The sequence below is a fragment of the Prionailurus viverrinus genome, chromosome B3, assembly GCF_022837055.1.
Source record: "Prionailurus viverrinus isolate Anna chromosome B3, UM_Priviv_1.0, whole genome shotgun sequence".
NCBI classification, from domain to species: Eukaryota; Metazoa; Chordata; class Mammalia; order Carnivora; family Felidae; genus Prionailurus; species Prionailurus viverrinus.
This window is the reverse complement of record NC_062566.1, coordinates 121550919-121674666: the sequence shown is the minus strand read 5'-3', so window position 1 is coordinate 121674666 and position 123748 is coordinate 121550919. Positions and strand designations below refer to the sequence as shown.

Here is a 123748-nt window from a genome sequence, read left to right as displayed (position 1 = left end):
AGCCTTACGTGTACTTCTTTCGGGTATACTAGGCAGTGAAGGACCTGGAATGTGGACAACCAGAAAAATAAAAAAATGTCCACAAGAGTCTTCCCTCTTCACTCAGCTGTTCTTGCTCAGGACGAAACCCAGACATTAAAAGTGTATGTTGTGTAAGATGTGCAATGTTGTGGGTACACACAGAGACTGCTCTGGCCAAGGGTAGTGATCCATCATGGGCCAGGCCTGCACTGTGCCATTCTCTTCCCCCCATAGTTTCCATCCTCCTCTACTGGACATTACTAAATATGCACCATGCCAGGTCACTCTAGCTGGGCATGTAGATGTACCTTGGAAAGATGGCCTTTCCATTTTCCTTTGGTTAGTAAGGACAACAGTGTCCTTGGGCAGGGAATAGAACTGGACATATGTGGTTTTATTATCTGCACTGATACAAACATTGGTTAATCTGAAAATTAGACTCCAATTTACAAACATCCTACTGTCCTATCATTCCTGACCCTAGAACCGTCACCTCTTGCTCTAAATTCCTAGGGCCCATGTATTCCCTATCAGACAACTGAGGATGTTGCTTTATACTATTACTTTATGAATGTTAGTCTTATTCACTTTTCCTTCCAGCATTTGAAGAGATCCTGAAACACAATCTTCTTCCAAAAACTGATTTTCAAAGCGACATGTTGGGATAAGATCCAGGCCAGTCTTCTGAGTGATGCCACTTCTCAATATATGGCAACACAGGATCATCACCTGTGATTCCAGTGTCCCCTCAATCTGCACACTTGCTGCTGTCTCCCATTAGTCTGAAAATGGAATTTCTTGATTCTGTCTTCGATCTCCACCACTCAATTCTTTTTGATCCTAAATTTGTTGTCCTGCAATTGCTTGTGCTAGTCCAGGTTTTTCTGCTTGATGTGTTTTGAGGTTTATTGGTGTCGGTGTACCATAGCTAAGATGGTATGATCCCACAAAATTGGAACCCAGACTCTTTGTTCAGTATCCAGCTCAGAGCGCAGATGACTTCTGGGTGTGAGTAGGTGTTGATGGTGATGACGATTTGCAGATAAACAGAGAAAGTCTATAGCTCTAGCGGGATCTGAATTAAACAGCTTTTATCGCCTCGCAGAGGATGCAGACCACTTATGTCTCTTGTCAAAAACCAGTGTTCCGATATCTGTCACCCCATTCCTGAATACTATGTTTCACACCAGCTAAATCTCTAGGTATCGGGAATACAATTTCCTGCTTCATGCTGGGCTCTGTCTAAAGGTTACTATTTGCTTCTGTTGACTGAGTTTTTGTAATAAGTTAAAGGATTTTTGTATGTGAGGTTTATTGAGCACTTGGGCTGTGGGGAAAACAGGTGTAAATTTTCAGCTATTAACCTAGTTACTTCTTGTGCCACTGAAATATTCTATTGAAGGTGCCAGCTGGGGTTAGCCACCACACCAGCAAAGGCAGCAAGGGCATCCACAGACACGAGAAATATCTGTCATGTTAAATACTCCATACCATGCACCCATTAACCTCCTGATACAGCAGGACCAACGGAATAGGATTTGGAAAGGTGCTTAATATTTAAAGAATCTCATCCTGTGATACTGACCAAGAGTTACAGGTGGATACTGAGGTGGAAAGGCTACATGAAGTTTGCATCAGTGTGTAAAACGACAAATATGAGCCCCTTTCTTCAGATTTACATTGCACCGATTTTAAAGAGCCTTAGTTGTCAGGTACAATATTCAATACTCAATTATGTTTCCATATTTAGGAGGTTCAAACATGTTATAAGACTCCCAGGGCCCTGTTTCTACCTCAGGCACTCAGGCTTAGCCTATGACCTTGGCAGAGCCATTCAGATTGCCATGAGCCCCTCTGTTTTCCATCTTGTTAAGTGGAAAGAATAACACTATGCACTTACTTTATGACACTGTGGTAAGGCTGAACCAGGCATTGTTTGCAAGGAACTTCCCCGCTCAGAGCAAAGCACTAGAGAGGCACAGTCCTCTACCTCAGACCTGCACTGCACTCTTGAAAGATTGTTTTCCTTCTACCTTGCTATTGTCCAGTTTAGGAATGGAAAGAACATTGGGCTAGATAATAATAACAGCAATTCTAGTTGCTATCATAACTGTTGCGATGTTAGTGTATAGAGAGTGAGGGCTTGAATTTCTATTTCTAATTATTCTTCCTTATTTTACCATACTTCTATTTTGTACATTTTGATGCTTTGATATCTGGGGGGGTATGACCCTGGGGGAACTCCCCTTCCAGAGCCAACCAGTTCCTACACACAGTAAACTTTTCTTCCTCAACTGTACATTTCAAATGCAAACAACCAACCCAGAGCCACACCCAACCTCCTATATCAGACTTTCGGGGTCTGAGCTGCTATTCCCCTGCCTTCATTACTTCAGGACCAGGTTCCACATAACTAGGGACAGCCCCTATGGCCCAGAGACCACTGAAATTAACCATTGGTCTACCAAACTAGTTCCTTTTTCCCCAAGTTTCCAATTTGGGGCTGATTCTACCTTAACTCCTTCCCTTCCCCACAATCTTGAATCTGAGAGACACTGATAATCCTTCTAATAAATGTCCTTTTTGCTTCCACTAGCCAGAGTTGGTTTCTACAATGAAGAATCTTGACATGATTACCGATTCTGGAATCTCCCACACATACCCTTCCAGAACCTTCCCCAGCCTCTCAAGAACCATTCCTCATAGCAGCTCTCCATGCCCCCCCTTCCACTTATTGGAAGGCTATTGGGACCTATGTCACAAAAACAGCATGCTAAGTTCTTCCCGTGAATTTATTTGCCTTCCAATTCCTTTTCTGATATACTTAATGCCTGAGAGATTTCTCTGAAACTCTACCACCCGCTGCAAATATTCCAGCAACACAGAAGTCTGAGCTGAATGATCTGCATGCTGTAGGAGACACTCCAGAATCAGCAACCGGACAAAATGCAAACTTTTCAATACTTTAAATGCAATGCATTCTCATCATGTACCCAGGGCTATTTTATTTAGTTAGGTTTTCAGGGAATCTAACTTCTATTTGTCAGGTTTATGGTGTTGATGCTTCCCTCTCTCACTGAGGTGTTCAGAGTCTTAATTAGATAGAGAATGTGAAGTGCTTTGACAGCATCAGATGAAAAGTGCTAGAGAAATCCCTAGGGAGTTCCTTTTTTTTTGTTTTTTTTTTTTTTTGGCTCAAGAGACACAAGAAAATTAGAAAGCTTTAACAATTGAGCTAAGGTTTACAAGTAAACTTTTTGGTTTTTCTTGTGTGTCTTTGTGTGGCATGGTACAAAGTTTGAATTTGTTTTTAATCTCCTAACTGTAAATGAAAGAGCCATGTTGAAACCCCCTGTAGGACACATGAAATTGAAGTTCTCCATGATGGGTCTGTGGGATGTAAGCAATCAAACTATCGTCTGCAGACCTTGAATCTTTTCAGCAAAGGGGAAATCCTTCCCAGACTCGTGTATTTAGTTAACACTTCCAAAGGGAAATCTGGGATCCAAATTTTAGCAGAGTTTGCACCCCCTCCCCTAAAATACACATCTCCTGAGTGGATGGCGGGGGGGGGGGGGGGTCCCTTCCCTGAGATTGAGACATAATATTAATTTGTATCTTAGGGTTTGAATTTGGGGTTCATTTAATCACGTCTCAGGAAGCCAAATCCTCTGTTTTGAGGCAGACAAATGATGGTGAACAGCAGTATGCATGAATCAAAAGCCTTTTCATTTCTAATGAAAGGATGTGGGTAGAGGCAGGACTCTCCACTGAGCCAGACTCCACAAACAGGGACTCATGTACCACCCCGGGGAGGGAGGCAGATGCTGATCCTAGAGTTGTGTGCAAGTAGCAGACTGGTGTGTTTGACTGACTCCTCGAGGGTGAGACCAGAGGAGAGCGAGGAGAAACCCAGCAGGCCTGTAGCTCTGCTCCCCCAGAATCTGAGCCTGTGCAAGAGCCACCTTTCCAGGGAAGGTTTTTTAAATGTAAAACTCACCTAATCTCTCTTTACTCCCCAAATTGTTCACAACGTATCCTTTTTCCATTTTATATCTCATAGAAAGGTTGGCTTTAAACAACAACCCAAAAATCTTTGTTTCCATATTTGAGAACAATTCCAAAGAACTCACCTAGGAGAACTGGAAAAATCTATGTGCAGTATATATATCTGGAAAGGACATGTTGGTTTCCTTTGAATATTCCTATGTATTTTCACAAGAAAAACAAATATTTGTTTGTTAATATGCAATAAAGTATCATTTCAAATGAGTAAAGGAAAGACAGAGCTGGGACAACTGGCTATCCTTTTGGATAAAATAAATCTGGATCCCTAAAGGACTCTATACCAAAATAAATTCCAGATGGATCAAATATTTAAATATAGTTAATAATATATATTTGTACAAAAAATAAATCAGTGAATTTTGTTTATCATCTCTTATGGAAAAATCCTTTCTAGACATGACATAAGATTCAGAAATATAAAGGAAATGATTAGTAAATTTAACTACATAAAATGTTAAAATTCTTTATGACTAAAATGTCCTAATCGAAGTTAAAAGATAAGTGACAAACTGACATTTTTTAACAACTGTGACAAAAAATTCATGTCATGAATAAATCAAGATTTTTTAATAAACATATTTTAGAGAGAGGGAGAGAGAGAGAGAGAGAAGCCAATAAGAAAATCACTAAATAACCTGAACAAGCAGTTCACACAAAATAAAATAGCCCATAAATGCGGAAAGGTTGAAACTTAATCATAATTTTAAAAATACAAATTTGAAAAAAAATTGAGTTTCTCCCATTATCCTGACCAAGATAAAATATTTGCTAATTTTGGGTGTTACCAAGGATGTGAAAAAATGCACACTCACTCACTACCATCGAGTGTGGATTGGCATAATTTTTAAAAGGCAACTGGCTATGTCTAACAAATTTACACCTCTAGAAATTTATCCCACAGATATACAAATACAAACATAAATAAATATTTGCTGCAGCATTATTTGTAATAATTAAGATTCTGGCAATATCCTGTATATCTATTCAGTAGGGAATTGGTTAAGTAAATTATGGAAAATCTATACAGTAGACTGCAGCCATTATAACATTGAGGTAGATCTGTATGCACTACTATAAAAAGGTGTTCAGGATAGATAGTTAATTACACAAGGATAGTTGCAGAAATGTGTGAGTGTAGTATGATTTCACTTGTGAACAAAAATGTGCTTGAGATGCAGACTCACTGGACATTTCTGGAAGGAGACACAGAAAATTTCTAAGAGTCATTTTTCTCTACATAGTGGGAATTTCATTTTCATTTTTACTCTTTTGTACTTTTGAAATTTTTACCATGGACTTGCTTTACCTTTACAGCTTAAAATCTAGTTTAAAAATAGAGGCTCGCCTACTACTTACCATTAATGAAATCAAAAGTTTTACTCAACAAATATATACTAAGGGTAGACTATTTACCAGACTCTGAAGATATCAAGTTGCCTACAATGCAAGCCCTGCCCTCCAGGAGCTCACCTTACGTCTTGAGAGGTGGGGAGAGACAGGCATATAAATAAACCATTGCCCTCCTAGTTAAGTGCGGTAGAAAGACACCCATACTTCAGGATACGCAACACTTTCCCAAGCAGGACTCCGAAGAAGCCCACCCTGAGCTCACTCGCACAAACCACAGCCTTTCTTGTCATCTCAGACGCCAGAATAAAAACCCAACCAGGACACAGGGTCTTCACAGGACGCCCCTGGAATTGGAATAGAGCCATCCTCTGAAAGTCTTTTGTCAGTCCATCAATGAAACATTAACCTTTGGAACTCATCTGTCAGAAAGCCTGGGTCAAGGGATCTGGCCGGCTCTCAAACATGAGCCCACTCTCCACAGGAACTGCAGGTCTATTAAGCCTTACATACGGAGCAATTATGAGGAAGAGGGAAAGTGAACGCTTGAGGCTTTCATAATGGGCAGAGGGGTCTCGGCTATGGCTGTGTAACAAGTATTATTGGCAAAGCTTCGTTGCCCCTCCCTCCAAACCCCGCTTTAATGCTAACATCCGGCTTGTCAAAAGAGCTTGTTTGATAGCTGTAAGGAGAGCTCAGAGGTAGAGTGATTTCCCAGCTCTCCACACTTCCAAATGGCAGGACTCCAAAGTCTGCATTCTTCCCACACAGCCCTGCTGTCAGAAGAAGAAAATCGAGGTCAAGAAACAATCCAGCATATAAAGATGAACCGGGCCCTTCAGAGCTCTGGGCCCCACGTGGCCCTTCCACCTGCAGCTCCTAGTGAGCACACACTTTGCTGTGAAGATCAGCAAATGGGACTAATGAGGTGGTATAGTGTGATCCCGCTGGGAATATGGACTTGTGCAGAGATCCTAATCAAAAGATTTCACAAACTCGGGCAGAAATTAAAGATGAGGCAAGTTCCGCTAGGTTGGGCAGGGGAAGATGTCATCACCCCTCATCAGCAGCCCCAAGCGAGTACAACTTTCATGAACAACTTTGGCCTCTTTCCTTCATACTGTGTATTATCTCAACAGGCCTCCAGAGGGGCTCCCTGTACATGAACAGCATGAAATAGCCCCACCATTTTCACAACCACTACTCAGAGAACCAGACAGAAATATTGTGTGGGTGGGAAGGGATAACAGAGAAGTTCCCACCACTTTCCACTGGCAACAAAAGCCCCCTGACAGGCGAGAACTCTCCAGAGGACTGGAGAGAAAGAGTCAGAGGCCTGGTCTTTTGGACTAATGTGGCCAGACCTTAGAGAAATCACAACCTCTCTGGACACAGTTGCCTTGTCTGGAAAATACTGCCTGCCTCACAAACTATCAGGGTAAGTAGACACATTAGTGTGTGAGCTTCATAAATGTAATGTCATATTAGCACGTACCCCTTGTCAGGTAGCTGACATGTACATTTCCTATCTCTGGGATATCATCCCCTCATAGTCAAGAAGCAGAGAAATGCAGAATATCTGTGCAATATGTGCTCAAACTTCATATACATTTTCAGGACACCTGGGTGGTTCAGCTGGTTAAGCATGCAACTCTTGGTTTCGGCTCAAGTCATGATCTCACAGTTTGTGAGATAGAGCCCTACATCAGGCTCTGTGCTGACAGCAGGGAGACTGCTTGGGATTCTCTCCCTCTCTCTCTCTGCCCTTCCCCCACTTGCCTGCACGAGCACTCTCCCTCTTTCTCTCTCTCCCAAAAAAAAAAAAAAAATTCCTATACATTTTCAACTTCAGGGGAGGCTCAGCAGATAATAAAAAAAGGGACTTACTTCACATTTGTCCTTCCAAAGAGATTAAATAAATTTCACAAATATTATTTTATTTCTTCACAGAAAATACCAAGGAAAGGGGAAAGAGGAGTGTGGGTGTGACGGGACACTGTAATGATATTAATCTTGATAATATTGATAATCTTGATAATATTAAAAATGATAATATTGGTCTACTGCTTGGTGCCCAGTTTCCTCACTGGTAACAGTTCCTACTTCATAGGCCACTGGAAGCAGGTAGTTCATGCTGAGTACCCAGGAACCCCTGGATAGCTGTTCTGTTGTCCACAGCCCCATTCTGTGCTGGAGAAAATGAGGCAGAGATGATAACTTCCTCTTTCAGGAACCAGAAAGTGAAGTGCATTCCAGAGAAAGACTGATCCCCAGTCTGTGGCTTTCTCAAACCTGCCCCATTGTTTTGTTTTCTACAATACAAGGACAAAACTCCTTACTGGCCTCCCTGCCTCCTTGTCCTGCTCCAATCCTTCATTACTGTTTTTTATCCTGTCTTTCTAATTCCCAAGGGTCAGGTCAAATCTTGCATTCTCCAAAATGCCCTTCATTTCTACTCAACATTTATAAAAAACTTTTTTTAAATGTGTTTTTTTTTTAATTTTGAGAGAGAGGCTAGAAAGAGAGGGAGAGAGAATCCCAAGCAGGCTCCTTGCTGTCAGCACCAAGCCTGACACAGGGCTTGATCTCACAAACCGTGAGATCATGACCTGAGCCTAAATCAAGAGTCCACACTTAGCCTACTTAGCCACCCAGGTGCACCCCCCCCCCCCACACTCGGATTTATAAACTCAGTTTGGGCCCCTCCCCCAGGCCTCTTATACTCCCAGGCTCTACCCATTCACAAGCCCCTCCCATTCTTGGGATTTCCACCCCCCACTCATAGGCCCTTCCCACTATGGGATTCTATGTGAGTAGCTACTCTTCTTTTACCATTCTGAACTAAGATGGCTACAAATTTTACCTTAATTTTACACAACATTTTGGAGACTAGGTTGTAATATTTAACATGATTTTATTCCAGGCTCAGAGATAGGAGAAAAAAAATTATATTCAAGGAAGGACTTGTAACTCCTAGATTTGGCTGTTTTGAGGACTCCAAGATTGGCCTTTCTCAGAAATCCCCCATAGGGGGCGCTGTCTCCCTAGGCAGGTCATCTTCCTATACCCTCTAGAGTGTTCACAATACATCTAGGCTAGTCCATGACCAGGTCCAGAAATCAGAACCAAAGGGGCCCCAATCTAAGGCCTACCATCCTGCTACTGCCCAGGACAAATGATAATAGGAATGTTGGAACTGTTTACTCTCTCAAAGAGAAACCCATCACTGCCCAACTGGATGGGCTTGACCTCCAGTCACAACAGAAAGACTGCTCCATATCCAAGTCTGAGTTGTATCAAAGGTACAGTCCAGGGTGTACTCCCCCATTTTGGTCTTGCTCTTTTCTTACAGCCATGCTCCAGTGCAAGGTGAAGACCACTCTTGCTGTTTTTTCCTGCCCTCCTCCAGTCTTCATACCAACAAAAAAACAAGTGACAATCTTTACCCATAGTTCACTCTAAATCAATACACAAGAAAGCAAGCATTTCTCTAAAAGAAATAGAGTCTTCAGAGATGCAAGAAGCCAACAAAATAAACATTCACAGTTAAGTTCCTTTGAGCCACAGCCTCTCAGACACATGTTCTGATTATAGTGTGCATCACATTTACCTAATAAAATTGTATATTTGAGTCCTTTCCATAACAAAGAAAAGAATGCTTCAAAAGATCCTCCAGTCTTTATTTCATTCAAGAGAGAAAATTGCTTAGAGTTTGAAATGCAGGTTTATCAGCTTTCATCACTCCCCTCTAGGTCCTGAGAATCTTAGGACCAGGCTTTCACCAAGATTCAGACTCTTGCCAGCCTTCTCTGATGAAAGGAAGGAAACACAGAGCTCAGGAATGGCTACTCACACCTGACATTACTGAAGAATATCGAATTTATTCCCCAACACCATTTCCTTTTCATTGTCTTTTCCCTCTGCAGTGATAATGGAACTTTGCCACAAGCCCACACCCATCCTCTTCAGCTGGGACTTCCTATCTCACCCTACTTGAGAGCCCAAGAAGTGAGCTCAGCCTTGAGGTTTCCAGACAGCAGGAAGGGCAGTCTCCCTACCCCTGAAAGCAAATGTCTTATAGAAATGTCCAATCTCTCGCTACGGGAAGTTCTTTTTTTGACACAAATTATATAGAAGAAGGAGGGGAAGGCCCTGAAAAACAAATGAACAACTTTTTAAAAAGCTTTCAGAATCAAATGTAAAATTCATTAAGAAAAGTAATGGAAATTTTATGGCTGATGCACAGATAAATTCATTGCTGCCTCTTAATTCATCAAGCCTACATACAAGAGTGTATACCAAATTAATTGGAACTAACAGCCTCTCAGAAACTCTAACCAGCTGCACACTCAGGGTAAACTAGTCGGAACAAAATAAAGAACTCCTCCTCCTCCTTCTCGCAAGCCTTGATTGAATTAGAGGCTAAGTTTTCTAAACTCTAAAAATGTCAAGCAACTTTGTTCTTCCATGACTGCCAAGCCATTATCTGCTGTTCAGGACCAACCTGGGTCACAACTAGATACAAATGGGGTTTTCTTGAATATTAAGAATTTCAATTCTGGGGCACCTGTATGGCTAAATTGATTAAGCATCGGACTTCAGCTCAGGTCATGATTTCATGGCTTGTGGGTTCGAGCCCCATGTCAGGCTCTGTGCTGACAGCTCAGAGCCTGCAGCTTGCTTCAGATTCTGTGTCTCCGGCTCTATCTGCCCCTCCCCACTCACACTCTGTCTCTCTCTCTCTCAAAAATAAACAAACATTCAAAAAAAATTTTTTAAAGAATCTTAATTCTGGGTGGCTCAGTCAGTTAAGCATCTAACTCTTGATTTGGGCTCAGGTCATGATCACACAGTTGGTGAGATGGAGCCCCGCATCAGGCTCTGCACTGACAGCACAGAGCCTCCTTGGGATCCTCTCTCTCCTCTATCTCTGCACCTCTCCCTGCTCATTCTCTCTCTCTCTCTCTCTCTCTCTCTCTCTCTCTCTCCCTCCCTCCCTCACTCTCTGTCTCAAAATAAGTAAATAAACATTAAAAAAAAAAGAAGAAGAAGAAGAAGAAGAATCTCACCATAGCTATGAAGTCATGATCAAAAAGTTCTGGAAAAGAGAGATGTTCTAACACTGACCTTAAATGGTGTTCTCATCCAGGTGAAGTTGAATATGAATTATTTACTTCCCATTATTTTCTAGGATAGCTTGGAGAGAAGGCTTTTAATCCCTTTTTTAGGTTAACACTCTGGTTCTTAGACACGGTTTCCAAACAGGCTATCCAGTAGATACAACAAGAAAACCAAAGAGACTCTTTAAGTCATTTCAATTATTTGCTTAAAATAGAATGTGTAGGCCATGTCCCCTTGAAGATAAATCTGCACTATTCACCTTAATCTAAAATAAAGCCTTGTCAGACCATTGTAAATATTATTTTATTAGAAAATATTAATTATTCATTTTGACAATTTAACAACGTTAATTTTATGAATAACAAGTAACATTTATTGAGGGTTTAGGATATGCAAGGCAATGTGCTAAGCATTATATACGTATTATCTCATAGAACCATCACAACAACCTGATGAGATCTATACTACTACAATTCCCATTTCAAAAATGAGGAAACTGATATTCAGAGAAGTTAAGTAACTTATCCAAGGTCAGACAGCTAGCATGTCTGGTCCAACCTTAAGTTTGTTGTGAAAGCTCAACCATTAGTTAATGGCCTGATAGGTAAAAGGTAAAGGCAGAAGCCTTCAGGGCTTTGTCCTCAGAGACACCACAGAGAATTTGGGTGAGCCGACAGGAAAGCTTTATTTATTTATTTTTTATTTATTTTTTTTAATTTTTTTTTCAACGTTTATTTATTTTTGGGACAGAGAGAGACAGAGCATGAACGGGGGAGGGGCAGAGAGAGAGGGAGACTCAGAATCGGAAACAGGCTCCAGGCTCTGAGCCATCAGCCCAGAGCCTGACGCGGGGCTCGAACTCACAGACCGCGAGATCGTGACCTGGCTGAAGTCGGACACTTAACCGACTGCGCCACCCAGGCGCCCCAGGAAAGTTCTATTTTAACAACCACAGATATAAGGTGGTTTTAGTCAAAAAGGTGTTAAGGCTGGATTTTGATCCTTCTGTTTAGGATGCCAAATCCAAACTCAGAGGCTTTCAAACTCCTACAGAAGATGCCCTGAGATTCACCCACATGGAGAGAGGAGAAAACTTCCACATGATTCTACAAATTACTCATTTGGAGTTACATAGCTAAGAAAGAAGAGATAATCTGGAAACAAACAACTCCTCACTTACAGTTATTAGAAGTGCTGGCCAGTTACTGTAAGAGGGAAGTCTTCTGAGAAAAACAACTCCCTAATTTGAGTTACCTATTCTTTTTATCTCTTCCACACCACTGGGAGATCTTAGACAACTTCTAGAAGGCATCTTTAGGATAGCAACAGCCTGAGTCAGTATTGTCCATGGACTGGGGCAGCCTAATAAAGTCTGAGGGGTCTTCTCATAAAGGGACAAAAAAGAACAACCCCTAAATGGCAAGTTATTTTTCCTTGCAAGGTGTTATCACAATTTATCAATATGATAAACATTTGCTGGTTGCCTTCTGTTATACCAGACTCAAAGTAAGATCTGAAGACCCAAAAATGAGTAATCATAAGCGATTTCCCCTTTCCCCTTTAATGAAGAGAGTGGCGATTCAAATAAAAAATTACAGTCATTTTAAATAAGGGGCTTTGGGGCTGGAACACAAAGGTAAATGCTTTGATCAGTCTACACCTTTTCAAAGATATATCTAATTAGGTCTCTGGAGAACTGATAACTTCAGACTTGCAGCATTTTGTGTATATGGTTGTTTTAACTGTGTTTTGGGATGACTGCTTAATTAGCCACTTGTAGGAGGTAGTGAGGAAGCAAATACATATGGAATTTGTTTCAGTGGTGGTTTTGGCAAAATCTCTATATCAGATAGAAAGTCATTTTTCTGTGAGTACAAGAAAATCTAATTAATAGCAGCTTAAACGTATAAGGTACTTGTCTCACCTAGCAAGAAGTCTGTAAGTACTTTCAGTGCTGGCAAAGTGGCCCAAAATTGCTACCAGATACTGAATCCTCTTTTTCTCTGCCATCCTTACCATGTTAACCTTCATTCTCATGCCAGTTGCCTCCTGATTGCCAGTGGCTGCCACATTGCCAGCCATCATGTTTGAGTTCCAGAGAGGAATAAGGAAGAAGGAAAAGAAGAGACAGCAGATTTTGGCTTCTATCTCATTGCCCAACACTATCATATGGCCCCTGCTGACTTCAAGGCAGACCAGAAAATCCATTTTTCTTTGTTTTTTTGTTTTTGTTTTAACAGCCTTTCTAACAGAGACAGAAAAGGGAGAAAGAGGTTGGAAATGAAAGGTTAGTCAATAAAGACTATCTGTTACTCCTCTCACCTATACAGAGAGGCCTAGACCAGTTTTTAGGGTTCCTAGATGTTTTAAAAGGAAGAAATGCAAAAAAAAGGCAGTTTCAAGAAATGTCGTATTGTTGCAATGTATATATCATGCATTTCTAACAAATGGGCTTTCTTGATGCACTAACTATAGGTAGAACCTCATTTGCCAGTGCCAACCTTTGAGAGGCCAGGCCAAATGGTGTTCCTACCTTCCCATTGCTCCCCCACACCTCCATGGTAAGTGTTGGTCATGGGCTCCATCAGCAATGATGATGGGAAAGGCCTGGAGGCCCTCTCAGTGAGTGTTCTCAAGAGAAATTTATCATGACCGTCTTCCACATAAACCAGAAGAAGGGAATCTGGAATCAAAAGGAGAGAGAAAGCTCCTGAAAAGAATCTCTGTAAATCATAAAGGGATATCACTTAATAATGTTCACAAAATAAGAAAAGAGAAACCTACAATATGTATGACTTATGTGTTATTTTGAAGGAAATCACAGATTTTTGCTTTACACCATTCCTAAATGAGTGCTTCCCTTTTTTTTTAAGTTTATTTATTTATTATTTGAAAGAGAGAAAGAGCACAAGATCATGAATGGCAGAGGGGGTGGGGCAGAGAGAGAGAGAGAGAGAGAGAGGGAGGATCCCAAGCACGCTCTGCGCTGAAGTGGAGCTCGATCCCACAACCATGAGATCGTGACTTAGGCTGAAACCAAGAGTTAGACACTTAGCGGACTGAACCACCCAGGCGTCCCAAATGAGTATCCTTCTTACATTCATCCAAAACTCCATGTCCAGGTACAGTATCCATGAGCCACATGTGGCTGTTGAGCACTTAAAATGTGGCTGGTCCAAATTGACATGCACTGTAATTATTAAATGCATACTAGATTTCAAAGACTTTGTAAGAAAAAAAGAATGTTAAGATATCTCATTCATAACTTTTATGTTGAATACATGTTGGAACAATAATATTTTGGACATAGGAAATCAAGTAAAACATATTACTAAAGTTAAGCTCACCTGTTTATTTTTTTAACGTAGCTACTAGAAAATGTAAAGTTACATATGTGGTTCATACCTGTGGCTGACATGATATTTCTATTGTACTGAGCTGGTCTAGAAGGATGATACCTTACAAGCGCCTATCTGTAACAGGTGCTGTGGTGCCCCGCCCATGTGCCACTGGCCCATTTCTGAGTTCACCAGCAGCCTCAAGGACCATTACATGCATGCCAACAGCTTCCCCATGCCCTCCGTAAGGCAGGATCTCTCTGCTTCTCTGCCTGAAGGCCTTTACTAGTGCCTTAGGAACTTGCTCAGGGCAGCCCATGATTTAATGCTCCCAGGAGCAACTTCCAATCAATGGAGGATGAATAAATGCCCCATCTTCAGCAGGCCTTCGGCAGGACAATTTTTTTTAATTTACTATTGAAGTATAGTTGATATACAGTGTTATATTAGTTTCAGGTGTACAACATAGTGGTTTGACAATTCTACACATTAGTCAATGCTCACCACGGTAAATGTTGTCGCTATCTGTCACCATACAACATTATTGCAATATTATTGACTATATTCCCTCTGCTGTACTTTTAATCTCCATGACTTATTTATTTTGTAACTGGGAGTTTGTACCTCTTAATCTCCACCTACCCTTCGACAACCACCAATTTTTTCTCTGTATTTAAGGATCTATTTGGTTTTTTATTTGTTTTTTAGAGTCCACATATAAGTTAAATAGATTGATATTTGTCTTTATCTGACTCATTTCACTCAGCATAATACCTTCTAGGTCCATCTATGTTATCACAAATGGCAAGATTTCTTTCTTCTTTTATAGCTAAATGATATTCCATTGTGTATATGTATATGTCTTCATTATCCATTCATCTATCAATGGATACTTGGGTTTCTTCCATATCTTGGCTACTGAAAATAATGCTGCAATAAACAGGGGTGCATATATCTTTTTTAAAAAAACTGATGTTTTCATTTTCAGCTTTGAAGTGTGTTCTACAAGGCCTCTCAGAGGGCCCCCAAACAGAGCTGAGCCCCAGTTGCCCACAGCAAAAGCTTATTCATTAATATAGATTTTATTGACTCTTGTCCCTTTCCAGCTTACCTTACTCATGCCTCCTGGAGTCACCTCACAAATGAACCCCCTGCCCCAGTGTTTTCCTCGCCTCTGCTTCAGGGGGCCCAAACTAGGAGAACAACTCAAACATTTTCACAGCCCCTCTTTATAGGGCCCATGCCAAGTATGCTTTGACTTTACAACTCATGCTGAAGTTTTTTTCCTGGGCTATTATCAGAGAAGATGTCTTTAATTACTATTGTTTTTCATCAATTCATTTAGGACTCTATTGTCAGTGGCCTTAAAAAAGGACAAAAAAGATCCTGTTCTAATTAAACAAATAGTGTATCATTTGAAAGAGTTTGCATATTTTTTCCTTTCCAAGTAATTTGTTTACATTTAAACTGTGCTTATGTAGTGTTGTCTTAATTATCAAGTCATTAAGGACATTGATGTGGTCCTTTAAACCATTTTGTTTTGCTTCGGGGCAGTGACAGTTTCTTATAGATAGAATCAAACTCCACAAGATTAGTAAACACTTTTCTCATCTGATCTGCAAAGAGGGGCACAACCAGTGGGGTTACAGGGTTGGTGGGGGACAGCCCCCATTCCCTGGGCTCTGCAAACAAGGATCAAACAGTAGGTATATCTATCAGGTATTCTGGGTGCCCTGACCTGCAACACAGCCCTCGCCCTCTGATCCCTATGCCTGCTCTAACAGTAATGGTACAGTTAAAAAAAGAAGAAGCAGAAGCAGAAGAAGAGGAGGAAGAGGAAGAAGAGGAAGAAGGAGAAGAAGAAGAAAGCTTTAGCCACCAAGGGATACAGATTTCAATCCTGTCTCCACCACTTGCTAGTATGACCTTCAAATCACTCATTCTTTCTGAGCCTCAGTTTCCCTATCTATTGTATGAGGGTGAGGGCTATTACAGAGTGAGCATGAGGAACATTTGACTCATGTTTATAACAGTCTCATGTTTAGATTTTTTTTTATTTTAAATTTATTTACCTAAATTCAAGTTAGTGAACATACAGTGTAGTATCGGTTTCAGGAGTAGAACCCAAAGATTCATCACTTACATATAACACCTAGTGCTCATCCCAACAAGTGTCCTCCTTAATGCCCATCACTCATTTAACACTTCCTCCGACCCACACCCCCCCCCACTAACCCTCAGTTTGTTCACTGTATTTAAGAATCTCTAATGGTTTGCCTCCCTCTCTCTTTTTATCTTATTTTTCCTTCTCTTATGTTCATTTGTTTTGTTTCTTAAATTCCACTTATGAGTGAAATCATATGATATTTATCTTTCTCTGACTGACTTATTTCACTTAGCATAATACACTCTAGTTCCATCCACATTGTTGCAAATGGCAAGATTTCATTCTTTTTGATTACCAAGTAGTATTCCATTATATGTATAAATCACATCTTCTTTATTCATTCATCTGCTTTTTACACAGTCTTCAAATAAAATCTGTGTATATACATGTGTTTAAATGCACACATAAATATACATATATATTAAGGTTTTTAAAAATCTACATTTTTATATACTTTTCTGGCATTTCTCTAGTTTTTGACACACTAGCAGCCTTAGATGTATCTTGGGCCTCTCTAGACCCAGACCATGAAGAGAATAAGAACTCCTATATGTCCAACAGTGGCTTTCATCAGGGCACAGTGAGAATTAGAAAACAGGACACTTGTTCCACACAACCTGCCCTTTCTTTCTTCCCTTTATTTCTTCTTGGCAAGCTTCACATGCAACCCTCCCTGAGCCTTCCCACTATAGCCTTTCTGTAGTCCCTGGAGTCCCCCATACTCTGTCTTTCATCTTGTGTCTGGCTGTCAAAACAGGCATTCGTGTGGACTGTCATTCCAGGAACAAATACTTGGTGTGGCCTCAGATTGCTCTCCTTCATGAATTATCTCCATAGAAGGCCCTAACACTCTCTTTCCCGATCACTAGACTAGACCCTGGTTCTCTATCCCTGTTGGATAATATATCCAGCAAAATCACTGGTATACAATACTCAGCCATTGCTGTTTCCCCTTCTTCTGCCTAATATGTTTCTTCTGGTCTCAGATCTCAGGAATCTGGAAGTTTATTCAGTGTTTCGTTTAATTGGAAATAATTAATGTGTGCCTACAAAGTACAGAGAGCACTTGCTAGATTCTAAAATAAGGGAAAAAAAGATGACAGGTTCTAAGAGATTTAAAATGCAGCCACTTGAGGGGCACCTGGGTGGCTGAGTTGATTGAGCTTCTGACTCTTGGTTTCTGCTCAGGTCATGTTCTCAGAGTTTGTGGGATCAAGCCCCATGTTCAGCTCTCCGCTGACACTGCAGAGCCTTCTTGGGATTCTCTCTCTCCCTCTGTCTCTGTTCCTCTCCTGCTCACTTTCTCTCTCTCTCTCTCAAAATACACAAATAAACATTAGATAGGTAGATAGATAGATAGATAGATAGATAGATAGATAGATAAAATGCAGCCACTTGACCTTCTGAGAATTTATAATCTAGCTGAATCTAGTATACAAAACCTAATGGATCCTCAACAAAAGCTTGTTAAATGAATAAAAGACATCTACAATACAATGAAAAGTTAAAAAAATTTTATGAGGGTTTTGATGAGGTTTGAGATGCTACTGCCAGAACTCTGCTATTTTTAATTTCCTGGAAATACGTGTGATTTGATTTCCTGTGAAAGGTTGGTTGATAACCTGATAGAATCATGTGTTCTGTCAGAAGGCCAAATGGGCCTTTGCCATCTTCCTAAACCCAAACCCTAATCTTAGGACTACACCACACTCTGGCTAGAAGCATTGTATAGGGTAGGCACACACTGAGCACCCACAGTGGGGGAGGAGGAAGAGAGAGGGAAGCCGGCCAGACCTGCCAAAGACTGCCTATCCAATTGCTGGTTACGTTTCTAAGATCACTGAAGGGAAGCAACACCTATATGTGAAACTAACACACAGTGGCCCTGACTCCTAGCAAACATGGCCCCAGTTTTGCCTCTCTTCCTGCTGGGCTGATGTGAAGCCGTGTTTCCTTACTTGACAAGAAAACGACAGACAGAAAAATGCTCTAAGACTCAAGGAGGAGCAAATTCACTTTGGGCCAGAAGAATAAAAGGGGGAACAGGGTATTATTTGGCAGAGCTGCTCTTGCCTTAAACATGGAAGAGTCTTTCCGTTTCAAGTAAGGTCAGCGATAAATCTGCTCCTCCCCAACTCTCACCCCCCTGAACATCCTAGGTTTTCTTTTTTTTTTTTTTTAATTTTTTTTTTTAATGTTTTTATTTATTTTTGAGACAGAGAGAGACAGAGCATAAGCAGGGGAGGCGCAGAGAGAGAGGGAGACACAGAATCCGAAGCAGGCTCCAGGCTCTGAGCTGTCAGCACAGAGCCCGACGCGGGGCTCAAACTCACGAACGGTGAGATCATGACCTGAGCTGAAGTCGGACGCTTAACCGACTGAGCCACCCAGGCGCCCCCATCCTAGGTTTTCTTACAAGCGGGCTTGCTGTGTATTGCTTAGTATCTCCTACAATCTCAATAAGATGCTTGTTCCAGGAACAACCCAATTCTGTAGTCAATTACCAGCAGGCTGATCCCTCTTCCTAGCATACAGAAGAGAGGAAAGCTACTTGGTTGTCTAATGATATTCTTTTCGCAACTTCTTTCTGGGTATTTTCCATAATTGAATTGTCTGCAAACAAAATAAAAATTGTTGCTTCTAATAGTACGTGGCACTTCCTAGACCTTTTGAGTGAAATGTAACAAAGCACTCGAAACAAATGTTCATTAACTGTGTAGTTCTGGGGACAAGACACTCTACATTTCTTAAATGAAAGAGTGCAAGCAATCTAAAAATGTCTAAGAAATAATGAGTAACTCTTGTTCATGAGGTATTATGGAAAATAGCATTTTGGGGCAAAAATTAATTTTACTTTATAAAAAAATTTTAATGTTTATTTTTTTGAGAGAGAGACAGAGAGCGAGTGAGTGCATGAGTGGGGGAGGTGCTGAGGGAGAGGGAGACAGATTCCAAAGCAGGTTCCAGGCCCCAAGCTGTCAGCACAGAGCCTGACGCAGGGCTCAAACTCCCAAACCACAAGATCATGACCTGAGCCTAAGTCAGACTGAGCCACCCAGGCGCCCTGACAAAAATTAATTTTAAGATGTTCTTTATTTCACTTAGTTAACATATGATAGAGAGAGAAAAGTTATATTTTATGTTAGCTAGAGGAAATAACTTAAATATTTTGTTAACCCAACCCCTTTTATCTATTCTATCCCATTCTGTTACCTGAGTATCTTTCTGCTCCTTGGACCAAGTCTATATCCTGAATGTATGTTGCTTTCTCATCTCTGTCTTTATGGACCTGGAAACAGTGATAAATGTAATACAAATTACAAACCTATTTTTTCCACAGTTATTCAGCTTTTTCTTGTATATTGGGTCACACAATCACAAGTCTTGGGTCTTAAAAACTAGGCCAGAATGGTGAAAACAAATCCATGAAATCAAAGATTCTGCATTTGGTTGTGTATTTGTACCTGTCAGTTTTTTGATATCCCATTATGTTGTCCCCTGATTTCAAAAACAATACAGTGTATAGGAAATGGAGAAAAGGGGCATTGGGCCACGGGAATACTCAGATGCTCCAGACTGCTCCAGCTTTCCATTCCTACCTTTAGAATCTCGAAAAATACCCAAAGCCTATTTAATACTCCATATATGTCTGACATGCAAAAGGACCTTGAAGGGTTTTGAAATTTGGACATCTAAAGCACCACACTCTGATGTCCCCCAAAGCTAACAGGAATAGTACACAAACTTTTGCCAGGGATACACTGAACATGATTCTAATCCAGGAAGGCTAGTTAGGCTAGTAATTGACAAATATGAGACGTCTATGCATTTGCTCCAATATTTGACTTATAGGCTGGTACAGTGCACCCCACAGCAGACACTTAAAGTGGGCAGTTTAAATAGCTGTCCACATGATCCAAGGAAAATAATACCGTGCCACAGATTATAGCGGGAAGGCGCCGAGGGGGAGGAAACAAAGTGTTTCGCTGGAATAATCCAGACAATCTATGGAGAGAAAATCCACCAGTTGATTACTCAGTTCATTGATTTGGTTATTGCCATGCTACACCAAACAAATGGACAAGATCAACAGCAGGCATGCAGCTAGATTCCAGGATTCAAAGGCAAATGAGTTAAGGCACTTCTTTTCCACAAGCCCAGAATCTAATGGGGATATCTATAAAAGAAAGAAAGGAAGGGAAAAGGGAAGGAGATAAGGAAAGAGGAAGAAAGAAAAAGGGAGACAGAAATAGAAGGGGGAGGGAGGGAGATAGAGTCCACTTGGGTAGTTAAGAAAAGAGGAGATGATCATTTTTAAAAGGTTCTACAGGGGCGCCTGGGTGGCGCAGTCGGTTAAGCGTCCGACTTCAGCCAGGTCACGATCTCGCGGTCCGTGAGTTCGAGCCCCGCGTCAGGCTCTGGACTGATGGCTCAGAGCCTGGAGCCTGTTTCCGATTCTGTGTCTCCCTCTCTCTCTGCCCCTCCCCCGTTCATGCTCTGTCTCTCTCTGTCCCAAAAATAAATAAACGTTGAAAAAAAAAAAAAAAAATTTAAAAGGTTCTACAAAGATGTGTCAGCCTTCATTCACCCAAAAGACAAGGTGATAGAGGCATCTGAGCCATGGAACACGTGGGCAAGATATTTGCATTTTCTATTCTATGAACTAGAACTTGCTGTCTGAATCTACTTTCTAAGTAATACAAGGAAGGAAGACTGTCAAATTAATATAACATTCCTTAAAAACAGAAAATACATTTTAGGGGCACCTGGGTGGATAAGTCAGTTGAGTGTCCGACTCTTGATTTTGGCTCAAGTCATGATCTCAGGGTCGTGGGATCAAGCCCCACATCAGGCTCTGGGCTGAGTGTGGGGCCTGCTTAAGATTCCCTCTCTCTCTCTCTCTCTCTCTCTCTCTCCCTCTAAAAATAAAAAGAAAGAAAATACATTTTAATAACCTAGAATATTGGTTCTCAATGTGTGAGCTCCTGACCAGCAGCATGAACACCGCCTGGCAACTTGGTAGAAATACAGATTTGTGTCTCTCAGCCATGGATTCAGAAACTCTGAGGCTGGGGCAGCAACATGTATTTGAAGATGCTTTTCAGGGAATTCTGATGCTAAAGCATGAGAACAGCGGCCCCAGAGCAAGCAACTTCAAATCATCCTGTGATATGCTTTCTCCATCTCACCAGCCGAGGTAACTAAAACGTTCCTACGCCTAATTCATAGAAATGTATTCTACTGGTGATTCCTACCATATGATCTCACTCATATGCAGAAATTAGGAAACAAAACAGATGAACATAGGGAAAGGGAAGAAAAAAAAGACAGAGGGAGGGAGGCAAAGCAGAAGAGACTCTTAATGATAGAGAACAAACAGGGTTGATGGAGGGAGGTGGGGGGGGATGGGCTGATGGGTGATGGGCTAAGGATACTAAGGAGGGCCCTTGTGATGAGCACTGGGTGTTATACGTAAGTGAGGAATCACTGAATTCTACTCCTGAAACGAATACTGTACTGTATATTAACTACCTAGAATTTAAATAAAAAATTGGAGGGAAAAAAAGAGAAATGTATTATACTAGTGATTCCTAAACTTCTGTCCATGCATAGCATTCATACCTGCCTTGACAAAACTTTTCATTGATTCCCAGCAAAATGAGATAAATAAAATAACCAGGAGTTTTTTATGAAGCTAATTCTTTTATTCATTGGATAAATTTAAAGGCCTTTATTGTGAGATTATATTCTTCCTACCTTTTTACTGTTAAATCTTCATTCTTTTTTATGGAATAATGGTATTAAAACAACACTGACTCTTTTTTTTTTTCCAAGTAAACTTAATTCACAAAATAGATTGCAGCCTATGTTGGTCTTCAAAATGTTGTTGTTGTTGTTTTTAATGTATTGGTCCAAAAATCCAAACATCTGTAAACCAATGAAATTTAAAGGATATGCATAGCTTTACCAGAAAAAAATGTCATGTGAGTGTATTTTTCTACCTGAAGTCAATAATGTTTTACTAAGATCTTTATCTATCTGTATTCCAAAAATGTCTAAATTAAGTTTCAGATTCATAAAACCAAGTTTCAGTGGTACATAAATTTAATAAATGTCCACCATCTCTAATGATTTTTATTCTAGGATTACCATTTTTTTTATTAACTGTCATTTGGAGGAGTTCTTATTTGTGAAATACATATGTAACAATATCTCCTCTGGATATATGTGTGTGCAGGGGTATGTGGTAGCTTTTTGAGATCCCCCAAGCACCTTGCTGAGAGAATAGAAAGGGTGAGTAGAGAGAGTATCATAAATAAACTATTATTATTTATAATGTACATTCTTCATTCTCATGCACTAATGCACAATGTTATTTATTAGTGTAATCACTGTTGCAAGAATTGTTATTATTATTTCATGACATAAAACTGAAAATGGAAATTGGAAAATAGGAAGAGAAAAATACATTCTATCTTGAGGACATGTGAGATTTACTATACCTAATCTGCACATAGACAAACCATATTTATTTCTATTACAATACCTTATTCATCAATGTATTAAATCACCTCCTACTCCAGTAGCCATTGAAGAATTAGACCACCAGAACACAAACCTCTTTCCTTCTTGTCATCTCCCACACCCTTCCCCTCATTTCTAGTCTTATAACCTTCCTAGTCCCACATTTCAACCCATTAAGCCTCAGATAACTGCAAGGCAGAGTCAGCTACTTCTGCAGACCCAAATGGTTCAGGGGTTTCTGGGGATTAAAAAATTCTGAATGCATCAGCTCAGATGTCTCCATCCCAAATTTCAGAGTCCTCCTTCCTCCTGCTCAGGGTCTGGGTCTTGACCTGGTGAGGGAAACCTGCTGGGCTGTGAATTCAACCTTCTCTGAAGATCCACAGTTCATATAATTAAATACCGAGCCATCTCTTCAACCTTCCTGCCCTCTGGCTGCAATAGTCAAGAATATACCTACAGGGGCACTTGGGTGGTTCAGTTGGTTTGGCATCTGACTTAGGCTCAGGTCATGATCTCACGGTTCATGAGTTGCAGCCCTGCATTGGGCTCTGTGCTGACAGCTCAGAGCCTGGAGCCTGCTTCGGATTCTATGTCTCCCTCTCTCTGCGCCTCCCCTGATCACACTCTGTCTCTCTGTCTCTCTCAAAAATAAATAAACATAAAAAAAAAAAGAATATTTATACCTACCAAGGAGGACCTCTAGCCTTCACTAGTCAGTGACTTAAACTGGTCATTGATCATCCTCAGTCTTTCACCAGGGCATCAATAGCCCCCCAGCAAGAGCTATTCAAATACAAGACCTTATCATTAACGCTTTCCCCAAACCCTTCCTGTGCCTGAGCTATTGAACCACCAGTGTTCTCTCTTACCCCTGGCCAAGTTCTAATGACTGCACAATTCCAGCAGGCCAAGGGCTAGCATGACTCCACGTGCCATAGGCAATGGGGCTTTCATTGTTCTCAATTTTCTCAGAGTCTGCTTCTTAGAAACATTTGTGTCTCAACTGGCTTAAGTCAGGTCCCCTAGGAAACAGATGCTGAAACAGCAGATTTCCAAGCAGAAAGCATACAGGGAGTGCTCTCCTGAAACATACCTGCAAGGGAGTGAGGAGCAGAAATGGGCAGAGGGAGACATTGTTCGGGGCGGGGGGGAGGGCAGAGACCTTGGCATGTCACACAGGAGCTCTGAAGTTGGGATGGCTCTTAAGAGTTGACCCACCTTTGGGGCAAGGAGACGGGGCCTTTGTACCCCCACATCAACTAGTCATGACAGTGAATGAGGCAGTTCATTTTGGGGGAGAAACTCAACTATGGGCTCTCAGCTGGCAACATTCCTGGCAGCTGGGAGAATGTGTGCCTAGTCCTGAAGGGGGCATATGAGCAGTGCATGTACCCAAGGGTCCACTTCATCCTGGGAATCAAGAACCAGGACGATGCAAATGACAAAGAGGGCCAGCACTTCCCAGTCTGGCATCTGCTGATTTCTGCAGCCTCATCTGCCACAGTGCCTCCACTCAGACTTCTTTAGCCAAACCAGTCTACCAGGGACACCAATACTCCAGGTATTACGTGAACTAAATAATTCACAAACATTACTGCCCCTTAGCCTTGGCTCAAAGCTTACCTCCTGCCTGCTTTCCCTCCTGCCTCCTCACTGATTCTCTTTTGACCCAAGCCCCGCCTTTTCCAGGAAGTCTTACTGGTGGCTTCAGCCCACACTGCCCTCCTGTGAGTTGACGGCTAACACCCTGTACGCATCATGTGAACACTGACAATACCCTGCATCCACAATTCACTATTTTTATGTGCATTTTCCCTGACCTCAACCAGACCTGAAGTTCTGCTCCTGGCTAGGATACAACCTTGTACAGTGAATGAGTATGTCTCTGAGCCTCAGTTACTCTGTTTGTGTTAAGCCTGAAACTTATTAACTTATTACTTTAGTGAATATCTGAGCACCTACTATGTGTTGAGCCTAACAACAGACTGTTTCCTCAAGAGCTGGGAGGTGACCTTGTTTAAGAAATCTTTAGCTCAGCATGTAAAAGAGTAAACCAATGGACATGCCTCAGCCTTAGGAGGAGGAGAAAACAGGTACAAGTAAGAGAAAGGTAGATTCTGGGGAAAATGAACCTGGCGGTGAGCAAAGTCTAACCCCTGACTCCATACCCACCTTCTTCCACTGTGACTCTCTCTGAAATTCACTGCTTACACCTGATGTCCACAGTTCCCAATTTTAACCCAATTCTCCTGACTCCCCAAGGACATTCTTCTCCTCTCCAAATATAAAAAAGACTTCAGGAAAAACAGCAAAAATAAAAAATTAAAGTCAGTGGGGAGGAAAAGGTAATTTTGAGAGTTTGTCTTTAAATCTGTGCTAGTTCCTTTAGATTTTAGGGCCCCGAGGCAACGACCATTCTTTAGTCTTAACTTACTTTAAGCACCCAGCTCCCCCACAGGTGTTTTGTCTCGTTGGCTTTTAGAATTGTGCCCTTAGAATGAACTTCTCCAGGGCTGGGGTAAATAAACATCCCTCTTCTATGAGATCATGTCTCTTTTTCATAAAGTATCTTTGTTCTGTTCTCCTGTTGTGGCTAAATGTGTGCTTTCTCGATTTTGCAAATGGGAAGACCCTGGAGAAAGGAAGAGTGAGGAGAGAGGGGACGGGTAGGAGGTTGAACATAAAAATGCGGCAAAGCACAAATCTTAGCACAGCCCTGTCCAAACATCTGCCAGAGGCTCCTCTGGAAAGAAGTACATGCTTCCAAGATGCAGACTTTCAATCCCCACGTGAGGGAATAAGGTCAGCCAAATCTGCCCACTTCAGGCTAAAGACCTGTGTCTAAGAGGCAGTCACTATAACCCTCACCTGTTCCCAAGTCTCCATGGACCTGTGTCCTCCCTGCATCACTTCATCACTGAGCCACTCCTTCCTGGGGTCTTGAAGTAAACCCCTCTAGGTGAGACCACAATAACTACATACAGTGCCTTATCTTCATTCCTGACTGCTCTACCCCCAACTCTTTTACTGTCCAGCAGTGCCTGGCCCGTGGTCCCTCGCTTCTGGACCAGGAGCGCTCCAGGGTCTAGCTCCGGCTTTGTTCCTGAACACTGTCTTCTTTGCAGTCCAAGAATGTTCAGGTCTCCTCCATGTACACATTACCAATAACAGCTATTGACCACTGAGGCTTCTAGAATTAGACAATGTGCTCATCAGCAGATGAACCAAGGAGAGAAGAAAAGATAGCAAGGCTTCTTGATAACATGGAGTGGCCATTTCACCACAAGGACACACAGGTTGCTGGAATTACATCATCCTGATGAATGGCGCATGTGCTCCGCCAGGAAGGTTTCAGGGTCAACTCCTTTTCCCCAATCTAGGTTCTGAACTTCCGTGCTTCTCCGTAAGCTAGTCCTTCCATTCAAACTTCCCTGTTAGCCAAAGTAGAGGTATGAGCCTAAGCAAGCCTTCACTTCTCTGAGTCTCAGTGTCTTTACCTAGAAAGTGAGGATAGTGAATCAGCTCCTCTCTGTGGTCCCTCCAGCTCTTTGTGCATGAGATTAACATATGGGCCTCATACACATGCTTCTCTTTACAGTTTCAGGGTCATCAACTAGAACATCCAAACTCTCCCTCTGAATAAAGTTTCGTTCATGTTTTTCTGTGTTTATTTATTTATTTATTTATTTATTTATTTATTTATGAGAGAGAGAGAGAGAGAGGCAGAGAAAGAGGGAAAGAGAGAATCCCAAGCAGGCTCTGTGCTAACAGCAGGGCTCAATCTCTCAAACTGTAAGATCATGACCTGAAATGAAATCAAGAGTTGGATGCTTAACCAACTGAGCCACCCAGGTGCCCCTAAAGTTTAATTCATGTTTAATTCTGCGGTGGACTCCCTGTACAGGTTGGTAACTGGTCCAATTGGAAATAAAGACAGCACCTTTCAAGTAACAGCTAATCGGTGGTCACTCTAGAGAAGAGGAAGAGGTTTGCCCTGTTCATCAACGTGCTTCAATAATAATGACCTCCATTAAATCATTCATGGTGCTTTACACACACGTCATCTGAATCAAACCCAACAAAGTCAGCTTTAGTCTCTCTACTTCCTGGAGAAGGAAACTGTGGGTGGAGGAGCAGGACTTTGACATTAACCTTCATGCTCTTTTGACTCTGCCATGCCTGCCTGGGTAGAGCAACGAGTAAAGAATCAGACCAGCATGGTTAGGACATTATGGACACATAGCTACTTTTTAGCCATAGTAGCTTTGTGTTTTACCTACTGTTTAGGCATCATATCCTCTTCCTATTAATATAACAAAATCTGCTCTTATTTTTGGTATAAAATTTTTATTGTTTCATTGGTTTTCATTGATGTATTTCCCTCTGTGTCGAATGCTTAATAAGTAGAATAAAATTCCATTACAAAGTCAATGAAAAAATTAACACCTATAAGTGTTCCCAGACTTTACAAGGTGTTATGCTTCAAGGGGAAAATTGAGTCATGGCATATTTAAGTATATGCAATGATGAATAGGTCTGACTGTTCTCTTGAAATTTCTTTAATTCTGCTAGTCTCTCAAAAGAGACTCCCAGTACCCAGACACTGTCACTTTTCTCCTAGACCACCCAAGAGTGGCCGTGTACCACACCAGCCTGTCACCCTGCAGCTTATTATGACAGATCCCACAACCCATTCGGGCCAGCCAGTCCTTCTATCAACCTGTCCCTAAATATATTAGGCAGTCCATAAATGAGGCCTGCATGATTGCTATTCAGTTGACATGAAGCAGATATTCCCAACTTATCCTTTTTATTTTTCTCTCTACAAGTCTTTAAAAAACTAAACAAATTCAGAAAAGTACAAAGCAAAAACATAACAATCACCCAATTTCCACCAACCTAGAGTTGGCCACTATTAATGCATTGTGTTGACTTCCAGGCTTCTCCTAGGTTTTTTTAATTTAAAAAAAACACTCATTTTCAGAAAAATGCTACAAACCTACTATAAAAATGTAACGAATGTAGGGGCGCCTGGGTGGCTCAGTTGCTTGTGTCCAACTTTGGCTCAGGTCATGATCTCACGGTCTATGGGTTCAAGCCCCGCGTCGGGTTCTGTGCTGATAGCTCAGAGCCTGGAGCCTGCCTCGGATTCTGTGTCTCCCTCTCTCTCTCTCTGCCCCTCCCCCACTCACCCTCTGTCTCTCTCTCTCTCAAAAATAAAATTAAATAAATAAATAAATAAATAAATAAATAAATAAATGTAAAAAGAATGTGGAAAAAGAATGTAGAAACAAATATTGTATAACAAAGAATGTAGAAAACATAAAGCCAAAGTTTGAAATAAAATCAAAATCCCACAGCCAGGAATAACTGTTCATATTAAGTTAAAATGATCACACGTGTCGGGGTGCCTGGGTGGCTCAGTTGGTTGGGTGTCTGACTCTTGATTTAGACTCAGGTCATGATCTCACATTTCGAGAGTTCAAACCTTGAGTCATGCTCTGCGCTGACAGGGCAGAGCCTGCTTGGGATTCTCTCTCTCTCCCCCTCTCTCTGCCCTCCCCCACTCATGTTCTCTCTCTCTCAAAATAAATAAACTAAAAAAAATCTGAAGGTTGCAGGATTTTTTAAGCTACTTATTTTGATACAAGTTTCTCTTCACTCCCTGCTATTTGCTATGAGAGATGAAGACTTTCATATTCTCACATATCTTCCTATCCTCTCCCCTCTTCCTGATATTTGCTAGCTACATTATAGTTTCTACACTGTCTATGTTAACAACACTCACATTTTGTTCTTTACACATAATTCTCATAGCTGTTTAACATGAATTCTACATTTATATGAATTTAGTGTTCAACACAGTATTTTCTAGGGTTTCTACATTCCTGCATTCTGCATTTTGATTCACACATTAAGTGGCTGGCTTTAACTGCATGTAGTTTTTTTCCCCAAGAAGCTCATACAGGTACTGAATTCTTTAAATTCTTCTGTTTCCCTGTCAGAATGGCTAAAATTAACAACACAGGAAACAACAGATGGTGGTGAGGATGGGGAGAAAGAGGAACCCTCTTAACACTGTTTGTAGGAATGAAAACTGGTGCAATCACTCTGGAAAACAGAATGGAGATTCCTCAAAAAGTTAAAAATAGAACTACCCAATGATCCAGCAATTGCACTACTAGGTATTTATCCAACGGATACAAAAATACAGATTCAAAGGGGCACATGCACCCCAATGTTTATAGCAGCACTATCAACAATAGCCAAATTATGGAAGGAACCCAAATGTCCATTGACTGATAAATGGATAAAAAAGATGTGGTATGTATATATATATATATATATATATATATATATATATGTGTGTGTGTGTGTGTGTAGTGTGTATATATATATATATATATATATATATATCACATCTTTTTTATCCATTTCTTCTATTTTATCACACACACACACACATATATATATAATGGAATAGTACTCAGCCATCAAAAAGAATGAAATCTTACCATTTGTAATGACATGGATGGAACTAGATTATGCTAAGCGACATGTCAGTCAGAAAAAGAAAAATAAAAGACCATATGATTTCACTCATATGTGGAATTCGAAAAACAAAACAAATGAACATATGAGAAGTAGGGTGCAGAGAGGAAGGGAAACAAACCATAAGAGACTGTTAATGATAGAGAAGAAACAGAGGGTTGATAGAGGGAGGTGGGTGGGGGATGGACCAAATGGGTGATGGGTATTAAGGAGGGCATTTGTTATGATGAACACTGGGTATTATATGTAAGCGATGAATCACTAAATTCTACTCCTGAAACCAGTATTACACTATATGTTAACTAACTAAAATTTAAATAAAAATTTGGAAAAATAAATAAATGAAATAAAATAAATTCTTCTGTGTTTCAAATTCCCTTTACATCTGAACATCATCTTAGACAGGTAAGAGGGTTCACAGTCAAACGTTTCCCTAGGAATATTTTAAAGCTCTAGTTCCATTGTCTTCTGCCTTTAAAAACTGTGGGAAGACCTAAGACCAGCCTAGTTTTTTTTCTCCTTGTGAAGGACTTGCCTTTTCTCCCTAGATTCCTAAAGAATTGTTTCTTATTATTGAGTTTTAGCTTCTTAACTAAAACGTCTTAGTGTTGAGCTTTATTCTTCTAATTTTTCTAGAACATAGTATGCCCTTTGGATTTGTATACTCAGTGTTATCTTTAATTGAGAAAACAGGTTCTTCATTATTTCCCTGAATATTTCTTTAGAGCCACCCAATACTTTTATGTTGATTTGTTTTCTTGCATTTTACATCTATTAGTTTCAATTCGATTGCTTTAATTCTTACCCTTTTAATTACACTTACCTAGATTGCCTCAAGTCTTTCTTCTATATTAATAATTCAAATTTCAGCAATGTTTAAATGTTGTTCTTTGCTATTCCCAGTTATTAGTTCCATAGTGATATCATTTAGTTCTTGAACTAAATTCCACAGGTTTCCATAACTCCTTGATTGCATGCTATTGTTTTACTATGTTTGAGTTACCAATTTATTATATTTGTTCTCTTCTAAAGTCAAATTGTTCTATAACATAGATTGCAAAGCATTTTCTTCTGTTCCTTATGTTTTTTTCTAAAACAGAATCTGTGTAATATACTTCTTGCTTATTGACTTTGGTTTGTAGTTTGTTGTGTCTTCTGCTGTAGAAGGTTTGCATTCCTGCCATGCCATTTATATTTTGTTCATGCTCGACAGCCCTGAATGGACTTTCTAGCTGGTCTGTTGTAGTGGGCTGACTTCTTGGCACTCTTCCCACTGTAGCTGAGACAAGTTTAGTTTCCTGTCCAAAACACAGATGGGAGAGCTCATCTGGAATTTGTGGGTAGAGCAGCTTTGGTTAGAAAACTTAATCCTGCTCTCTTCCACCATCTTGATATCTGTACTGTCCAAAGGGCCACCCTTTGGCAATGTGTGTATCTTGTTCCCATTGCTAGATGACCATGCATGTCAGTGGGTTTCTCTAGTTCCATGCCTAACCAAGGAGCTACCTACCCCTATGCCCCTTTCTTTCAGGATTCATTCCCACTATTTCTCAGTCAGATGAAGAAAAATAGAAGGTCGGTTTACTCAGTTTCCCTCTTTTCAAATTGGGATTATTCATGAGATTTCTCAGAATGTTATTGCCTCTGGCTTATCCAGTCTGGCTTCTAGAGAGTCCAGGGCAGCCTGGGATTCTACTCTGTTCCAGCATCTTCTCAGTGTCTTCACAGTGGCTAGTTTCTTTAACCTTATTGATATATACTATGTCTCTTTCCTCCTTTGGTTACTGTATTTTTGTTTGTTTTTGCTTTTACAGTTTTTCCTTATTTCATTGGGTTTTGGGGAAAAGATGCATTGTGAGTCTACCATATTAACCCAAAACATGCAAATTTCTCTAGACGTTGTTAAATTGTACAACATACTCCCACATGCACCCAGGGTTGTGAGAAGTTTCTGGCATGCTAGCTGTACCTATTTCCTTTCTGTCCTACTCAAGAATGCATATAAGGAAAGGAAATGAGAGCCACCCACTCATTCAGTAACTACTATTCTGTGAGCAACTACTCTATGGTACACACTGTGCCAGATGCTAAAATATATCAATGAGGAGAACAGAACACAGTCTGAACCACCATGGAGCTGAGATCCTCGTGAAGCAGGCAAACATTAATCAAAGAATCACACAGAGTTAAAATTATTTTACGTTTGTAAGATGAAAAGAACACTGTGGATGGATTGGTGGTCACAGTGGTCCACAGTGGACCACACTGGTGGTCACAGTGGATGTGTTTAATGCCACTGAACTATACGCTTAAAAATGGCTAAGATGGGGGTGCCTGGGTGGCACAGTCAGTTGAGCATCCAACTCTTAATTTCAGCTCAGGCCATGATCCCAGGGTTGCGAGATCCAGCCCCATGTCAGGCTCCATGCTGAGCATAGAGCCTATTTAAGGATTCTCTCTCTCTCTCTTTCTCTCTCTCTCTTCCCCTCTTCTCTCTCTCTCTCAAGTAAAATAAATAAATAAATAATAAGTGGTTAAGATGGCAAATTTTGTTATTTGTACTTTACCACAATTATTAAAAATGAGAGTAAGTGTTATGAGAGGGAGAAAAACAGTGCTATGAAAGCAGAGAAGAGGGTAGGTCAGGAGACCCTTCCCTGAGGAAGAAATGATCAAACTAAAATCCAAATGAACAATAGGATGGAAGTTATTATAGGGATAACCTTGAAACCACTCCAATTTATAAAAAAGATAAATCATTCACAAATGTTGGTACTTTATTATTGGTATGGCAGGATAATATATTTGAAATATTAACCAATATTTTTTCTCTGTATCCCTTTTCACCTTTCTATCCTTCTCCTCCTGCCCACCCCCAAGCATCTAGGTTAGCCTGGACTTGTTTTGTGGGGAAAAGGGAGGCAGAGAGACACAACAAGGAGAAAATCAAACAGGCTTCAAGATTCATCCCAGATTTTGGTTTTCCCAAAAGACCAGACATTAGGTGAAACAAAGAGAATTTGGGGTACAGGTTTTTTCTTTTAATTTTATTTTTTTAATTTACATCCAAATTAGCATATAGTGCAACAATGATTTCAAGAGTAGATTCCTTAATGTGGGGGTACAGGTTTTTAGAGATAAATCATGAATAAAAGAGCAAGGCTCCCTCTCACTCCTAAATTTGGAAGAATTTCCCAAGCTTGAGGTAGAAAGCCTCAGGGGAAGCAATGAGATCATAGAAGCTGAGGATGCAGAGAAAGGGGGGCCTACTTTGGGCCAATCCCAGGGAGGCATTGAAGTCCCCAGGCAGGCTTGAGATGAGGCATCAGAGAGCAGGGAAGAGGCTCCCCATTCTTAGGGAAAAACTCTGGGAGGCAGCAAGATTCAGAGAAGGAAGAGATGCCTGGTGTTTCTGGGACAACTAGACAGGGCCACAGCAGCCCCACAGAGTGGGACAAGGCAATCTCTCTGCCCCTAAAGGCACAGGAAGTAGGTGAATGAGCTAATGAATCTGAAACTTACAGGAGAGAGGATGGATGTCTCCTTGGTAAACTGAGTGAACTGATAACCAGGGACCAGATGAGTAACGGACTTCTCAACAGGTGTCCACGGCCCAGATGACATCCAGGGCTTACAAGATTGCCTCTGTGGACACACCAGTGTCTTCACGTCACCCTCTGCCCCCGGCCGCACCACCAATCCCAGAATTAGACACACAAAACAACTAAAGGAAGTTTCTGTCATCCTACCAGAAGGAGGGAACAAAATGAAATGAGAGTGACTCAGGAGGATGAAGCGAGCTACAGTTTGAGCTGCCTGATTTCCAGGCTGAGATCCACAGGAACAGCAAATGTTCCCTTATTTACTCCTTACAGTTCCCAGTTTACACCCGTGTGTCATGGCATGAAGATTTAGAATCACTAATGCAAATGTTCGCGGCTGGGACATTGCATTAGTCAAGTCCAGGACATCAGCCATGAGCGAGGGCCAGCACTGGGCCATTCCAACAAAGGGATCTAAGAAAGTCAGTTACAAGCCTGGATGCAAAAACTGATCACCCTGCACTATTGTTTCACACACTGGCTGCTTCTTTCTTGTCACTTTCCATTTAGGAATTTGATAAATCTGATCTATTGCTTAATGATAGTGATGATGACTTCATTTGAGGTTTTTTAATCTCCTGCTGAATAGTAAGCACTGAAAACAGCACCTGGTACCTAGTAGGTCCACAATAAATATATGTTAAATGAAAGACTGCATCTTCAAATCTTCGATCTAGAATGTCTCAAAGTAAAGAATTTATATGAATCTCAAATGGCAGCCAGGAGGCCTAAGTTTAACAGCTTGACCAATTCCATGAAATTCTGGATTTAGCCAAAGACAGCCTGATGCTGTTAGATAACTTGCCTTAATTTTTAAGACTCAACAATTCAGATCCAGCTGAGTCCTCATTGCAAGAATATTCTCAACATCTGGAATGCAGAATACTTAATTGATCGTTCTTATCAATACCCAGTTGACTAGAAGCCTGGAGGTTAGAACCTGCCACTTTTAAAATATTATACTAAGCTATTTAGGCCTTTAAATGTTGCGTTAAACTCACAATATGGGAGTAACACTGTGTTGAGTGCTGAGAGCCATCTGTGTGGGGAGAAAGCTGTGTTCCAAATAGTGTGGTTATGCCTCCCTCTCGTGGTGAAATGCCATAGCATCTGAAACATTTCTGGGAAAACCTTCCCACACGGCTAACTAGTACTGCCAGTAATAAATGTGTGCTGACCATCGTCTGTGACTTTGTAAATGTTACAGATGTTTTTTACTTTATATTTAATCTCCGTAACAACCCAACTTTCACGGATAGTACTAATATCCCCATATTACAGATGCAAAAAGTGAGGCTCAGATAAAGTTGGTATGCCCCAATTCACTCTAGAGGTCATAAGAGTGTATCTAGATCCAGGTGAGTCCAATTCCAAAGCCCATACTCTCTCCTATATTATTATTATCAATAATAATTTGTTCAAAGTTTTATCTCTGGTGTCTTACATGTAGTGGATACTCACTAAATGTTTGTTCCATGGATAAATGACAGAAGTAGCAGTTGCAACTTTGCAACAGAGTGTATATCACCTGTCAAGTGCCTGCCATGCACACATATCATTTGATTGTGCAGGGCAAAGTTAAGACTTGTTCTGATATAGTTTTCAGGTCATTATTAAAAATCATTTAAGTACTGTCTTTATACAGATATATGCATTCATCACATAATAAGTATTAAGAACCTACTATGTGCTAAACATGGTTCTGGCTGTGGCAAGGCTTCAACAATTTGAGTGATGTCCCTAAAGGCTCGTAGCCATTGTGCTGCCTTTCCCTTCAATTCTCTAAGAGCTGAAACTGGACTGCAATCCTGCATCTATTTGCTGTGTGGTGTTTTGGAGCATGGGTCTTGATTATTAGCATTCTAGATTATCTAAATTACTTAATAGTAGTATGTAATAGCTTTAAAAGAAAAAAAAAGAAGAGGGTGGAGACTGTGTGTTATGCTTTTGAACTGCACTCATCAAAACAGCCCTGGCAATATTGTCAGTATTTGTAAATCTGACCCTCCCACAGTTTTTGTAACTGTTAAGGGAGCCCAGTTAGGAATGGTAAAATGTAGGATTAAAGCATTAAGACCCCAGAGCTACCACCTGTTTCCCACCTTAATGAGCCACTCCACAAGGAAACATTCAGGAAACATGAGCAGCAAATGGGAAATTTGAGGCAAGAGCAATCTGAGTATCTATCCAATATATATTCCATTCAATTCAAAAACAAAAATATTTAAGTGTATGTTATTGAACCAGCAAGAAATGCAAGTCATTAAATTCCTATTTGTAAAACAACAAAGAAACCAAATAATCACTAAGATCCCTTTCATCTCCAGAATATTCTGATTGAAATTAGATGAAAATTGCCTTTCTGTTTTCTTTTCCCTGAGATCAGAGAATTCATGCTAAACATACCCCACCATGTTCCAAAATCTCAATCTCTTTGTTACTGCCAATGTATTCATTCAATCAACAAAGATCTGTTGAATAATGCTGTGTGCACTAGCCTAATATAGCTTTGGGGCTGGGTTTGAAATGGAAGGAGAGCTGACATCATTACTTTATATTCTCGCTTCAGCCATCAGCTCTTTGACATCCTGGATGTTTCTTTCTCTCTTACAGTAGGTAAGCACCTTTCCAAAAGGCCTCCTAAAAAGTTAGAGAGGGGGAGAGAGCCAAACCATAAGGGACTCTTAAAAACTGAGAATAAACTGAGGGTTGATGGGGGGTTGGAGGGAGGGGAGGGTGGGTGATGGGCATTGAGGAGGGAACCTGTTGGGATGAGCACTGGGTGTTGTATGGAAACCAATGTGACAATAAATTTCATATTAAAAACAAACAAACAAAAGGCCTCCGAAGTATGGCAGAGAGGGACAGAGAAGGAGGCGTTGGTGGGGAGTTAAACCCTAAAGGTGTTCTCCAGTAAAAAGTGGCCATGAGAAGGAGACAGGCAGGGAGGTCAGTCTTGTAGACTTAGTTGATCAACTGCAGGATGCACTGACCTTCCCCTTCTCAATTCTGATGTCTGAGTCTCCAAAGCTGAATCCTCCCATCCCCAAGTGTCACGGGCCTACATATAAGCTCTCTTCCTCAGAAATTGCTAAGGAGAGAATATTGCACAAAAGCCTCTGCTGTCCTCCTAGCCAGCTGGCCACAGCAGGCAGCCAGAGGCCAAGTAGTGGCAGTGGGAAGCTCATCCATGCAGAAACCGTTCACTTAGGACTCACTGATGGCCCTAGGGGCTCTCCCAAGTCTTCCTGGTGGCTGTCAGGGAAGCCAGAGATTCCCACAAGACTCATGCATGGGGACAAGTGGACTGAGGGACTTGAAGACAGCCTCAGGAGAGCCAGCTTGTCATTCATACCCCACAGACATAGACTTCCCATATTCCAGTCTTATCACAGCACACCTTCAGATTACTGGAATCCTAGTCAACTGCTAGCTAGGTGTTGTAATCTTTAGCAAAACTCTGACCTCTCTGGGTCTATTATCTTTCCTAAAATGACAGGGTAGGATTAGATAATATCAAAGGGCCAATCTAGCCCTAAACTTCACTTTTAAAGGAGTAAAAGTCAACTGCCATCCTAGGTAACCCCATAGTCTTCAAAACCGATGGCTTTGGAAGCTGCAAATTTGCGAGCTCAGTTCCACCTTCCCACCGACTTGCCCACCAAATTGCACAAGACGTGTAATTTGCTAGATTGCTACCTACATTTTTCAAGGCCACTGTGTCCCTAAGGTTGGATTTATTACACTTCCTACTAGAGTCCTACTAAACTGGATTCTAAAGTAAAACTAGGTAAATAAATAAGGAATGACTGGGATGCCCATTGTGAACAGAAGGGATTACTTACCTGCTGCCTGAACTCCACAGTGCTTGCCTTATTTGGGTCATTTGGTTGTGTGTCAAGATGCCCTCCTAAAGTAAACCCTGCTGACTATTTGCTTAAAACTCCACATAACCTTGAACCTGAACCATTGTTTCTTAGGCTTCAAACACATAAAATGCTTTTCTGTGGGCCTAACTGGCAGTTTTTGTTTACATTCCTTCTAACAATGGCTTTTTACTCAACTCCCATTTGAGTACAACAAGCTGTTAGTTTGTTGCACTGACAGCAAGCCTCCAGGGGCACAGCTGGATCCCAGCTTCACTTCTACAGGTAACAGCATTTCTGGGCTTTTTTTTTTTTTTTTTTTTTTTTTTTTTTGCCTCTTATCTGTAAGCCAGGCAAGGCTTCTCCCATCTCCCCTCACCTCCTCCCTCTAATTTACCTTCCCCAAATGCGGCTGCAGTCTCACTATAAGCATTAAAGTGGCTTTCTTTGCTTACTTGCAATCAATATATAAAGTTTCTATTCTCTGAACATTCTTTCTGAGTTGCCCAGATTTATTGCTATCCATTCTCTTCTTATGTCTCCCAGTCCATAGCCCCTGGCAACCTTCCACAATCATACAATCTCACTAACTCTCAAGATATCCTTTCAAAAGGAGTGAAAAACTGGGGTCTCTCTTTTCAGCCAGAGATTCTAGGGTGCCTACAGGCTCGAGACTCTGAAATGTTGGGTGATTTTCCCCCTAAATATCCATCTCTGTCACTCCCAGCCCAACATTCTAAGAGGGGCCTCCTTTGCTTGCTGAGAAGCACCCCTATTTACTACACCCATGTAGGTGCAGGCCTATGCACACACTGTCCATTATCTCCCAGCCCCTGCCCTGTTGTTCGGCCAGAGCCCTATGTGCTCTCTCTTGCAATTCCACTCCCAGCATGCCACATGGCAATTGTTTGCATTAAAAGAGATTGAGGTTAATTTTTTTAATCCCTGGAAATGTTTACAATACCTCCTGAAAGAAGTGGGGAATGGGTGATTGTGAGTAGTGCTTATATCCTGTAAGGACACCGTCCAACTGGAAAAACTAAGGCATCTCTCTTGGAATGAGTCATAAGTGTCAGCAATGAGCAAAGTTGTCAGAGTAGTTTTGTTACCAGTAATAATACCGATGTTTTATCTCTGACTCCTGTGTCTTATTTCTTAATTGACTCTGAACCCAGAGAAGGAAGAAGGTGAGATTCATTATCTTCCTCAAACCTCATCAAGGAAAACAAATATTAAACAGATAATATATAAATTAAAAGTTAACTGCAGACTGGGATACGTGCCATGGAGTATAACCAAGTGAGTGAGAAAAGTCTCAGTCCTCCTGGGTTTCTCCTCTACTCTCACTGAGCCACCACACTTACTACACTTCTGACACCAGGTGGAGGGGGGAGGTCCCCACACCAAGCATTTCTGTGACCCCAGCTGCGTGTTCTACAATTAACTCAGTAATGACACTGTCTACCCAGAGATAGTGTCAGATCCCTCAGGTGAAGGGCTCTGTCCCACCAGAATGCCCCTCCACCCCCCTTCAGATGCCAGCTGAAAGTCCAGGCTGTCCCCTGGCTTCTAAGCCATCAGCTATAAACCAGGTCCCCACCACAGCCTCCTCCAGTTCGATTGAGGCACATTAACAAATACAGAATCAAACTAGACACCAAAGTGGCCAGGGAGGAAGCTTTCCACTGGCAATGCTGAGGGTCATGTTCGTGTTCCTCCAAACGGTCACACCCGCCCCTAGCATTTCCAGGGCTCAGGCTGTGAGTACAAAGGGAGGTCTATAGGCCACACCTCTAACAAACTAAAAGTTCTAAATTAAGCAAAATACGTTCTACCCTCCTGTCAAAACAAATACACCTTCACAAAAAGCCACAACTGCAAGTGGGCAAATATCAGACAGCTGAATTTAATTACTATTGCACATGCCTGGGTGTTCTGTTACCGGTCAAGTTTGGATGAGTCATAAAGTACAGACACACGTAATTTACAAATTACACACGAATTCCGAAATATTTATTTTTCTTGCCTTAATTTCTGCAATGCCTCTAATTATGTTGTTTAATCATATTTTCCACAAAATTTCTGTTCTATTGATGGTAGTGCCAAATTACGTGATTTTTCTTGAGTCACTGAAGTTCTTATATGATTTTCTAATTCCAATTTTGGGAAGATATTCTGCTGAGGCTATAACAATTTGAATTGCTATGAAGTCTTTAAAGCCTTTTTGATTAATATTTTCTATTTTTTTAATGTGCCTTGTACCACAAATAATAAATTGCTTATGGAACAACTCTGAAAAACACAGCAACCACTGGAGACACAGGGTCTTCCTCACTGAGATTCGAAAGTGATGGAACAGGACTGTGTAGGGTGATGTCTTTCCTAAGAGTACAGCATGGAAAGGGGGAAAAGAGAACTTTATTTTAGAGAAAGCTGATGAACACTGCCTCAGCCAAGTGATCAAGGTCAATATCAACAGTGATGAGTTGTATTGACTGCACGTACCCTTGATACGATGTGATGAAGAGGGTCCTTCACCTCTGGTCTTCCTCACAAAACCCATAACCTCAGTCTAGTCAAGTTCCAGTTGAGGGACATTCGACAAAATACTCTGCCAGTATTCCTCAAAATTGTCAATCTCATCAAAAGCAAAGAAGACCTGAGAAACTGTCACAGGCCAGAGGTCCCTAAGGAGACATGATTCAATGTAATGAGGTACCCTGAGTGGGATCCTAGAACAGGAAAAGGACATTAGGTGTAAAAAAACAAAAAACAAAAAACAAAAAACAAAAAAACTAGGGAAAGCTGAATAAAGTATGGACTTCAGTTAATAATAGTTTCTCAATACTGCCTCATTTGTTGTGACAAATGTCCCTTAGGAATGTAAGATGTTACTACTAGGAGAAACTGGGTATGGAATATATAGGAACTCTGCTATCTTTGCAACTTTTCTGTAAGTTTAAAACTATTCCAAGGTTAAAGGTATATATATACACCTTTATATATATACCTATCACATTAAAATATATATACCTATCACATTAAAATATATATATATATATACCTATCACATTAAAATATATATATATACCTATCACATTAAAATATATATATATATTTTGTGATATATATATGTGATATATATATTTTATATATAATATATATATATATTTTGTGATATATATATATTAATGTGATAGAATATGTCATAAGGACAAAATGACCTCAGATGAGGGCTCCTAGCAGGAAAGGAGAAGCTAAGAAGACACTCGCCATAGAGAAGATGGTAGTGCAATCATCCCAGCGCCCAGACTGTCCTAGGAGAGACCTGTCTGGGCACAGTAGGCAGTGATTCATCTTGCTTCAGCCATCCTGACGTCTTGGACACACTTTGCAGGAAGTAGCCACGTTTATGTCACCAACAGCCATCCATAAGCCTGGGAACCTCAGGCCATTTTTGCTCTGAGCCACTTTGACTGAATCAGACTGAGTGAAGGAGCTTCCTCCCTCCCACCCAGAGCGGGAGCCATATCAAGCAACGACCACAAGGGGGGGCATGAGACCACAAAGAGCCCCAGGAGGAGCCCTGGAAGGGGGCGTGGAAAGCAGCCGGCCACAGGAGAACCTCACTTTCGATTTTTCAGGTCAGGGTAAGGATTGTGACTGAGGACATACTAGATGTGCTCATCCATCGTCACAGCAGCAAATAAACTGCATTGCAACTCATTTTATTCTCTGAACTCTTGTGCCAGCCCCTTCACTAATAGCAGACGGTCCTTCAGGGAAAGTTTACATCACAAAGTAGCATCCAGGGGGAAGAGAGGCAGTGTTCCTGGTTGCTCATCTCCTCCACTGTTCTCTCCGCCCGGCGATGGCTCTGAACTCCCCCTTCTGACCTGGCCCACAGGTTGGCCCTGTGACACAGAAGATTCTGTGAAACATCAGCCATGTATTTATGGCTGTCCACCTGCTCTGTTCCCGGCAACCAGCCTGCTGATTGTCATATTCCACCTTCCCTATCCCCAGGTACATGAGAGCATTCAGATCCCATCTGCACCCCCAACCACATTCTGGACCCTCCTGTGAATAGATGGGCCGGGTCCCCATTTTCACTGCTTCTCCATGCCTAGTGGTATGAGGAGAATCTATGGGGTTTGTGACCTCCCAGAATTCATATATTAAACCCTCCCCACCTATGTGATGGCATTAGGAGGTGGGGCCATTAGGATGTGATTAGGTTTGGATGAGGTCAGGAGGATAGAGCCCTGATAAAGGGGATTGGCACCTCATAAGAGTCTTTCTCCCTCTCTGCGCTCCACCATGCATGGATCTGATGAGAAGGCAACAGGCAGTCTGCAACTAGGAAGAGAGAACCCAACTGTGCTGGCCCCCTGATCTCAGACTTCCAGCCTCCAGAACTGTGAGCAATAATCAATTTCTATTGTTGATGAGTCTCCCAGTTTATGGTATTTTTTTATGGCAGCCCAGACAGACTAAGACAGTATCTCAAAAGATCTAGGCAGAAAACGAGGCACAAAATGTCTTTATTTGAAACCCTCCAATTCAAGGAAGGAATTTTTCTCCTGTCCCGGACATTCCTCATGACCACCTGCAGCCCATCCCCACAAAGACACACCCAACCCCACCACGGGTCTGTGTGGGGAGAGGCAGGGTGGGGTCACACAGAACACTCCTCCTCTCCTCAGGCCAGCTCATCGGCTCTGCTGCGGCAGATAGGGGCTTCTTTTACCTGTCTCTTACTTCCTATTCCTGGAACAGGAAAGTAAATTCTTTTCTCTGTGCCACATCAAAATCCATCCTGCCTTACATTAGAGTGATATAAATCATGAACTTGGCATCTTTGTCTCACCCTATAAATTGTACCCACAGCTCTGGATGCTCTTTCCTTTAGCTATCAAATGAAGAGGGAGGACAGCTATTCTTGGCAGGTGAAAAGACAGTGCCTCAATTAATACTTTAAAAGACTTTCCCACCACATTGGTTTTCAAGAAAAGAATGCTAGAAAAAGAAAATGGCTTTAGGCTAATGAGGGCAGGTAAGAGCTTAGAGTCACTGTACTTTAAACATTTAAGAAGCTGCCCTTATTTTTTACTTTACATGCTAAAGTCACTCATTCCTGGTTATGTGGACATGGCAGGGTTGAATCCTGCTTTGCCAAATCATGACCTGGGTTGGGGACTGCCATGCGACATCAGGAGGCAGAGTGGGTGGCCATGGAATTGAAGACTGTTTGAAGGCAGCGAGCAGAGGCTCATACATATCCTGTGGGGAGGGGCAAAACTCAGGAGAGATCCAAGCAGCCACCCATCTGCAGGGTGCGTTCACTTCAGGTGTGTCATGGGCTTGTGTGTATCTGAGTCCAAAGTAGAGAGACTTGTATTGCTTAGTGTGCCCAAGTCTACAACTCTCGTGGAAAATAAGTTAGCAATTCATCTTAAAACAATACATAACCTGGAGGACCCAAGATGGCAGAACAGCATGGAAGGTTTTTTTGCATCTCACATCGATGAAATACAGCCAGATCAACACTAAACCATCCTACACAACCAGAAAACTGATTTGAGGATCAACACAACAATCTGCACACCCTGAACCACAGAACTCAGCAGGTACTACGGGCACAGAGAGGTGAACTGGGGGAGAGAGAAGGGAGGAGGGCAGGGAGCTGTTTTTGCATGCAGAGAGAGGATGGAGATGGGGGGAGAGTTCGGGAAAAGCGCCCCCCCCAAAAGCAGCTGGAGAGAAAGTAGAAAAGGGGAAACAGCCACAGGGACAGAACTAAAAAGGGAGAAAGGAGAAATAAGAGGGTTTAAATTCCATTAAGACTCTATAAACAGGGGGAGCACAGAGTCTGAAACTCCGCAGCTCAATACCTGGTGGTGCTCTGGTGAGAAGGGCAAATCCCCAGGAACAGAGTGGGGTCTGGGAGGTTCTCGGGCCACATGGGGAGAAGCGGTTCCACTGCTGGAAGGACATTTGGCAGAGGCTCTGCGACCACCCAGTCCCCACAGATTGCAGAGAACAACCACATTCCCTGGTGCTGGAAGAAGGTCATTAAAGGTGAAGCCTGGTGCCAGATGGGTGTTGCGATTTTCCATAATCCCCGAAATGCTGCTGCTACACGTTCGCATGAACTTTTGCTGGGGTGGGCTGGTGCCCGGCTGCAGTCTCTGGGCATTGGCAGCAGCACGGACTGCGAACATTCCTGGGTGGGGCCGGCACCTGGCCACTACTTGGTGAGACCCTCCCGCAGAAGGTCTGAGTGGGTCAAACCTGCAGTCCCTCAGAAGTGAGGGCTCGGGGAAAACAGCCGCACCTGAGATACAACTCAGGAGGGAGGTGCCATCTGGCAACCTGACAGCTTGTTCACTGACAGTGTAAAAGAGTGGAGTGGACGGAAGCCAGAGACAAAGGACCAGTGTGCGACTGCTGGTCCGGAGAGCACAGAGCTCTGACACCAGGGTCTGTGTAGCTGGGGGACGCCATTTTCACTGCTCTCGCGCATGCACATACACACCTATGAGCTCCGCAGCAGTCCACCCCACTAAGCTAAGCAGCGCCATCTAGTGGAGAATGGAGCCATTACACTAAGCCCCGCAACTGGGCCAACCTCACTCTCCAGAAACACAAATCTCTCCAACTACTTAGTTTACAGACTATAAAGTGATTCACAGTTTAACTTCTAGGGGAAAACGAAGTAATTTCAATCATATTTCAGTCTGTTCACTGGTCCAGCTATTCAATTTTCTTTTTTTTCTCTTTTTCGTTTCTTTTCCTTTTCTTGAATATAGAAAGAAAAAAAATTACTTTTACTTTCAATTTTTATTGAAAATATTTTTATTTAATTTTTCTCTACTATATTTCTTTACTTTTGTGTAAGTTTTTTCAAATTCTATTTCTATCATTTCATTTTATTTCAGTGTATTCATTTTTTCAAATTTTCAAACTATTTCCCTTTTTTTCTTTCCCCTTTTTTCCTCTAATCTATCAAGCCCCTTTCAACACCAAGACCAAAACACACCTAGGATCTAGCATCATTTATTTGATTTTGTGTGTGTGTGTCTTGTTTTTAATTTTTTACTTTTAATTTTTTTTTACCTCATTAATTCCTTTCCTCCCTTCAAAATGATGAAACGAAGGAATTAGCTCTAAAAGAAAGAGCAGGAAGAAACAACAGCCAGGGACTTTAACTAATACAGATACAAGCAAGATGTCTGAACCAGAATTTAGAATCACGATAATAAGCATACTAGCTGCAGTCTAAAATAGATTAGAACCCCTTTCTGCAGAGATAAAAGTAGTAAAAACTAGTCAGGATGAAATAAAAAATGCTATAACTGAGCTGCAATCTCGATGGATGCCATGACAGCAAGGATGGATGAGGCAGCACAGAGAATTGGCGGATATAGAGGACAAACTTATGGAGAACAATGAAGCAGAAAAAAAGAGGGACACTAAGGCAAAAGAGCACACTTTAAGAATTAGAGAAATCAGTGACTCATTAAAAAGGAACAACATCAGAATCATAGGGGTCGCAGAAGGTGAAGAGAGATAAAAAGGGGTAGAGGGGTTATGTGAGCAAATCATAGGAGAAAACTTTCCTAACCTGGGGAAAGACACAGACATCAAAATACAGGAAGCACAGAGGACTCCCATTAGATTCTACAAAAACCAACCATCAACAAGACATATCATAGTCAAATTCAAAAAATACTCAGGGAAGGAGAGAATCATGAAAGCAGCAAGCGAAAAAAAGTCCCTAACCTACAAAGGAAGACAGATCAGGTTTGCAGCACACCTATCCAAAAACTTGGCAAGCCAGAAAGGAGTGGCAGGATATATTCAGTGTGCTGAATCAGAAAAATATGCAGTCAAGAATTCTTTATTCAAGATAGAAGGAGAGATTAAAAGTTTCCCAGACAAACAACAAAATTAAAGGAGTTTGTGAACACTAAACCAGTCCTGCAAGAAATTCTAAAGGGGACCCTCTGAGGAGAGAAAAGATGAAAAAATAAATAAATAAATAAATAAATAAATAAATAAATAAATAAATACCAAAAGCAACAAAGACTACAAAGGACCAGAGAACACCACCAGAAACTCCAACTCTACAAGCAACATAAGGGCAATAAATTCATATCTTTCAGTACTCACTCTAAATGTCAATGTACCAAATGCTCCAATCAAAAGACACAGGGTAACAGAATGGATAAGGAAACAAGATCCATCTATATGCTGTTTACAGGAGACCCACTTTAGACCTAAAGACACCTTCCGATTGAAAGTAAGGGGATGGAGAACCATCTATCATGCTAATGGTCAACAAAAGAAAGCTGGAGTAGCCATACTTATATCAGACAAAATAAAGACTTTAAAAGAAAGACTGTATCAAGAGATGCAGAAGGGCATTATATCATAATCAAGGGGTTTATCCACCAAGAAGACCTAATATTGTAAACATTTATGCACCAAATGTGCAAGCACCCAAATATGTAAATCAATTCATCACAAACATAAAGAAACTCATCGATAATAATAATAATACCATAATAGTAGGGGACTTCAGCACCCCACTCACAGCAATGGACAGATTATCTAGTCAAAAAATCAACAAGGAAACAATGGCTTTGAATGACACATTGGATCAGATGGACTTAACAGATATATTCAGAACATTTCATCCTAAAGCAGTGGAATATATATTCTTCTCCAGTGCACATGGAACATTCTCTAGAATAGACCACATACTGGGCCAAATCAACCCTCAACAAGTACAAAAATATTGAGATCATACCATGCAGATTTTCAGACCACAATGCTATGAAACTTGAAATCAACCACAAGAAAAAATTTGGAAAGGTAACAAATACTTCGGAGACTAAAGAACATCCTACTAAAAAATGATTGGGCTAACCAAGAAGTTAAAGAGGAAATTAAAAAGTACATGGAAAATATGAAGATGATAACACCACAGCCCAAAACCTCTGGGATGCTGCAAAGGTGGTCATAAGAGGAAAGTGTATAGCAATCCAGGGCTTGTTAAAGAAGGAAGAAAGGTCTCAGATACACAATCTAACCTTACACCTTAAAGAGCTGGAAAAAGCATAGCAAATAAAACCCAAAATTAGCAGAAGACAGGAAATAATAAATATTAGAGCAGAAATCAATGCTATCAAAACAACAACAACAAAAAAAAACCACAGTAGAACAGATCAATGAAACCAGAAGTTGGTTCTTTGAAACAATTTAAAAAATTGATAAACCACTAGCCAGTTTGATCAAGAAGAAAAAGGAAAGGACCCAAATAAATAAAATCAAGAATGAAAGAGGACAGATCACAACCAACAAAGCAGAAATAAAAAACAATAATGAGAATATTATGAGCAATTATACACCAATAAAATGGGCAATCTGGAAGAAATGGACAAATTCCTAGAAACGTATACAGTACCAAAACTGAAACAGGAAGAAATAGAAAATTTGAGCAGACCCATAACCAGTAAGAATTGAATTAGTAATCAAAAACCTCCCAAAAAACAAGAGACCAGGGCCAGATGGCTCCCAGGGGAATTCTACCAAACATTTAAGGAAGAGTTAATACCTATTCCCTTGAAGCTGTTCCAAAAATAGAAATGGAAGGAAAACTTCCAAACTCTTTCCATGAAGCCAGCATTACCTTGATTCCAAAACCAGACAAAGATCCCACTAAAAAGGTGAACTATAGACCAATTTCCCTGATGAACATGGATGCAAAAACCCTCAACAAGATATTAGCCAACCAGATCCAACAATACGTTAAAACAATTACTCACCACGACCAAGTGGGATTTATACCTGGGATGCAGGGCTGGTTCAATATTTGCAAAGCAATCAGTGTGATTCATAACATCAATAAAAGAAAGGACAAGAACCATATGATCCTCTAATAGATGCAGAGAAAGCATTTGACAAAATACAGCATCCTTTCTTGATAAAAACCCTCAAGAAAGTAGGGATAGAAGGGTCATATCTCAAAATCACAAAAGCCATATATGAAAGACCCAATGCTAATATCATCCTCAGTGGGGAAAAACTGAGAGCTTTCCACCTAAGGTCAGGAATAAGACTGGGATGTCCACTTTCACCACTGTTACTCAACATAGTATTGTAAGTCTTAGCCTCTGCAATCAGACAACACAAAAATAAAAGGCATCCAAATCGGCCAGGAGGAGGTCAAACTTTCGCTCTTTTCAGATGACATGATATTCTATATGGAAAACCCAAAAGATTCCACCAAAAAACTGCTAGAACTGATTCATGAAGTCAGCAAAGTTGCAGGATATAAAATCAATGCACAGAAATTGTTTGCATTTGTATACAACAACAATGAAGCAATAGAAAGAGAAATCAAAGAATAGATACCATTTACAATTGCACCAAAAACCATAAAATACCTAGGAATAAATCTAACCAAAGAGGTGAAAAATCTATACACTGAAAACTATGGAAAGCTTATGAAAGAAATTGAAGAAGACACACAAGCAATGGAAAAATATTCCATGCTCCTGGATAGGAAGAACAAATATTGTTAATTTTTTTTTAACATTTATTTATTTTTGAGAGACAGACCATGAGCAGGGGAGGGGCAGAGACAGAGGGAGACACAGAATCCAAAGCAGGCTCCAGGCTCCAAGCTGTCAGCACAGAGCCCGAAGTGGGGCTTGAACCCACAAACTACGAGATTATGACATGAACTGAAGTTGGACGCTTAACTGACAGAGCCACCCAGGCGCCCCACAAATAATGTTAAAATGTCAATACTACCCAAAGCAATCTACATATTCAATGCAACCCCTATCAAAATAACACCAGCATTCTTCACAGAGCTAGAACAAACAATCCTAAAATGTGTATGGAACCACAAAAGACCCCGAATAGCGAAAGCAATCTTGAAAAAGAAAACCAAAGCAGGAGGCATCACAATCCCGGACTTCAAGCTGTAATACAAAGCTGTAATCATCAAGACAGTATGGTACTGGCACAAAAACAGACACTCAGATCAATGGAACACAATAGAGAACCCAGAAACGGACCCACATACGTATGGCCAACTAATCTTTGACAAAGCAGGAAAGAATATCCAATGGAATAAAGACAGTCTCTTCAGCAAGTGGTGCTAGGAAAACTGGACAGCGACATGCAGAAAAATGAACCTGGACCACTTTCTTACACCATACACAAAAATAAACTCAAAATGGATGAAACACCTAACTGTAAGACAGGAAGCCATCAAAATCCTTGAGGAGAAAGCAGGCAAAAATCTCTTTGATCTTGGCTGCAGCAACTTCTTACTCAATACATCTCCAGAGGCAAGGGAAACAAAAGCAAAAATGAACTATTGGGACTTCATCAAAATAAAAAGCTTCTGCACAGTGAAGGAAACAATCAGCAAAACTAAAAGGCAACCGACAGAATGGGAGAAGATATTTGCAAACGACATATCAGACAAAGGGTTAGGATCCAAAATCTATAAAGAACTTATCAAACTCAACACCCAAAAAACAAGTAATCCAGTGAAGAAATGGGCAAAAGATATGAATAGACACTTCTCCAAGGAAGACATCCAGATGGCCAACTGACACATGAAAAAATGCTCCATATCACTCATCATCAGGGAAATACAAATGAAAACCACAATGAGATACCACCTCATACCTGTCAGAATGGATAACATTAACAACTCAGGCAACAACAGATGTTGGTGAGGATGCAGAGAAAAAGGATCTCTTTTGCACTGCTGGTGGGAATGCAAACTGGTGCAGCCACTCTGGAAAACAGTATGGAGGTTCCTAAAAAAATTAAAAATACAACTACCCTACAACCTAGCAATTGCACTACTATTTACCCAAGGGATACAGGTGTGCTGTTTCAAAGGGACACATGCACCCCCGTGTTTATAGCAGCACTACCAACAATAGCGATAGTATGGAAAGAGCCCAAATGCCCATTGATGGATGAATGGATAAAGAAGATGTGGTATATGTATAAAATGGAGTATTACTCAGCAATCAAAAAGAATGAAAACTTGCCATTTGCAACTACGTGGATGGAACTGGAGGGTATTATGCTAAGCGAGATTGGTCAGTCAGAGAAAGACAAATGTCATATGACTTCACTCATATGAGGACTTTAAGACACAAAACAGATGAACATAAGGGAAGGGAAACAAAAATAATATAAAAAGTGGGAGGGGGACAAAACATAAGAGACTCTTAAATATGGAGAACAAATAGAGGGTTACTGGAGGGGTTGTGGGAGGGGTGTGGGCTAAATGGGTAAGGGGCATTAAGGAACGTCCTCCTGAAATCATTGTTGCACTATATGCTAACTAATTTGGATATAAATTATAAATACATACATACATACATACATACATACATACATATGTATCCTATGGCCCAGTGTAAGGGTGCACAATGCTGAACTCTTTTTCAAAAAGACCTGCTTACAAAGGGTAACCTTAATTCATCATGAATTCAGGTGGATACCATGCTTCTCCCAACCTGATCCCAGCCAATGGCTGAGCACACAGGGGACTTGAGTCAGGCCACTTCTGCCTAAACAAAGACACATCAGCTTTTGCCCTGGGCACCCCATCAGCTGCAACTTCCATCTCTCCCTTCACAGGTGTTGGCTCTGCACCATGGCCAGAGGGTTCCCCCAACCACTCCTGTTCCCTCCCTAATTTATCCTTCTCAAGATTCTCCCACTTCCCACCTACATCTTCTTCTCAGAGACACAAATTGACATGCTTAGTAATTTCACTCTTATAAAAATGTAATCCTTAATTCAAAATAAGACCTGAACAAAAAATGATTAAATATTATTTATAATGAGAAGGGAGGAGGGTGAAAACAACTTAAATATTCAACCACAAGAGGCTCCTGGGTGGCTCAGTCAGTTAAGTGTCCAACTCTTGATCTCAGCTCAGGTCATGATCTCACAGTTCCTAAGATGTGGCACTGAGCCCCTCATTTGACCTGGCTGGCAGTAGGCAGCCTGCTTGGGATTCTCTCTCTCTCTCTCTCTCTCTCTCTCTCTCTCTCTCTCTCTCTCTCTCTGCCCCTCCCCTCCTTGTTCTCTCTTTCTCAAAATAAATAAACTTAAAAAAAAAATTCAACCACAAGGTAAAGCTAAATGTAGAACAGCCACTCAATAGCAAACCATAGCGCCATTAAAATTGTTTCTGTGTTTATTCATGTGAACAAAATCACAGGTAGTACACCCTACCCATGACCTTTACTTCAGATTTCTTTGGCCCCCTCTAACTGTCTACCCTAGTGCAGTGTGAAGCTTCCTGCAAGCCCCTTCTTGAGCAGGGGAGGGTGGATCCACATCTCCCTTTGCCCTCCTCACCCTCAGTCTCTGTCTGCCTGGTGTTCTGCCTCTGCCCTGCTGTATCAGTCAGGGTTCAATCAAAGAAGCATATACCAAATATGGGTATTTACATATATCATACATACTTGCTACATAAATCTGATCTTACACAATTGTGGGAGTTGATTAAATACTCCTCCTTTGTGTCTGATATTAGAACTTGAAGTCCACAAGGCAGACAGGCTGGAAGCAAAGGTGAAGTAAGGTACGGAGAGGACATGTGGGAACCCACACAAATGAGCCAGGGTCCACAATGACAGGCTAATAAGCCCACATCAGTTATTGTGGCCTCTGACTTTGATAATTGTTCTGGGCTGAATATTGTTACCCCCCAACTCACATGTTGACATCCTCACTCCCACATGATGGTTAATGTTATGTATTAAAGTGACGGGGATGCAGGGTGCCCAGATTAAACATGATTTATGGATAGGTCTGCAGGTTGCTTCTGTATGAGATTAGCGTTTGAATGGGTAGACTCAGCAAAGTAGATGGACCTCCCCCCGACCCCCAGTGTGAGTGAGCATCATCCAATCAGCTTAGGGCCTGAATAGAACAAAAAGTAGAAGAAGGGATGAATTTTCTGCCTGCTTGAGCTAGAACATCAGTCTCCTCCTGCCCTCGAACTGAGATTTACCCCATGTGTTCCCCTAGTTCTCAGGCCTTTAGTGTCAGACTATAATTACACTCTTGTCTTTCCTGGATCTCCAGCTTCCAGGAGGCAGATCCTGGAATTTCTCAGCTTCCATTATTACATGAACCAATTCCTTATAATAAATCTCCTTTTATACATATAAATTATTATATATATAATATTATAACATAATATTTTTATTATATAATTATATTATAATTAATATTGTATAAATAGGATATAGCTATAAGCATATATGTATGTATAGATATGTACCTATATATACATTTATATCTTACTTACATATTTTTGGGGGGGTCTTATTGGTTGTTTTTCCGGAGATCCCTAATATACCCCAGTACCTCAGCATGTGACTATATTTGGAGATAGTGTCTTTAATAAGTTAATTAAGTTAAAATTACTCATTAGGGTGGGTCATGATCTAATGTGGCCAGTATCCCTATAAGAAGAGGAAATTAGAATTGAAACACACACACACACCAAGGGAATCTGATGTGAAGACACAGAAAGAAGATGCCATCTACAAGCTAAGGAGAGGCTTAGAGGAAACCAACCCAGCCAACACCTTGGTCTCAAACTCATAACCTTCAGAACTGTGGGAAAATACATTCCTGTTGCTTAGCCACCTGGTCTGTGGCTTTTTGTTATAGCAGCCCTGGCAAACTAACACAATGACATGGGCATCCTACAGAAGCCACAGCCCTTCTCCGTGAAATTTCATGCTCCGGAATGGGAGATGCTGAAGGAGGGTTCAAGGAGATTAGAACAGTTGCACGTTCAATTGCTGCTTCACACCAACAGGGTGACCAGAAACCTACCCTGACCAGAAAAATCCACTGGAGAATGCGGTTCAGCCTAGACAAGTTGGCATACTACAAAGCCAACATAATCACCCAACACAAAACGTAACCACTCCTACCATTTCCATTACAACAGGGGTTCTCAACTGAGTTTGCCCCCATGGGATATTTGGCAACGTCTAGAGATACTTTTAGCTGTCATAAATGGAAGGCGGGCTGCCATCGGCACCTAGTTGGTAGAGGTCAGGGATGCTACTAAACACTCTTCAGTGCACAGGGACTGCACAATAAGGAATTATCCAGCCCCAAAAGGTCAGTGGTCCCCAGGCTGAGAAACCCTGCATTGCATCAACAAATCCTTCACACCAAGAATTCAAACTTCTAGCAGATGCAATGAAAACTGAGCTGGGGAAAGGAACATTGCACAGTGTGCAGCAGTGTACCATCACCTCTCTGTCCCTCCTCTCTCCCTCTATCAGCTCTTTACTCCCACCTCCCACACTTCCTGGGAGCTCCAGATTCTGCTCCTCCAGCTTGCCGTGTAGCTTTCTCCTTCTCTGACATCTTGACATCATCCAATATCCTGAAACTCAGAGTCCCATCTTATGCCCCAAGGAATTATCAGAGTGTTTTTTTTTTAATACTGTGACATCTTCCCCAAAGGGAAGTTTGAATCCCGAGAGGTAAGGTCCAAAATTGTCTCCACCTTGAAATATATCTATATGAGTATACTCAAAATACTCAGACCAAAATAAAAAATCTGAAAGTGTATGACACTCAGGCTGAATTCTGAATATTGCAATTTGATTTATTTTCCCTTTTTGCTTATCTACACTTTCCATTTCTTCCACACTAAAGAGACATGTTTACTAAAGAAAAAATTATGTCTATGGGGATGATATAGAACAACATGTAAAAATTCTTACAAAATAATGCCAAATGAATGAAGTATCAGATTTAGTTATATATAGTATATGACTCTATTTTTAAAGTATGGGGAGAAAAAAACCCAAAGGGGAGTAGGGAAGGGCAACAAGAACAAATGACTAGAAAGAAACACATTATGGTGTTTTATTCAGAAAGCCACACCAGAAATGATTTTGTTTTTCTCTGTTGTTACTTGTCCTAATTTTTAAAAATTAACCCAATATACATACCCAGTATAACCCTCTGGCCTACAGTGTGGGTGAGTGCTTCAAATATGATGGGTGTCCTTTCCATGATTAGGTTACATTATATAACAGAAGTGAGGATATTTTTACAAATATCAGGTCCCTAATCAACTGACTTTGAGTTCATCAAAATGGAGATTATTCTGGGAGGACCTGATCTAATCAGGTAAGCCTTTAAAAAAAAAATATATATATATATATATATATATATGTATATATGTATATATATATATATATATATATAAGCTAAGGAGAGCTTAGCTTGTATGTATATATACACATACATACATATATATATGTATATATTGAGAGAGAGAGAGCATGAGTGGGGGACGAGCAGAGAGAGAGGGAAAGAGGGAGAATCCCAAGCAGGCTCCACACTGTCAGCACAGAGCCTGACGTGGGGCTAGATCTCATAAACTGTGAGATCATGACCTGAGCTGAAGTCAAGAGTTGGGCACTTAACTGACTGAACCCCCAGGCGCCCTAGGAAGCCTTTTAAAAGAGGGTTTACAGGCCAGAGATTTGAAGCAACAGACTCTCCTCGTGGCCTCGAAGAAGCAATGAGTTTGTTGTTGCTATGAATTTTACATCCTCAAGGAAATGAATTCTGCCAATACTCACACGGGCTTGGAGGAGGACCCCCAGCTCTCAAATACCTTAGTTGCAGCCTTGTGAGACCCTGAGCAGAGGATTCATTTCCACTGTGCTGAGACTCCTGAAACATGGAAGCTATGGGAATAATAAATGTCTGTTTTAAGCAGCTTCATTTGTCATAATTTGTTAAGCACCAACAGAAAATGAATAGAACCAACTAGGCTTTCAGTGGAAAAATACATTTTAATAAATAAACCATAGGGGCACCAGCGTGGATCAGTCAGTTGAGCGTCCAACTCTTGGTTTTGGCTCAGGTCAGGATCTCACGGTTTGTATGTTCAAATCCCACATTGGGTTCTGCGCTGACAGTGCAGAGCCTGCTTAGGATTCTCTCTCTCTCAAAATAAATAAACTTAAAAAATAATAAATAAATAAACCATAGAATGGGAAGAAAGACATCAGGGTCTCTATCATCACCATTAACTACCTATACGATCTTAAGTCACTTCTTAAGATGTGAAGTTTTAAAATATGTAATATGAGAGATAGAGGCTTGAAAACCCAATGATTCTAAATCTTGCCACAATCAACTCTCATTTACTGCGCCTTTTTCTCCTCTTGCTTATAATGGAGTCTCATAGTGCTAAAGATAGGTAACCCATTAGTTAGGCTGTCAAAATCTTTTCATAATAGAGAGATGCTCTTTATAGCAGTATTTATTCTTCAAAATATGACACTTGCCTCACTACAACCCAATTGTAATTTCAGAATAAAAATATATAGCAAAATGCTTAAAATCAAGTATACACAAACTAAAATGGCACAAAGGAGTATTTTATGAAATGGGAGAAAGCCCAACAAAAGAAGGATTAAACTGAAAGTGTGCTTCTTAGAATTTAGAATTGGGTTTTGAAAAGGAAGAGAATTAGAAAATAAAAGCAAGCAGCCCAACCCAAAGAAAGGAACAAGTAGGATTAAATAAGCAGGTAAAACTACATCTGAAACAGAATATGTTTCTACAGACTGAATTGTGTCCCTCCTCCCAAATTCACATGTGGAAACCCTACCCGCCCCCTCCATGGGATGGTATTTAGAGATGGTGATCGCCTCCTTTGGGAGGAGATTAGGTTCAGATGGATCATGAGGGTGGAGCCTTCTGCTAGGGTTACTGTCCTTGTAAGAAGAGACACCAGAACCTGAGAGCACGCTCAGTCTCTTTCACAGCCACGTGAGGACACAGGAAAAGGCAAGAAAGCTCTCGCGGGAGCCTGACCACACCAGCACCCTGATCTCAGACCCCCGGTCTTCAAAACTATGAGAAATACATTTCTCTTCTCTAAGCCACCCAGTCTGTGGTATTTTCTCATGACAGCCTGAGCTGACTAATACACATGTATAAGGGGGAAAGAAAAAAATAGGATTGCAGATGTAGAGGAGAGGAGGGAAAAAGATGCTTGGCGGCCATGCAGGGGAGTTTGAATTTGTTGCCCAAGGTTAGAAGAAGCCCTTATGACTTCTTGAGCCAGAGAGATTGAGGAAAATGAGTCTGATGATAATCTCATCAGCAAGTTTGTGTGACATGAAGTTATGAGGGCTATAACCAGGATGGTGACTGTGGAAAAGAATGGAAGCAGAACTTCCAAGAAACATTAAGTGACGTGAATTGCCAGAACTTCAAAATAAATTTAATTATTATTATATAATGAACTCATTCCTTAAGCCTGACAAGTGAGAAACTCTGATAAGGGACATGGTGGGGATCTGGCTAATTAATGAGGAATTGATGAAGGAACCTGGTCCTCTTTAACAGAGGCACCTATCTCCTGGGCTCACCAGCAAACCTCTCAAAGTTTTCTGGAGAATCAATAAGAAATTGAAAATGTTGTTTGACCTTTAGTAGGACTACTGAAGAACAGAATACCCAGGTTGACCTCTTTCTTAGGTGCCAGCTGATCAGTGCTAAAAAATTGCTAGGGGCGCCTGGGTGGCTCAGTTGGTTAGGCGTCTGACTTCGGCTCAGGTCATGATCTCGCAGCACTTGAGTTCAAGCCCTTCATCAGGCTCTGTGCTGACACAGCTCAGAGGCTGGAGCCTGCTTTGGATTCTGTGTCTCCCTCTCTCTGCCCCTCTCCTGCTTGCACTCTGTCTCTCTCTCTGTCTCTGTCTCTCAAAAATAAATAAATATTAAAAAAAAATTTTTTAACTGAAAAAAGGCTTTACCTTTTTGGTCTTTTGTTATTAGAATGCTTTCTTATTTTATTGCCTTTATTCCTCATGACAGTTCTGAGAGGTAAACCAGATTTAATAATCGTGATTTTGTAGACTCAGAAACTGAGCCTTAGAGATGTTACATAACTTTCCAAAGTTTCCACAGCTGAACTGCTGAACTGGCAGATGGCACAATTCAGAGTAGTGTCCAGGTCTGTTCCACAATATGGCTTTTTTTTTACTTATTTTTTGGTAGCACATGAGACTGCTCATTTAAGTGCATTTTTTATTTTATTTATTTTATTTTGAGAGAAATCACATGTGAGAAAGGGAGGGGCAGAAAGAAAATCCCAAGCAGACTCCATGCCCAGCTCAATCTCACGACCGTGAGATCCTGACCTGAGCCAAAATCAAGAGTTGGACACTTGGGGCGCCTGGGTGGCGCAGTCGGTTAAGCGTCTGACTTCAGCCAGGTCACGATCTCACGGTCCGTGAGTTTGAGCCCCGCGTCAGGCTCTGGGCTGATGGCTCGGAGCCTGGAGCCTGTTTCCGATTCTGTGTCTCCCTCTCTCTCTGCCCCTCCCCCGTTCATGCTCTGTCTCTCTCTGTCCCAAAAATAAAATAAAACGTTGAAAAAAAAATTAAAAAAAAAAAAAAAAGAGTTGGACACTTAACTGACTGAGGCACCCCACGTTCATTTTTTAATACCTTTTTTTTTCAAAATGAAGTACAGACATACCTCAGAGATACTGTAGCTTTGGTTCCGGTACACTGCAATAAAGCCAATATTACAATAAAGCAAACGTTGCAAAAAAGTAAGTCAAATGAATTTTTTGGTTTCCCAGTGCATATAAATTATGTTTATACTATAGCCTATTAAGTGTGCAACAGCATATGTTGTAAAAATAATGTACATGCCTTAATTTATGCTAACCATCCCTGAGCTTTTGGTGAGATGTAATCACTGACCACAGATCACTATAACAAATATAATAGGCACATTGTGAGTGCCCAATGAAAAAGTTTAAAATTTTGCAAGAATTACCAAAATGTGACACAAAGATAGGAAGTGAGCAAATGCTGTTGGAAAAATGGTGCCGATAAACTTGATCCATGCTGGTTGCCACAAGCCTTCACCTTATGAAAAAATGCAGTACTTGTGAAACGCAATAAAATGAGGTATGCCTATATATCTTAGCTTCTTTACTACTGCCGCTTATTACAAATTTCCACAAACATCGTGACTTAAAACTACACAAATTTATTATCTTACAGTTCTGAATGTCAGAAGTCCAAAAATGGACCTTCCAAGGCCAAAATCACGAAGTTGGCAGGGCTGTGTTCCTTCCAGAGGCTCCAGGGATAATTCATTCTTTGCTGTTTCTAGCTTCTAGAGTCTATCTGCATCCTTTGGTTCATGGTCCTCTTTCAGAAATAGCATCTCCTCTTCTCTCTCTGACTTTGGCCCTCCCACCTCCCTCCTGTAAGAAAGTTTATGATTACATTATGATTATCCATTCTCATTGGCTAATCTGGGAGAATCTTCCCATCTCAAGACCCTTAAACTCAATTACATAAGCAAAGTCCTATGCTTTCAAAGGTAACATATACACAGGTTTGGGGATTAGGAACATCTTGGTAAGGGGTGCATTAGTCTGCCTGCCACAAGGTATCATCTACATACATGAAAATGCATGGATCTTAAGGGCATGGTTCTATGAGTTTTGACAGATGTATCTCTGTCACTTATGTGACCCACAAGCTAATTAGACTATAGATGATTTCTATTAACCAAAAGTTCCCTTCTTCCCCTTTCCAGTTAATTTTCCCCTTCCCACCCTAACCACTAAGCAACTGCTGTTCTGAACTCTATCACTATAGGTTAGCTGTAACTGTTGTCGAGCACCATAGGAATGGAATCATAAAAGATGAGCTCTTTCATGTCTGTTTTCTTTTGCTCAGCATGTTTTTGAGATTCGTCCATGATATGCACATATCAATAATTCTCTCCTTTCTGTTGCCAAGTAACACTCCATTGTATCAACATACCAGTTTGCTTATCCATTCACAAGGTGAACATTTTAAGTGATTCCAAGATCTTCCCTATTATGAATTTAGCTACCAGAAACATTATTGCATGAGACATTTTATGAACATAGGATCTCATCTCTCTTGAGCAAGCACTTAAGAATGAAAACATTAATGGGGCGCCTGGGTGGCGCAGTCGGTTGAGCATCCGACTTCAGCCAGGTCATGATCTCGCGGTCCTAGAGTTAGAGCCCCGCATCGGGCTCTGGGCTGATGGCTCAGAGCCTGGAGCCTGTTTCCGATTCTGTGTCTCCCTCTCTCTCTGCCCCTCCCCCGTTCATGCTCTGTCTCTCTCTGTCCCAAAAATAAATAAACGTTGAAAAAAAAATTTAAAAAAAAGAATGAAAACATTAAGTTACAGGGTCGATATATGTTTCATGCACAAGGACTATGGATAAAAATTTTTTTCAGCAGATGTACCCTTTTACAGCCCTATAAGTTCCAATTGCTCTACATCCTCATCAATACTTGTCATTGTTTAAAAGTTCTGCCATTTTAAGGGGAGGGATATTTTGTTGTGATTTTAATTTACATTTCCTTGAAGACTAAAGATGTTGAACACCTTTTCACGTGCTTATTTTCTACTTACCCATTTTCCTTGCAAGGGCATGTTCAAACTTTTTCCATTTGTGGAATATTTTTATTATTATGTTTTATTCTATTTGTATATTTATTATTGTATTTTGTATTTCTATTTATTACATAAATATATACATGTGTTATATTTGTTATTCATATTACTTAATTCACATTTATTTTATGTCTATGTTTATAGCCTAGATAGTTTTAAATAATATATTCATTATGTGTTTATTATCAAGTTCTTAACACATTTTGGACACAAATTCCCTTTAAAAATATGCACTGCAAATATTTTCTCCTGTTTTCTCTGTGGCTCATTCATTCATTTTCCAGAGATTTTAATATATAGAAAGACATAAATAGATATAGAAATGGGAGAACCTGGGTGGCTCAGTTGGTTAAGCGTCCAACTATTGGTTTCGGCTCACGTCATGACTTCATGGTTTGTGAGTTCGAGCCCCACATTGGGCTCTGTGCTGACAGTGCAGAGCCTGCTTGGGATTCTCTCTCTCCTTCTATCTCTGACCCTCCCCTGCTCTCTGTCTCTCTTTCTCTCTCTCAAAATAAATAAACTTAAAAAATATATGTAGCAGTGGGTATAGATATGTGTAGTTATGTGTATTATGAATGTGTGTATGCATGCATTTATATATACATACATATATGCACACATAAACATACACACATCTATACCTACACACACACACACACACACACACACACACACACACACACACACACACTTCCCAGCTCATCTGCTAAGATATTTTAGAAACATTAACAACCCAGTAGTAATGAATACTCTTGGAATATAAACACCATTCTCCACTGAAGAAAAGCAGGCCTGCTTGGAGAAATGGCTGATTCCAAGACTGGATCAAGGGAAGTAGAAAAAAAATATAAGTAGTGCAAAAATGTAAGAATGCTCTCAAAAAGATACAGTAGTCAGTTTGAAGAGGCGCCCACTGGCTAAATCTGAGATAATCTGAACATCAAAATAATGATAGGTAGGATTATAACGTATTGAATAAAAAATGTGTGAGTCTGTAACAATGTAAATTAATCAATTAAATGAAGAAATAAATAAGAAAAATCTGTGCCTACGCTAGAAAGCTAATAATAAATGTAGAAGGAATGATAGAATTAGAAAATCACCATTTGGCAGCTGTCATAGTAATTATTGATTCAGGCAAGAATCATGAATATACATGGTAAAACTAGTGGGTGAATGTTTAAGGTATAGTGAGATATTTGCAGAATCTCAAAGTGTCTTCTTCAAGATACATATTAATTGCAAAAGGTAAATACAATGAAACACCTCTTTAACTAATTGATTAACATTATCATTGCCAGAATTTGGACTAACCAATAGCATTTGGTGCCTGACATGATGCACTAAGAGAATTCAGCATCATTTCTGTGGTGGTCTTCCCAAATGTACATAACCTGAATCTAATCATAACACAAATTGACATTAGGGTAAATTCTATGAAATAACTTATTTATACACTTAAAAATTATTAGTATCAAGTGGTTCAGAAACACACACACTTTCAAGAACTGTTCCAGGTTAAAGGACACTAATGAGATGTGACAAACTGGATGCAACTGATGATGTTGGATTTTCTATTGTTAGAAAGGACATTATTGTGGCAAGTCAGTACAAGATCAATAAAGTCTGTAGATTAGATGATAGTATTGAATCAGTGTGAAGTTTCTAACTTTGATCATAGTTCTGTGGCAATGTTAGATAATTCTTTGTTTTCAGGAAATACTAACATGTTTAGAGAAGCATCATGCCTGCAACTTATTCTCAATTGTTTTAATTATATACATTTGTGCCAATGTGTACAAACATTTTTCATGCATATATGAAATATGTATTTCTTGTATATCTTAGTATATACATAATACATACATTTCTTTTTTTTGTCAATGCTGCCCTTCAGGGTGGATTTATGTGAAGTCAACATGGCATAGCTGGGAACCTATTCAAGAATAGGGAATGATCAGGGTTGCCTGGTGGCTCAGTCAGTTAAGCATCAGATTTGAGGTCAGGTCATGATCTCATGGTTCATGAGTTCTAGACCTGCATCTGGCTCTCTGCTGTCAGTGTGGAGTCTGCTTCAGATCCTCTGTCTCCTCTGTCTCTGTCTCTGTCTCTGTCTCTCTCTCTCAAAAATAAAAATAAAACCTTCAAAAAAAATTTTTAAGGGTAGGAAATGATCAAAGCGTGCCTAAGTGGCTCAATTGGTTAAGCATCTGACTCTTGATTCTGGCTCAGGTCATGATCTCATGGTTTGTGAGTTCAGCCCCTGCATAGGGCACCTGCTTGGGATTCTCTCTCTCTCCCTCTCTGCCCCTCCCCCACTTGCTCATGCACGAGCTCCTCAAAATAAATACACTTAAAAAAAAACTTATTTTGCATTGTAAATGTTTTCTCAACTTACTTCCATGTGACTTGCATTTACAACAATATTATTTGAATATTTTGGGGATCCTTATTTGAAGATCTTTCTCTTTTACCGTCTCAATTTTGTACTTACCATCTCAGTTTCTAACTCCTGCTGAATCAAACTTTTGAGTACAATTGTTTTGATTGGTTACTTTAGCATTATATCCAAACAATTAATAAAAATGATTATGTAATTATTTGCTTATTTTCATGCAGGAGGGGGAAGCTCCAGGCCACTATCCAAGCCACACTTCAAGAGAGCCAATCTCAGAGTCATAAAAAGTAGCATTCTGACTACCCCCCTTAATATTGACCTAAAATCCCTACACCATCTGGCCCGAGTCACTCTCTGACTTCCCCTGCTCCCGTTCTCCTGCCATCTCCTCCTTCACCTGCTTCTACAGCCATAGGATTCCTTGCTATTCTTGGAGCATAAGAGACGTGCTCTTGTCTTAGAACCTTTATCGGGGCTGCTTCTTATTCCTGGAAGGCTCTTCATGTCCACATTTTTAAAAATTTTTTTAATTTTCTATTTGAAGGGTAATTAACATACCTTTATTTATTTATTTATTTATTTATTTATTTATTTATTTATAAGGGTATGTATGTATGTATTTATTTATTATGTTTGATTTATTTCAGATGTTACACAAATCAAAACCACAATGAGGTTACTAGGAAGATGGCGGCATAGGAGGACGCTGGGCTCACCACGCGTCCTGTTGATCACTTAGATTCCACCTACACCTGCCTAAATAACCCAGAAAACCGCCAGAGGATTAGCAGAATGGAGTCTCTGGAGCCAAGCGCAGACGAGAGGTCACGGAAGAGGATGACATGATACTATACATGGAAAATCCGATAGACTCCACCAAAAGTCTGCTAGAACTGATACAGGAATTCAGCAAAGTTGCAGGATACAAAATCAATGTACAGAAATCAGTTGCATTCTTATACACTAACAATGAAGCAACAGAAAGACAAATAAAGAAACTGATCCCATTCACAATTGCACCAAGAAGCATAAAATACCTAGGAATAAATCTAACCAAAGATGTAAAAGATCTGTATGCTGAAAACTGTAGAAAGCTTATGAAGGAAATTGAAGAAGATATAAAGAAATGGAAAAACATTCATGCTCATGGAATGGAAGAATAAATATTGTCAAAATGTCAATACTACCCAAAGCTATCCACACATTCAATGCAATCCCAATCAAAATTGCACCAGCATTCTTCTCGAAACTAGAACAAGCAATCCTAAAATTCATATGGAACCACAAAAGGCCCCGAATAGCCAAAGTAATTTTGAAGAAGAAGACCAAAGCAGGAGGCATCACAATCCCAGACTGTAGCCTCTACTACAAAGCTGTCATCATCAAGACAGCATGGTATTGGCACAAAAACAGACACATAGACCAATGGAATCGAATAGAAACCCCAGAACTAGACCCACAAACGTATGGCCAACTCATCTTTGACAAAGCAGGAAAGAACATCCAATGGAAAAAAGACAGTCTCTTTAACAAATGGTGCTGGGAGAACTGGACAGCAACATGCAGAAGGTTGAAACTAGACCACTTTCTCACACCATTCACAAAAATAAACTCAAAATGGATAAAGGACCTGAATGTGAGACAGGAAACCATCAAAACCTTAGAGGAGAAAGCAGGAAAAGACCTCTCTGACCTCAGCCGTAGCAATCTCTTACTCGACACATCCCCAAAGGCAAGGGAATTAAAAGCAAAAGTGAATTACTGGGACCTTATGAAGATAAAAAGCTTCTGCACAGCAAAGGAAACAACCAACAAAACTAAAAGGCAACCAACGGAATGGGAAAAGATATTCGCAAATGACATATCGGACAAAGGGCTAGTATCCAAAATCTATAAAGAGCTCACCAAACTCCACACCCGAAAAACAAATAACCCAGTGAAGAAATGGGCAGAAAACATGAAGAGACACTTCTCTAAAGAAGACATCCAGATAGCCAACAGGCACATGAAAAGATGCTCAACGTCGCTTCTTATCAGGGAAATACAAATCAAAACAACACTCAGATATCACCTCATGCCAGTCAGAGTGGCCAAAATGAACAAATCAGGAGACTATAGATGCTGGAGAGGGTGTGGAGAAACGGGAAGCCTCTTGCACTGTTGGTGGGAATGCAAATTGGTGCAGCCACTCTGGAGAACAGTGTGGAGGTTCCTCAGAAAATTAAAAATAGACCTACCCTATGACCCAGCAGTAGCACTGCTAGGAATTTACCCAAGGGATACAGGAGTACTGATGCATAGGGGCACTTGTACCCCAATGTTTACAGCAGCACTCTCAACAATAGCCAAACTATGGAAAGAGCCTAAATGTCCATCAACTGATGAATGGATAAAGAAATTGTGGTTTATATACACAATGGAGTACCACAGGGCAATGAGAAAGAACAAAATATGGCCCTTTGTAGCAACGTGGATGGAACTGGAGAGTGTGATGCTAAGTGAAATAAGCCATACAGAGAAAGACAGATACCATATGTTTTCACTCTTATGTGGATCCTGAGAAACTTAACAGAAATCCATGGGGGAGGGGAAGGAAAAAAAAAAAAAGAGGTTAGAGTGGGAGAGAGCCAAAGCATAAGAGACTCTTAAAAACTGAGAACAAACTGAGGGTTGATGGGGGGTGGGAGGGAGGGGAGGGTGGGGGATGGGTATTGAGGAGGGCACCTTTTGGGATGAGCACTGGGTGTTGTATGGAAACCATTTTGACAATAAATTTCATATACTGAAAAAAAAAACCACAATGAGATATCACCTTACACCCATCAGAACAGCTAGATCCACTCCATGTCTTCATGGTTCATTCCTCATCACTTTAAGTCTCTGCTCAAATGTGAGCTTTACAGAGAAGTCTTCCCTGACCTCCCTGCTTTAAATGTAAATGGTGGTCCCCAGTCACCCCCCAGTACCCTATTCCCCTTCTGTACTATTTATGTTTTTTCTCTGTAGTACTTATCACCTTCTAAATAATTATAATTATTTCTTTTATTCTATTTCTCTAGAATGTACACTCTTATGATTTTTGTCTGTTTTATTAATCACTGAATCCTCAGCATCAAGAACCTGGTGTACCTCAACAGTAGGTGCTGAGAAAGAAAAAGAGGAACGCCTGACAAGCAGAGGCCGGCCTGACACTCACAACCAGGCCATGTTCTTCTCCTATTGGACATAAACAATCACAGAATACCAACAATAGACAGGCTACTCTGCAACTAAGATTAAATGAAACAAAGCAAACCATTTCACCATTTTATCTAAGCACAGACAGAAACAAGTTCCCTGTGTCATCCACAAAATACCAAACACTTCATCTCTTGGCTAAAATAAGTAACTACTGTTTCTTCACCAATGATTGTTTCATCCTCATTCTAGTCTCCTCTCCTTTCAGATAAGGTTTACTGCTTGATTTCTACCAAATCATAGAAATCGGGGGTACTGCTAACAGCATCCAATCTAGACCAAACCCAACTTTCCTGGATCCTCCCACCAATTACCCAACCAAAGTCCAAATCCTATAATAGGTTCTTTCTAAAGCCTCCTTACAGAGAGAGATGCCATGCATGTGTTCTCCCTCATTAGTAAGTACTAAACCTAATGTTTTCAACTACAGGGGTGTCCCTAGTGGTCTTTAGCAGAAAGGCATTGACAGTGCCCAGAAAATATTTGTTGAATGAAGGAAGGAGGGAAGGAAGGAAGGAAGGAAGCATTATCCTATGAATATAATGTTCTTAACCCAACATTCACTGATTAAATACATTGCCGTCTACTCAGTTAAGTATTCTGAATTTAATGGGAGCTCTAAAGCATTTATCTCCACTTTATAAGGTTCACTTAATCAAGTTCTTATTGAAATTTAGTTTTAATCCAGTCTCTCTCCAGAACTGTAGTTAATAAATCTATGAAAAAATTAGACCAAAAGATGCCTGTCCATTTCTTCAGGGTATAAAGGTATCTCGGCCTTTCCTTTATCTGGTATGAATCAACACTGCTTAGAAAGGATATACACCTCCAAAATAAATGTCACTTCAGGATTAAACTTAGTAGAGCCTGAACACACACACATACACACACACACACACACACGCCACACCCTATTCATTCAATCAGCTTCAGAGCTTAGGTATATTGAACACTGTGCTCTGCAATCAGGATCTACACTCTGATCTTTATGACAATTATAACCTTAGAGAGCTATATGTACATTCAAAGTTTATTTGACGATTAATTATGTGTCTGCTATAAACAATCCTGGAATTACAGTTAATAAAATGAAGTAAAGAACCTATTGCCCATTTACTCAAGGAACTGAGAATGTGCATGAGGAGATGTCAGGTTCTAAATCATGATTCGGTGCAAGGATTTCAATTTTCATTTATCCAGGAGAAGTGAACACAAAATAACGACTTAAATTTACCTCATCTATATCAAAGAAAGTATATTCTCTAAGCTTTAAAGGGAAAATATTCTGCTCCTTGTCTCTCCCTAATCCTGCCCTGGCAGATATGTTGGTTCAAGTGCTGACAGCCTGTGCACATGGTCAACCAAACAGATGCCTAAGAATAACACAGGAAAGGATATACTTGACTAGAGTTAATGACAATCACTGCATTCTTAGGAAAAGGCTCTGGGGGTTGTCTTATCCATAAACAAAGAGCAAACTGGATTTATGTGCTCAATACTTTCAGGAGGTTCTCAATACATGCCGGTTGTTTGATTCATTTCAACGGAATAAGGTCACATCAGTGTCCTCTGCATGAAAAGGCACTTATTATCTACCTCCATTGGGTCCTATGCTGTGTTGTAATGCCAAGCAAACAGGTTTTCTGCAACTTGGAAATCTATGACACTGATCCAGAATGTTGATATAGGACAAGTTAAACAGAGTAGAGACAGCTGAGCAAATATTAAAGAAGTCTATGAATTAATAAATAATATTAAAATTTTGTACAAGTAGAGTGAGTACATAAGTTTAACTGGGAATGTTGGCAAGAAACCTTGATGAATGTTTGCCTGGACTAGGTAAGGCCATGGAGAATTCACAACCTTTTCACTAATTAATCATCATGCAATCTAGCAGGCTGTTAAAATAAATCTGGTTTCCCACACCAGTCTTCCCCACTAGACCTGTTTTGGAGACTTGGAATTTCCCCCAAAAGCCAAGGTCCTATGAGCATTCTCAGAAGATGTCAATTATTCGCTGTTGGCTAAAGACAGTACCTCTAGCAGCTCTAAACCTTTTTCAAATTAAGTGAATAAAACTAGTTTTATTAGTCTTAATAAAAAGTAGTATTTTGGTTTCCTTCTTTGCTTCAACCAAGCAATCAATCAGAAATAATATTTGTAAAACATTCTCTTTTCCTGCATACCTCTTTTGAGGTATTAACCTCACAACAGATCTGGTGAAGAAGATGTTATTAATATACTCATTTTTACAGAGCTGAAGAGGAATGAAGTAAATTTCCTGTATCCTAAGGGTGCAAATGCTCCTTAATATTTCCCTGTAAAATATTTTAAAATTAAGCTTATAATAGATAGCAAGGACTTTGAAGATCTTACTATTAAAATAATAGTCTATAATTATCTATTATCTATAATAAGATCTTATTTTTATTAAAATACTTTATAACTAAGGTGTACTATCAATCAACAAAAACTATTTAGTGGCAAGTCCAATGATATATATCTATGCACAGAATTAAATAATTGTCTTTGGCCTCAGAAAGTTTACATCCCATTTAAAAGGCAAGTTTGTGAATGTTCTGTGAACCCTTAGAGACATAAAGAATAATGAGAACTGGCCTGGTCAGAGAAGGCTCGGCCAAGATGAAATCCAAGTGAAAGTGGGAAGGATGCCATGGCTGTGGCTAAGAAGAGGAAGCAAGGGCAGTGGGGAGAGGGTAAAGGAGCCCATGACAAGGCAAGAGCGTGTTCATGTGGAAATCAGGAGATTAGTCAGAGAAGTGGCAAATGTATTCATGCAGCACTTAGCACCGGACCTTGAATGTAAGAAGCACATAGGAAAGAAAAAGATGAAAAGTAAAGCTGAGTCTCAAGCAGTGAACAGTCATTCCCTAATCTATCAATCAGATAATCGCTGCTTCTTCCGCAGAAGGCAGAAATGTCTTCCCAGTACTTCCTCAAGAAAATAAAACTGTCAGCACAAGTTCCTATTTTTTCAGGAGAAGTTCTAATATTTTTTCGATCTTATGACAAAGGCAGTCATTGAAAAATTTCGAGTAGGAATTTCAATTTAATTTTAATTGAATTGAAATTTAATTTTGAAAGGAAAATGAATCTGGCTGTATGAGACTTAGGTAAGAGTCATGGGAGAATGACGGTGAAAATAGCTAGAACTCAGGTGCACGATGCAGGTAACAGAAAATGAGACCCAGGAGGGAAATTTTGAGTGAGAAAGAGAAAAATAGTCACATAAAAGAGTAACTACATAGCTCAAAGTATTGGGATGCAATGATCGATAAGATGAAAAAGGGACGAAAATATACCAGATTTTACTCTATGATTAAAAAAATTTTTTTTAATGTTTATTATTTTTGAGAGAGAGACAGAGAGCAAGCAGGGAAGGGGCAGAGAGAGAGAGGGAGGCACAGAATCAAAGCAGGCTCCAGGCTGTGAGCTGTCAGCACAGAGCCTGATGCGGGGCTTAAAGTCACAGACCACGAGATCATGACCTGAGCTGTAGTCGGCCACCCAACCAACTGAGCCACCCAGGCACCCCTACTCTATGATTTAAAATCAGAGGAACTCTGAGGAAACATTATAATGACAGAAACAGAGATGAGTGCCAAGGAGGCAGTAGTACAATTATAATAGGACAATATTTTTCCTTCATCCCCTCCCATGTGAATGTGGAACAGCAGTTAGTTTTTTGTTTTCCAGCAGTTAACTTTTTATCCTCGTCCTGGAAAAGAGGACTTTCTATCAAAGAAGACAGAAGAAAATGTCTGGAGGCGTTAAGACATGTGGCCGGTGTCCTGACCAGAACCCTGACCTCAAACTGAGCTCAACTCAGTTCCAGGACTGAGTTGAGAGTGGGTGGATGCTAGGGAAAACAAAATGACACAATTTGACGCAGGGGCAGGAAAACAAGCTACTGCCCTACTACCGAAGTGGGAGCATGCCTGAAGTTGGTAGTTATCATACAAGACTCTTTCCTTTTCTGCAATGCAATCAATCACCATCACATTTATCTCCAAATACATCAACCCAGTCTCCTGAACTTAGTCAACGAAGAGAACAGTGTCACTTACAAAAAGAGACAGATAAGGACAAGTGTTTGAAAGGGTTTTTGCAAAGGCTGTTGCCACGTCTTACAGATGATTATTATCTGGTGGTCCTCCTAAAAATAAATACTAGCATTGAAATGATCTGCACTGGACGGGGTTTCTTTCCTTTTGTTTTGTCAGGGAAAGGGGGGCAGGTAGTGAGTTCTATCCTGGTTTCTGTACATATGGCACGGTTTTACCTAAGTTCAAAAAAATACTTCGAACTCAGTCTAGCTGTTGTATTTTTCCTCAGTGTTGATATCACTTTGTCCAATTCAAAATTTCTAAATAAAACAAAGAGGAATAAGAGCTTAATACACATTGCAAACTATTACCCTTACAATGTGTGTTGCTTGATACATATTTTGGCACTCACACACACACACACACACACACACACACACAGAGGCTGTGAGTTCGTGGCCTTGAATTAATGTCTGCCCCAGATGTTACTTAAGTAAGTTCTCTTAACTTCGACAGCCACCTACCTGCATTTGTAAATCTTGCCCCACAATGTACTACGTTTTCCAAAAGCACACTTCGAGAGAAGCCCATGAAGTGCATTGTGGGAATTGTAGTCCTGGGTGACTTTCTTTTCTTCCCGGCCCTGGACCCACTCTCGGATTCCGGGAGGGTTGAACCCAGGATCTACCAATTAGCTGGGGCCATGTCGGTGAGGCCGTGGTCCTACCGGGAAAGCCCGTGTGGGAACCTCGCAAAATGATTGGTCAATGCATGACCCCGGGGGCGGAGCAATGGGGTGGGCGGGAAGACTGCGACGATTGGGCACGGAGCCCGCGGCGGCGGGCGGGGATTGGCTGCGCACTGGGGCAGGGAGGCCTGGGAAGGGGCGGAGGAAGGAGACCAGAGCAGGAAGAGCAGCGGCGAGGCGGTGGCGGTGGCTGAGTTGGTGGTGGCAGAGGCGAAAGCGACAGCTCCAGGGGGTGGCAGCGGCCGCGAGAGCAGGATGCGAGTCCGGGTTGGGCTGACGCTGCTGCTCTGTGCGGTGCTGCTGGGCTCGGCCTCGGCGTCCTCGGGTTAGTATCCGCCCCCTCGGATTGGAGGCCGGGAGCCACCGCCCCCCGGCCTCCATCCCGGGGCAGGGCCGTGGGGGCTCAAGCTGGAGACTCCACTCTCTCTGGTCACACCTCGCACTAGCCTGTCACTCGTTGTCTTTCCTTGGACTTTGGCTGGCCTGGACTAGAGCGGGTATTTAGGGAGCTAGAGAGGGGAGGGAAAGAAGGGGCGGTCACCCTGCCCACACCTCTCCTCACTTAACAAACTTTAAGCGACTCCTCGCGAATGAGGAATTGACCCTGGAAATGAATCCCAACAGCTGGCTTAGATCCACAGAGGTACCTGAGCCTTTTGGAACTTCCTCGACTCTCATACAGATTATGTGCTTGAGATTTGTAAGTTAAGTAATTGACACACCTGGATCTATCACTGAGCCAGTGATCTATCACTGAGCCCTATCACAAGGGCCATCAAAACCAGGATGTTGACAGTGGTTTGGCGGATTTACTTAGTACCTGAGGTGATCCCTTGTCTCTTTGTCTATTTAAAAATGGAGAATTTTGATATAATTGTGCCCACTCTCTATCCCTTTTCAGGAAATATTCCTGAGGAAGTGGTGTTTACCTCTGTCACGGCGTTGGAGTTGCCCCATGTTTGTTGACAGTAACTCTGTGATTTTTGAGAAAATTTGGTCCCTATAGATTTAAAATGTATAGCAACTCGTTTTCATTTTTTGGATAGATATAGAAATGTGCCTTTGACTTGATTTTCCAGTTAGCTGATTGATACTGTGGTTTGGTTTTTATTTTTTAATAGTTCAGTATGCCTACATCTGAAAACTTCTATTTTGAAAATGTTGATAAAGAAACAGTGTTTCTAACTGTTGGTAAAGAAACAATTAGTACAATAAAGCGTTTGAATTTTAATCAGTTTAGTTAACAAGACAACTGTTCTGTGGCTTTAAATTTTTTTGGAACAAGGCAGGGTATAAATGTCAACTCTTTTTTTTTTTCAACAGAAAATTTCCCAGATGGTTATTTGAATCCCCAAATTATCTGTCCTAGTTGTAAGTCGATGCCATAACGTCATTCTGTTTCTAAAATGAGAGGTCTAAACCTAAAATTCTATCCATAATGTGGTTTGAGATACCATTTCAAAAGCAACAAGCATATGCTAGTTACTTAACTGCCAACATCATCCTTTAAGGTCTGCCTTATCCCCTTTTAGTGATGGTTTGTATTCATAACCAAATCTTCAAAAACTCTACATAACTCTTGAAGCCCTGCTTGCATTTATTTGACCAAAAGAAGTATGAAATGGAGCTGTTGAGTGTAATGGATAGAGTAACTGATGGACCTCAGACCACTTGCATCAGAATTCCTCTTAGGAGTTTGTTAAACATGCAGTTTTAGGTCTGGAACAGGTCAGCCATCTGTAGTTTAACAAAGTTCACAAGTGATTTCTTCACGCTAAAGTATAAGAACTACTTAAGGAACATGGTAAATATTCCTCCGAGTTCAGTCTGCACAATTTAAGGAAAATTAAAGCGTAGAAACATTTTCCTGCATCTTCCGTTAAGTTATTTCATATACTTAGAGCTTCATGTCAGTGGAGATGATACTTGAAGAAGTCATTTAAGCAACAGTTGGGATTCTCGGGTAGTTATAATAGTTTATTAAGACTGAAATGTTAAATCTTTGGACTGTGTTGGTGTAAGCAGAGATTTCCATTGTAGTTAAACTGTGCCAGAGCATTTCTCTGGCAGAGGCAAAATCCATGTTTAGCCACAACTAAAACCGTATAGATGTGCGTGCTGACAAACAATAAAGGCAGTACTGTACTCACATGAAGCGCAAATATGGTAAAACACTTGTGTGAAGTAAAGTTTTAGAAATTGAGTACGTGGCTTTTTAGTTGACTTTTTTATTCATTAAATTGCTTATTCATACAGGAAGTCCACCTCATTATTAGTTTAGATTTAAAGATTTGCTCCTATTTAAAACTCAAGTGTTGGGTCATAATTTGTGTTGACTTAAAGTTTGGATATTAGTGGTTACCTAGAGCAAATTGCATTTATTACCAGTTAGAATATAATCAGCCAACAAAGGAAATATCTATCCTGTCACTGTTAGTAGCTATTATTTCATAGTTTGTCTTAGAGGCATATAAAAATATGAAACTTTTATTAGCAATGTTTTCTTTTTCCTGTGAATAAATAAAGGAGGGCATTAAAAAGGCATTTCTCCTTCATTCTCTTGATAATGAAAAATGCTATAATTTTTCTCACTTAGAAATACATGTTTTCTTGGGTTGCCTGGGTGGTTCAGTCAGTTAAGCGTCTGACTTCCTCTCAGGTCATGATCTCACTGTTTGTGGGTTCAAGCCCCACGTCAGGCTCTGTGTTGACAGCTCAGGGCCCGGAACCTGCTGTGAATTCTGTGTCTCCCTCTCTCTGCCCCTCCCCTACTTGTACTCTGTCTCTCAAAAATAAAAACATTAAAAAAAAAGAAATACATATTTTCTTATTTTCAACAGGAAGAGATAGTTTACTTTTTTTCTTTATGCCAACAGTGTTACAGAATCTTTTAAATTAGATCCACTGCTAAGTGTTTCACATAATAGTTCTATTATCATACTCAAAGAGTAAGTTTGAGATTGCAGAGGATGTTTAATTTCATTGTTCTTTTGTTCCTTAAAACATTGTGAGTCAACGGGGCAGGTGGTATTACTCTCTCTTGATGCGTTGAGAAGAAGGCTAAGGAAGCTTGCTGTATTGAACCATGTATGTATTAACATGTAATGAAGGCAGGTTTTGAAGCTAGCTCTCCAGGCCTTGATTTGGGAGTAATTAAAATCAGGGGTATTGTAGGATCTGCACAGAATCTGTGGCAAATCAGAGAACAGGATGTCTGCTGTCTTTCGCCAAACTCTTACTACTTTCTATGTTTGAAGGTCCATCAGTCTGTTTAGTTTACATAACAAATTGGAAAATGAATCTGTGATGATTACTTTTCCCTGAAAGAATATCCCTGATACTTTTTGCAGTTTGGTTAGCTGATATAATGAAAAGGAAAATTGGTCTTTTTCAAAGGAAGGTGTACAATTATTAAAGTAATGTAAACCATTATATTTTGGATGTGTTGCTATTGAATGAGAAATGTGTAACTCTTCGTTGAATTCTTTTGCATTTTTTTCTTGCTGTCTGTGTTCTGATAAAAGCATTATTATTTTCTTTTTATTTATGCATAACTTCAGTGTCTTTGTTACCTGACTGCTATATGTGAGAAGTTTCTAGATTATAAGCAACTTCTATAAAAGTGTTATGTGAATGGATATATCAGTTTGAAAGAGAAAATAGCTTATGCCTTAAGACTACCATCTGGAGTAGTCTTTCCCAGTTTAGTAAATGAGAGAGAGTTCTCTTATTTACCGGTAACCTTAGTATATATTCCTAGTTTGAAGAGAGAAGAGACAGAGAGAGAAGCATGATGCAATTCACGTGAAATAACCTTGATGTCACAAGTTTCCATGTCTCTTGGAGTTCAGAAACACATTTTGCCAGTCAAACGTCTAATAGCTTGTAGTGTCTCAAATGTACATATCTTAAAATTTATTTATAGGTGTCTGTATTATATACCTATTAGCTACGTATGTGACCTGTGTTGAGAAGGTACTAAATTTCATGATTTAGTGATCAGTAATTTAAGAGTTCCAGCTCATCTAAAGTTTCAGTATGTAGGTATATACTGTATATATCTGTGCATTTAATGACTGCTCTTGATATATTAGTTAATGTTTGTGATTAAACACATCCATACATACAACCTTTTTTTTTTTTTTTTAATGTTTATTTTTGAGAGAGAGAGAGAAGGAGACAGAGCATGAGCAGGGAAGGGGTAGAGACAGAGGGAGACACAGAATCCAAAGCAGGCTCCAGGCTCTGACTTGTCAGCCCAGAGGCTGATGTGGGGCTCGAACCCGCAAACTGTGAGATCATGCCCTGAACCAAAGTCAGATGCTTAATCCACTGAGCCACCCAGGTGCCCCCATACATACAACTTTGATATATAATGAAGATGAATTTTTTTCCTTTATCCAAGATTTGCTGAGAATGGAATTTGAACTGTGTTAAAACTTGGGCTTTGGGTAAAACTTGTGAAGAAGTTAGCATGAAGGATGATTGTTCATTAACTGGCATCACTACCTAAATGTTATGGGCACTATGGGACTAATGCATGCTATACCTTCCTCATCCCCACTCATCAGAAAAAAAAACATATTTGGAAGGCAGTCTAAAAGTAGTTAATGTGGAAGTAGCTATGGTTTAAGTATGTGAATTGACAGCACTTTTCTTATATGGCAAAACCTCAGTAGTAGACTAGTTTTCTCAAATATTCAAGAGAAATACTGTGAAATAGTGTTGTGTATTTTGTACATAATGAGTTGCTTATACTTCTTAAAGTTAGCTCATTACTTTGATAATACAAACCCCAAAGCATGTTTTTGTTAGTCTTGAAAGAGTTGCAAGTTATGAATAATATTTAGGGTGTAACCATATGAAGTAAAGATAAATGACAACCAGAACACCAAATTTCCTGGTAAAAAACACATGGTTTTATAGCATTTTGTCTGCTGGTTAATTTCCCATATAACTTACAGAGCAGGCAATATTGAAGCTCACTCCTGGATAAAATCAGGTAATTTTAAGACTAAGAAGGCAACTTAGAGATCATGTGGCAGTTGTTTTTAAACTGGCCAGGAATACAAAGATCAAACACATGCATATGGACACTGGGTTGTTGAATGTGTTTGTATAAGATCAGAAAAAAGAATGACAAGTTGCCAGAATAGAAGTTATAGGAAAGCACAAAAGGAGTAATAGAAGGAAGGTTAACATAATTGGACAAAGCCAAAGCAGCAGATAGGAGTTTGGAAGAAAGGTGTAACCAAGGTCTGGATTCATTGTTTATTTAATAAGAGATCTTAATTTCTTAATAAGAAACATGATGGTTTGATGCTACTTTTTATTTGTATCTGGTTGTATCCTGAATAGAGTAGAACACAAATCCTAAATATCTTAGTCTGGCAATTCTACTGTCACATAATAATAATTCTTAGTGTCCATTTTTAGTAGTCTCAGTGAACAGTAAGATGCTAATCAGTACTAAGATAAGCTATGTAATTCCAGATTCTGATCAGAGGAAAATAATAGGTGGTATCCTGAACCACAAAATCAGAGATTGATTTTTATAAATTTAGTAACACATTCTTAGTAGTAGACTTAATATGTACAGAAGAATTGGATGGTTATGTGCAGAAGTGTCTGGTTTTGGTGGTGGTAGAGGTAGCTGGTCTTCCTGCCTGTATAACAGATGGAGCTGCCGTTGTGCCCGGGGAGAGAAGAAGGACCACTCCAGCCAGCCCCTTGTTTTGCTTTCACCTAGTATTTTCTGAGCAGTTGCTGAGCACAAGCAATTTTTAGGTAATTCTAGGTGTATTTATCAAGTGTCTGATTATTATTTGTTGTACTTATTAAGTGCTTTAATAATACCTGCAATTTTCCAGCGAGAAGGATGACTAAAATTGTCTTAAAATTTCTTTACAGATGAGGAAGGCAGTCAAGATGAATCCTTAGATTCCAAGGTGTGTACTAAAATTCACATTCACCAGTATTTAATGCCCAATTTAAAACTATGAATTCATGTATCTTAAAAAGGATATGAAATCTGCATCTTTTGAGCATAGAATTGGGTTAAGAAAAACATAGCTGATATTCAATGTACTAGTTCTTCCGGAGGGGGGGAAGCTAGGAATCACTGACCTGTAGGAAGGAGAATAATAAATACTGTGTTTTCATTCACAGTGTTGGTTATTAGGTTTAATTTTAACTTAAATGTGCTGTGTAAGAGCCTGAAGGCAGTAACTTTTTTTTTAACGTTTATTTTTGAGACAGAGAGAGACAGAGCATGAACGGGGAAGGTCAGAGAGAGAGGGAGACACAGAATCTGAAACAGGCTCCAGGCTCTGAGCTGTCAGCACAGAGCCCGACGCGGGGCTCGAACTCACGGACTGCGAGATCATGACCAGAGCCGAAGTCGAACGCTTAATCGACTGAGCCACCCAGGCGCCCCAAGGCAGTAACACTTTTCCTGCCTAATGAGAGATTGATTTTATTTCTGTTTTTTTTTTAAGTTTTTTTTAATTTTGAAGGCTTAACCTCTGCCATTTGTTTCCACTTATATATCAATTTTTATACATCTGTTGAGCTAAATTGGTTGAGTGAATAAGGCTGATTATTATGTATCCAAGGAAACCATTCAGTTATGATCTCTGATCTCTAGATTTGAGGAAACACAGATAAGAATCAGAAAGTTGTAGTACAGGGCTAGCATAAGGGGAAGTATAAGAGATGTTGGGAACTTATAGGGAAAGACCCTAATCCAGACCTCAGGAATTAAGGAAGGCTTCCTGGGGGAAGTAACATTTAAGTTGAGATTGGAAGAGTCAGGTTAGGCAAGTGATGAAGGCATGTGATGAATACATACCACAGTGGTATGTATTCAGAGTTTAGAGAGACGACCAGCTCCTTCACAGCTGAAGGAGATGTATCTGGATTAATAAAAGTAGTGGTCAAATTAGGTTGGAAACTAAAAATACTTTACATTCTCAGACCCCTTTGCCATCAGATGAGTCGTCGGTAAAGGACCACAGCACAGCAGGCAGAGTAGTCGCTGGTCAAATCTTTCTTGATTCAGAAGAATCAGAATTAGAATCACCTATTCAAGAAGAGGAAGACAGCCTCAGGAGTCAAGAAGCAGAAAGTGTCACAGAAGAAATCAGCTTTCTAGAATCTCCAAATCCAGAAAACCAGGACTACGAAGAACCATCGAAAGTACGGAAACAAGGTAGACTGGGCATTTTCTTTGCTTTTGCCTGATTTAGGAAGGAGACAACTAAAATTTAAACCAGTGTTTATGTCTGGTTTCTAATTTTGAACCATATATAATATGTGAAGTGTGGTAGTATAGGATTTTCTAGATTTTTATATGTCAAAGTTATTCATTTAATGGATTTGACCCATTACATAAGCTGAATTTGATGATCAGAATTGCGTTTGTATTACAGTAATATCCTAACATTTCTTTTTGCACTCCAGTATATAATTATCTGTCCGCGTGGTACACAAAATAGAAACTCAAGAGAGATTGTCTAATATGCTGCTCTGGTTATTTTCAGAATTGTGTTAAGATTTTTGCTACAATAACCTTCCCTGTCACCGTAGGAAATTGATGTAGGTGTTTATTCCTCTAACTGAAGCTCACATACACTTTAATTCTTTTCTAACTTTAACCTTCTTGACACCCTCTGTTTTTAAATTTACAACTTGCTCTTTCTCACAATAGAGTGTGCTAAATACCTATCCTTCTAAAATTAATTGTTAATGAATCCACTCTGCCCTGTCCCATCAGCCTCCCGTCATTTAGTTTATTATTTCAGATATCACTACCATACCCACTTATTATTTCCATTACTAGCTACTTTTAGAAATTGATCCAGATTTGACCTTTCAAAAATACAATTTCTTTATTATAAATACCCATACTTGCAAATAGAAAAACTGTGTAAAAAAATTAAAAGCATCTTAATTCCATCAACTAGACATAACAGCTGTTAACATTATGGAGAAAACTCAGGATCTTTTCTAAATGCATAGTTTTCAGAAGACTAAAATGGGACAAAATGTATATTCTATTTTATAGCCCATATTTTGTGCCTTAACAGTTCATCTTGAACAATTTCCTTTATCATTTAGTATTCTTTTACAATGTGATGGTTAATGACTATAAAAAATTTTACATGTAGCGGTGCCTGGCTGGCTCAGTCAGAAGCGCACGCTACTCTTGATCTTGGGATCCTGAATTTGAGCCCCGCGCTGGGTATTTACTTAAATAAGTAAAACTTAAAAAAAAAAAATTGACATGTCATAAGTTGGAAATAGGTTGTTTACAATGCTTTTTGTTGGGTGACCATTTTAGATGTATCCTTGTGCACATCTATGAAAATTTTTAGAGAATTAGTTTTTTAAATATGCTGGACTAAATATAAATTTTTTTTTTTTTTTTTTTTAATTTTTTTTTTCAACATTTTTAATTTATTTTTGGGACAGAGAGAGACAGAGCATGAACAGGGGAGGGGCAGAGAGAGAGGGAGACACAGAATCGGAAACAGGCTCCAGGCTCCGAGCCATCAGCCCAGAGCCCGACGCGGGGCTCGAACTCCCGGACCGCGAGATCGTGACCTGGCTGAAGTCGGACGCTTAACCGACTGCGCCACCCAGGCGCCCCTAAAATTTTAAAAGACATTCGATACATACTGTTAAATTGTTCTTAGGAAAAGTAATTGTTTACTTCCTTTGAAACTGCTCCTTTTCCTGCACCTCAGCCAGTGTGTATTACCATTTTTAAGTTTTTGCCAAATACTATAGCTTAATTCATTCTTTTTTATGTTTTATAAGGGAGACTTTGAAACATGCACAAAAGTAGAGGATGTAATGGGCCCCTGTACCCATCTCCCAGAGTCAGTGGCCCTCTACAATTCCATTCTTGTTGCGTCTCTGCCACCCCCCACACATTAACTCTTTTCTTTCCTAGAGTATTTACAGCAAATTCCACATGTTATTTCACCTATGTATGTATCTCTCAAAGTATGACTTTTTTTTTCCAACAAAACCACAATAGTATTAGAACACCCACAAAATTAGCTGTTATTCCTTAATCACTCAATCCCCAGCCTCTCCGTTTTCCCAGCTGTTTCAAATATCTTCTTAGAAGTGATTTGTTTTTTGTTTTTTGTTTTTTCAACGTTTATTTATTTTTGGGACAGAGAGAGACAGAGCATGAACGGGGGAGGGGCAGAGAGAGAGGGAGACACAGAATCGGAAACAGGCTCCAGGCTCTGAGCCATCAGCCCAGAGCCTGACGCGGGGCTCGAACTCACGGACCGCGAGATCGTGACCTGGCTGAAGTCGGACGCCTAACCGACTGCGCCACCCAGGCGCCCCGAAGTGATTTGTTTGAATGAGTATCCAAACTAAGATCATAGGTTTCTCTTAATCTATAACAATTCTCTCTCCCTTGTTTTTTATTTCATTTTATTTGTTAGGAAAATAATGTCCTTTGTGCTATACAGTTTCCCACATTCTGGATCTAGTTGGTCATATCCTTGTAATATAATTTAACATGTTCCACTGTCTGTTGTCTAGTCTGTAAACTGGGAGTTAGCTCTACAGGCTTGGGTAGATTCAGCTCTGGTTTTTTATTGAGAATATCTCATAGCATATTGTGTACTTCCTTTTACATTGCATTGCATATAGTATCTGATTGTCCCACTTCTGGTGATGAATCAATGAAGCTGGGTGGTGTCAGCCTGATCCAGCCATGCGAAAATTCCTCACAGACATTTCTCCTAGAGGTTTTGACAACCATTTTGTTTGTTGTCTGGATTTCACTAAGAATTGCAAAGTGATGGCTTTCTAACATATAATTCTACCTGCATTTGTTTTCTGGGATTCTTTTATGAAGAAAAACTTTCCCTCATCAACTATTTGGTTACCCTGAAACATAGTCCTTATAAGCAGGATAAATGCTCGAGTTTTTCCCTTGAAGTATTTTCAGATAATAACTTGGTGCCCTAGTAACCTCCAAAGGAGGCCAATGAGTACATTTTTTTGTTTGTTTTTGTTTGCTTTGCTTTTGCTTTGCTTCTCAGCATCATTACAGATTTGTGGGTTTCACATGTTGGTGCTTCACGCTATTGCAGTCACCCTTCTTCATTGTTCACGTGACCCCAGTTGTGCCTGTTTACAGTTCCTTTAAGTTCATTCCTTTGTTCTTTTGACTAATTGTAGGTAACTTTTAAACATTTTTTCTTTTCAGGCAGGGTAGGATGTCTTAAATTATCTTTTACATTTCCTAACCCAGAAATGAATCAGCCATCCCGCCCCCCCCCCCAACCAGATTCCTGTTAGTGGAAATTGTATTTAGACACTACAATCTAGGCAGCAGGGACATGCACTGCAACTTAGTTGTCAGTACTGGTAGCCCTTTTTGGTGGGTATGTTTAGGAAATATATCATTCATCCTGATTCTTCCTTTTCAAATTAAATATTGTGAGAAAACCCAATGGGTCAGATTGGTATATTGGACTCCAACAAATGAGAGATCTTACCCAGCACCAAACCTGACTAATATGTTCAAAGATACAATTATCACAAGACACAGGTAAAGTGTCGAGAAGTCTGTGACTGCCAGGGCTGCTGCCAGCTACTGCTTGCCTCAACTAGGATGCACCCTGGCCTGGATTTTAACGTACGAAGCCTCTGAGTGATGCATATGGAATGTTACGTCCATGAATGGGGCTATTTCCATTATGAAACATCTCCAGTTTATTCTGTGATAACTGCATAGCTTGTGTGATATTTTCTAGGAAGTCATTCCTCATAAATATATACATCCCAGGTTTATGTACAGTGAGCAGTGTAGACATACCACATGCATACTGCTAAAGCATTCCATAGGTAGGAAGGACCCACCTGGTAGTAAATACCTTTAGTGTGCTTGCCGGAAGTCTTTTGTCAGCATGTTTCTAACATGATTTGATCATGTCACCTCTCTGTTCATGTATAACATAAATTATATATGCATGGTTTTGTGTGCAGTCCCAACTACATTAGAACTGGGTACTGTGATATTTACTTTTTTTTTTTTTTTAATTTTTTTTTCAACGTTTATTTATTTTTGGGACAGAGAGAGACAGAGCATGAATGGGGGAGGGGCAGAGAGAGAGGGAGACACAGAATTGGAAACAGGCTCCAGGCTCTGAGCCATCAGCCCAGAGCCCGACGCGGGGCTTGAACTCACGGACCGCGAGATCGTGACTTGGCTGAAGTCGGACGCTTAACCGACTGCGCCACCCAGGCGCCCCATATGATATTTACTTTTAAACTTGCTTCCTTTGTTGTTCTCTCATCCACATCTCTGCCATAGTGATCTTCCTAAAACCCAAATTTGATCCATAACTCCCCTGTTTACAACCCTGCAGTATCTCCCCGTTTGCCGGTGAGATGACACATAAGCCCCTGGGCATGATTCCCAAAATCTTCCACATGCAGCATGCCTGCTGGCTTCTGTGACTTCATCTCTGTGGCTCTGCCCCAGACCCTCTTTCAGTGATATCAAACCCATTACCATTCTTCAGATACAACGTGCAGTTTATGCCTCTAGGTCTTTGTACAAGTTCTTCCTGCTGCTTGGACTACCTTCCTCACCCCCTTGCCCAAATTTATCCTATTTCTACTCATCCTTAAAGAAGAACTTAAGTTTCTCCTTTCTGAAGTGGATCTGAACCACCCAAGGATAGTTGAAGAGTCTCATGTCTGTAAGAACTTCCTGCCTCGTGTCCCTGCTTTCCCCCTTATGTCAGTTCTCTAACAGCAACCAGACCAGTTTTCCTTCCTGTTCAGAGCCTCCAGTGGCTTCCTATCACATTCAGAATAAAGTCCAAATAAGGCCTTCCACGATCAAGCCCCTACTATCTCTCTGACTTTATCTTCTGCCACTTCCCTTCACTCACATGATTCCAGCCACACTTGCCTTCTTGTTGAATATTTTACACTTAGTTCCAACTGTCTCTGGGATCCCCAGGACCACACCTCCAGGCTCGATGATCTTCCATGAGACTCATAGGACTGAGCATGTAGTCATATTTATAGCTATGGTTTATCACAGCAAAAGAACACAGAACATAATAAAGAGAAATATACATAGGTGAAGCCTGGGGTAAAACTGGATGCAAGCTTTCTATGGTCCTCTCCCTGGGGAGTCACACAAAATGTGTTTAATTTCTCCAGCAAGAAGTTGTGACAATATGGGTGACATGCTGTCTACCAGGGACACTCATTAGAGACCTATACCTAGAGTTGTTTTAGGAGGGTGGTCATGTGGGCACTCTGTACCTAGCATATACCAAAACTGCAGACTCGTGGAAGGAAAGCAGGTGTTCACCATAAACCATATTGTTTGTACAGTTGGGATGAGTCACTCCTAACAGGGTAGCGGGAACCCTTCCAAAATCTTAAGTTCCCAGACACCAGCCAAGGGCTAACCTTATAAGCAGGTCTTTTCAAGGACAGAAGTTAAAACCTGCTATGTGAACTCTTCTCTGCATAGTCTACCCCCTTGGTCATTAGCTGTCTTGGCTTTACAGCAAAGTTACTCTCAGTGAGACCCAGACAACACAGTGAGAACAGTCTGCAGTATTGGTTTCAATTATGCCCTTCATGGGTCCTGGACTCAGCCAGTCAACAAATCCCATTAATCATAAAGGCCTGCCTTAGCCAGGTGGCTTCCCCCTTAAATATCTGTATTAACCCTTTTTACCTGCCCTTAAGCATCAATTCAGGCCCAGCACAACTGGCCAGTAAGTTGAAGCTGAGGCAGTGTCATGATAGTCAGAGTGCACATACAGAAATACAGTCCCAGAGGGCATGTGTAGTAACCCTGCAAACAAAGAGTTTACCATCATTGGGGCACCCCAAGCAGGGCATATGTTAGGCACTATGATGTGGCCTCCTACCATGGGCATCTTGTCCTGGGGTTTCCAGTCCAAGTCATTTAGCTCAGTCTTTAGTTTCAGAGGGACTACCAGTCAGCTCCAAACAGTGTTGTTGTCCATGAGACCAGTGCATCCACCTCATGAGTGGGGACAACAGCTGGAAGTTTTCTGCATGGCAGGTGCAAGGGCCCGGCCGCCTCCTGCTACCTCATGGTCAACCCTGTCAGATAGGAGCACAGGCTCAGCACTCTGAATGCAAAGCACTCTAAACAGCTTGGAATGGTGCAAGGAGGGGGAAGAAGCTTCCAGGAATAGTTTCAAAAAACAAACATCATCATGCCTTCTCCCCTCACTCATGCCTCTTCCAAGTGCAGGAGTTTCAGTTGATTTTCCTTGGTTGTTACAAAATCAGTGTTTCCATTCAGCAATCATAATTTTGTATTTTCTTAGTCATCCCCTAGTCTCATCCATACCTTTCACTTGGAGGGGTTCTGTGTAAGAGGGGCAGAACATCTTCTCAGAAGAGCATTTTTATAGAGCTGAGCCAGAAAACCACCATGTTCAAAAATCGGTCAGGACAAAATCTTGAATTTTCAAAAAATTTCATAATTTTCAAAAGTTTTAGAGGTTTACATAATTTCCCACCCCTTTTGCCTTGATCACATAACCAATAAGCAGCCTAGTAAAGATCAACCCTTCTCTGAGGACAGCTGCATTGAATAATCAGATTGCACTAAGGTGTGTGCACAGGAGAGGTGAGGGAAGTGGTCACGTAATCAGTCCTTGTTGGAGATGGCAGCTTATCAGGAGAGCCACACACAATTAAGACATGCCCGGAGTCCACTCAACCTGTAAGGAGTGAATAGAGGGTCATAGTTCCTGTGATGTACCCTCTCACAAATTACAGCTTGGGGCAATAGTCACAAGTTAAATATGCAGCCAGTCAGCAGCTTGATTTCAGGTAGTCCCATCGAAGAACAATTCCTTTCCTGTGAGCATTTGTATGTGACCCAAGCATTCACGATTTCCTCACAATGTGGGGACCCACAGAAAGGTGGCCTAAGGTACAGAAGTCACAGAATCCGAGCTGTTTATTGAGCCTATTCCTGTTTTCAGTTCAGTCCAGCTCACACTGGAGCTGGAAGCCTGTCCCAGATAGCATCAGGTTTGAGCTTAGAATCAAGTCCAGGCAACTAGGATCTGTGAATTCAGGATTTTTTAAAAGCCAAAGGCTTTTTTTTTTCAGCAGCGAAGGCAAGATGCTGCAGGGCCAGAAATTCTAAGTGACATGCAAAGTGACTTTGCTACACCTTTTGTGTTGTCACCCTTTGAGTTCCCTCCCTTTCTCTCTCTCCCTCTCCCCTCTCTCCCCCACCCCCATCCCCACAGGCACGCATTTCAGGCTCTAAGGTCTGACCTCTGCTTTCACAAGCCCTCAATAGCCAGCTAAAACCTGTTCTTTAGAACTTTAAAAGTGTGTATCTGTAGATCACCTCTTTCTTACTGTCTCCCTGTTTATAGGGGCTTCACTAAGCAAACATCCGAATCTTCCATAGCAAAACCCAGCAATTACAGAGACTTGTTCCGTTTCCAATACTCAAAGGAGTTTAAATTCCAACCCGCCCACTGGTGGCAAAAAGCAAGGAAGTTGTGTCCCACTAACACATTTCTTTTTTGCAGCTTCTCCTGATGAAGATGATTCCTCAGGCATGTATGGAATTATAAGTATTAAACATTATATGTCAATTTATATCATGCATCCAGCTGTGATAGCCATGAAATACAAAGCTACCAAAGAAATTCCTTTTCTTTTTTTTACCTTGTTGCAAATTTACTTGAACTGCCAAGAAATAAATTCGGCATTTACGTGTCAACATCACAGCTGCCAGGGAAGATCCCGGCTGGAGGCTGGAACGCAGGGGAGGAAGGGGAGTAGGGGAGGCTACTGCAGTAGCAGCTAGACTGAAAAAAAACAAAAAAACAAAAAAAAACCTGCTTGGGCGCTCCCTCCCTCCCTTTTCTTTCTGGTTTCTCTGAAGTTTTGCTCCGGCCCTAGGACCTGGTTTTATTCCCTCTTGCCCCCCACCCTCCCCCCCATCCTGCTCCTCCACCCCACCTGGAGGAGAGAGCACTGTAAACTTTTAACATTTTTGGCCCGTTCACCTTTGGGAATTTGGGAGCCCTTTCTGCTATCTGGAGGAGAGCGTAAAACCCAAAGGCATCACTTTAGCTACTGTGGCCAGAAGCAGTGAGCTCACTCCCCTGGAGTTGGATCTATCATTTTCAGATTCCACAGGTAACGTTTATGTCTCATAACAGAGAGCAGCTCAGCTGCTGCACCCCACGGATGACCCTGTAGCCACCTGGCCACCAAATATTCATCACAGCCTGTCCGCCGTCCTTCCTTTCCCAAACAGTGCTTTCACCGTATTTCAGTGGGTCGGGGTCATCATAGCGAATCCTACTTCTGATGCCAGCTGACTTGGGGTCTCCAAGACTTCCCCGGGTTCCATGATTTGCTGGGAGGACTCAGCAAGTAGTTGTACTCACTGCTTTGGGTGATTATAGCAGAAGGGATACAAACCAAAATCAGCATGAGACGAAACCCAAATGAAACAAGGTGCAAGTTTCCAGCAGTCTTCCAGGGGACTCCTTAGAGAATGTACTTAATTCCCTGAGCATGTGTGGCAACACAGGTGAAATATTACCTTCCAGGGAAGGTGGTTAGAGACCCAGTGCTTGGAATTTTTAATGCAGACTAGTCATGTAATCACTGTCAGCCTAGCCTGTACCAAAATTGTAGGTTCCCAGAAGGAAAACAGATGTTGACCATAAACCACATTGTACAGTTTAGGCCCAGTGAGTCACTTTTATCAGTTAGGGTAGTGGGAACCCTCCCAAAATGTAAGTTCCCTGATTCTAGCCAGGGGTCCACCTTTCAGAGGAAAACAGCCATCCCTGTGGTGACTGTTTTTTGCACATTATCCCAGTAAATGTTTTTTGCAAACAAATAAATGGCCATCAAGAAGGGAAAGTGATTACATTGTGGTGTTTCCTATTATAGAATATTTGCAGTTTTTAAAAAGAACATTTTTGGGGGCGCCTGGGTGGTGCTGGGGGCGCCTGGGCGGACGCTGGGTTGAGCGTCCGACTTCAGCCAGGTCACGATCTCGCGGTCCGTGAGTTCGAGCCCCGCATTAGGCTCTGGGCTGATGGCTCAGAGCCTGGAGCCTGTTTCCGATTCTGTGTCTCCCTCTCTCTCTGCCCCTCCCCCGTTCATGCTCTGTCTCTCTCTGTCCCAAAAATAAATAAACGTTGGAAAAAAAAAATTAAAAAAAAAAAAACATTTTTATTGCAAATGACAAAATCTGTTAAAAAGTGGCAAAAGCAGAGGGTTTTTTGGTTCCATAGGCTGTTCAGGGCTCATGCCATTGAGGACTCCAGATACTCTCCTATTCAATCTCCTTAGTAAATTAGCTTCATCTTCATGTTGGTTCCATGTGATCACAACTGATGGTGGCTGTACCTCAGGAGGCTACAGAAGGCTGTACCTTCCTTGGTCCTCAGGAAGAAGTGGTACCTGCATCAGAAGGGCAGGAACCTCCCTTAGAAGTCACTAGTAAAACTACCAAGACAATCATTTGACCGTCCCTAGCTCTACAGAAGGTGAGGAAAGGGTTAAGAGTGAGCCAATCCGCAGTCTGCCACCTGCAAGAATAGTAGTGTAAAGTGAAAATGCCACATTGCAAATAATTCACTTAATATGATCCTTGTATTGATCAGGGTTCTCCAGAGAAATGGAACCAAAGGCTGCCTGCTGGCAGAATTCCCTCTTGCTTGCTCAAGGGAGGTCAGTATTCTGTTAGGCCTTCAACTAATTGAATGAGACCCACCCACTTATGGAGGGTAATCTTTTTTACTCAGAGTCCACTGATTTAAATGTTACTCTCCACAAACACCTTCATAGAAACATCCAGAATAATTTTTGACCAAATATCTGGGCACTGTGGCCCAGTGAACTGACACAGTTAACCATCACAGGTCCCTTTTGTAAAAGAAAAGACTTTTTACCCTCTATATATTTGCAAGTGAAAGAGAAAAGTGAACTACTTTTCTAGTAACAGTGGTTTGTTTACCTGGGGAGAAAAAAGGGAATTTGCAGTGGTAGCTAAAGATGACTGTGATTTTTCTTTAATTTTGTATTCTTTCCTATCGCTATGATTGTCTCTGCAACAATAAACACGTTATCCGGATAGTCTTAAAAAAGAAAAAATTAAGCCAAATGTTGAGCATCTTGCTTTATTTCAAATGGCACAGAAGGAACTGAGTTTAAACTTGATAAATCATGCTTAAGTTGGGCTTTGAAATGAGCAAGTTGGTTGAGTAATAGGATGGCATTTCTACCTCATTGTCACTCACATGGGGGTGGCTGGGAATAAAACCTTAATTTAGTGATCAGACGTAACAGAAGATAGATGGCTTAGGAAACATAGGTCATTCCCTACAGCAGGTTGACTTTAATGAAAAGATTTCATTGTTTTATTTTGTTTTGTTGGGGTGTGCAAGAAATTAGTTGTGCAAGAAAACTCCTTTAGGAGACCATCGTTGTGGAAAAGCATTCCACCAGGTGCTGTTCAAACTCTAAGAACTGTCTTTAAAGCCATTATTCAGAGAAGCTCACTCTTAAATAGCTCACTCTTAAATTGCTTCCCCTGAGCAAGTTTCACTCTGTATGGTTTCTGATTGTGCCTGTCACTTAAGTGTCATGAAGCCTGTCACTTTCTTCTGGGCACATGGGCCAGTGCTTGTTTGTCTTTCTCCTTTAAAATTCGTTCTCTTGTGAATTCTTATCTTAATGTTTTTTCATTTTCCATATTACTACTTTTCATTCTTGTTCTGAAAATTGTTTTAATCCTTAAAGCAAGGCCTTCCTGCATAGTCTGCTTCTCTTTCCTTCCTTCCTCCCTCCCTTTCTTCATTAACATGTCATTTCTCAGCTGTAGTTAGAATTCTCAGCACTGGGTGAAAACAATCTCTATAATAAATTATATAACATTGGGAATTGCCCTAAGAGATTGTTGTACCATATTTCCACAGTAAATACCTCTTTATTTGGCCTATACCATTTGCTCTATCTTAAGTAGGGTTTACTTTGAATCATCTGTAGTTGGGTTTGATTTTAGTAATTTGGGGATTTTTGATGATGGTTGGTTGGTTGGTTGGTTGAGGTTTTTTTTTTTTTTTTTAATATGAGATTTATTGTCAAATTGGTTTCCATACAACACCCAGTGCTCATCCCAAAAGGTGCCCTCCTCAATACCCATCACCCACCCTCCCCTCCCTCCCACGCCCCATCAACCCTCAGTTTGTTGGTTGGTTGAGTTTTTATCTTGGTGTTTACTAAAATTGATGAACACTATATGGTTCAACACTATATGGTTGATAGCTTTTTAAGATTAAGTGATTGCATTTCAACTATTTTCTACTACAAATATATTTGACTAAAATTCTACTTACTGTTGTATGCTTGGAAGTGGAAGTGCAAGATAGCTTCAAACAAGCAGCATGATTAAGTAGTTTTCTTATTAATAGAGCACTTATCTAAACTTACAGATACAGTATCAGTCTTTACTGGCAGTGTAAAAGCTCCTAAGATGAGAAATTTGCAAAACTAAATCCTTTGCTTTTATCTTTATGGATCAAGAAGTTGACTTTTTTGGGTTTCATTTTGATTTTACCATTAGAAATGAGGGAAAGCTATTGGGTGTTGCTATTCCCAGGACATTTAATTCAGTTCATATAGCATCATTCTAGCCGAACTTCCATTGCTCCCTCTCTCTTGGGTTCTTTCCATCAGCATTCAGACATGCTTATATTTTAAAAACCAAAACCCCTTCTAGCAACCTCCCTCCTTCCCTACTCCCCTTTCTAACATTGTTCTTTGGAAGAGTTGTCTTTATTCACTTCCTCTCTTCCCATTCTCTCATCTGACTCCAGGGATGCTCTAATCCCCTCAAGAACTGTCTGTCAATCCACTGTGCTCTAGTCACATTCTCATTGCTGGATACTTGGTCAGTTCTTGGTCCTCATTTTACTGACCCCTCACATATTTTTCCATACTCTGAAGATAGTTTCTTCACTTAGCTGCTGGTTCCCTGGAATCTGCCTGACCTTCAAATACAAGATTGCCCTGACACCCAGACTTTGATCTTCTGCTCCATCTACACTCCTCCCCAGTGACCTTCCATCTGTATTGCTGCCCAGGTTTTCGTGTAATGGCCACACTGTCGCTGATTTAACCAATCTCCTATTGATAGACCTTTGAGTTCTTGTTGGTTTTATATCTTTATATACAAACACTCTCTTACACATATCTCTTTGCATCCTTATTGGGAGCATTTTTACAAGTAAACATCCTAGAAGTGGAAAAATGGGATCCAAAGGTATGGACCATTTAAATGCTAATAGGTATTTATAAAGGTGCCTCGTGAAAAGGTTGTACTAATTAATACTCCTGCCAGCAGTATGAAGGTTCCCATATACCCAGACTGTGGCCAGTGCTGAATAATTTCAGGCTTGGGGTGGTTGTTTTAGATTGTCTTTTTTTTTTTTAACTTTTTCTAGCTATCTTGAATGATTTTTACTGACTTTGCAAGAGCAAATCCTTACTAGTATAAATATAAAGCAGTCTGTTAATTATCGTAAGTTTTCATATAACATAAATCATAAAAATCTTACTGTCAGGGTTTAGATAGTGGTACTGTGTCATCATTGTAGAGTCAAAATATGAATCCTCTAAAAATGTGATTTTTCACAGGAAGGTGCAGAATTGACTTAAGGACACATTTTCCCCCTTTCATTTTGTCAGGTTTGACTACTGGTATCATTAACTTAAATTGCATAATCAGTCTGCTTCATTGCACCAGAGCAGTGATTACCATTGTTTTTAAAGCTGGTACTGTTTTTGTGGCAGTTTTTTAAATGATAGCTTTGAAACTCTTGCAGAATATCTTCATGGAAAGAAAATTAACTGAATAATAATGCTATTGTAAGAATATCTACTTGAGATAATTGACTTAGAACTAGCAAGTCCTGGTCAGGAACTTTTAGAAGACTTTACAACCAGTTTAAAAGGTAGTAGCAACTCCCTGTTGTGATTTGGCTTAGAGAATGTAGCTGAGAGATACAAATTTTCTTTCTAGTTACTTACTAATAAACACATTATTTAGACCGAGATTCACTTTAACTAAATTGGTGAAGTACATGCACCCTGGGGTTTCTTTCTACTTAAGTTAGTGCTGAATCAGCCTTGGGTTAAAACCCTTTGTTGCCAAAAACCTTTGGGTTCTTTCCAGTTTCTTTGCTGGCGTATAGTTTCATCACATGAAAGAGAATTCTTTCATTTATTTGCACCCCTTAGAAAGCTTTGACAAATTAGAATTCTTAGGACAAGCTATTTTTTTTATTTCTATTATCATAGCAAAAATTAAGTATTCTTTTAACCTATTACATTATTTAATTTGAAATTCAAGTTTACAAACTACTGTTTTACAGATACTATTTTTCTCAAGCAAATTTGAATCTAGTAGCAGTGCATAGGAGTGCCTTTTTCAAACTCTGTAGTTAAAGTTACCCCTATAGGGCTGTTACTAAAGGACACTTTAGCACAGCTTATATGCTGTACTAAAGATCATTTGTTATAAACATGGACAGGTCAAAGTATTTGTCCCTGGTAGTAATTACCAGGATAGTGAATGACATTTACCTGCTGGTAAACCATTTGAAATTTATTTTGAATTTTTTTAATGTTTTTATTTTTGAGACAGAGAGAGACATAGCATGATCAGGGGAGGGGCAGAGAGAGAGGGAGACACAGAATCAGAAGCAGGCTCCAGGCTCTGAGCTGTCAGCACAGAGCCCGACACGGGGCTCAAATTCACAGACCATGAGATCATGACCTGAGCCGAAGTCAGATGCTCAACCCACTGAGCCACCCAGGCACCCCTTATTTTGCCGTTTATAACTCACTGAAAATAGTTTTCAAATTAGTATCTTCATATGTACTCTTCTTTGCCCTGGAAAGAAGGAGAGCACATTTCTAGCCTTTCAGAGCAGGTGTGCCTGTAATAATAGCAGTTGCCATCTCTTGAATGCTTATTACCTTAAGTGGCAGGCACCATGGTGGGTCCTTTACATGTATTATTTCAGTTCATCTTTGTGAATAACTCTATGCAGCAAGGACTATTATTTCTATTTGTAGATAAGGCAGTTATCTGCAAATAATTTTACAGATAAATGAAGAAATTAAATAATTTGCTCAAAGTGCACGGCTAATAAGCAGTAGAATTTGAATCAGGCATTCTAACTCCAGAATCTCTACTCTTAATCACTAAGCTCTGCTGCCTAATTAAATTCTCCATGTAAAATCAACCAGTGGAAGTTGACATGTACTCACACTTAACCATGTATGCTTCTAGGCTCAACCCTGGCCCGCTGGTCTTCTCCTCTACTTCTCATTTGGCATTCTTATGCATACTGTTGGCCTCCAGTATATCTGGGAACTGGAGAACTTCCTCCAGTTGTCTTAAGACATCTTGTTTTTGTTTTTTTTGTAGTCACTTTGAATGTAGCAGGATCAAAACTTAACTTGCCCCTGATCCGTTTCATCCCTACCCAATAACCTCCTCCTTTAGTGTTCTCTTAGTGAAGACAGCCATCTCCTCACTTCCTGAAGCCTAATACCTAGGAGTGTTCCATGACTCCTCTCCCCTCTCATCTACCTAGTCAGTAAGTGATACTGTTTCTACTTCCTTGGATCACTTGAGTACATCCACTTCTTTCATTCCATTGTCCTCTTCAGGCTACCATTACCACTCATTTAGACTGCTGTCACAACCTTTAAACTGGTCACCTTGCATCCAGCCTTGTTTCTCTCTATTCCATTTTCCACTCTCTTAATAAAAATGCAAATATGAGCATGTCACTCCTGTTTAAAACTCTTAAGTGAATTTCCATTGTTCTCAGGATAAAGTCCAGGCTCCTTAATTAGATTTGTCAGGGCCTTCCTACTCTGGCTTCTTCAGGCCACTTTAGCTTTTAACCTCTTCTCTCATCCCCCTTGGCACTCACACTGCATGTTCTGACATACTGAACTTGTTGTAATTTTTCTGCTGTACCATGCTGTCTTTCGTTTGATTCTCAGTGCACAAGGATCTCTCTGTCTATAATACTTCTCCCACCCCACCCTGAAGCAGTTCATCCACCCTCGTCTCCTACATATCCATGAAGTTCAGTATAAACCTCAGTTCCTGACGGGAGGCTTTCCTTTTCATAACATAGATCATACTTTTGTTTAATGTCTCTCTTCCTTGCTAGGCGGTAAGTTGTGTATAGCAGAGACCTCTGCTCCACCTCGTTTCCAGCACCTGGCATAATTTCCAGCACCGAGAGGATACTCAGAGCTTAAGAACAAATTAGAGATATGGTCTTTACTTTTAACAAGCTCGGGGTCTAATGGAAGCTAGAATATGGAAAGAAAGAACCTCAGCACATATGATAAGTACTCTGATAAAATGCTGTCGGATCACAGAGGTGTACATGAGTGATTAACTTTACCTGTATAACTTTATACTACTAAAGAAATTTAATTACAACATTCAGATAGAAAAAAGAGTTGTGCTGAACAGTGGAATTAATTCGGTTGCATTTGCCTTGTTTTTTGCTCACTAGTTAGCTGGGAGTTTTGCAGTAGACTCTTAACATTCCAAGGTTATCATCTCTCAAGACCTTCAGAGATTCTAAGCTAGATACAGAGCTGGGTAGTCAATCAGCCATGTCCACTAAGTTGACCCACCCTTAAATCGTCCCTACAGAAAATTGATGCTGACCCTTTCGTGTTCCCCATTTATTTTAAATCATGTATTTTTGTCTTCAGATTCTAATCATTAGAATGCACAGTATTAAATCCATGAATACCAGAGGTGCTCTTCATGTTTAGAGTTCTTTCTTATCTTTTCAGCTTTGACCGCCATCGAAGGCACAGCACATGGGGAGCCCTGCCACTTCCCTTTCCTGTTCCTGGATAAGGAATATGATGAATGTACATCAGATGGGAGGGAAGATGGCAGATTATGGTGTGCTACAACCTATGACTACAAGGCAGATGAAAAGTGGGGCTTTTGTGAAAGTAAGTATTGTTCAGTAGGAGGCGTGTCCACATTGCTCTAGGTCTTGCATAACATTTTTAAGGCTTTTTTCTAGCCATTCTTTTCCCACCTTGATCAGAAGTGGTCAGTGCTGATGATATAGTTATGGTCCTAAAGACTAAACTTATGAGTAGGAAGCTTGCGGTGTACTTACTTCCAGGCTGTCACTTGGGCGGTGTATCCCACTTGTGTTTTATTTAGAGGTGATTTTCCGTTGGTGTGCACAGGTTGTCCTGTAAACCCTCGGGCAGGCTGCTAAATTAATTAATGTAAAACATTTTTTGGCAATGACGGAAACAGAACATTATGTTGAAGGTTAATTAATAGCGCTTAGAAGAAAAATAATACCTTTTTAAAATAACTTTGAGTGGAATGTGCTGTGCTAAGGGAATATTTGGTAGATACAGTATATTTAACTGCCTGAAACAGTTAATGTCAGTATTGCCTCTAAAGGCAAGCCGTGTTTTCAGGTAAAACTTTCTGTCAAAGAACAACAGAAAACCTTGAACATACCTCCTTTGTTACCAGGTAACATTTTCAAAGTACTGGTTCTGATAGAATATTTAGGCATTCCTTAGAGATATCACCACATATAGTCTACCTTCAGATGTGGGCCAGTATGATTTAGGTATTCCTGTTTAATACATCAAATTTTGTTGTTATATTACAAGAAGTAGTCTCTTCTATTTCTATAAATATTCCTAACAAAATATTCAAATGTCTCTTGACGAGTTCTAGATTTCTGCTAAAATGCTCCAGTATAGTAGCAAAATAATTTGGGGGACATCTATACCAATGCTATGATTTCCAGTGTTATATCACTACACTGGGAAGTACAGAGAACTTGAATATTAAATCAAGATCTCTGTTTAATAAAAATCCTTTTTATTTTTTGTTATGTAATTAGTCAGATATCTTCTCCTTGTAAGGATGCAACCTTTCAGGTAAGGCTAAAGAGTACTTTGACTACAACAGTATTTTTCTGACTATTGTTTTTTACTCTTCTTCTGTCCTGGTTTTAGCTCACCTTGGTATATAATCATAAGGCCCTCCTGGAATTTTAGTTTGAATTATATAAAAAGTTTTATAATTACTGGCAGGAAAGCACCTTCCAAAAACAGGTTGATAATTGCTTTCTTTACAAGAAAGTGATTTCAATGAGTTTTTTTTTTTTAAGTCCTCTTTTGTCAGATAAAGGCTACACACAAAAACCATGTGTCTTTAAAGTCAGATATGGAAATAGTGAAATATTGTGTTTGTATGACTACCCAACAGAAAATGTATACTGATGTTTGATACATAACTGGTATAAAATTAAAATATATTTAAAAGCATCTGACATTTTGTTTTTAGCTGAAGAAGAGGCTGCTAAAAGACGGCAAATGCAGGAAGCAGAAGTGATGTACCAGACTGGGATGAAAATCCTCAATGGAAGCAATAAGAAAAGCCAAAAACGAGAGTAGGTAGCACTACCAAGTCCATTCCTCCCCTAACACAGGCCATTACTGAGATAAAAAGCTAAAGTGTGGTATTTATTTTCTTTTTGAAGTCTACTCCCAAAGACAGGATTTCTTAAGTTGTACTATAAGAAAACCTACTATGAAATATGGATATTAGGGCCATTACTTTTATCAGATTTCAGCTTGTTGGGATTAAAACATTATAAATACTCGTCACAAGAATGAACAATAGCAAAAGGGAACTGATTAAAGCTGTAATAGTTTCTGAGAGCCAAGAATACCTACACTGTTCAGATTTCAAAATGACGTAAAACAAAAGGAATTGTTGTCAGGTGTTTTGTTTTTTTGTTTTTGCTTTGTAATTGTCTTGCAGACAAAGACTAGAATTTAGGAATTTGGAAAGAATATGAAATGAGTTGACTGTCTTCCAACATTTTATGTGCCTTACTTTTAGTTTTAGCTGACTTTTGTTATAGTCTGTGCAAAGATTTTAAAAGAAAATTGCCATGGTTATCATTGGATTATTTACTGGATACCACATTATTATAATTTGTCATTGCAAATCTAGATAACTTTCTTAATAGAAATTTTTAAAATTAGACTGTTCTAAAATATTGGAATAACAGAACTGGTACTTTATATAAAAACAAAAGTAGCCAGAATGCTTTCTACATATATAAGTAACACAATTTAGTAGAAATCAAATATCAGAAGGATTCTATAGAACAGGGAAATTAATTTTTCTGCATTTTAGCTTTTGTAAAAAAAAAAAAAAAAAAACTTCTTCAAGTTTTTTTATTTCAGTAATCTCTACAGCCAATGTGGAGCTCGAACTCAGAACCCCAAGATCAAGAGTTACATGCTTTTCTGACTGAGCCAGCCAGTCGCCCCAGATTTTGTCAAAAAAAAAAAAAAATATATATATATATATATATATTTTTTTTTTTTTTTAATAGTAGTTCCAAAATATTGCTAATTTGTTTTGTTTTGTTTTTTAATTGCTTATGTTTAAAGAGCCTATCGGTATCTTCAAAAGGCAGCAGGCATGAACCATACCAAGGCCCTGGAGAGAGTGTCATATGCTCTTTTGTTTGGTGATTACCTGACACAGAATATCCAGGCAGCTAAAGAGATGTTTGAGAAACTGACTGAGGAAGGCTCTCCTAAGGGACAAACTGTAAGTGCACTTCCACAGCAGAATCTCTTGGCACACAGCACTTGTTTATTTTCACAGCAGTTTACTCTCGGTGGTCTGCCTTCCTTTAGTAAGGATGGCTGTGAGGTAGAATATCTTTAAATACTAATTTTGCAGCAGATCATTTTACCAATCTTCTCCTTAATCTGAGAACACTTGTGGTCACCTACGGCGTTCTTGAGATTGCATCTTACCACAATTATATTTGTAGTTTTCCAAATTCAATCTGTAAAGAGTGAAACATGAAGGTGATTATTTTTTTTTTATCTGAAGTCACTCCCCACTGCCCTTTTTCTAAACTTCAGATGCTGCAGCTTTTGGTAATCTTGGTGGTTTTTTAAATGTTCATTATAGTACATGTCCATTATAGGAAACTAGAAATACAAATTAAAAAATACTAAGAAAGTAAGCATCCTATCTGTACCACCCAGATCTGAACATTGGTAACATGTTACTGTATGCACACCCTTCTTGACCTTTCTCTTTGTGTATTTTTACTGTGAATTTTTTATTAAAACGAGATGCACAGTCTTCTGTTCCATTACTTGCTCATCCAGTGAATAGCCCTCACTGGTTCACTCTGGTAAATGTAATACCCACACAGTATTCATAGGGTGTTGAACCAAAACATTTTCTTTATACTTGTTTTGTCCAAAGCAGCATCCAGCCTAGGACTACACTTTATATTTGGTCTTTATTGCTAGCACAGTTCCCACTTTTCTTTCTTATCTGTGTTAGAAACAGGACCCATTTTTCATCTTTGTTTCCTACAGAGGATGTCACAGCTAAAGGCTGATGAACACTAGGAAAATACTTTTGGCCCAGACTGCCTTATGAGGGGTGCTCTGTATCCCAGACTGCATCACACCAGTTGGTACATGATACCTGCTTAATTCCCCTTGGTAATAGTAAGATTGACAGCTGGATTTAGGGGGCCACCCCATTTCTTTTAAATGCTCTCAATAATTCAGGTTTATTGAAGGTATGGGATGTGCTTAAATATAAAATTTCTAGTCACAGAGGAGGTCTGTTTTCAGACTGTGTAAACAATAACAGGAATTGTGACCATAGTCTTCTGTAGGACCGAATACCTAACCAGTCTGCAGCTCTAACATGGTTGTGGTTTAATTTATAAACAGGTTATATGTTAACTGTTCCTCCTTTGTTTTCAAAGCTTTTTTTCCCTTCTTTGTGTAAGTCATTTTATATAAAATTCACACATACATTCTTTATCTGCAGACACATTTGGCTCTGAAGTATGGTTTTTCTTCTAAGGCATCTTTTCCCTCTAATAATAGCACCTTACCGTGCCACGGTGCTTTATGTTGTACATTGCAAAACACTCTCTCTGTGGTAATTAATTCTAGCTGATGTAACAGACACAGCCCCCAAATCACAGTGGCTCAGCACTACAGAGAGTTATTCCTTGTGCATGCCAGGGTCGGTGCAGTTCCCCTGCCTGCGTCCTGTCTTCCAGATGGTGACTCAGTCAAGGGCTGCTTCTGCCACATAGCTGCAACCGTCTGAAACGTAGGGCTTTGAGCCATCATGAAAGGAGAAGTGAGGGCTGGAGGATTCTCTGGAAAGTTTTTAATGGCCACACCTAAAAATGGTTCACATCTCTTTTTGCCGCATCCTAGACATGTGGCCCCACCCAAGTACAAGGGAGGCTGGGAAATATAAAAGAGCTCATAGATTTTGATGAGCACTGGCAGGTGATATATCTGCCTTTCTAACTTTAGCTTATACTTTTGTGTCATCAAGGATTGTCCTCAGAAGGCAAAGATTAGAACCTTACCAATGCATGTTTTGGTTGGTTGGGGTTTTTTGTTTTGGGGTTTTTTTTTGTTGTTGTTTTTTAATGAAAAAGTGTGCGTGCTTTAGCATTGTAAAGTGACCTTTCTCTGTTGACCCCTTCAACTTGACCCTTGCTGCCCCTTTTTATTGCTAGGATAGTTTATCTTGGTAGTGTCTTACCATTTTCATTGTGTTTTCTCCTTTGCTAGGTAATGTGTTGATCACTATATCATTATAGGGGCTGTTTGGTTCTCAAAATAGCTATTGATCAAGATATAGTAAAAGCCACGTTTGTGTTCAGCTTTGTTTTTCTAGTTAATATTTTACTAAGTTGTCTTTAATCTTCAAGGTAGACTATTTGTTTAAAGTTGTATTTCATTGTGTAAAACCTTGAAAGCATTTCTGAGTCTCTATGACTCAGTATGTACACGGTTGTACATACTTGGGGATTCAAGTCTTTCAGCATCTAAAGATTGTTGCGTCTTTTCGTAGTTCATAAAACCATGTCTCTGCTGGATACACTTCCACTAGGGAAGAATTCTTACTTTTATCATTTTATTTCAGGCCCTTGGCTTTCTCTATGCCTCTGGACTTGGTGTCAATTCAAGTCAGGCAAAGGTAATAATATGAAAACTTTATCATGTGCAACAATTTGAATTGGGTCAGTGTGTGCCTATGATCAGTTAAGTGTCTTTTGTTCTTTCACAGGCCCTCGTGTATTACACTTTTGGAGCTCTTGGGGGCAACCTGATAGCACACATGGTTTTGGTAAGTAAGATTTCAGGGGAAGACTTAGAAACATTGAGTAGCAGAATGTTTGGGTTTTGAGGAGCCATAACTTTTCTAGCTTTCATGAACGAGATCTGCTTATATTCATTCAAATCAAATATTCAGTTGAACGTCCTTTAAATTCTTATTAACAGATATAACACTTGAATCTACATGTGGATGAAAATTTGTAGAGTCCACAGTTTCTCTTTAAAATTATTAGTTTGGCTGATTGCCCTTAAAATAGAGATCTGATAAATGGCTCTTTTTTTTTTTCTGTAAGTTGGAAGCTTGTTTGTCAGAATCATTTCCTAGGTTGAGTTTTCACAGATTTTACATTTAATTGATTTTCCATTGAACATTGATTTGTTTTACATTTATATTCACACGAGTAAGGAGATCATTACAGTACAAGAATCACCTAGAAAGGCACTTAATTCACACTGGTGTCAGAAGGAGAGGTTAAAGGAAAGAGGTTAAAAAGAGGTTAAAAGAAAGTTTCTTTCTGAGGAAAGAAACAAAGTAACTTTTGAGGGATAAACAGCAGTGAGTGAAAAGAAGTGGAAGGGCATCCAGATAGCAGAAGCAATATGTACAGAGGGACAGCGACAAGGAAACATGGTGCTTGCAAGAAAATACAAGCTTTTTAGTGGCTGGAGAGGAGAATGCCAGGAAGTGCATCAGGAATCACGTAAGTGAACTCTACATCCTGCCAAGGAGCTTGGACCTTGTCTGTGACAGACACAAACTGCTGAAGTAGTTAAAGCCACTGAAAAACAAGGATGTTGCTCTAGCTTTCTGAAACATTCCTCACTAGTTCTGCAGCTTTTTTTTCCCATTGGTTTTTTCATCTGTGGTCACATTTATTCCTCAAACAGTAATTGAAAAGTTGCTTTTAGATGAATTTTCCAGAAATTTGAAGCATTTATTTTTGTGTGGCAAAAGTATGTTAAATATTTTTTACAGATAACTTTTTTTAATTTACCAATCTTCTTAAATAATGGCTACAGGATAAAAACATGAAATATTATACACGTAATTATACGATAATGCCCTAAGGATTGTGACAGTTGTAAAGTTGAGTCTGTGCTAAACGACTCAAGAGGCTCTACTTTGCGTCTAATGTTCTTTATAATTCACTATCTTCCCCCTCATTCTGAAATCATTATTTGCTGGTGTCTTTGCCTGCATCCAGTAATCGTTTGTTTTCCCTGTTTTGCTAATTGTTGCTTCTTTGCTGGTTTAGTAAATCAACCCTGTTTTGGTTAAAATCCTGTCTAAAATAAGATTAGAATGTGTTCTTAGCAAGAGCCCAAGTAATTTTCTTTTACACATTAGATACGCAGAGTTCATGCATAAGGTTCATGGCATCTGTTTTGATTTCTGTGGGAACTTCATTATTTCCTAGTGTTTAGCTATAGTCTAGTTGTTGGAGTTGCCGAACTTAAAACTCAGGATGAATGAGGTGGTGATGTACTGGGATCAAGGAACCGTAGAATTACATCCTGAGTGCAGGTGGCTTTCTTTGTTACAACGAGAGCTCCAGTGAAACCGCAGGCTTCTCACCAGAGATTGTCTCACAGGGTTACCGGTACTGGGCCGGCATCGGAGTCCTCCAGAGCTGTGAATCGGCACTGACTCACTATCGTCTTGTTGCCAATCATGGTATCTATTTTTTTTTTTTTTTTTTTGCCTTTCACCGTATCAAAAGAAACAAAAACCAAAATGGATTTAACTTTAAATACATCTATTTTTGTTGTACTACTTGAAATAACCGTGACTGACTCTCTTAAGTGGAATGGTCTTTACCCTAGTTGACTAAGAACTTGTGTGTGTATGTGCACACGTGCTTTGGATTCCACTTCTTAAATAGTTTGTTGAAAAAACTGGGCTTCTGTAGATTACTATTTTGTAATCTGTAGATTACTGTTTGCATAAGGTCTGTCAACATTTGGCAGCTGAAATGATACTTTTTTCTGTGGAACAATGCTTCTGACCTTCCTCCATGTTATTACTTCGTCCCCTTGTTTCAGTTGCTAGTGACATCTCACTGACAGGAGGCTCAGTAGTACAGAGAATACGGCTGCCTGACGAGGTGGAAAATCCAGGAATGAATAGTGGAATGCTGGAAGAAGATTTGATTCAGTATTATCAGTTCCTAGCTGAAAAAGGTGATGTACAGGCACAGGTATGTATTTAAACATCTCACGGTATATCTTACTGCATTTTATATTATAGTCTCGGGCAAGAACTTACATCTATTAGAAACATTTTTATTGCTCTGAGCGATTACTAACTATATATTAGAATCACTGGAGGAGCTTTTTTTGTTTTTTTTAGAGTGTAGGACTCTTGGTACTTTAAAAAAAGTTCCATTTGGGGGGCGCCTGGGTGGCGCAGTCAGTCAAGCATCGACTCTTGATCTCAGCTCAGGTCATGATCTCATGGTTCGTAAGTTCAAGCCCCTCATTGGGCTGTGTGCTGATGGCGTGGAGACTGCTAGGGATTCTCTTTCTCCTTCTCTCTAATCCTGCCTGGCTTATGTGCTCACTCTCTCTCTCAAATAAACTTTAAAAAAAAAAAAAACATTTCCATTTCCGTTAGGATTCATCTGGGATGTAGACTAGGCATGTGTTCCTAGAAGCTGGCCCTGTAATTGCACCACAGTTGAAAACCATTGCTTGAAAAGAGCAGAGTTTTACAGATGATGAGGCTCTTATTAGAGTCCTCAAGGATGAAAACTGCTACTTTTTTTAAACAGAAAGTCTCTGGAACATTTGTAATTTCAGATGCCCTTCAGAGCCATTTACTGTTCATGTTTCCTTTGCTTGTCGTAGACCATAATTTCCTCAAGGTCATCAACTGAAGTAGCCCAGTTCAATGTAAATTGTACAGTATATCAATCAAAACACCATGTATAATTTGTTATTTCATGGGTTATTTGATAATCCTAAAACAAAAAGGAGAACTTCAACATCTGCCTGTTTTTTTCTATGAAATTTAACAGATCTTTTCTGATTTAGAAATTTAGAGATAAACACTAGATACTTTTTGAGAACAATTAATTTTGAGACTTAACAGAAGGGAATCTTAGGTTTAAAAAACAAAACAAACAAACAAACAGAAAAACGGGCCACCTGGGTGGTTCAGTCAGTTAAGCGTCCAACTTCGGCTCCAGTCGTGATCTCACAGTTCGTAAGTTCAAGCCCCACATCCAGCTCTCTGCTGTCAGCACAGAGCCCACTTCAGATCCTCTCTCCCCCTCTCTTTCTGCCCTTCCTCTGCTCTTTTTCTCTCTCTTTCAAAAATAAATAAACATTAAAAATTTTTTAAATTTAAAAGAAAACCTGCAGTGGAATATCTAAATCTTAGCTTATGGAAATTATAATAGTTATCTTGTCTAATTAAACATCTTTCTTTTATATGAGAAACCAGTTAAAATTCAAAACCATCTAAATGCCTCAAAATAGGGAACTACTTATTTCAAATATGACACTTCCATGTGATGGAATTTTATGCAACCATTAAAAAACTATGTAGAATATAGAATACTTCAGTGTATTCAGTGGAAAACTCAAGTGAAAAAAATCCATATGTGGTATTATGTATCATTTACTTCTTTTTACTACTTGAATTATGACCTTAATATAGAAAAGTACATAAATCTGAAGCATACAGCCCCCTGAATTATCACCAAGTGAGTATCCTGTGTAGCACAGCTAGCATCCCAGAGCCCCCTCTTCCCCAGGGGTAACCCACTGAACTGACTTCTAACACTATGGATTGGTTTGGCCTGGTTTTGAATTTTATGTGAAAAAAAAAAAAAATCCTACATATTTTTTGGAATCAGCTTGTTTTGCTCAGCATTGTTTATGAAATCAATCCATGTGTTTTCATGTAGCTGTAATTCATTTACATTACCCTGTGGTTATTTCATTGTATAAAATCCCACAGCTTACCTACCCACTTTACTCCTCCCCAGATTTGGGCTATTGCAAATAATGCTCTGTGCATATTCTCTTGCATGTCTTATGCCAGTACTGTCTTAAATTTCTGTAGCTTTAATGGATCTTGATATCTGGTAAAATACATTCTCCCGCTGTCATATTCTCAATATTCTCTCATATATTCATATGTGACCCATGTGTAAATTTAGAAGTGAATTGCTTAGTTTTCATATAAATAGGGATTTTCTACTTTTTTGTTGAGTTCTAGCTTAATCCACCATGGTCAGAATATACTCTGCATGATTTCAGTTGTTTCAGATGTCCTGACACTTGATTTATGATCCATCACTTGGTCAGTTTAGGCAAATATTGTATGCTGAAGAGAATATGAATTTTCCAGTCTTTGGGTATAGTGTTCTTTGTGTGTCAGTTGAGTCATGTTTCTTAATGCTATTGTTCACATCTTGTGAATCCTTACTGAATTTGTCTGCTTTTTCTGTCCAGTGCTGAGACAGTATTGTTTAAATTTCCCATTGTGAGGGGCGCCTGGGTGGCTCAGTTGGTTAAGCGGCCGACTTTGACTCAGGTCATGATCTCGCGGTCCGTGAGTTCGAGCCCCGCGTCAGGCTCTGTGCTGACAGCTCAGAGCCTGGAGCCTGTTTCGGATTCTGTGTCTCCCTCTCTCTGACCCTCCCCCGTTCATGCTCTGTCTCTCTCTGTCTCAAAAATAAATAAACGTTAAAAAAAATTAAAAAATAAATAAATAAATAAATAAAATAAATTTCCCATTGTGGTGTGGATTTGTCTCTGTCTTCTTGTAGTTCTGTCAATTTTGATTTATGTATTTTAGGCCAGGTGGAGTGCACTTAGACTTAATATTGTTATCTTTTTGTTAAACTAGTTTGCACATCATGAAATGTTCTCTTTTTATGTCAAGAAATATTTTTTGCTTTTGTACTCTGCCTGCTTCTAGCTATGCCACTTTCTTTTGGTTAGTATTTACATGGAGTGTCTTCTGTATTCTTTTGTATTGAACTTCTTGTGCTTAAGATACGTCTCTTGGAAGCATCAGAAGACTACTTTTATATCTTTATCCATTCTGACAGTCTTTTAGTTGAAAGTAGTTTGTGATATATTCAAGTTTAAATTTTCTATCTTGCTTGCCTTCTTTCCTTATGCTTTTCCATGCTGCTTTATCTCTCCTCTCTTACCTTCTTTTGGTTTGAGTGTTTTTTCTGTTGCTTCTCCTCCCTTCTACTAATGTGATAGTTGGACTTTGTTTTGCTACTCGTTTATCAAAGTTTAGTATGAATGAGCACTTTTTACCATTTCTTGGACAGTGCAAACTTTAGAGTACTCTGTATGTTTTAATTCTGTCAATTTTTGAATTCCACAAGATATTATTTTATACAGTCCATATAATTTAGATTACTCACAAATTTAACTTTCCATTGCTCTTTATTTCTTACTGCATCTTTAGGCTTCCCAGGATAAATTTCCTACCTCCTAAAGCACATCCTTTAGTGTTTCCTTTAGAGTAGGTTCCCTGGTGACAAGTTCAGTTTTAGTTTGCCTGCAATAAATGTTTTATTTCAGAAAGATGCCTTGTAATTAAAAGCAGGCATTTTCAGTTCTTAGAAAATGTAGGTTAAAGTAGAGTAATATCTTCAGGAGTTAAGACTAAGTCTTTAAATTTTTGAATGATGAACAGAAACCTTTTTGTAATTGTAATTACACACCAGATGCTACCATTTACTTCTCATTTTTGTTAATTTTCAGGTTGGTCTGGGACAACTGCATCTGCACGGAGGCCGTGGAGTAGAACAAAATCATCAGGTAACTTTCCTATTCCCGGGACTTTGCACTTCATGTCGTAGATGGAAATGATACCCCAGATGTATTTCTTGTCAGTCAATGACAATATCAAGTTTGTGTTATTTAGATAATCTTCACAAACGATCTTTTAAGATCCAACTAACCTCTGAGAAAGCTGAAGACTAAAAATGTGATTATACCTCATAGTGGTGGGAAAGGCTTTTTTAATTCTGAAACCTAGTTCTCAATACTGCCAAAAATACACACACAGTGTCTTGGTTTCCTATAGGTATGTGATAGAAGTATGTCTTAAAACTCCCATTAGAAAATATTTTAGGGGCGCCTGGGTGGCTCAGTTGGTTCAGCATCCAGCTTCAGCTCAGGTCATGATCTCACAGTTCATGAGTTCAAGCCCCACATCGGGCTGGCAGCTCAGAGCCTGGCTCCTGCTTTGGATTCTGTGTCTCCCTCTCTCTCTGCCCCTTCCCGGTTGCACTCTATCACTGTCTCTCAAAAATAAATAAACATTAAAGAAATAAAAGAAAATATTTCATAGAACTGAGGAACAGTCATTGTTGAGGTTGTGAGCAGTTAAGGAATATACAACTATAGCAGTCAGGTCTATATCCAGTCACCAGCTCTTGTCTGCTTTATGCCCGAAATCTCTCTCATCTCTTCCCTTCTATCAGTATACCTACCACTTGTGTGAATCATCTCCTGCTTGCATTTGCTAAGCAGTAGCCTGTATTTGTAAGCTACACACCTGATACTGTGTTCCCTTGCTTAAAACTCTTGAGTGCTCCATAATTTCCAGTCACTTAAAGACCAAAACCTGGCCTTTTGAGTCACAGGCACATGGACCTTTTCTCAGGTCTTTGAAAATATCAAGAACCTCCCTATCCCCGGATTTATGGAATACTAGTCTCTCTGTATAGAGTGAATGTTATTCTACTTCCTTTCTTTATGTAACTAATTCCTACTTATCCTGAAGAATTCAATTCCAGTGTCTCTTACCCCAAAATATCTCCCTGGACCCCTAACCCCATTCCAGGAATAGGTCATGTACCACAGTTACAGTTTCTGAAAATCTGTATTTATGGCCCTTTCCCATTGTAAATGTGTTAATTATATAATTAAGTTGTTTCCTCTGCTAGAACTAAGTTGCAAAAGAGCATGGACTTTGCCACTTTATTCCCAGCATCTGACAATATCTAGTACATAGTGCTTGATAAATGTTTGTCAGACTAATAAAATTGTTATTCTGCCATAACAGTTAAATATTCTAATTAAGGGTATTTCATTCCCATATCCCATCAACTTTAAGAATTAGATAAGAGTACACTTAAAACTATACCAGATACCCATGCTTTATTATTATTTATTTTTTTAATTTTTTTTCCAGACAGCATTTTGACAGCTTTCATTGTCTGTAGGTCTTTAAAATGTATATCATTAGGCCAGATGAATCGGTTAATAAAAATGTCAGGTACAGAATTCTGGATGGTGAGTTTGCTGCATACCTTTTATACAAGTTTTGGGATATTCTTGGTGTATGGTGCCGACTTGTGAAACATTCACACAGTGATCAATTTTTTCAGTACCTTCACAGAAGAAATAAACTGAGTTCCCAATATATAACTGCATTAACTCAACAAATATCTGTTGCTTTAGGTGACCCAAGAAAAAAAGCAAGGGAGATCAAGAAAGGGAGTGATCCATAAGTTCAGGGCAAGATAGTGTAGCTTAGCCTAGAATGGTGGTAGTGGGGGATGGTAGGTGGATTCAAGAGGAATTTGGTAGTGAAAGTTACAGGACTCAGTGATGGATTGGATATGAGATTCGGCGGGTGGGGGGGGGCGGCTACCTTAAGCAGCCAAGAGATGTCATGTTGCTATTTACTTAAACTGAGATAACTGCAATATTACAAGATTTTTTAATTATTCCTGAAATAATTATTTTGGTTAAAAGCCAAAGGCAGATAGATTCTATAAAAACTAATTATCTTAATAAATTCTTTTCTCACAGAGAGCATTTGACTACTTCAATTTAGCAGCCAATGCTGGCAATTCACATGCTATGGCCTTCTTGGGAAAGGTACTGTATGTCCTGTGAACATATTATGTAACAGCAAGGGGTGTTTGCATAATAAGCACATGTTGTATTTAGGATCTACAGTTTACCAAAAATAAAGTGGAAATGAAGTTTCCAATGCAAGGATGTTGTGTCTTGTGGCAAAGTAAGAAAAACTTCCTTTTTCATTATTTTGAAAACAAATACAGTATAAACCAATGGGTATCTTCATCTATAACAAATCCTAAGGTTAGGATGCTCAGAATAAATATGTCACAGAAATTCTTGCAAATAGAAAAATCTCAGCAGTGTTTGCCACATAATTGCAGCAAGTTATTTGGGGCCTGAGAACTTTACATTCAGACATCCCATCTATTATAGCATAGAAATTGGTATTCCTCATATATTTTTGTTTAAGCATTAATTTTCTATTCTTCTTTCTTTTGGCCCTTTCATCATGTTCCATACCTGGTACTACTCTGATCATTCAGTGCTTGAAACCTTTTAGTTCTTTCTTTTCCTGAACTTAAGACCTACCCTTTATCTTACCCTGGGGACAATAGTGGTGGAAGAGAAATGGAAGCAGATATTGGTAATAACACTCCTTTTTTCTCATTTAATCACTGATCCCAAGCAATTTAACCACTTGACTGCCTTGGGATAGAGTGAGAGAAAAGATTCACCTTGAGTTAAAGATTTCCCCTCTTGAGATTGATCCGTGAGCTGATTTTAATGTATTCATATTTATAGAGAAGTCATAATGTGATATGACAAAGAATATATAATAATGCTAAAATGTTTACTTTTAATGCTTTGCTTTTAATTCTAAAATATCCTGTGGGGAATTTTAAACTTTGTTGAAAGATTTCATGATCTCTCACAAACACCAGAATGAGATGAGCTAGAAATACATTATAGGAGAGACGGTTATAGCTCGTAATAAAATTAGGCTTTGTTTTGTAGATGTATTCAGAAGGAAGTGATATTGTCCCACAGAGTAACGAGACAGCTCTTCACTACTTTAAGAAAGCTGCTGACATGGTAAGATCTCATGACTTAACATATTGAAATGTGTGCCATATTATTATTTTAGTAAGTTTATTATACTGAAGGATTAGTCATAACCAACTCATGCCTCAAATTATTTAAAGCACCTGTGATTTGTGTGAATGGATTGGCTAGAAAAAAACCTTCCCAATAAAAGGCATTTTATTGGTTGGGGGGGGGGGGGGGGGTGGATAGAGAAGACCAAAGTATTGAATATTAAGCCTCTGTTTCAATTTCATTGAGAAGTTTCCTGATTAAGGAAATACTGATTTTAGTAAGCAATTGAAAGTCATATAATCTACCCTATTTGTATTGCAATCTGAGGCTTAAAACTTACACAACTAGGTACTTTCAATAATCTTAAATACATAATTTAGACTTTCTTTGGCCCAGAGAAAACTACATATGAATTTTTAAGACCCCGTATGCCTCCAGTGTGTGTACTTATCTCCTTGCCAACTACATGTTACTTTAGTTCTAAATGTCAGTTGAGTATTTCCCAAAGGAGTGCTGTGACACGTTTTAAAAGATGCCTCTGTCCCTATTAGTTTAGACTGAATTTTAGATTTTTCTCTTGCAGGTCTCAAAACAGTGATTATCTTTGTTCTGTGAGACTCCAGTAACCTTTAGCATATCTTTGCCACCTGATCCCAGTGTTGCTTTTTACCTGGTTGTTGACTTGACACCATAGCATCTTCCTTCTTTATTGGGGAGGGTGATTACCAATGAAAAACTACAAAAAAAGTGATATACTTTTTGGGATGCCTGGGTGGTTCATTTGGTTAAGCATCCAACTTGTGCTCAGGTAGTGATCTCACAGTTCATGAGTTCAAGCCCCGCATCAGACTCTGTGCTGACAGATCAGAGCCTGGAGCCTGCTTCGGATTCTGTGTCTCCCTCTCTCTCTGCCCCTCCCCCACTTGCGCTCTGTCTCTCAAAAATTAATAAACATTTAAAAAAACAAAATAAAATACTACCTATTAAAAAAAGTGTTTAAAAAAGTGACCTACTTTTAGTTTAATAAAAAACACATTAGTCATGTTTTCTATCATAACTCATGGAACAGATGGTCATAAGTCACCAAAATTTAATTCTAGATAAATTTACTATTTGCTCTTTTTCCTCAGATTATTGACCCCCAAATCTCTAAAAGTCAGCATTACATTTAGCCTGATGGGAAGGAGAATTTTGAATTGAAAAATGCAGGGGCGCCTGGGTGGCGCAGTCGGTTAAGCGTCCGACTTCAGCCAGGTCATGATCTCGCGGTCTGTGAGTTCGAGCCCCGCGTCAGGCTCTGGGCTGATGGCTCGGAGCCTGGAGCCTGTTTCCGATTCTGTGTCTCCCTCTCTCTCTGCCCCTCCCCCGTTCATGCTCTGTCTCTCTCTGTCCCAAAAATAAATAAAAACGTTGAAAAAAAAAAAAAAAAAAAAAAAAAAAAAAGAAAAATGCAGTGACATTTTTTGAATATGTTTGTAAATTATTTCTTTTGCAGTCATTTATTCTTGCCTAGTTTCTTAATGAATCCATTCACTCTTTTTTCTCGGTTTGCAGGGCAACCCAGTCGGTCAGAGTGGACTCGGAATGGCTTACCTCTACGGGAGAGGAGTTCAAGTTGTAAGTTTTCAGTGTAACATTCTGACTTAAACAAGCAGTCAGCTGGTGAGTTGGAGAAATATAACTAGCTTCCAGCCTGGGTGAAATCCTTTCTTTATAACCAGAGCTGAACCTTTTCCTATTCTCTGACTTTGGCTGCTTACCACCCTTCACCCCGCACCTGCCATATGACTGCCTTCTTCGAATAGCTCTGTCTCTGGCACCTTTTCTAAAGGTGTGAAGCTGCTCCTCATTCTTCTGTCTATGCGGTCTACTCTCCAAGACTTAAGCTTCTCCCTCTCTACTTCTTCACTCAAGGCTAAGAAAATGTTTGTCCCTCCCATTTAGGAGAAAAGCTTTCTGTTCTATTCTTTGCTCTTCTCTTCTCTCCGGTCCTTCACTGCAAAGCCAGGTTTCTCCAAAAAATGAACTGTATTAGTGGCTACCACTCACTCATTAGCTCTTAGAGTTAGGCTTCTGCCTCACGTAACTGCCCTATGCAGATCACCAGTAACCTCCTAAGGGTCAACACCTGTTGACTTTTTGGCTTGAACCCTTTCCTCCCTGGAATTCTGCAAGTTCTCTTGCTTTTCCTAAGCCATTGCTTCTTATTCTTCTCTACTACTTCCTCATGGTTGCCCCTGGATTCTCAATGCTGTCCTCTTCTCTTCACTTTATGAACCCTCCAAGTAGTATGTTTTTAATTGGGCCTGAAACTAAGCATTAGGTTTAAGATTCTAATCTGTAGGTGTTCCCTAGAACAGAAATCAGTATAGCGTGGTCTCATTTTGATTCTTTTTAGTCATTTTAGGACACTAAAGTTCAGTAGTGATCTTTTAGTTTCTCTCTGTGGATACGTAGGGTATTTGAAATCTAATAATCATATGGTGCTTGATAAGTTACACAGGAAAAGAATGAATAAAGAGAATAATTTTCCTTATTTAAGGAAATTAGAAAAATTAAGGTTTAGAAAAGATTTGTTGGTTAATAGGAAAGATTGTTTCTTAAGTCCTGATCTTGTGTTTCACTGGTGATGTGTATGCTTTCTGAGAGTGAACACAGCAAATTGTTTCACAAAAACTCTTACTTGCTTTTCTTTAGTCTTAAATATTTAAGTCCCTCTGTGACTTAAAGTAGACTACCCTCTGTATGTTATGAAAACTTAGAAGGTAGTCTTTTTAGTGGCTCTTTGAGAATATCCTGTATGTGTTTTGTTGACTCTTTTTAATAAATGAATCTCCTAACTTCTAAGTATATCAGCCTTTTGAGCTTTCTTATCATGTGATCATGTGACCTCTTTTCCTACAGAATTATGATCTGGCACTAAAGTATTTCCAGAAAGCTGCTGAACAAGGCTGGGTGGACGGGCAGCTGCAGCTTGGCTCTATGTACTACAGTAAGTAATACTGGAATTAAATGCTTCATCCACCAACATCGAAATTGCCTATTTTCCATCAGATACCACTTTGATGTGGAAACGAGAGCTGTCGCATTCGGGCTGATTAATGTTCTCCCATTTCAGTAATTTGTGCATCTTGTTTTTCATGGTAAATTAGGTTCATCTGTATTAATATACAAATCTGTATTGTTAAGGTTCCCATCTTTCCTGAGTAAGAATTCTGAGTTTCATTTGATTTTACTCATTATATAAGGCTGCTCTCATGCTTCAGTTAAATCTTATTTAAAACTATTTCTGACCTTTCATGTGATTTTCCTTACAGATGGCATTGGCGTCAAGAGGGATTATAAACAGGCCTTGAAGTATTTTAACTTAGCTTCTCAGGGAGGCCACATCTTGGCTTTCTATAACCTAGCACAGATGCATGCCAGCGGCACAGGTGTGATGCGATCGTGTCACACGGCAGTGGAGGTAAGGGCTGTTCTACCAGCTCGTACACAGGAACTTCATTTTCCCAGGAGGAAAGTCTGTCGTTTTAATTCTCGTTTTCTTTGCATGATTTCTTCTACAGTAGAAAGAGATTCGACCTAATAGCTTGGATACACTGAGGGAAGACACTGAGGGCCTGTGTGTCACCCTCATGCTTATTTGTTTCATTTGTTTCATTTGTACGTTTGAAGGACAGTGGGTGTTGTCTGCAGTCTCTCTAGCACCTCCTAGACAGTATCTGAGCACCACGAGGTCTGTGTCGAATGAATGTTGCAAAAGGCAATGCTGATGTCTTCTAAATGGAACTTTTCCTCTTTAGCTCTCTCATAACTGGCACTGCAGAGTGGCATTTGCTAAATGCTTAGCACAGTTTCTAAACCTCTCTGTGTTTCAGTTCCCTCGGTTGTAAAATTGGCCTATTAATAAGACTTATTTCATAGAGTGTCCCCCATGAACCTCGTGGGAGCTGTAAGGGAGTTTCTGTACGTACTGTACATAAAGCACAAGAACAGTGCCTGGTGGGGGTAATGGTATATAATTGTTTACTATTATTTTTATAAACCTGCTCTAAAGACTAATTGAAAGCTTCAAGTAAATATCCCAGACTTTTATATATATTTAATAAAGTTGCCAGAGATTCAAAGAGGTAGCTTAATAATCAGTTGTAGCCAAAGTGCAAAAATGATATTCTGGCATATGTTACTTGTTTTGTTACTGGGTTTTTTTTTTTTTTTTTTTTTTTTCCTGTTCTCACAGTTGTTTAAGAATGTGTGTGAACGAGGCCGGTGGTCAGAGAGGCTAATGACTGCCTATAACAGCTATAAAGATGGCGACTACAACGCCGCGGTGATCCAGTACCTCCTGCTGGCTGAACAAGGCTATGAAGTGGCACAGAGCAACGCAGCCTTCATTCTCGATCAGAGTAAGGTTCACTTTCATTCTGCCTTGGGTTTAGACTGTGAAGGCTCACATCAGGTAGCTCGTTTTTGTTTTAAAGAGAAAAGCCACAAAGAAACTTCTTTATTGTTGTAAGTAGACCTTAACAATGCACGTGCTGGAGTACTTTACCTCAGCTCCCTAAGCCATCAAAGTTAGTTTTGCAATTAGCATTGATGTAGAAATCAATTTGCCATTCTTCACAAAATTAACTGCTTTCAGTAAACACATTTTTCAAAATACAGCAGATAGAAGAACCTCATTTTTCCAGTGGTCTGTAGATCCCTAGAAGTGGCTCCATGGTTACTGTCCGATTAGTTCTGTGGATAAAACACATTGCAGAAAGTAGTGTTGTCCTGCTTACAGTGATTCTTTTGAACTCGGTATTTCCTTCTAATACTTGTTTAATTTCAATACAATACTTTGGTCATTTAATACTTGTTATATCCCAGTTATGCTCCACATATCCACCCTAGCTTGTAAATGAAGCCTAAAAGTCTAGTGCCTTTCCTTAAATGCCTAAGTTGTATTTATTTCATCTTCCCTGTAGGAGAAGCAACCATTGTAGGTGAGAATGAAACTTACCCCAGAGCTTTGCTGCACTGGAACAGGGCTGCCTCCCAAGGTGAGTAGCCCACTCATTCTAGGGCAAGAGTTTCACCCAGGGATCTTTCTGTACTGTTTTTGTTTTGTTTTTGAATCTCCCGTAAAAACTAAATAATGTCATTCATCAACATACTAACTGTTGCTTAAGTTGCATCGTGATTTATCTATTCTTAAAACGGAAGTTCTAGTCACAGGGTTTCTAAATTATTGAATTGTGATTGGTCATTTATATCACGTTATGGTTTACTCTTTGATTTTTTGTTTGAAGCCGGTTATATTGCATAAAATGAGAATCACATGGAATATATAATAAAATATTAGTCTAAAACCCAAAAAGATTTTAACCTTTCCCCATCTTTTTTTGTTTGACTATTTTATTCTCACACGTACTCCTCTCAGCAGTGCCTGGCTATCCCTTCTTCAAACCTAAACAATGGTCCAGTTGAACTACTTTAAAATGTAAATGGCAGAATATTACTCAGCCATCAAAAAGAATGAAATCTGGCCATTTGCAGTGACATAGATGGAGCTAGAATGTATTAAGCTAAGCAAAATAAGCCAACCAGAGAAAGATAAATACCATATGATTTCACTCGTATGTGGAATTTAAGAAATAAAACAGATGAATTTATGGGAAGAGGGGGACAAAGAGAAGAGAAGGAAACAAGCCACAAGAGACTCTTGGCGATAGAGAACAAACTGAGGGTTGATGGAGGCAGGTAGGTGGGAGATGGGCTAGATGGGTGATGGGCATTAAGGAGGGCATTTGTTATGATGAGCACTGGGTGTTGTATATGATGAATCACTGAATTCTACTCCTGAAACCAACATTGTACTGTATGTTAACTAACTAGAATTTAAATTAAAAAAAAAAAAAAAGGAAAAGAAAGTATAAATGGCATGATAGACTAGAACATGCTCATTTGAAGAGTACTGTTGTGACATGGGGAGTACCACCCACCTTGTTATACCTCTCCCTGTTGCGGAACCTGCTTCAGAAGAGCAATACCTCTAGTTTCAATCTTTATTGGGTTTATAGCTTGGCTGAAGGATTTGTTATGAAGTTTACATACTACCAATTAAAATTGTGTTTTATGTAAGCATGTTAACAGGAGGAGAAACAACAATTTGGTCCGTTTTAAACGCACTTTATTTACTGGCAGTTTTGCATTTAATTCTTGTTTAAGGCTATACAGTGGCTAGAATTAAGCTTGGAGACTATCATTTCTATGGATTTGGCACTGACGTAGACTACGAGACTGCGTTCATTCATTATCGTCTGGCATCCGAGCAGCAACACAGCGCACAAGCCATGTTTAATCTGGGGTATATGCACGAGAAAGGACTGGGCATTAAACAGGTGAGGCTGGCTTCAAAACAAATGTTAGAATGATGTAATTGTGATTTGGGGGAAACGTCTGCATTTATTTCTGGAAAATAGGCTTTCTTTCGGAATGTGCTCCGATTTTAGGTACTAAGTTATGAGGCAGTTTTGTAATATTTCAGAAGCCCACCCTTGCACCTCTCCCGTCGTCAGACATACGCATGTTGCTGTCACATGCACACTGCTTTATGTACGATAAGCCAAAAGCAGAGTCGTGGAAATGGAAATATGGTGCTGCTTCGATCAGCAACTCCTTGTTTGAGAAACTATCTGTCCATCTTCAGCCAAATTCTGTTCTTTGTAAAGTATTTTGAAATGAAGTAAGATGTTTGCTACTGACAAACGTATTTCTGACTCTTATACCTTCCTAATGGAGTCTAACATTCTTTAGAGCCATGGTCTTAACTTTTTGCCTATATGCCCTTAAGAGAATTTTGAACAACTGTGTTTTGTCTTGCACATTTTTATTTATTTTATTTATTTTTTTGTTTTTAAATTAGGGTGAGCTCAAACAGGGGTAGAGGGGCAGAGAGAGAGAGAGAGAGAATCCCAAGCAGGCTCCACACTGAGTGTGGAGACCAACACAGGGCTCGATCCCATGACCCTGGGATCATGATCTGAACCAAAATCAAGAGTAGGACACTCAACCAACTGAGCCACCCAGGCACCCCTCTCCTGCACGTATTTAATTTGACATTTAAAATTTTTCATCATAAGCTTCAGGTCTGAGTTCTACCTATTTTAAGCATCAACCCTTTTTTTTTTAAATAAAATGACTAAGTTACTCCAAATACCAAAATGTTGATACCCTCATCATTAATTTTTTTTAAAAACACAGCAAATTTATTAAATGAAAATTGTGTCTTTTCCTTTTCTTCCTGAATTTATATTTTCAAGTCATTGTTTTCATAGATTTGCATGTAAATGTAATGTTTTTAATGCTTAGATATTTTACTGATCAATCATACTTACCTGAAACAAAGTATGTAAATTCAAATTTTGAATTTTATTTCCTATGATTATAGGCTCTAAGTGTTAAGAAAAATTCATAAGATACTAGCCATAGTTGGTTAATTATCAATACAATATTGAACAAATCAACATAATACTATGAATTTCACTAAAATTTTACTTTCTGTGATAATTATTAAAAATGCATTTTTTAATGAGTTGAATGGAGCATCTTTTAAAAATTAGTTTAAGTATCATTGAGTAAATTTAGCATTAATTTCCTTTTTTTTTTTTAAAGTTTTTTTGTTTTTTTTTTTTTTTTTCAACGTTTATTTATTTTTGGGACAGAGAGAAACAGAGCATGAACGGGGGAGGGGCAGAGAGAGAGGGAGACACAGAATCGGAAACAGGCTCCAGGCTCTGAGCCATCAGCCCAGAGCCTGACGCGGGGCTTGAACTCACGGACCGCGAGATCGTGACCTGGCTGAAGTCGGACGCTTAACCGACTGCGCCACCCAGGCGCCCCTTAAAGTTTATTTTGAGAGTGTGAGAGAGTGTGAATGGGGTAGGGGCAGAGAGAGAGAACCCCAAGCAGGCTCCATGCCATCAGCACAAAGCCCAACACAGGGCTCGATCTCAAGAGTTGGACACTTAATCAACTGAGCCATCCAGGCACCCCTTATTTTATAAATGTATGGCTGGAACCTTGTTCACATAAACAAGTATATGGGAATTGGGGAGAATTTTGTTATAGCAAGGTCACTTAGTTCTTTAAACTGCTTTCGAGTTGCTTGCTGTTTTCCTTCAGGCTGCTACACAGAATACCATAGGGTGGCTTAAATAATAGAATTTCTCACACTTCTGGAGGCTGAGAAGTTGAAGTTCAGGGTGGCAGCAGGTTTGGTGTCTGGCGAGGAGGCCCTGTTTCCTGGTCAGAGACACTGTCCTCTGGCTTTTGTCCTCATCTGAGCAACGAGCAGGAGAGAAGCAGCAAGTACTTAGGGATTCTTTAAGGATGCTCATCTCATTCATGAAAGCTCTACCCCTTTAACCTCATCTAATCCAATAACCTCTCAAAGACCTCACTTCCTAATCCCAACCATCACATGAGGGAGAATAGAGTTTCCACATAGAAATTTAGCAGGAGGATGGGACACATTTAGTCTATAACATATGCCAAAAATCAGAGTGATCTGTCACTGACACTTTGGTTAGGTCCCTCTTCAATCTTGTTGGAAACTGGAGACTTGGAAAGGATACATTTATTTATTCCCTTGTCACTGGAGTCATTCATTTTCTAGTTTCTGTGGAGAATGCTGAAAGGCTTTACCTAGGTTTCTCAGATAACTAATTATATTCCTCTTCATCACTTAGAGACACTTTGTTGACCTAATGTGCTTAAGGGCAAGTTACTCATTTTCATTTTGCTAATGCACCATTTTTTGTCAAAGTGCCTTTTATTTTACCACATTTGAATATGTATTTTAATCCCAATATGAAATTTTTCATATTTTACATTTATGTTACTATTAGATACTTGAATATAGTTTTATCAAGACTCTGGAACTGCAGATGGAGTACATTCAGTTTGTGGAAGATCTCTGCCATGTTGACCAAGCTACCAGAGCCTCTCTTAATTGGCAGACCACTCAGCTAGGTCAGACTTTGCCTCCATCAGCAAGACTGACTTCATTTTTTTTAATTCAAATAAAATTAATGTGTGTTTGATGACTAATAAAGATTACACATAGTTGTGGTTGTTTTGGGATACACTTTATAATAATTTACTGAAAGCAATAAAAATTAAAGTGATAGAACTCTGACAGTCTGCTTTTATAATAGATTAGAAACCAAGAAAATTAATTAGTGTGCATTCTCGTAATTTGCAATATAATGTTATATGTAGCTTATATAAATTCTTGTCAATAAAGACGATAAGAATGGGGAGGACAGAACTCAGGGATGCAGCTTTTAGGAATAATTAATCATGTGTAAAAAAAAAATGACTCCATTAGTTTCATTCCATGATTATCCATGATCATCTTTTCTTATTTTTTCCCAATTTTAAAAGAAGGAAACTTATATACTACTAAAAACTATCAATCCAGCATGTAGTACAGCTAGAAAAATATTAAGGATTAAATGAGGATTGGTGTTACACAGAGTAAATAATTCAGGATGTGATTGATAAAATTTAGTTACCCCTTTGAATCATCCACACAAAAGTCTATGTTGTCACATAAAGTTTGATCCATGATCTTGAAGAATGTGGCAGTCCAGAAAAAAAAACTTGTTACCTTTTTTTTTTTTTTTTTTGAACCAAAGACACTGACTCTACCAGTACTGTTGTTGGTTGGAAGGTGCCCTTCTTCACTAACGACACCCCCTAGGGACAGTATAGGGAAGAGCTGACAGTAACTGCTTACATTGAACTATGTGGGAAGGTCCTTTTTAATGTTTAGCCTTTCTTTCCCATATCTCATGGAATTCTTGCCTTGGAGTTTGGTATCCTTTGACAGTAGTCAGGGCATGGAGAAAGGGACGTTGTTAAATGAAAATTTCACTGTGTCTCCCCATGCCATTCAACATTTATCTGAATGCAGAGCACTCGGTCTGGGCCCGGATTCATAATGACTCGTTTCACTCCTTACGGAAATATGTCTAAGGCAGGAAACCCAGCATGCAGGTCCCTTAACACTATCCATGCAAGTACCATTTGAAACATCTTGAGCATATTACCAGTTTGAGGATCACTGCTCCAAACTGAAACCTGAATTGCTTACACTGACTGAAGTTTTAAGAAACTTACTTAACTTGACCCAGAACTTGAGACTTCTAGGTTGCCCCCGGGAGTCTTCAGAGTGACAGTGTTATGCATACACAGCAAGTAGGATGTCAGACAGGAGGAGCAGGAGTTAAACCTTAACATTGTTCAGTTAGATTTTTCAAAATTAAGCCATTAGATGATTAAAGAAATATTACCCAATTAAAGGTGGGATTTATCCTTTTAGGATAAGGGAAATTTCAAAATGAAAACTTGAAAGGTAAAGTCAATGCTCTGAATGCACAAACTGATATAATATGACTATATAAACTAAATAATATTATTTGACTTATTGTACCAAGAGATGAATTTTGGTTTATTTCCTGTATTGTAGGATATTCACCTTGCAAAACGTTTTTATGACATGGCGGCCGAAGCCAGCCCAGACGCACAGGTACCAGTCTTCCTAGCACTATGCAAACTGGCTGTGGTGTATTTCTTGCAGTACATCCGGGAGACAAACGTAAGTGTTCCGTGCCTCTTTTAATTAAAATATAAGTGATATAAGCTGCTCAGTCCAGAAGTTTTTATTGGAAAAGTTCAGGGAGAAGGGAGGAGTGTCCTTCAGGGGTCTGGTGCTTTCCCTTCTGCCCCAGATGAAGGACCAGGAGATCGCATCAGCTGCGGGGTGAACATAGCCACAGAGCAGCATGTTTTCAGGAACGATTTGACAGTAGCTCCAGGTGCTAAAGCAGTTTCCACTGATGCAGGTGTTTTCTGGCTCAGAGAAAACCGAGACCAACCCTTGGCGATTTGAAGGAGTGGTTAACTAAATTCAGTAAACATTAAATCAGGTGACTGCCTGGCAGTGACTCAGACCAGACCCTTCAAAAGGGAGAAGGAGAACCTGAGAACTTGCCCAGGCTGTTGTACTTCAGATTGTGCTATTAGCAAGAAACATGTTAAAAACATGTCTCGAACTTTGTTCTCTAAAAATACCTTGAACTACTTTAAATAAGCTCATGGTGGAACCTAGACGAGAGGTGGGTTCCCCATTCCTTTCAAAACTGCTGACCTTATTTACCAGTATTTCTGTGTAGGTGCTCTTGGGTTCTCCAGTTTTACATTTTGTTAACTGTACTTCCTTATAATGGATTAACTGGAACAGGATTTAACTCCGAAAGTCCTGAAATGTGTGCAGAAACAAGGGCTACAAAACTTGAATTTACTCCAGACCAGAACAGGATGATGTTTCAGTCTTTCATTAACATCTTTCAGAACAGGTTGATACACCGTTTCACATTAGATTCCAGAAAGGGCTTTTCCTCCTGTGTGATACAGGTGGAAAGGGTGATGTTCCTTTTCGCAGCCCTGTCTCGTGTACTGAGGTCCTCCCCGCATAGGGCTCCGAAGGACTGGAGGTGTTGGACTCCGTCCTCCTGGTTGCTTACACACTTGTAATGGCACCTTTAGAACTGCTTGGTGGCCTGAGCCAGACGTGCCGTACCTTCCACTAAGTGGAAACAGTCTTTGTTCCTTTCACTGAAAAGCTAACAGTGTGGCAGCCTGCTGTTTTTCTCTCGTGGCTATTTCAGACCCTTGTCTCTCACAGTTTGTAAGACTAAGAACTGTTAGTTACAGACTAGGACTTAGTCACGCCTTATACCATACTAAGTGTGTCCTATCTTTGTTGTTTTTTTAATACAGAAGTATAAAGAAGACAATAAATGCTCCATAAGCCTACCACCTAGATATTCCAACCAAAAGAAAAGAGTTACCAAGTATTGATGGTGAGAAAGCCAGTGCAGAAAAGACAAAAATCCCCTATCACAGGTCCCACCCCAGGAAACACAGTTAATAGTTTCTTAGAATCTTTTTCGAGGAAAATTTCGCACCTGCATCTACAAATCTATATTATGGGGACCTTTTAAATATAATTTTCGTTAAATATAAAGGATTATACCGCATGTTTACTTCCTTTGTAGGTAAGTAGCAGTCAGGAAATTTCAGGAGTAACTTCTCTTAAGTGACACCTAAACAAAGTATTATGGACTAAGAACATAACTTTAAAGTTCAAGTTCAAAAGTGTTAAATATTTAGTGAAATCCTAGTTGAAAAGCATTAGTCATTCAGCTATTAAACGCTTGAATTGCTGCCATCTCCAGCTAGATGAGGGAGGAAGTGAAATAACCCTGCTGTCATGAGAACAGGGCTGCCATCACTACAGATAGGTGACAAGTGCTGAGAGACTGATTGCCTCCCCATGGCCTTCCATTGTCCCCAGTATTCCTTGCAAATCTTTTCTGTGAAAAGTGGTTGGAAATGCATGTATTCGATTACCGATGGAAAGGAAAGGAACCCGGCTAGACATTCTGTATCATCTACTGTCATGAAATAATAACTCAGTTCCTGAGACACATTATTTTTTGAATTCTTAAAGCCTTTTTATTTAAGCCATTGCAAAACATTCCTAAAACCAATTATTTTAATAAGTTCTGTATTCGTCTCTGATTTGTGATACAACTTTTTCCTGCTTCCTTCTCTGACATTTCAGTGATCGTAATGATTTTTATATTATTCTCATTAAGATTCGAGATCTGTTCACCCAGCTTGACATGGACCAGCTTTTGGGGCCTGAGTGGGACCTTTACCTCATGACCATCATCGCTTTGCTGTTGGGAACAGTTATAGCTTACCGGCAGAGGCAGCACCAGGACATGCCTCTACCCAGGCCCCCAGGGCCACGGCCAGTGCCACCGCAGCAGGAGGGGCCACCAGAGCAGCAGCCACCACAGTAACAGCCACCGTGTCCAGCCTTGATCAGTGACAACCACGGAAATTGTTTGCTGAGAACACTTACATTTGATTTAGGACTTCGGATCAGTGGTCACCTCCTGGAAGAGGCACAAGGAAACATTGAATTCCTAAAGCTGCTTAGAATCTGATGCCTTTATTTTCAGGGATAAGTAACTCTTACCTAAACTGAGTTGAATGTTTGTTTCAGTGCCGTATGGAGTAACAACTCTCAGTGGCTTTCCCCCTCCCACCCCCCCATTTTTTTTTCCTGGAAACATGTGAGACGCAATGTCTGCTGTACCCAGCTGTCTTTCTTGGGTCCTTTTGGTCATTCTCTCAATGTGCATAAGTTCTTGTATCAACCACCTTTAAGGTCTTGTGCATCAACACTAAAAACTGATCACTGTAAAAAGGAAAAACCAGTTAGTTGCAAGTTTAACCTTAACATGTTTGAAAGTCTGAAAATAGAACTTGCCTTTTAAGTAAAAAAAAAAAAAAAAAAAGTCTTCAAAGTGTTTCAGAACTGCAATAACTGAGAAACTTTTACCAATCCACGTGCAAGTATACGTATTCAACATATTATTTTAAAAGGGAAGGCTGGGAGGTTTCTTCTTACTGATGATTGTCACACTTGATACCGTACTTGTGTCCTTCAAAGACTGAAAGTCCTGTTAAAGAGTTTTACGTGAACTTCACTTCTCTGGAATGGAATAGATGAAACATTGTGAACTGACTCCTTGAGCTAACATGTGAATTTGCCCCACCTACTCGATGTAATTTGCTTGTTTGTTTTGAGTATACAGAGCCTTGATCCGGAAGCCAGAGGATGGACTAAGTGGGAGAAATTAGAACAATGCTAAAGAACTCTGGGTGGGGTACCAAAATGATAGACACACTTTCCCGAAAGACGAAGCATTTGTTCCCAGGGTTTATTTTACTTTGCATTTTTTTATTGCAAAAGAACAGTTTGCACCCTCCTGAATTCTTTAAATTTGAAATATTATTGCCAAGATGTGGCATACAGTGACTACCATTATAAAGTTAAAACTCTGAGAATCTAAGATGTATTAAACTCAGTGGTTGAGGAAAGCCAAAGCCTGTTTATACTGTTCAGGTAGATTTTTACTTCTGCAGTTTTATATTACAGTAGAAAGTCAACCACTTTGTTAGCTGTCCTATTCACCACCCTCCCGCTGTTGACGTTAGGAAAATCAAGGCCATTATACTTCAGAGTCTGGTTAAATAGCGTGAAACACAACAACAAAGAAAACCGAGGATTTCACATACCATACAAATGAAGAAATTTAAACCGAATTTGTATTTCTTTTTACTATCAGATGGTGGTATTCACCAGCCTATGTCTAGTCTGAGACTACATTAGTATCTGAGCAGGCTTTCTATGCCTACTGACCTCAGTCTGTTTATATTAACCTTTATACTCTTTCCGTAGTCCCTCATCTGCCAGAAAACTTGAAGAATTTATTACCTGTAGAGTTGTAAGACTTTGGGTTTTGAAGTTGGGATTGTATTTAGAACTAGATTTAAGTAGTCTGTAATGAACACGAAGGCTTTAAATGTGAAGTTGTATGCTTTTCGTGTGTGTTTAGAGTATTCTGAGAAACCTGGTAAGCAAATTTTACACCCACATAGTTGCTTCCAGATTTGAAGAGGTGGCCACAGAGGGAACCATATGTATAAATGCATATCTGAAAGGTAGGAAATGCCACCCTCAAAAACATCCCCTTGCTTTGGGCAGCTCTTAAATATTAAGACTTCTTTGATCTCTTACACAGAGAGAGAGAGATCTGAGTGCAGTTGGTACAATATGTTGGTGTCTTCACCACTGCGTCTTCTCACCCTTCAAAACTGTAATTCACGGTAGCAGCCACATTTCTTTTTGAAAGAACTGTTGTAATTTATTTAAATGCTTAAAAACCCCTCTAAGATGAGTAAACAACCATTTGTTTCCTCTACCACCCACCTGATTTCTCCTTTAGCAGTATTTTTATTTCTAGCTTTACTTCCCTCCATTAGCACTCTGAGAAGACATTTCATAAAACAGTGTGCACTACCTAAATAAAGCCAGATGGGAAAGCGCAGTCTTGTTCTTCATGCAATAACAAACTTCCTGTTAGTTTACAACTACTTGCCATTTCCTTTTTATTACTAATATTCTAACCCTTTTCTTGGCCTTTTCCCCCCGTCCTGACAAACCCTTGAGTCACTTGCTACTGGAAATTTGAACGGTCTATTTAAAATAACTTAGTTCCTAGATGGCTTTGTGACTTCAGTCCTTACGACTGTCTCAAAATACTCTGCTCCCTTTTTCTTTTCTGTTCACGGGACATAATACCTAGGCAAGTAGGAACTGGGTTTGGTGTTTCTCCTAAAATAATGCTCAATACTTACCTAATCAAATGGCATCCATTTGAATAAAATGACAGTAACTAAAGCTAGTTAATGTCAGTGACATTAAACTAACTCCAGAATTCAGGAGTTTTAATGTTAGAACTTAGAGTTAGCAGATTGAGCACAGCTTCATTTCTCCATGGTAGCCTGTCTCCTGACCCCTTTAATAGCCTGTCTTCCTGCCATCAAAGGTGACGACAGTAGTACTCCACTTAGCTTATATTCTCCTGTGCGTGTGCTTTGTGGTTAGCCAACTGTTCCAGAGTTTTGAGACCATTCTTCTTCTTTTTTATGTCACAGAGGTAGCATTGGTGTTTGGGGTTGTTTTGTTTTGTTTCTTTCTGTGGTTGAATTTTTTTGTTTCTGTTCTCTGAGTAAGGCTTATCTTATTTTTGGTTAATATTCAGTGTCACAGAAAAAGTAACCCCCCCCCCTTTTTTTTTTCAAAATTCATTATTTAGCACTGAAATGAGATTAACTTGGGAATCGTTTATCTTGATACTCTTGAGGATTTGTTACCCTTGTGCATATAAGGTTAATTTGTGAAAGTTTTACTGCTAAGCTGTTCTGTCTCTGTACCATTGGAAAGTTGTAGAAACTCTACCATGATCTGACCATGATCTGATGCTTTATTTAAGGAGCTGCTGTTGCCTCCGGGAAACTTAAGTATTTTGTATAGGGTTTTTTTTTTTCTTGCTTCGTTTTTCCCTCTTTTCTTTGCTGCTCACATTTGTTCTTCAAACCGGTGTTTTGGAAGTATGCATGCAAGCCTGTAAATGGAGACCACAGTTCTTCATGTGTGTAGCATGTGTATTACTGTCTAGCCCCGTCTGCAAAAAAACTTCCCTCACAGAGGTTTGGACTAACATTTCACATGCACATTTCAAAACAGTGTCAGATAAACAGCCCCTTCACCTGCCAAGAAGAGCAGAATGGGCTACTTTTGCCCCGAGGACAGCCAGTATTTGTTCTGGAAGTGAGTTTAATACGTGTTGCACCACATTATGACTAGGAGAATGCAAGAAATAAAGCAAAAGAAAACGATTTTCATGAAAATCTTTTTCCTCAGTCATTGTCCTCCACTATAAATGAAAATGGAAAATTTTTGAACACCACACTGTCTGAGGCACTACCTGATTTTTAAATGTGTGGCAGTCATTGAAAAGCAGCTAAATTTCTCCTGCCGCTAGGTAGTTCAAGAAAACCTAAAATACCCCAAGTAAAAATGATCTGTGTTTTAAAATGACTGTTTGCACCAGCAAAACTCTGATTTTGTGTGCATGGGAAGGATGTCTTGGCTACGTGCAGGCAGTCCTCTTTACACGCACTGTTTTTCCTGTTTGCAATGACAAACACACTGACACTAGTCTCTTTGATTTAAAAAAAAAAAAATCATAGTGTCGATTCGATCAAGGTATAACCACTGTCAATACTTAGGAGAAGCTTAAAAAGACCATAAGCTGGCATTGGAAGGAACACCATGGTAGACTTTTTTGTAAATTTATTTTGTATTTAATTAAATACGGTATAAAGGCTGGTGAAGTGTAATATAATTGTGTAAACAAATCCTGTTAATAGAGAGATGTACAGATTCGTTTTGTACTGTATCTTGAAACTTGTGAAATAAAGACTCCACCTCTGGTTATCCTGTATGCTATAATGTGCCATGACCACCTTTCCAGTCAGACTCTTTGTTTTTTGGGTTTTTTTAACCTGAATGATTCAGTTTTTAATGGCCCTTTCTGGAATTTTAGAAGCTTCTGGGAACATTGATTTGGAGTAGTTTGAATCCATCTTTCATTTACTTTTAACTCCCTAAATTCAGATTTTTAAAAGCTGAATTTTGCCCTAGGGACAATATGAATATGTTAAGAAATGTTACTTTTTTTTTTTTTTTTTTTTTTTTACATTATAAAATCGCCACCATACGTCTAGTTACCATCTGGCATTATATGAAATTATTACAGTGTTATTGGCTATGTCCCCTATGCTGGAGGTTACATCCTCATGACTTATTTATAACTGGAAGTTTTACCTATTTTGCCCTATTACCACTTTTTAAGTAACCTCTACTCCCATCATGGGGCTTGAACTCACTACCCTGAGATCAAGAGTCACATGCTCTACTGACACAGGTGCCCCCTCCATTACCACTTTTTAAATCTCTGAGATCTTTGACCTGAACCAGCCTGTGATACATAGTAAAATGTATCTAAAGTGTATTTTATGCATTGCCCTGTCCCAGAAAGTTTTTGAGAGCTTACAGAGCCTCACACAATGATAAAATTTACATAGATTAAGGTGATCTGAGTAAAGAGGAAGTAAAGAGGAGTCACTTGGTACCCAAAATGCATGTTAGAAATGAACTATGCAAATCTGGCCCTAATTTTGTAGCAGCCAACTCAAACAGTAAATTGAGCCAAAATGTACCAGTTTAGGGGCATCGGATCCTTGGATGAAATGTCTGGATGATGCAAATTGTGGCAAGTGAGAAATTGGATCTCAAATTTTGCTTCTGGGAATGCAATCAGCCACCCCACATGACCTTG

General features: G+C 39.8%; 1 protein-coding gene across 1 annotated transcript; it reads left to right on the top strand.

Annotated features, from left to right (window-relative positions):
* Window positions 1-68797: 68797 nt before the first annotated feature.
* On the top strand, window positions 68798-122844 carry SEL1L (SEL1L adaptor subunit of ERAD E3 ubiquitin ligase). The gene is made up of 21 exons (XM_047861939.1): window positions 68798-68976; window positions 74562-74599; window positions 75627-75861; window positions 91587-91754; window positions 93127-93232; window positions 94248-94410; window positions 96790-96843; window positions 96934-96993; window positions 98577-98658; window positions 99027-99181; window positions 102720-102776; window positions 104781-104849; window positions 105789-105866; window positions 107424-107486; window positions 108774-108861; window positions 109187-109335; window positions 110110-110275; window positions 110840-110914; window positions 112083-112255; window positions 116389-116517; window positions 118583-122844. The coding sequence occupies exons 1-21, from the start codon at window positions 68907-68909 to the stop codon at window positions 118790-118792; spliced, it is 2388 nt and encodes a 795-aa protein (XP_047717895.1). The 5' UTR covers window positions 68798-68906; the 3' UTR covers window positions 118793-122844.
* Window positions 122845-123748: the final 904 nt, after the last annotated feature.

Excerpts from the sequence above, each read along its gene's own strand:
- SEL1L (XM_047861939.1), top strand. The coding sequence starts at position 68,907 with ATGCGAGTCCGGGTTGGGCTGACGCTGCTGCTCTGTGCGGTGCTGCTG. Across the intron at positions 68,977-74,561 it reads CTCGGCCTCGGCGTCCTCGG|ATGAGGAAGGCAGTCAAGAT; the intron begins GTTAGTATCCGC and ends ATTTCTTTACAG. Across the intron at positions 74,600-75,626 it reads ATGAATCCTTAGATTCCAAG|ACCCCTTTGCCATCAGATGA; the intron begins GTGTGTACTAAA and ends TTACATTCTCAG.